Raw genomic sequence first — 144,179 nt, forward strand, 5'->3', positions numbered from 1 at the left:
CGATATGTTGATGACACCCTGTTGTTATATGATGGGACAGCCACTGAAATTGAGGCCTTAGCTGGTAAACTTAATAACGTTCACCCCAAAATACAGTTCACAGTAGAACACCAAACCCAAAAAGGTATCTATTTTCTTGACCTAAACATAACACATCACAACAACAAACATAAATTTCAGATATATAGGAAACCCACCACTTCAGATGTTATAATAAATAATACATCATGCCACCCAAATCAGCATAAACTAGCTTTTTTCAAATCAGCACTTAACCGTATCAACAAAATTCAAGCTGATCCTACTGCAAAAATTAATGAAATCAATATATTAAAAACAATAGCATCAAACAATGCTTATGACCCAAGCATAATTGAAAAATTAGATAAAAACATTATATCTAACAAAGCAAAACTAGCAAGCCAGACCTCAGTAGCAGAAGAAACCAAATTCGTTTGTATGCCGTTTCTCGGCAATATCTCATACAAACTTGCTAAGCTATTCAAACCACATAATGTCAAAATAAGTTTTCACACTAACAACAAAATACAGAACAAAATAGTCCACAACACCAAAAGAGCCAGCACACTCTACCAAAAATCTGGTATATATAAATTAAGATGTGACAGCTGCTCCTGCTACTACATAGGGCAAACAGGTAGAAATTTTGAGATCCGATACAAAGAGCACACTGATGCACTTCGCCTAAACAACTTAAATAGATCCACTTTTGCTACCCATCTAGCAGATAATAAACATTCCATAACAGACATTAAAACTAACCTTCAAATCCTACACACTGTAGACAAGGGATTCAAGATGGATCTTCTCGAACAATTAGAGATTTTTACCCACAAACATAATTCCCCACATACCATTTTAAATGAGCAGACAGAACTGGCGAATAACTCCTTCTTTCAGAATTTTAAGGATTCTTTGAACTTAAAAAACTAAACAGTCATTCAGTAACAAAATGCCCCCCCCCACACACACACATAAAAGCTTTTACCACTTCTGCCCCCCCCCCTTCAGCTCTCTTCTCTCTCCACATCACCCTCTCAACCCCCCCCTCTCCTTTTTCCTATACAACCACCTCCCCCCCCCCCACCGCCAACTCCTTTTCCACACCCTTACAAGTTCCAGCATTACTTATTATTTCAAGTTAACCATCAACCTCTCATCCCAGACATCATATACCATGATCAGCCAATGGAAGGAGCAAGAAATTAGCTGTCATAATACTCTCAATACCAATAATCTTAAATGTAACTGAAATATAATGTATAAAATCTAGTTTTATATACCTATTAAATAAAAATTTTACTAGTTTAAGCTAATTTACATTTATTTTCTATGTAATAAAGACAAATCTCTTGTCAGTGTGTGTGATGACTAATAATGCCTCTGGTCAACTTGAAATCTTTGATACTGTAGTTATATTGCAATCTTTGGCTTGTTTACAATGTGTAAATCCTGTATTCGTATCTGTGGCTAAGTGTGTTCAGCGATGTTTACGAAAAACGAGATATATGTTTCCAACAGTGCCTCATAAAAGTAATATACATCTAGTGAAAGTTTTAACTTGTGATATTGTGAAAAACAAGACACAATGGTTTCAAAAATACGTCCTAAAAGAGATATATATACCTGCAAAAAGATTTATTTGTAAGTAACACCTCAAAACGTAAATTAAACTGTAAATATTTCATGTAACTGTACCACATGTAGTGATTATTTGCTCTTATACGTTAAACATAATTATGCTGTAAATATTTCGTGTTACTGTACCACATGTAGCGATTATTTGTTCTCGTTTCTGTCTAGCCACAGATACTCAACCACCCACACAATGGGTACAAAAAAGCACTAAATGTATACACCATCTGATGATGAGTTGCTAGGCAGCTCGAAACCGGTCATGGTTAAATAAAATACATCTACATAAAAGGCGACTGGTTGCAGTAATTTCTGAAAACCTGTACGTGAGATATATCCGAGATTATCAGCGACGAGGTTGGCACCTATGCATCGCATACGCAGCTATTTCTGTTATGATGACGACGAACGAATCGTCGTCAATGTGAATGACTAGTGGCCATTGCTAAATAGAAACATAAAAATCTCTTCTTTGCATATACAGCAGGTTTGTCTGTGAATTCGAAAAGGAGCTGCCTGCATGGTCTGGGTCTACAACGACTAAAATATTTAGAAGTCGTTGTAAAAAATAATATATTGTACTTAACTGGTGGTACAGTAGTCTTCATAGTCATGAGCAATATAATTACAAACAGAGAATATATATATATATATATATATATATATATATATATATATAAACAGAGAGCATATATATATATATATATGCTCTCTGTTTGTAATTATATTGCTCATGACTATGAAGACTCCTGTACCACCAGTTAAGTACAATATATTATTTTTTACAACGACTTCTAAATATTTTAGTCGTTGTAGACCGAGACCATGCAAGTAGCTCATATATATATATATATATATATATATATATATATATATATATATATATATATATATAGTACAATCACCCACAATGCGACAATCTTCCAAAGAAGAAGGACCACTAGCCTTCACCCATAAGTGAATGCTGGAATCAGAATTTGTCTTACAACGTCTACGACAAGACAAAGACAAACTCCCGTGGGGAAAAAGGTAGGAACCCTCACTAGCAATAATAATCTCAGAAACAGGTATAGTACGGTAAGCTAAGATTTCCCTAGTTTCAAAGGATTCCAAACCTGCTCTTCCTGCATTGTTACAAGCAACGAAAGCTACAGTTAGCCATCCGTTACCCAAACTGGAAGAAGAAGAAACTTTCATTAAAGAAAAATTTAACCTCGCACCACAAAATAAAGTAGGTCCATGAATAAGAACAAATTGAGTAGTTTTACCAACTCCTCTTATTTCGTTCTTTTTACCCTTCGCAGAAGATGTCGAAGCACCAAGAGTGCCGTCCACATTGACAAGTTCTTATTCGTGGACCTACTTTATTTTGTGGTGCGAAGTTAAATTTTTATTTAATGAAAGTTTCTTCTTCTTCCAGTTTGGGTAACGGATGGGTAACTGTAGCTTTCGTTGCTTGTAACAATGCAGGAAGAGCAGGATTGGAATCCTTTGAAACTAGGGAAATCCTAGCTTACCGTACTATACCTGTTTCTGAGATTATTATTGCTAGTGAGGGTTCTTACCTTTTACGAATATATCAATATATAAACACTTTTTTTCTATTTTTGCTTTTTAATTTTTTTCTTTTTTCTTTCTTTCACACACATAGTGCGCATATATAAAGTTGAATTTTGTTCTTTCTTTCTTTTTATCCCTTCTTTTCCACATCTTCTCTCCATGTACGTATATACACATGTACATTGTACTCAGAAATATTCACACCACACACACACATACACACACACACAAAATTACTTACACTATGATAAAAGGGTCATACTACTACTCTGCAGACTCTCTCTCTCTCAATCTCTCACACACACACTCAATCAGAGCCCGCCACCCCCCCACCCCTTCTCTCGCTGCAAGTGAGTAGTGTGAGTATGGGAGAGTTTCAACCCTGTCATCACAAATTATCCTCTTATCATCATGAGGCGACAGACCGATTTTAGACTGCAGCACAGTGTACACCTCGTACCCTCTCGATCGAATACTGGCCTGCCATACCATATGTGGTTGCTGTGGTGCAGCACCGCGAACAGCACTACACAGGCACTGCAAACAGTCTTCGATAGAGAGTGCTTTCGATGCCATACAATGCACACCCTTAGCCCACCTCTGCATGGCACCTTCCAATGTGCGATACGCATACATTTTTGAGTGCAGGCTTAGAAACTCCACAGTTGGCAATCCATTCCCCTCGTCCTTCATAAGACTGACAACCTTCTTGTTCTGTGGAATAATACCATAACGATTATCGGCCGTGTAAGGGGACGTGTCGAATTCATTACCATAGCACCTAATTACTTCATATGGATTGCAGTTCTTCGCCCAATAGATGAAGCTATCAGTATCTATATAAAGTAATTTAGGGTCTGTGAAATGAGTTTTCGCAAACTCATAATGAAAGCGGTACATGTGGAGTTTTCGTAGGTCTAGTATGCACATCCCCACCTAAATAGGTTTCGTAAACTCTAGTGATGTCTTCGCCATCTCCACAGCAAAAAAGTTCTTATTGAATATGGTGACCTGCTTAAAATTTCGTCTGGCAATGCATTTTCTTACGCCATAACGCCCATCACATTCGGTTATAATCAAAATTTCCCTCAAATTCTCCATTGTTTTACCGAAAATTTAATTATTCATTGATTTACAAAAATCTTTCTCAAAGTCACATGTCGCATTCAAATCAATATACTCCTTCAACCAGGGGGACTGCTTGAAGGAGATAGCTCAGGTGATTCTAACCAGCTCCATACCCTAGCTGAGACACTGCTGGAGATTGCCATAATGAATGATGTATCTAGTCTTATCCCCCAGCATAGTTATCAGTTTTGGCACGGAGCCTTCTCGCGGAATTAGTTGCTCTGGACACAGCAGCAAATCGGCTTGTGCATCATGCAAACTAATAGGGTATGTGAGTTCTGCCTCCACCACATACCCTACATCAGAATCAGCTGCCATACCACCCATGATTTTTCCACCTAATCCCTTGCATTCGTCATCGGGCACTCATCGAAACTCACCAATCGGCAGTGATGGCTGCATGGCATGCCCGTATAAGTTATTCAGGTCCAGGTACATTATGTAACTTGACTCAAGGGATGCATTGAACCTGTCACCCATCTGTGGGTTATTTGCCTTCGTGTGCCTATGGACACATTGGCAAAGTCTCTCACGGATCCCTTGCTCAAAGAAAAGAAGCATGTCAGCATCGGTCAATAATTCAATGCTGTACTTCATTTTCTTGACAACTGCATCCCAAGACAACCCAGGTGCCATGCAATAAAAGGCAGGATCGAGAGAATATATGGCCATGCATAGACTCTGGAATTTCTTGTAGACGTCTGCAAGCAAGCACACGTCTGTGTCCATGTAAAGCCATGTGTACTCTCCTAAAGTTGAATTATTGAATTCCCGCCAGACATTCATGGCATGCTCATACTCAGCATCTGTTATGGCATCAACTGTAAGGTTGCTGGAGAATGCAGTTATGTCAGGTAGCTTGGTTTCGTTGAGTTTCATCATACTATCAACATACTCATATGGGAAAATCCCCTTCCTAATCACAAGTTGAAATTTTTCCTCGTCGGGAAATGCAGCTCGAATGATATGCATATACTCCCAAGGTCGAGTTTCGACGAGTTTCTGGAGTGGTGCCTCCATAAAACATAGTGCATCAAGGAAGCGGAGGATAATTATTGGAGTCATTCGTTTGGATAATGAAATGTATTTCTCGACTCTCTCTGACCTGACTGTTCTCCAAGCTGAAATCACCCAAGTGCTCAACTAGAAAGTGAGCATCATACCCGCTTAAATTATGGAAGAAAACGGGTGTGTGTCTAGGTAGCTGGTACTTCAAATTGCGTGCCTTGTGAGCTGCACCACAGAACTTCCCCGTAAGATGACAGTGGTCCCTACAAGTAGTTTCCACTTTTCTATCTAACGGCAGCCCACAAATATGACAATCAACTGCGTTATTATACAAATCTTCATTCTCCTTCAATTTGGTCATGGGAACGTTGTCGCTGTAAAGCTTATCAAACTCCCATGAACGTGTTATGAGCTCAATCAGCAGCCAAACCGCAGGATTATCCCCAACAAAAGATTTGTAGCAGTTAAGACTGGAATCATATGACGATACAGTTTGGTACGCTGCCACATATGGTACGTGTTTTTGTCTAAAGGTGGTATGTGAGGCTGTATGGTCATCTTCACAGTGAATCACAGGAGGGAGAAGGCATTCAAAGTCGGCGTACACTGCAAATGAGCATCACTCCTGGTGGTGAGCATTGTTAAACTTCATGAATTTGTTTTCCTCAGTAGGCATAATAACACGTACCGGATCCTTGGAAGCGCAGTCTGCTAGATGCGCCGCTAATAACTTGTCAGAGGAGAAGTAATTCAGGCATCTTAAGCAAATGTGCTTTACATGACAATCTGTTGATAGTTGGGAGGAAACATAGTGATAATTATCACCTTCAGAAAAGAGCAGCATGTTTACATGCAACTCACGCTGACTGGCACATTTTGAGAAATGGAGGGGACCGACGACAATATACTTGTCTTGCTCATCTGACTTGCTTTTCTTCTCCAGGCCATAAACATGAACTGATATGCTGGTATTCTGCACCTCAAATTTAGGTACGTCCTGGATCTTGACGAGGAAATATATGCCATCAAAGTTATAACACTTACGAATGTCAAGGTATCTGCCATACTGAGCTGTGTATTGCAGATGTTTTGTGTAATTTCTCTCACAAGCCAGGATTTCCGCGCAAAACAAGGCTGATCATTTCTATTTTCGACATTAATGTATGTGTGCTTATCGGCTATATCTTGAGGGAGCTTGATATAGCTTGACCCTCCCTTTACTGGATCATAGACACTTGTATGGATGTCCAGATGTATTCGGCTGAATGCTTTGGCTGAGCCTCTGACTTCCATCTTGGAAAAATGGCCCAGTATAGCACTCAAGGTGGATTAACGAAACCACTCGGCGATTGATGTGGTCTGCGTTATCACGCCATTTCATCTCCCCCCACCCCAAAAAGAAAAGAAGATAGTGAAGACAAGTCTCTTCGACAACAAACACAACTTTGAGGGTGCGAGAATTCGATGAAAAGCACCGCACTGCATTTAACGGCGGGATACCGCAAATCATTGACTACCTTGAGGAGCTCCATTTCCACGACAGGAAGGAACGTCCTTAGAACACCAACAGGGTCGCGGTGTCCTCCTGCCGGGTTCTCGATCCTGGTGAACGAGATTCACTCCTCAAAAGCGTCTGCAATCACCGAGTACTCTAACTGCGGTACGGTATCACTGACCTGATGCCCTTCACTATAAGGACGGGAGAGAGAACTGTCGTTAGCCGTAGGATCTTCTCTATTACTAATACTATAACTACAATTATTATATTCAGACTTTAAGGAGGATATAATAATTCCAATCCCAAAGAAAGCAGGTGTTGACAGATGTGAAAATTACCGAACTATCAGTTTAATAAGTCACAGCTGCAAAGTACTAACGCGAATTCTTTACAGACGAATGGAATAACTGGTAGAAGCCGACCTCGGTGAAGATCAGTTTGGATTTCGTAGAAATGTTGGAACACGTGAGGCAATACTGACCTTACGAATTATCTTAGAAGAAAGATTAAGGAAAGGCAAACCTACGTTTCTAGCATTTGTAGACTTAGAGAAAGCTTTTCACAACGTTGACTGGAATACTCTCTTTCAAATTCTAAAGTTGGCAGGGGTAAAATACAGGGAGCGAAAGACTATTTACAATTTGTACAGAAACCAGATGGCAGTTATAAGAGTTGAGGGGCACGAAAGGGAAGCAGTGGTTGGTAAGGGAGTGAGACAGGGTTGTAGCCTCTCCCCGATGTTATTCAATCTGTATACTGAGCAAGCAGTAAAGAAAACAAAAGAAAAATTCGGGGAAGAAATAAAAACTTTGAGGTTTGCCGATGACATTGCAATTCTGTCAGAGACAGCAAAGGACTTGGAGGAGATGTTGAATGGAATGGACAGTGTCTTGAAAGGAGGATATCAGACGAACATCAACCAAAGCAAAGCGAGGATAATGGCATGTAGTCAAATTAAGTCGGGTGATGCTGAGGGAATTAGATTGGGAAATGAGACACTTAAAGTAGTAAAGGAGTTTTGCTATTTGGGGAGCAAAATAACTGATGATGGTCGAAGAAGAGAGGATATAAAATGTAGACTGGGAATGGCAAGGAAAGCATTTCTGAAGAAGAGAAATGTGATAACATCGAGTATAGATTTAAGTGTCAGGAAGTCTTTTCTAAATGTATTTGTATGGAGTGTAGCCATGTATGGAAGTGAAACATGGATGATAAATAGTTTGGACAAGAAGAGAATAGAAGCTACAGAAGAATGCTGAAGATTAGATGGGTAGATCACATAACTAATGAGGTATTGAATAGAATTGGGGAGAAGAGGGGTTTGTGGAACAATTTGACAAGAAGAAGGGACCGGATGGTGGACATGTTCTGAGACATCAGGGGATCACCAATTTAGTATTGGAGGCAGCGCGGAGAGTAAAAGTCTTAGAGGGAGACCAAGAGATGAATACACTAAGCAGATTCAGAAGGATGTAGGTTGCAGTAAGTACTGGGAGATGAAGAAGCTTGCACAGGATAGAATAGCATGGAGAGCTGCATCAAACCAGTCTCTGGACTGCAGACCACAACAACAACAACATAACTACAACTAGTCGATGGAGTTGGCGAGATGGACGGGGGTATGTGCTGTACCTCACGTGATCGGCGAGGACGTGATGGCGGAGGAGGAGGAGGACACACTGCAGAATCGTTCCGCTGCGAGCAGCCTGGTTGCTGGAGCCCTGACGCACTAGCCTGAAGGAGGGCGGCCCACGGACGCCAGGGCGATGCTGCGGCGGGCGCGGCCGGGTCGCCGGCGGCGGCGGCGGCAGTGGCGGCGGGGGCAGAGACGGCCACTTCCCGTGCGCTGACTAACGGCGCTCTCGCCGGCGAAGCACGGCTCGCAGGACCTCGTTTAGATGTTATAGTCTTCGCCGCCGCCGGTACCCGAACCACGGCATACTACAGGAATTGTTCCCCTGACTAGACCGCTGTAGATTAATACTTACTTACTTACTCACTGGTCATATCGGACTCGAGAGTCCATTACCGCAGCAACGTATTTTCGACATCTGTCCCTGTCTTGGGCTATTTCCTTCCATTCACCTTCAATACCTAGGCTCCTCAAATCATCCCTCGGTCTCCCCACAGGACGTTTTTCCCTCTAGGTGCCCTACCAGTACTCTGCGAGCTGCCCTGCCCTCATCCATACGAGCTACGTGACCCGCCCATCGCGGCGTACGTGATTTAATAATACTGATTATGTCAGGGCTTGAATAGAGTTCGTGAACCTCTTCGTTGCAGTAGATTAATGAAAACCGAAATTAAATACTACGTTCTAGACATCACCAGCTGTCGCTACTGTTGCAGGGAAATAAAGGATACTGATTATTTGTAGGCAGAGTGAATATATATATTACCTGTTTCCCTCTGGCTCCTTGACATCACGTTCAACTCATCGCGACGACTAAAGTCTCTCTCCGTCTCCTCCACCCACTTACATGAGATCTGCGATGGTTCCTGGATACCTCCAGCACATATCCCTCCATGTCCCCTTCTTCATATGTCACCAAATCATCTACAACAAAGAATATACACCATATTACGCATATGGTACAGCTTAATTACGAATACACAGTGTTGTTGTTGTGGTCTTCAGTCCAGAGACTGGTTTGATTCAGCTCTCCATGCTACTCTATCCTGTGCAACCTTCTTCATCTCCCAGTACCCATTGCAGCCTACATCCTTCTGAATTTGTTTAGTGTATTCATCTCTTGGTCTCCCTCTAAGACTTTTACCCTCCACGCTGCCCTCCAATACTAAATTGGTGATCCCTTGATGCCTCAGAATATGTCCTACCAACCGATCCCTTCTTCTGGTCAAGTTGTGCCACAAACTCCTCTTCTCCCCAATCCTGTTCAGTACCTCCTCATTAGTTATGTGATCTACCCATCTAATCTTCAGCATTCTTCTGTAGCACCACATTTCGAAAGCTTCTATTCTCTTCTTGTCTAAACTATTTATCGTCCACATTTCACTTCCATAGATAGCTACACTCCATACAAATACATTTAGAAAAGACTTCCTGACACTTAAATCTATACTCGATGTCTACAAATTTCTCTTCTTCAGAAACGCTTTCCTTGCCATTGCCAGTCTACATTTTATGTCCTCTCTACTTCGACCATCATCAGTTATTTTGCTCTCCAAATAGCAAAACTCATTTCCTAATTTAATACCGTCAGCGTCACCCAATTTAATTCGACTACATTCCGTTATCCTCGTTTTGCTTTTGTTGATGTTCGTCTTATATCCTCCTTTCAAGACACTGTCCATTCCGTTCAGCTGCTCTTCCAGGTCATTTGCTGTCTCTGACAGAATTACAATGTCATTGGCGAACCTCAAAGTTTTTATTTCTTCTTCCTGGATTTTAATACCTATTCCAAATTTTTCTTTTGTTTCCTTTACTCTTGTTCAATATACAGATTGAATAACATCGGGGAGAGGCTACAACCCTGTCTCACTCCCTTCCCAACCACTGCTTCCCTTTCATACCCCTCGACTCTTATAATTGCCATCTGCTTTCTGTACAAATTGTAAATAGCCTTTCGCTCTCTGTATTTTGTCCCTGCCACCTTCAGAATTTGAAAGAGAGTATTCCAATCAACATTGTCAAAAGCTTTCTCTAAGTCTACAAGTACTGGAAATGTAGGTTTGACTTTCCTTAATCTATTTTCTAAGATAAGTCGTAGGTTCAGTATTGCCTCACGTGTTCCAACATTTCTACGGAATCCATACTGATCTTCCCCGAGGTCGGCTTCTATCAGTTTTTCCATTCGTTTGTAAAGAATTCGCGTTAGTATTTTGCAGCTGTGACTTATTAAACTGGTAGTTCGGTAATTTTTACATCTGTCAGCACCTGCTTTCTTTGGGATTATTATATTCTTCTTGAAGTCTGAGGGTATTTCGCCTGTCTCATACATCTTGCCCATCAGATGGTAGAGTTTTGTCAGGGCTGGCTCTCCCAAGGCTATCAGTAGTTCTAATGTAATGTTGTCTACTCCCGGGGCCTTGTTTCGACTTAGGTCTTTCAGTGCTCTGTGAAACTCTTCACGCAGTATCATATCTCCCATCTCATCTTCATCTACATCCGCTTCTATTTCCATAAACTGTCCTCAAGAACATCGCCCTTGTATAGACTCTCTATATACTCCATCCACCTTACTACTTTTCCTTCTTTGCTTAGAACTGGGTTTCCATCTGAGCTCTTGATATTCATGCAAGTGGTTCTCTTTTCTCCAAAGGTCTCTTTTATTTTCCTTTTCACAGTACTATACGAAATTCTTAGTGAAAGGAAAAGAAAAGAAGAACGTTTTATCGTTTCTGATCCTCGAAATCATCTACAACAACAACACCGGTACAACATATTACATAAACGATGATTTTTTTTACAAAGAAACTAGGTATACAGGACAATACGAAATTATTAGTGAAAAAGTAAGAGTTATCGATTTTGGTCCATCTACAACAACGTTAGTCTCGTTTGTCGCAGCACATTACGTATTCGATGAAAGATGTGTATACTGCTTATGATAATACGGCTGATGCTGCCGCGGTTCATGCCACCGCTGCTGCTGGTGCAGCTGATGGTACTGCTGTTGCTGCTGCTGCAGCTGCAGCCACTGTTGTTGTTGCAGTTGCTGTTGCTGGTGCAACTGCAACCACTTTTGTTAATGCCACTGCTGTTGCTGTTGCCTCTCAACTTCATCAACTACCCGCTGGATATATGCTGAAACAATAAGACATGTTTTCAACACGAGATTCTTAGTGAAAAAAAAGTTACCGTTATCGATTTTGATCTCTCTCGAAGTCACCCACGGACTTGCTGGTTACATCAGTACTACCAAGATGGTGTACATACTTACAATGCTGCCTATGCTGCTGCTGTTGCTGGAGCAGCTGGTACCACTGTGTCTGCTGTTGCACGATATGATTCGTATCATCCACGCTTTGGTGTTGGTGGATATGCGCTGCAACAATAAGAAGAAGAAATGGATGTAATACCATGAAATTCTTAGTGGAAGAGAAAAGTTACTGTTATCTATTTCAGTCTACACTTACCAGGTAATTCCCCATCATGCTCTGAACGTTGAAAGGTGGCTACACTGAGCCACAGCGCCAGAGATCGCTAGAGAGCATTGTTCCGCCGCCTCCACGGGCTGTCATTATTGAGATGTGCTAGAGGTCACTGCTTGGGGAGAGCTCGTAGTAGTCAGTTGGTGTTCAGATGTGCTAGTAGGGAGTGCTTGCTGAGATGTGATACTGAAAGGTTCTTGTTCAGATGTGGTAATAGCGAGGCGGTGTGGAGATATATTGTAATTATGAGAGTGATTTTGGTCAATATATGAAGGTAACGAAACTTGATTTATTTTTCATTATTTCCATGTTTTAAATAATGTGTCATTACAGGTTCAGTCAACAAAGCATCTGGCTTGGGTTCTTGGATTAGAGTGTAATTGTGGTTCTCTTGAGTAATTATGGTATTTGTATTTTCTTTAATTAATTCAGTATAATGTTATTTAAAAATTGTTGTGTTGTTGAAGAAGAACCGTGCCAGATGCGTACGTTGAGTCACACTCCCACACACAGAACAGTTACTCTTGTGCTTGTTGTTGCGTTGGTTTTATAGTTGCTGGGGGCTTAATTAATTAACTGTGTTAATGAAAATTTCCATTTCATTCTTTGTTATTGTTCTAAGCAGTCAGATTGCGTAACAATAACAGTCAGGGCCAACCGTTACGAGACTTCGTAATCGGACAGACAGCTACTAAAGCAAAAAAAAAAAATTATTAAAATTATTTGCATTAATATTTTTATTAAGCCCCCATGCACGTGGCGTCCACTGCTTCGGATCGTCCCTTGGAATTCTTCTGATTGTAGAAATAGTAGACAGTAGGATTGTTGTAGTAATTTGTAGTTAGTAATTGTAGTCTATATTGCATGTGTAGATTTGGTAATTAGCATTCTTCTAATGGTATTTTTCAAAATTTAATTTTTATTGCCTTGTATACGCGTTTGACAATTTAATGCAATTATTTCAATTGTTCGTTAATCGTGTTTGAGGGAAGCATTTCGTGTGAAGGGTATTGTTGGAGATAAAGAGTCATTGTGTGTAATTTTCATATAGTGACGAGTTTTGTATATTTTGTAAATGATTACGCGATCAATGAAAAAGGCAAAAATGATGAATAGTGAGAATGACGAAATTGTTGACATGGCGAACTCGCCAACACAGGAGAACAGTATGTTGAATAATGAAGTGGAAATCAATTTAATAAGTCGGGAAAGTAGTCCGGAACCATTTCAAAATTTTTCTCAATCAGAAAATTCACAGAATACGAGATTAACGATAGAAAATTCTGGAATAGCATCAAACACAGATAGCTTTACAGCTATGACGAATGAAACTGGTTTTGCGGGAAATGTTAGGGGCGAAAGGAATTGCGAACAAGCTAATATGGAGCAGTTGATGGGTGCAATATTAAATTTGGGATCACAAATAGGAACAATTAAAACACAGATGGGAACAATGGAAACACGGTTAGACTCACTGGGATCACAGTTGGGATCACAAATAGGCACAATTAAAACAGAGATGGAAACAATGGAAACACGGTTAGATTCACGAATAGGGACATGTTTCAAAAATATGAAAGATGAATTAAAGAAAGAAATCAGAGAAGAAGTACAACCGATTTTGAATGCTCACAATAATAGATTAATTGCAGTAGAGATTAGACAAAGGGAACAGGATAGAGAACAGGAGGAGAGAGATCGCGTGATAGTACAGAAATTTTCAGAGTTAAATTTACAACGTGCACACGATAAGGAAGAAATATTTGAGAGAATCGAGGAATCCATACCAAATGACAGAATAAATAAACTAACACAACAATATGAACAGTTAACTACCAAATGTGTTAATACTGAAACCCGAGTCGCGACACTTACGGAAGACGTAAATAGACAGAAAGAACAAATAGGTGATTTATCGGAAAGAGTTGAGGAGATTTCAGATAAATTGACAAGTCTTAGTTTAAATGGGGATAGAGATTCAGATGATACAGCTCCATTACCATTTGCAGAAACCGAAGAGTACCAGAACATAAATAAGCATGTTGAAAATCAGGGAAAATTTAATGAACGCGTTAAAAGGGAAGTTGAGGCATTACGAAAGCAAGTCAAACAAATTGAAGGCGAAATCGTAGGAAAAGACAGCAGAAGAAATTTAGAATCACAGATAGCAGAGGGGTTTGAAGAAAGTAATTTATTTCATTTACGGGACACAACAAGAGAGCGCCAGGCGCGCGAACTTGACAATAATCGACATTCAAACTGGGACAGACGCGGTAGGTCTTTGTCGCCACGAGGCGAAAACTTTGACTATAAACACTTTTTGACTGTTCGGAAATTTAAGATCTTCCGCAATTCTAAAAATGACATACATCCATGTGCATGGTTAGATCAATTTATGTATGCACTCCCACCAAATTGGCCACTAAGTCACAAACTGGAATTTATGTGTGGATATTTAGAAAACGAACCGGCGACGCGGATGCGTGCACTCATTAGAGATTGTTATAATCTGAATGATTTTTATCATGCATTTCTATCGGCATATTGGTCCGAAAACACGCAAGACAGAGTCAAACACAGTCTTATTATGCAGCGTAATTTCAAACAGTCTGAATTCCGCACGCCAGCAGAATATTTTGAAGACATGATTCGAAAGAATCAGTTCCTTTCCAACCCTTACAGTCCGACTGAATTAATTCGCATTGTTTAACTAAGCTGCCACAATCCATAAGACAAATTGCTTTAGCCGGAAGATGTAAAGACGACATTGAGACTTTTAAGACTTTGCTACAAGAACTTGAGTATGACAACGACGACGGGACTTCTTGTAATTTTTTCAGTAGCAGTAATTACAATACATTTTCAGAGAAAAGGGATAGTGATCGGAACGGACGTTATTTGGGTAACTTTGAGAATGACAGACGTAACAGACAGGACAATAGATACCAGCCTTATGACAATAACAGACGTTCTAACAGAAATTACACAAACAATTATAATAACGGTAATTCCTACCGGAATGATCAACCATACGGAAACAGTAATCGGTATCATCAAGATAGAAATTATTCATACAGTAACAGAAATTCTTACTACAGAAATAACCAGGGTAGTAGATACAACAATAATTTCAGAAGTGACAGTCGAAATTGCACAAGAAGTAGTTATGCAGACAGACAGGAAAACAGAAATTTTAATAACAGACACAACCAAGAATTTGCATCTAACAGACAGGAAGGACCTAATTGGCATCCTCCACGTGACAGAACTTCAGAGAGATAAGTGCAATTAGTAGAAATTGATCCGCGAAATGACGCGAATAATCAAAGACGTGACGCAAACAATCGACAATGACTAGCAGCTTCGGCTTCTGGCAGCAATATAGACGGTTCAGAAAGTAATGACACTTCGACTTTACACTACGTACGACTGGAAGACATGAGAGACATTTTGTTAGACGAAAAGGAAACTAATGTAGACGCATTTTTACATCCTGTTATTGAAGTATGTGTGGGTAAGAATAAGTTCACTGCAGTTTTAGATTCTGGGAGCCCATTGAACGTCATTAGTGAATCAGTTTTTCGTATATGTGAAAGAACTATTGCCTGTCCCGTGTTACCTATTTCTAAAACTACAATTCGAGGAGCGATTTCTGGAAAAGGTGTGGAAGTTAAACAACAGACCAACCTAAATTTCATTTGTCAAGGATACGAATTTTCTGCTAATTTTATTATTGTTCCATTACTCAGTACACAGATTATTTTAGGTATGGAGTTTCTTAACGCACATAAGGCAATTTTGAACTTTAAAGAAGGAAGTGTGAATTTGACTGTTGCCGGAATGCTGAAATGTTTGAAATTTTTCGAGTGTTTAGCAAGATCTGAATCAGATACAAAATGTTTAAGGTTTCTTACTTCTGATGCTTTTGTTGAGCATTATGACGACAGTGTGTTTATTCATGACAATGACAATAGATACAGGGACGCGATGGATGATGTAATTAATAGCGAAGAATTAATTAATGAAAAGGTTAAAACAGCTGAAGTGCCAGATGACGTTGCAAGAGAAGAGCTGCACCATATTTTGACTTCACATGCTACAGTGTTTAGTCATCACACAGGAACTATACAAGGCTTACAATATTTATTTAAAGTAAAAGAACACACACCATTTCGCGGAAAAACGTACGCTATTCCTTTGGCTTACAGAGACAAGGTTAAGAATGAACTTCAATACATGTTAGATCAGGGCATTGTTGAGCCAGCAGTCAGTCCTTATACCAGCCCATTACACGTTGTTCTTAAAAAGGATGGGTCAATTCGTTTGGTTCTGGATTCCAGACAGATAAATAATATTATTATTCCTGAAACTGACCGTCCACAAAATTTAGATGAACTTCTTCAACATTTCCATGGAATTAAAGTTTTATCCACGATTGATATGCGCGCAAGTTTTTGGCAAATAGAACTCCACCCTGATTGTAGAAAATATACTGCTTTTTTAGCCTTTGGTAACTGTTACCAGTTTCGGAAATTACCGTTTGGACTTACTGTATCTTCAGCAGCATTCATTCGTAGCTTAAATGAAATTTTACCTGTTTATCTTCGTGACAATATTACTTCTTATGTTGACGACATTCTTATTGCTAAACGTTCTTGGAGTGAGCACAACAAAATTTTGGATTCATTATTACGTATTTTTGCACGAGTTGGCATGACATTGAACTTGGAAAAATCTGAATTTGGTCGTTCTCAGGTGAAATTTCTCGGTCACATTATTTCTACAGAAGGTATTCTTCCTGATCCAGAGAAACTAGATGCTATTCGTAATTATGCTGTTCTTACCACAAAACGTGATGTTCGTAGTTTCCTTGGTGTCTGTAATTTTCTTAGACGCTTTGTTAGATTGGATGATTTGGCCACATCTCGTTTACACATTTCTGTTATGCGCACTTTGGTCCCAGAAAATGCTTTCATAAATTACGAGAAAAATGCTACTTTAGTAATATGGAAAAACGTATTCGATCTGTTCTTGCCAAATGCAAATTATGTCAACAGGCAACGTTAAAATTTTTGTAGAATGACATACTTTAGAGAAACTAACAGCTACGTAAACATGCGGAGAATGCAAGAGTACCGCGCTGTGTTTTGGCGGCGGCACATATTCAAAGCAACAGTCAGTCTGCGCGCCGCACAAGGCAGTCGTTGACCGCAAACAATTACCTTCCTACGTCACGCGCCTACAGCTGATCGAGCGCTCAGTGCGAATGCACTGACAGACGTAAACAAATACACAGTCTAATTTCTCCGACTAAATTCTGTATAAAGCTATAAGGACTTCATAAATTATGTTATTAACGTTCAGTATTTTTCAGGATACGGTTGTATAAAGTATTTAAGACCTTCAGGTAAATTCTGTGCGTGTCCGACGTTAAGACGACTTGCTTTGGAGAAAATTTTCAGGAAGAAGGTCATTTCGAAGATGAAACTAATAAACTAAAAAGGGTAACTATTAATTGAGTTTATTTTTCAGGTAACATAATTTCACTTAGGTACGTACTTTAGACGTAATTTGCTGCTCGCGATTACGTGACTCATACTTTGTGCTAAATTTTATGTTCTATGAAATTACTTGTGAAGCGACGTGCTTGTGTACATTTACTGATTTTGACAATTATTGATTAATGAACAGTGTTATTACTTGCGTATATTATGCATCGCTTGGCTGCTATGCTTTTTCACTGACGTCATATTTTTTTTATTATGTGCCTGCTGTGCTTAGTTATTTAAATTATAATTGTCACCTGATTAATTGTGCTGATGTGGTTAGATATGTAAGTTATACTTTGTGATTTATCTGCTTGCGCCTTCATGTTTACTTATTAAGATTACATATGAAGATTTATTTGCTTATGGCGATGTGATTCTAATGACCTGTTTATTGTGTAAGGCATGTTTGCTGCTGTGCGTATGGATTGCATATTTACACATTTCTGTTTTGTTGTCATAACTACTCTTCAATTTAGTATATAGAAATGCTGATATACTGTGTACGAACATAGAGTTTAGGTTACACTGTGGTATTAATTATAGATTGTTCGCTTGGCAGAGCCTCGTTATAGGGATTGTGCTGCATCCACTTGTTGACATTCTGTTCTCTACTGGTATATTTACTCGCTATTGCATGTTTTGCTTACGCTCAGTGCCTTAAATTTTTAAGATAGGAAAATGAACTGCTATAATTCGACGAACGACATTAGTACAAGAAACTTCATAGAAGTCACATGAGCTGAGGTTTTAGGGAAGCTGTATAAATTTATGTTACTAGGAAGGAAGCTAACGACATGACATACCAAAACTAGGTTTAGACCATTGACAGTATTACACTGCATTTTTCGTGAGCAATTGAAATAAGAAGTGACACTTGACACAAAAAATACTCCACATGTTTGCTTCTGCTTTGATTCTTGAAGTGGTGTACACACTGTGAAATATTATGATCATTCACACTCCGTAATCGTACTTAATTACTGAGAGTTATTCGAACTAAGTCTGTTAGAGGTCATGTATGCATTTCTTTTATTTAATGATGGACAAGGAACCAAAATGTATCTTATAATTTATAATGAGTAGAAAATTTGGGTCAGATGGATTACACAGAGGTTGTGTGTGGACACTGTGTCTTCGGATTGCATGGGATGCTGAATTGAAGTTGCACTAGGATTTTGTCTGTACTTGTTCGAGGAGACTGACTAGAGGAAAGAGTTGTTATGGAAGTGAAATGATATTGGTGCTGAGGTTTATATGTATAGACGTATTATTGAGGTATTGAGATTATGTGAAGTTGATGATTATTCGAGTTTTGTGGACAAGAGGTAAGGTAAATGAGGTATTATTGAAGTTAAGTGATGATTATTGGAGTTTTGGTGGATAAGAGGTAAAGTAAGTGAGGAGCATTTTTTTTTTTTTTTTTGTTGGTCCATATGGAACAAGGAGGATGAAGATGGCAGACTAGAACACTCAAGTAGAAAGAAGATTGCCTACACACACACTTTGTCAAATCGCCAAGCAGTATATACTTTTTTTTTGAGAGAGGAAGCATTTGCATATCTTGGTACACTGACAGTTGTTCAGCAACCGTACATTTTGATCTGGCTTGGCAAACATTGGTCTTGACATGATGACTATGACATTGACTAACTATTATTGACTGTTATACATTGCTGCCACTACTACTTCATACACATGACGAACATAAAATTTTGACAGAATTGCATTTACACAGTTAACACTATTCAATTACACAGTAGCACTAATGTGGATGAAAGATGAGTGAGTGTGTTTTGTGTGTTTTCCGTTTATAATCCCAGAGAAGTGATCCCAACCTATCTCCTAAATATTATTTCACTTGTTTGTTGTGGCTTGCACTGACACCCATAAATATTATAGGTTAACTGTTATTGTGTACTGTAATAGTTAATGTGACAATTACCTGATATCATTTGTGTGTTTATTATGATTTGTATGTTTAGTATAAGAGCATTGATAATAATTTGTTAAAGAAATTGTATGTGCATTCAAACTATTATTCATGACTGAACTGTCTCAGTAGTTATGGTGAATAGTATGGACTGTTACTTGCACTTTTTCTACATGATTGGTGCTACAAGGATATGTTTAATTTCTGCTGATGAACTGTGTGATCAGTGATTGTAAAAAAATTATGGACTGTTACTTGTACCTTCTCTACATGATTGGTGCCACTAGGACATGTTTAATTTCTGCTTATAAACTCTGATGAACAGTGTGATCAGTGATACTAGATTTTATGGAACTGCTTCTGCTGAGAAATGTGACTTGTTGCTGTGTGTACCTGCTCAACATTGCTGGGTACCACTGATTGGACTGCTTCTACCGAAATGATGTCAATTGTTGCTGTGTGCACCTGCTCAACATTGCTGGGTGCCACTGATGGACTGCTTCTACTGAAATGAAGTCACCTGTTGCTGTGTGCACCTGATCAACATTGCTGGTGCCACTAATGGACTGCTTCTACTGAAATGGTGTTACTTGTTGATGTCTGCACCTGCTCAACATTGTTGGGTGCCACTGATGGATTGCTTCTACTGAAATGAAGTCACCTGTTGCTGTGTGCACCTGATCAACATTGCTGGTGCCACTAATGGACTGCTTCTACTGAAATGGTGTTACTTGTTGGTGTCTGCACCTGCTCAACATTGCGGGTGCCACTGATGGACTGCTTCTATTGAAAAAATGTTACTTATTGGTATTTGCACCTGTTGACCATTGCTGAGTGCTACTGCTGGAACTGTCAACTGCTTATTCTTGAGCTATGGAAAGCGTTTATGTGAATATTTGTATAAACTGATTTATTGTGTATTACTGTTTGTGGAAAGTTATGAGACTCTTACCTGCACATATTCGTCATTGCTGACGCTATTGATTGAACTGTTTAACCACATAATACTTGTGTAAACTGTTATGTAAAGTCACATGTATGAAAGAATTTGTATTGCTTACTGTATTCTATATAATAGGTTATTGAAAGGTCAGTGCAAAGCCAAAATTTTATCTAGTTATATGATATTTACGTATTAATATTATCTTTTATTTTTGTCTGTATTTTTTTGACGAATTTGGTGGTATTTTCACCACCAATGCTGGCAAAAATACCATCAAATTCTAGCCGTGGAGGAAGGGCATATGAAAGGTGGCTACACTGAGCCACAGCGCCAGAGATCGCTAGAGAGCATTGTTCCGCCGCCTCCACGGGCTGTCATTATTGAGATGTGCTAGAGGTCACTGCTTGGGGAGAGCTCGTAGTAGTCAGTTGGTGTTCAGATGTGCTAGTAGGGAGTGCTTGCTGAGATGTGATACTGAAAGGTTCTTGTTCAGATGTGGTAATAGCGAGGCGGTGTGGAGATATATTGTAATTATGAGAGTGATTTTGGTCAATATATGAAGGTAACGAAACTTGATTTATTTTTCATTATTTCCATGTTTTAAATAATGTGTCATTACAGGTTCAGTCAACAAAGCATCTGGCTTGGGTTCTTGGATTAGAGTGTAATTGTGGTTCTCTTGAGTAATTATGGTATTTGTATTTTCTTTAATTAATTCAGTATAATGTTATTTAAAAATTGTTGTGTTGTTGAAGAAGAACCGTGCCAGATGCGTACGTTGAGTCACACTCCCACACACAGAACAGTTACTCTTGTGCTTGTTGTTGCGTTGGTTTTATAGTTGCTGGGGGCTTAATTAATTAACTGTGTTAATGAAAATTTCCATTTCATTCTTTGTTATTGTTCTAAGCAGTCAGATTGCGTAACAATAACAGTCAGGGCCAACCGTTACGAGACTTCGTAATCGGACAGACAGCTACTAAAGCAAAAAAAAAAAAAAATTATTAAAATTATTTGCATTAATATTTTTATTAAGCCCCCATGCAACGTTTCATTTTTTGTACCTAAACTGGTAACACGCAGGCAAGATAAGGAGCAAACTGACGCACACGAGCGAGGACAAGACGATCGACTTCACACTACTGTGGTTGACGAAAGAACGTGACGACTGGGGGTTGAATGGTCTTTTATACCCCCTGCCCCCTCCACCCACCACTTTCCTCAGGGAGCCAATAGGAACCCAGCATTCTACCCCACCAGCACGTGAATACTGAGCGCACTGGACAGGTCGGTGCCAGTCTGACCACGCTGGAGAAGTCTGTGCTGGTCTGCGAGCACTGGCTGTGTCCAGCTGGTAGTGGAATTTTTGCTGTTCGATAAAACGGAACTAAAGACTTCGCTATACCTTTACGCACAGCATCTTATGTATCTAGAGCTGCCACAATTTCTGGCTGACAAGTCGGAACATTTCTCTCAAACTGAAAACCGGGGGAAAGCGGGCTACTTCTGTTAAGCTTAAAAAAGATTGGAAGAAATGCTGCTTTTTGTTCGACAGTGTCGGGCGCTAAAAATTATTTCACAGTTTCTGTCGATTTTGTTACGTCTAACGTCACTCTTTGTTGCGGCTTCACTTCAAGCAGTTAGACACGTCATTCACAAATTAACTGCTACACGACTCAGAAAACAGAGAATCACGTTGCTGTAAAGCTTAAACTAAAGTGACATAAGGGACGATGATGGCGGCTCATCAGTGTGACATCACGCATTCGAGTCATAGTGCTTAAAGCGTGGCTCATACTTTGGAAGTCAGGTGGCAAAGAAAGTACACTACTGGCCATTAAAATTGCTACACCAAGAAGAAATGCAGATGATAATCGGGTATTCATTGGACAAATATATTATACTAGAACTGACATTTGAATACATTTTCACGCAATTTGGGTGCATAGATCCTGAGAAATCAGTACCCAGGACAACCACCTCTGGCCGTAATAATGGCCTTGATACGCCTGGGCATTAAGTCAATCAGAGCTTGGATGGTGTGTACAGATACAGCTGCCCATGCAGCTTCAACACGATACCACAGTTCATAACGAGTAGTGACTGGCGTATTGTGATGAGCCAGTTGCTAGGCCACCATTGACCAGACGTTTTCAATTGGTGAGAGATCTGGAGAATGTGCTGGCCAGGGCAGCAGTCGAACATTTTCGGTATCCAGAAAGGCCCGTACAGGACCTGCAACATGCGGTCGTGCATTATCCTGCTGAAATGTAGGGTTTCACAGGGATCGAATGAAGGGTAGAGTCACGGGTCGTAACACATCTGAAATGTAACGTCGACTGTTCAAAGTGCCGTCAGTGCGAACAAAAAGTGACCGAGATGTGTAACCAATGGCACCCCATACCATCACGCCGGGTGATACGCCAGTATGGCGATGACGAATACACGCTTCCGATGTGCGTTCACCGCGATGTCGCCAAACACGGATGCGACCATCATGATGCTGTAAACAGAACCTGGATTCAACCGAAACAATGACGTTTTGCCATTCGTGCACCCAGGTTCGTCGTTGAGTACACCATCGCAGGCGCTCCTGTCTGTGATGCAGCGTCAAGGGTAACCGCAGCCATGGTCTTTGAGCTGATAGTCCATGCTGCTGCAAACGTCGTCGAACTGTTCGTGCAGATGGTTGTTGTCTTGCAGACGTTCCCATCTGTTGACTCAGGGATCGAGGCGTGGCTGCACGATCCGTTACAGCCATGCGGATAAGATGCGTGTCATCTCGACTGCTAGTGATAAGAGGCCGTTGGGATCCAGCACGGCGTTCCGTATTACCCTCCTGAACCCACCGATTTCATATTCTGCTAACAGTCATTGGGTCTCGACCAACGCGACCATCAATGTCGCGATACGATAAACCACAATCGCGATAGGCTACAATCCGACGTTTATCAAAGTCGGAAACGTGATGGTACGCATTTCTCCTCCTTACACGAGGCATCACAATAACGTTTCACCAGGCAACGCCGGTCAACTGCTGTTTGTGTATGAGAAATCGGTTGGAAACTTTCCTCATGTCAGTACGTTGTAGGTGTCACCACCGGCGCCAACCTTGTGTGAATGCTCTGAAAAGCTGATCATTTGCATATCACAGCATCTTCTTCCTGTCGTTTAAATTTCATGTCTGTAGCACGTCATCTTCGTGGTGTAGCAATTTTAATGGCCAGTAGTGTATATATCACATAGTAGTGGTACAAGCTGTGTAGGGAACATTTAGTAATCAAAAGCGTCCACGTGGCGACGACTCTTTATCAGTTTCATATAAATATCCAAGAGCACATTACACACATTTCTTGATTTCGACTGCTCAAACACGCTGTAAGCAGTAAGATTCTCTTTTCCCTTGAATCCGTAGTTCTCAAGGTTAATTGCCGTAACATATTAAGGAAGTAAGAGCTATGGAATATGTTTTCTAATGTGCGGCTACAGCTCTGTTGTTGAACCGGCAGAGTCACTGCTCCCCTTTAATAGCGATAACTGAAGCATGACCGTACTTTGCACGCTATACTTACTACCGCGCCTCAGAACTACGGCATTACCTTATTCTAAGACATCCAGGACACACTTGAAGTTGAATAACTGAATGATGATGGATTCATGGTGATTATTCAGTTACATAAAGCTAGTGGGCCGCGCGGATTGACCGCGTGGTTTGAGATGTCATGCATGTTACGGACTGCGCGGACATTCCCACTGGAAGTTCGAGTCCTCCCTCGGGCATGGGTGTTTGTGTTGTTCTTAGCATAAGTTAGTTTAAGTAGTGTTTAAATCTAGAGACCGATGACCTAAGCAATTTGGTTTCTTATGAATTCACAAACATTTGAATGTTTTTGAAAGCTAGTGCGCTGAGAGAGACATGTCCGAAAGAACAGACACCATATCCATATAAGTATATACACTCCTGGAAATGGAAAAAAGAACACATTGACACCGGTGTGTCAGACCCACCACACTTGCTCCGGACACTGCGAGAGGGCTGTACAAGCAATGATCACACGCACGGCACAGCGAACACACCAGGAACCGCGGTGTTGGCCGTCGAATGGCGCTAGCTGCGCAGCATTTGTGCACCGCCGCCGTCAGTGTCAGCCAGTTTGCCGTGGCATACGGAGCTCCATCGCAGTCTTTAACACTGGTAGCATGCCGCGACAGCGTGGACGTAAACCGTATGTGCAGTTGACGGACTTTGAGCGAGGGCGTATAGTGGGCATGCGGGAGGCCGGGTGGACGTACCGCCGAATTGCTCAACACGTGGGGCGTGAGGTCTCCACAGTACATCGATGTTGTCGCCAGTGGTCGGCGGAAGGTGCACGTGCCCGTCGACCTGGGACCGGACCGCAGCGACGCACGGATGCACGCCAAGACCGTAGGATCCTACGCAGTGCCGTAGGGGACCGCACCGCCACTTCCCAGCAAATTAGGGACACTGTTGCTCCTGGGGTATCGGCGAGGACCATTCGCAACCGTCTCCATGAAGCTGGGCTACGGTCCCGCACACCGTTAGGCCGTCTTCCGCTCACGCCCCAACATCGTGCAGCCCGCCTCCAGTGGTGTCGCGACAGGCGTGAATGGAGGGACGAATGGAGACGTGTCGTCTTCAGCGATGAGAGTCGCTTCTGCCTTGGTGCCAATGATGGTCGTATGCGCGTTTGGCGCCGTGCAGGTGAGCGCCACAATCAGTACTGCATACGACCGAGGCACACAGGGCCAACACCCGGCATCATGGTGTGGGGAGCGATCTCCTACACTGGCCGTACACCACTGGTGATCGTCGAGGGTACACTGAATAGTGCACGGTACATCCAAACCGTCATCGAACCCATCGTTCTACCATTCCTAGACCGGCAAGGGAACTTGCTGTTCCAACAGGACAATGCACGTCCGCATGTATCCCGTGCCACCCAACGTGCTCTAGAAGGTGTAAGTCAACTACCCTGGCCAGCAAGATCTCCGGATCTGTCCCCCATTGAGCATGTTTGGGACTGGATGAAGCGTCGTCTCACGCGGTCTGCACGTCCAGCACGAACGCTGGTCCAACTGAGGCGCCAGGTGGAAATGGCATGGCAAGCCGTTCCACAGGACTACATCCAGCATCTCTACGATCGTCTCCATGGGAGAATAGCAGCCTGCATTGCTGCGAAAGGTGGATATACACTGTACTAGTGCCGACATTGTGCATGCTCTGTTGCCTGTGTCTATGTGCCTGTGGTTCTGTCAGTGTGATCATGTGATGTATCTGACCCCAGGAATGTGTCAATAGAGTTTCCCCTTCCTGGGACAATGAATTCACGGTGTTCTTATTTCAATTTCCGGGAGTGTAGTTCTGGCAACACCGGCCATGACCTTCTTCTTCTGTGTGGATGCACACATATTCCCCGAACTCTTACGGGACTTGGTAAGAATGTCTTTCACGAGTAATGAGTGTATTGGGGTGGGACACTACGAATGTAGTGTGTGGACACACAAGGTGAGAATGTGGGTCTCGCGGGGGGCGTGCGCGAGATAGTCCCTGCAGTCGCGCTGTCCTCTGTGCCCTTGGTGGCTCAGATGGATAGAGCGTCTGCTATCTAAGCAGGAAATCCCGGGTTCGAGTCTCGGTCAGGGCACACATTTTCACCTGTCCCCCTTGATATTTATCAACCCCCGTGAGCAGCTGAAAGTATTAATGTAATTCTATTTTCGTTCCAGATGGTTGCAGGTCATCAATGGTGTCTGTTCTTTCGGACATGTCTACCCCACCAGCACATGTCCGAAAGAACAGACACCATATCCATATAAGTATATTTCAGAGCAATGTCGTTCCGACAATGCCGATGGACACAGAGATGTTAACTCCTGAAAGAAATTTATTGTTTCGATGTCCTGCTGCACCCACCTGCTTCAGAGAGAATTCCTATGATTATCGGATCCTACTTAAGTGTCGCCATGTGTAATACTTCTTTGGAGATCTACATCCACCGGATAGGCTGAGACATACTGAACCGTAAGAGTTGGTATCGTTGAAGTCATTAGTTTATAAGGCAGAGGGTCATACTGCCTACAGAAGATAAACTATTGGTTTATATTGATTCTTACTGTTTATTACTTCATATGATTGAACAACCGAGATGCACAAGAGTACACAGAGTTGATGCATGAATGAGAGAAAGCACATTTATTAATTCAGTATCCTTATGGGATTCCCGTGTGGGATCTGTAAGGAGTAACAACTGAGGGAAAAGAGTTAAAACGCATCACCTCTAATAAGTGGAGTCACAAGACATATTCCAGCAGCACCAAAAACAATAGCATCGATCGACATAGGTCCTGTTAGTTTTGAGAAAGGAGCCAGTATCACCCAGCCGGCGTTTGGGTGAGCAGTTCTTTCAACATGAATTTATGCTCACGAACAACTAATCTATGGACCATTCGTGAACCGACGGTAATGAATTTAGTGTATTTCTAGATGTTAAACTCGATAAAAGAAAATGCGTCTCACGACTGCTGTCTCCGAATGAATTAATACCTAACGACACATTGCACTCACTTGGCGAAGCATTGTAGCCTCCCATCTAAGATGAATACAGCGTCTGCCGCTTTCTGAACCTGCTTCTGGGATGAACACATCTTTTTCCTTCCGCAACCAACATCAGAGCTTCCCTTTCAAACTCCACTTAGGATTTGCATAAGGAAATGTGTAAGCTAGTTTGCTAGTCAATCACGTACAAACATAAATTGTTCCCTCAGACAGATGAGAGTTCGAAATGGTTCAAATGGCTCTGAGCACTATGGGACTTAACTGCTGTGGTGATCAGTCCCCTAGAACTTAGAGCTACTTAAACCTAACCAACCTAAGGACGTCACACACATCCATGCCCGAGGCAGGATTCGAACCTGCCACCGCAGCGGTCGCGCGGTTCCAGACTGTAGCGCCTAGAACCGCTCGGCCCCTCCGGCCTGCTCAGATGAGAGGCTCTATATAAAATTTCGGAGTCTAGCAAACGGGACATCGAGCAAATTCAAGTGAAATATTTGCGTGTAAAACTAGAGACAGAAGGAGACAAGGATCGATGGAGATGTTGACTGTTTGCACAACAAAGGCCTTGGCGTCATTTTAATGGAGAATTTTGGAACCTTTTAAAAAATATCCTCTTATTAGACAAGTATCAAAACCTACGAAAAAGGCCTCTCTTTCCACGATGTGACCCTGACGATTTCGAGCGTCTATTCTGGTGATGTCTGCTGTAACGACTCCAGCTATTTTGTAATACTTTGAAAAGAAAAGTGCATCGCGGTTACTGACTTGATGGTCATCTTCGACGTGAATTTTTTATTCACGAATGCATCAGTGTCGGACACCGTGAACATCTTAGAGGAATGCATAGCGTGCAGTCTCTGCGAGCTATTGCGGCACTGTTTAACGATAACCTACTTCTGGTGGAAAGGAGAATTCTATGAACAGACAGACGGAATAGCTATGGGTTCCTCTCTCTCGCGTGTTACAGCAGACATCTTCATGGAAGCATCTGAAGAAACATCACCCCAGTCTGCAACACTACGCCCACTATGTTGGCACCGATATGTTGATGACGCCCTCGTTGTCTGGCCACCTGGAGAAGAGATACAGAACTACCACCAACACAGACAGCAGCACAGCAAAATCCAATTCACTACGGATACAGAAAGGAATGGGGTGCTGCCTTTCCTCGACGTGGAAATTTACCGAAAGCCTGATGGTAAACGTTGCCATAGAGTATGCAGTAAGCCCTCCATCACGCACAGGTCGCTTCTTCCCATAATAGCCCTACGGAGAAGAAATCCGCCCTCCTCAGTTTAACTATGGGGGCCCACAGAACTAGCGATGAAGAACATCTGAAGACTGAGCTAAAAACCTTAAGTCCATTTTTGGAGCCAATGGTGTAACTTGTTTCAATAAAATGAAATAATAAACTTTATGATTACGTTGAATGGATGTCTGATCTGTATAATGAGTACTGAACTCGAATTGTCGTGTTGCGTCTTGTAAGCGCAAGTGGTGTGCTTACTTTGTGTTATTGTTAGCAAAACTTTACACAAATTAAAAAAATGGCTCTGAGCACTATGGGACTCAACTGCTGTGGTCATCAGTCCCCTAGAACTTAGAACTACTTAAACCTAACTAACCTAAGGACATCACACACACCAATGCCCGAGGCAGGATTCGAACCTGCGACCGTAGCAGCAGCGCGGCTCCGGACTGGAGCGCCTAGAACCGCACGGCCACCACGGCCGGCTTTACACAATTTAATTGGGCAATGGAACTTCCAATACCAATAAAGAAATACAGTCACTGAAAAATACATGCAGCCCCTTAGGCACTGAATCATCCGACCCTGTTCAAAACTGATAACTTTGGTCCGTGTACACATACCAAATAAATTAATTGTCTTACCTCTAGAGCAGCGAAGGTGGAACGCGAAATATTCTGGTCTCTCAGTGCTCAGCAGTGTGCAATGTTGACCATAATACTTTGGAATGCACACGAAATTCTTTTGGCTGATATTTAAGAAAATCCAACGTATTTGAAAAAAATATATGACCTGGACAGGGAGGCGGTACTGATTATGGTGAATTACTAACACTGAGTTTTTTTTTTATTTTAGCAAAATTACATTGCAGTTAAGTTGGGCTTTTCAAAAACATCTGGCAATTGAAGTTACATTTCTCACAATTGATTCACAAACAGCAAGTATTATCTAACCTCATTAAACCAGTATAAATGCATATCGTCAAATTACATATAGCTCTTTAACAAATCTTAGAAACATTACAAAAGCGAAATATCTAACTAGCCTTTTTATCAAAACACTTTACGTACATTCTGTGCTTACTGAACAACTACAAATTATCAGCCAACTCATCTATACCAACGGGTTGTCAAACACAAAATTCATAATTATTTAACATCCTTGCCTTGTTTGCATGAAGACTTCTGCTTCCAAATTCAACAATATAGACATACCTAAATTAATGTAACACTTGTTGGCTTCACACAGCACATCACTAAAAGTGCCTAATCCATCGTCTTTCCCTCACAGACAGCTACCTACAACTGTGCGCCCAGCATTCTCTTACTCCAACACTACAATCTCAGACCAGAAGCAGTATCTTTGGCTCTGCAGTCCTGCACAGTCAGCGATCCGCATTATCAGCCTATCAGAGACATTCATCGTTTATAGTATATTAGTTTCATTTTAATTTATTAATATTCATATCTTATTCTGATGCCACAGACAAGTGTGCCCCAGTAGACTCCTTTCAATGATTATAAGAAGAATATGATAGATAAAACTATGGCGGCAGAGAACGAAGGCAACAGGGAAGAACAGAAGGAAGCACTAAACATCGCCCTTCTACCATATGTGTACGGGGTCACTGAACGTGGTGGAGAAAATTCTCCGTCGAGCAATTATGAAGCCGATTCTTCGAAGCAACAACAGAATAAAAGATGTCCTTGGCTCAAACGAAAGCTGCAGTTGACAAGATACATGCTACTGTACTTTACGAAATTGGGTGTGAGTGTAGACTACTCCACGTAGGCGAGACGGGGTGACCGATCAGCACACGGATATCTGAACGTGGAAAATATATCCGACTAAGATAGCCCTACCCTCCCCCCCCCCCCCCTTGAACCATGGACCTTGCCGTTGGTGGGGAGGCTTGCGTGCCTCAACGATACAGATAGCCGTACCGTAGGTGCAACCACAACGGAGGGGTATCTGTTGAGACGCCAGACAAACGTGTGGTTCCTGAAGAGGGGCAGCAGCCTTTTCAGTAGATGCAGGGGCAACAGTTTGGATGATTGACTGACCTGGCCCTGTAACACTGATCAAAACGGCCTTGCTGTTGTGGTACCGCGAACAGCTGAAAGCAAGGGGAAACTACAGCCGTAATTTTTCCCGAGGGCATGCAGCTGTACTGTATGAGTAGCATGGAGAGCTGCATCAAACCAGTCTCAGGACTGAAGACCACAACAACAACAACAACAACAACAACAAGACAGCACACCAAGTCAGCAGTGACAGAACACCAGGATGAGTATGGCAAACAGATAGATTCTCGAGAAGCCCGTCTACTGGCCTAGCAGGCTCTTACCTACAGAGGAAGATTGGAGAGACGATATAAATAAGCAAGCGACCCACCAACGTGAGTAGAGAGGACGGGTGCAAGCTTACGGCGCCTTGGCTGCCACCAATGACGCAGCGCTACGGAACGGCATGTCATGCGAAGCAACACAGAAGGCGCGTGGAAGACCATAGGGGCCATAAGTAAACGGATTACTGGCACGTCTCAGCCGGCACTAGGCAGCAAGTAAACAGAGCTACGTCACTACTGATGTCCGTTTCCCATTCGCCTATTTCCGCCAGTGGCAAACAATTAAACAAATAACGATCAAGAATGTGTTCCACTCATGGAAAGAAATAATGCAAACTCCAATAAAGAAGATCTAACAGCCCTCCTCCTCCATCAGTACCCTATCAGATAACTATAACAGCCTCTTCAACCAGTATATAAGAACCACAGTTTCTTTCTTTCAGCAACTCCGGGTGTAGCCAACGGTTCCTGAAGATCAATCCCTCCAAAAACTAGGTAATTGTTACAGGATGAACCACCCGCACCTTCCGCCTCCATGGCTTTTACCTTAGTATTTATGACCGTCCTATCCAGTTAACAAACACTTTAAAATATCTTGGACTAACCTTCAACCGGTAACTAATGTGGATACCTCGCTTACTAACTGTCCAACAGAAAGCCCACTAAAAGTATTAGCAAGTCGGACTTTGGAATTATACCCCTCCACTACTACAAAACCATAATCTGACTCATCCTCTGCTATGCAAATGTTGCATGATCTTCACCCCACCAAATTTCTGTAAGGCCCTCTAAATCCTCGAAAGCCATGCACTCTGTCTTGCTTTCAACATCCGCTTACGTCCCTCCACATGGATCCTCTACCATCTCATCAAATTCCCACCCCTCCTCGCGCACATCGAACACCTTGGCCTCTCCTGTACTATCTGCAAACTAGATTGCAATAATTCCATTGCCTCCCCTCTGATCCCTAACTTTGGTATACTGCTGCCCCTTCACACGTAGCTCCCTCCATCCATACACCTACACACACCCTCTCTCAGACAGTTAAATCTGCCCTGATACTTATCCCTCCCACCAACTTTAACTCTTCCCCACCTATCCCACTCCAGATAAGGGCTCCTCTCTCCCGATCCCTCTCCACCCATCCCTATCCCTTCCCTCTTGTTACCAGTATCCTACCCATACACCAAATCCCTCCCCAGCCACTACCTTTCCCAACTTCTGTCTTCCCACTATCCATCTCAACACCTATCCTCGTTTCACAAGTTTCCCTTTCCCCTCAACCCTATGGAACATATCTTCTTCGGATATGCTTTTCTCCCAGTGCAGGTCTTTCAGACTAAGTGAAGTGCAATGCTTCAGTATCTTATGTCATAGAATTTCACCATTCTATAATGTGTTTTTAAAATAATATCTATTTTAGTTTTTTATATGTTCATCTTTGATTTTTTAATTTAAAATAGTAAATCAATCATCATGTTCTTTATACTTCCTTTTCGTATTTTTAAAAATTCTGTTGGCTGAAGAATGGAATATTGTACCGCTAACAGACCCCTCACCCCTTACATAGGGTATGAGGGGGATGAAACTAAGTATAAAGAGAAAATAATCATTTTCAGTATTTAGCAAAAACACTGAGAAAGGCCATTTTCGACAGCGGCAGAAACGTCAGAGAATTTTCCACACTGAGTTGTGGTCACATACCCAGAAGAATTTTATCAGGAGTCTTTACCTATCTACTGAGGTTAATCCTTGGTCTTCCTCTATGGAACACTTCTCTTCATGATCAAACTGATGATTTCTTGATGCGTCAGGATGTGTCCTGTGAACCGATGCCTACTTTTAATCATGTTGTGCGATAAATACCTTTTCTCACCCATTTAATTCAGTTCTACTTCATTAACTGTCTAGTTTACCCTGCAATTATGTTCATCATTTTGTAGGCTGTCCTGGACTGTATTATATGACGGCCAGCTGCTGTGGATGGCCGGCTAACACAGTACAGAAGCGGATGCAGCCTCTCCTCTCCCCCTCCCCCTGACCCCCCGCAGAGTCGACCGAACCGCAGCTGGATTAGGCTCAGCACTTGGCCAGTCGGCGCTGCCATTACGTCTCGTCGCGAGCATGATGGATTGCGCAGGGCGAGCAAATTGCCGGCGTAAACGCCGCTTAAACGTTATTACCCTTCCGAAGAATCTGGCGTTTAATGTCACTCTATATGCAAATCCGGAGCCGGGTTTCCGCAGGCGTGGGCCTCTGCCGGCAGCAGCCTCGCATGACTAATGCTGCCGGCGCTCTGTTTCACCGCACTGTACGTTTATGCGCTGCGCACTCGCGTTTCCTCTCCCAGCTGGTCCGTCCCGTTTCCTCTTCCAGCTGGCCTCTGCCATCTGACCCGCTGGAGCTCCCGTGTACGATGTGCTCGGGATCTCAAACACAACCTTCGTGCCACTTCCTCTGCGGCTTAAATGTGGTCAAATAGAATTTACTTTATAGAATTCTTGCGGTTTTTAATACGTTTTTATCAGGTCGCTTTCTTGTCTGTTCGGTACAAATATTGCAATAGATTTTAAACTAACTTTCTCATGGGCTTAAGACTTGTAACTTTCACATACCTCTGAACTGGATGACAATGCAATTTTAATTTGCTTTATTGTCTAGTGTGTACCACTGCTGTTACCGCATTTCCCTGTTCCAGCCGCTAATGTTTAGCGGTTAGAATAATTGCTGGTAAGCCATCGAGTGAGATCGATTCGCTTTAATTTTTACGTTTACCGTTCTATCGCTAGATATACGTGTAGGCCAGTAGTATAAAGCTAAAAAAGTAGACGAATCGGAAAGAACTGCTACAAAAGTTTTCATTATTTTAATGGCTCCCTTTGTGGTCCAGTATGACTGTCCCCCTCTATACAGTTGTGCTTAAGTGGTGGGCGGTAAAAATGTATTCCTAAATGAGATATTATTGTGGTTTTACGCTTATATCTCGTAAAGGACTCGTCGTCGTCGTCGTCGTCGTCGTCGTGTGACTGGGGCCTCCCGTCGGGTAGAACGTTCGCCGGGTGCAAGTCTTTCGATTTGACGCCACTTCAGCGACTTGCGTGTCGAAGGGGATGAAATGATGATGATTAGGACAACACAACACCCAGTCCCTGAGCAGAGAAAATCTCCGAGCCAGTCGGAAATCGAACCCGGGCCCTTAGAGTTGACAGTCTGTCGCGCTGACCTCCCAGATATCGGGAGCGGACACGTAAAAGACACACAATATGAAAAACATGGTCCTATTAAGAGATGTGGGGCATTAAATTCTACACTGAATTAGATCAAATGTGTAGCTTTTTGGATCACCCGCTTCCTTACTAGTGCTCATCAAAGCTCGACAAATTTTACACATTTATGAAAAAGTTTCGTTTTAACCTCCACTTTTTGGTAATATCTAAACTAATACATCAATCAAAAAAAAAAAATGGCTCTGAGCACTATGGGACTTAACATCCATGGTCATCAGTCCCCTAGAACTTAGAACTACTTAAACCTAACTAACCTAAGGACATCACACAACACCCAGCCATCACGAGGCAGAGAAAATCCCTGACCCCACCGGGAATCGAACCCGGGAACCCGGGCGTGGGAAGCGAGAACGCTACCGCACGACCACGAGATGCGGGCAATACATCAATCAACGAAGTGGTCAGTACGAATGTTACAGAAAAATAAATTCTGCGTTCGATGGGAGCAAAAGTGAATTTTTTGGACCACCTGTTTCCGTACAGCACTACGTTAAAGTTGAACCATTTGTCATCATCAAAGAAGACTGCAGCTCTTCCGTAAGTTTTGTTTACACTATATTAAACATAGTACTGTAGCACTCCATTGTACTAGACTTGTACTTGTTGTTGTTGTTGTTGTTGTTGCCGTCTTCAGTCTAGAGACTGGCTTGATGCAGCTCTCCATGCTACCTCTATCCTGTGCAAGCTTCTTCATCTCCCAGTACCTACTGCAACCTACAGCCTTCTGAATCTGCTTAGTGTATTCATCTCTTGGTCTCCCTCTACGATTTTTACCCTCCGCGCTGCCCTCCAATACTAAATTGGTGATCCCCTGATGCCTCAGAATCTGCCCTACCAACCGATCCCTTCTTCTAGTCAAGTTGTGCAACAAATTTCTCTTCTCTCCAATTCTATTCAATACCTCCTCATTAGTTATGTGATCCACCCATCAAATCTTCAGCATTCTTCTGTAGCACCACATTTCGAAAACATCTTTTCTCTTCTTGCCTAAACTGTTTATCGTCCATGTTTCACTTCCATACATGGCTACACTCCATACAAATACTTCCAGAAACAACTTCCTGACGCTTAAATGTATACTCGATGTTAACAAATTTCTCTTCTTCAGAAACGCTTTCCTTGCCATTGCCAGTCTACATTTTATATCCTCTCTACTTCGACCATCATCAGCTATTTTGCTCCCCAAATAGCAAAACTCATTTACTACTTCAAGCGTCTCATATCCTAATGTAATACGCTCAGCATCACCCGACTTAATTCGACTACATTCCATTATCCTCGTTTTGCTTTTGTTGATGTTCATCTTATATCTACCTTTCAAGACACTGTCCATTCCGTTCAGCTGCTCTTCCATGTCCTTTGCTGTCTCTTACAGAATTATTATGTCATCGGCGAACCTCAAAGTTTTTATTTCTTCTACATGGATTTTAATTCCTACTCCACATTTTTGTTTTGTTTCCTTTACTGCTTGCCCAATATACACATTGAACAACTTCGGGGAGAGGCTACAACCCTGTCTCACTCCCTTCCCAACCACTGTTTCCCTTTCATGTCCCTCGACTCTTATAACTACCATCTGGTTTCTGTACAAATTGTAAATATTCTTTCGCTTCCTGTATTTTACCCCCGCCACCTTCAGAATTTCAAACAGAGTATCCAGTCAACATTGTCAAAAGCTTTCTCTAAGCCTACAAATGCTAGAATCGTAGGTTTGCCTTTCCTTAATGTATTTTCTAGTATAAGTCGTAGGGTCAGTATTGCCTCACGTGTTCAAACGTTTCTACGGAACCCAAACTGATCTTCCCCGAGGTCGGCTTCTACCAGTTTTTCCATTCATCTGTAAGGAATTCGTGTTAGTATTTTGCAGCAGTGGCTTATTAAACTGATAGTTCGGTAATTTTTACATCTGTCAACACCTGCTTTCTTTGGGATTGAAATTATTATATTCTTCTTGAAGTCTGAGGGTATTTCGCCTGTCTCATACATCTTGCTCACCAGATGGTAGAGTTTTGTCATGACTGGCTCTCCCAAGGCTGTCAGTAGTTCTAATGGAATGTTGTCTACGCCCGGGGCCTTGTTTCGACTTAGGTCTTTCAGTGCTGTCTTGTACTTAGTAAATATAAAATATTAGTCTTGCGGAACGTATAAAAAGATGATATTAAAATGGTTTCATGTAGAATATGATGAGATCCATTCAAATGATATGAAGATGAAGGCAGGATGAGAAACACAATTCTTGAAATCCCGGACGGTGGTGGTAGGGATGCCAGGCTTAATTTGAATTTCACGGCGGCTTTGAAAAACAAGTCGAATCGCAATTTATCTAAAATATCTCTTTCCCTATCTCCGTATATGCTTGTTAAAAATCATAGGCCAGCTTCGGAAACAGCTTCAGCTTGAGTGTCATGCTCGAAGAAAGATTTTATTTGTTCTAGAAAACATTTATTTTCGATCAACGTCCGCCCCCGGTAGCTGAGTGGACAGCGCGACAGACTGTCAATCGTAAGGGCCCGGGTTCGATTCCCGGCTGGGTTGGAGATTTTCTCCTCTCAGGGACTGGGTGTTGTGTTGCCCTAATCATCATCATTTCATCCCCATCGATGCGCAAGTCGCTGAAGTGGCGTCAAATCGAAAGACTTGCACCATGCGAGCGGTCTACCCGAGGGGAGACCCTCCTCACACGATATTTTTTTTTTTTTTTCGATCAACAACTTGACCACATTCTTCTTGCCCTGCTTCAAGAGTGCTGAAGTTGTGTCACATACATTTATGGCTTGGAGAAATATTAGTGGCCTCCTAATGTAGTCTGGCAGTTTAGAACTGTTCGGAACAAATACTTTTGATAGATTCGTTCCTCACGCAGGGTTTGAGAAATGTATGTTTGCTGATAGTGTGGTCATGGCACTGAGCACGATGGGAAGGTCCGTCTCATCTCCTAATGCCACAACCTTTTCATACTCCTGTGACGCCTCAAGGGCCGTGGCAACAGTCAGGTGGTCTGCGTCTCCACTGGCTTGCTTTACTGATTAGCCTTGATCTTCCAGTCTCTCAGGAAGCAAGCTAATGAGACACGCTTTACTTCTGTCGTTGGAAATTAACTGCTCATGAGTTATGTCACCACCATTAACTGCGTACAGATGACTTCAGGAGAAGTGTGTCTTTTGCTTCGACGGAGGCACTCAGCATAGTTTATACTCCTGGTCAGCCCTGGAACACCACACTTCTCGTACTTCGGTTATAGTGTCTTTTTAGGTAATCTCGCGTTTGTATAGGATTAGCTGGAACGTTTCACCATTCTTCCACACACCCTGACTGAGAAGAAATCCTCTATTGGTGACAAAACCTGCTCCTTCCAGATTTACCTCATTCAGTGGTGTGAACAAGTCGTATAACTTTGACTTGGGAGTCTCCTCATTCCAACAGCATCGAACAGAGGGAGGAGATAACGTGCCCACTCATAATGAAGGAATTCCTTAAGAGGCTCATCAGATTTCTCGAGGAGTGCTGCCTAGTGGGATACTGTGTCAGGGTTCACTTGTCCATCCTCGCCATTAACGGTTCCCATAGATCGAAATCCTTGTATACTCATTACTCTCTTTTATTCGGGCGTACTTGTTGTAGTCAACGGTTCGATCAACCAGAGTGAGTACTGCGGAAGTGACAATTTCAAACGCTCTATGGCAGTTGATTGAGTCTTCTCCTACGATTCCTGTACTGATGGACATAACAAAATTAGTAACTAGGAAAGATGATGGGATTGACACCATTTAATCAACTTCTGAAGTTCTGCATTGTCAAGTTGCACTTCAGCATCCCTCGCACCATGTTGCTCCGAGCTACTCAGTAATACCAACAGAGCTCTTCAACCCGCTGGGTCACTACAGTAACAGTTCCCATGGTCAGAATTCATCTACTGATAGATAGTAAGGTCTGAAGAGCCACATACATCACTGAGCCCTCCGGTACTTTTTAACGAGCGTGTTAAGGTCTGATCAACTGTCATGTCAGAGCGTAACGCACTCCAAACATTATCGAACCTTCTGGCATTAAACCACCCACTCAGCGCAAACAGTGTATCGCCTTCTTGAGATATTTTCTATCGAAGGCCATCATGTAACGTAAAGCGTTTTGCATACAGAAAATGCCCATTGGCATGAAACTAGGGTAGCATTTTCTTAACAGTCGTGAAATACAGTTCCCAGTCGCCACATCTGTCAGCCGGGATGGACTGCTTCATCAGAACGATCACGCCGAAGTAGATGATCTATAACATGACATTGATTCAGCTTTTCAAGTTTTTGTGGATACATCCGCTTCAAAGTTTCAGGATCAAATACATCCAAGGAAATTGTTGAGGCAGACGCCTCGTCAAGATGCTGATCTGTTCTGTCATTGTTGCTCATTATTGTGAGGACGACGCGTTTTACCCTTTACCTAACTTCAATACGAAACCGGCTGCAGCAAAAAAGCTCTCTACTTTTCCTCACGACCTACACAATCAATGTGAGTTGGTCCATCTTTAAGGTGGAGATGCACGGAAACAAGTGGTCCAAAAAATTCACTTTTAGTCTCATCGAATGCAGAATTCTGTATGGACCACTTCGTTGATAAATAGGTTAGTTTAGATATATTACCAAAAAGTAGAAGTTAAAACGAAAATTTTTCATAAATGAGTAAAATTTGTGCTAATTTGATGAGCACTAGTATGGGAATAGCTGGTCCAAAAAAGATATATCTGGTCTTATTCAATGCAGAATTTAATGCCCTACTACTTTTAACAGACCATGGATTCGATACTGTGAGTCCTTTACGAGACATAACCGTAAAACCTCAAAAATATAGTTCTCGGGGATACACTTTTACCTCCACCACTGAAGAACAACTGCTCTGGGAGCGGGAAGGGGAGGGGGACGGCAAGGATACATCTACATCTACATCTACATCTATACTCCGCGAGCCACCTTACGGTGTGTGGCGGAGGGTACTTATTGTACCACTATCTGATCCCCCCTTCTCTGTTCCATTCACGAATTGTGCGTGGGAAGAACGACTGCTTGTAAGTCTCCGTATTTGCTCTAATTTCTCGGATCTTTTCGTTGTGATCATTACGCGAGATATATGTGGGCGGTAGTAATATGTTGCCCATCTCTTCCCGGAATGTGCTCTCTCGTAATTTCGATAATAAACCTCTCCGTATTGCGTAACGCCTTTCTTGAAGTGTCCGCCACTGGAGCTTGTTCAGCATCTCCGTAACGCTCTCGCGCTGACTAAATGTCCCCATGACGAATCGCGCTGCTTTTCGCTGGATCATGTCTATCTCTTCTATTAATCCAACCTGGTAAGGGTCCCATACTGATGAGCAATACTCAAGAATCGGACGAACAAGCGTTTTGTAAGCTACTTCTTTCGTCGATGAGTCACATTTTCTTAGAATTCTTCCTATGAATCTCAACCTGGCGCCTGCTTTTCCCACTATTTGTTTTATGTGATCATTCCACTTCAGATCGCTCCGGATAGTAACTCCTAAGTATTTTACGGTCGTTACCGCTTCCAATGATTTACCACCTATGGCATAATCGTACTGGAATGGATTTCTGCCCCTATGTATGCGCATTATATTACATTTATCTACGTTTAGGGAAAGCTGCCAGCTGTCGCACCATTCATTAATCCTCTGCAGGTCTTCCTGGAGTACGTACGAGTCTTCTGATGTTGCTACTTTCTTGTAGACAACCGTGTCATCTGCAAATAGCCTCACGGAGCTTCCGATGTTGTCAACTAAGTCATTTATGAATATTGTAAACAATAAAGGTCCTATCACGCTTCCTTGCGGTACTCCCGAAATTACCTCTACATCTGCAGATTTTGAACCGTTAAGAATGACATGTTGTGTTCTTTCTTCTAGGAAATCCTGAATCCAATCACAAACCTGGTCCGATATTCCGTAAGCTCGTATTTTTTTCACTAAACGTAAGTGCGGAACCGTATCAAATGCCTTCCTGAAGTCCAGGAATACGGCATCAATCTGCTCGCCAGTGTCTACGGCACTGTGAATTTCTTGGACAAATAGGGCGAGCTGAGTTTCACATGATCTCTGTTTGCGGAATCCATGTTGGTTATGATGAAGGAGATTTGTATTATCTAAGAACGTCATAATACGAGAACATAAAACATGTTCCATTATTCTACAACAGATTGACGTAAGCGAAATAGGCCTATAATTATTCGCATCTGATTTATGCCCCTTCTTGAAAATGGGAACGACCTGCGCTTTCTTCCAGTCGCTAGGTACTTTACGTTCTTCCAGAGATCTACGATAAATTGCTGATAGAAAGGGGGCAAGTTCTTTAGCATAATCACTGTAGAATCTTACGGGTATCTCGTCTGGTCCGGATGCTTTTCCGCTACTAAGTGATAGCAGTTGTTTTTCAATTCCGATATCGTTTATTTCAATATTTTCCATTTTGGCGTCCGTGCGACGGCTGAAGTCAGGGACCGTGTTACGATTTTCCGCAGTGAAACAGTTTCGGAACACTGAATTCAGTATTTCTGCCTTTCTTCGGGCGTCCTCTGTTTCGGTGCCATCGTGGTCAACGAGTGACTGAATAGGGGATTTAGATCCGCTTACCGATTTTACATATGACCAAAACTTTTTAGGGTTCTTGTTTAGATTGTTTGCCAATGTTTTATGTTCGAATTCGTTGAATGCTTCTCTCATTGCTCTCTTTACGCTCTTTTTCGCTTCGTTCAGCTTTTCCTTATCAGCTATGATTCGACTACTCTTAAACCTATGATGAAGCTTTCTTTGTTTCCGTAGTACCTTTCGTACATGATTGTTATACCACGGTGGATCTTTCCCCTCGCTTAGGACCTTAGTCGGTACGAACTTATCTAAGGCGTACTGGACGATGTTTCTGAATTTTTTCCATTTTTGTTCCACATCCTCTTCCTCAGAAATGAACGTTTGATGGTGGTCACTCAGATATTCTGCGATTTGTGCCCTATCACTCTTGTTAAGCAAATATATTTTCCTTCCTTTCTTGACATTTCTTATTACACTTGTAGTCATTGATGCAACCACTGACTTATGATCACTGATACCCTCTTCTACATTCACGGAGTCGAAAAGTTCCGGTCTATTTGTTGCTATGAGGTCTAAAACGTTAGCTTCACGAGTTGGTTCTCTAACTATCTGCTCGAAGTAATTCTCGGACAAGGCAGTCAGGATAATGTCACAAGAGTCTCTGTCCCTGGCTCCAGTTCTGATTGTGTGACTATCCCATTCTATACCTGGTAGATTGAAGTCTCCCCCTATTACAATAGTATGATCACGAAACTTCTTCACGACGTTCTGCAGGTTCTCTCTGAGGCGCTCAACTACTACGGTTGCTGATGCAGGTGGTCTATAGAAGCATCCGACTATCATATCTGACCCACCTTTGATACTTAACTTAACCCAGATTATTTCACATTCGCATTCGCTAATAACTTCACTGGATATTATTGAATTCTTTACTGCTATAAATACTCCTCCACCATTGGCGTTTATCCTATCCTTGCGGTATATATTCCATTCTGTGTCTAGGATTTCGTTACTGTTCACTTCCGGTTTTAACCAACTTTCCGTTCCTAATACTATATGCGCACTATTTCCTTCAATAAGCGATACTAATTCAGGAACCTTGCCCTGGATACTCCTGCAGTTTACCAATATTACGTTAACTTTTCCTGTTTTTGGTCTCTGAGGACGGACGTTCTCTATCAACGATGCTGATGTTCTCTCTGGTAAGCCGTCAGTTATTTTATCGTTTCGCCCAAGGGGGGGTCCCTCTAACCTAAAAAACCCCCGTGTGCACGCCACACGTACTCTGCTACCCTAGTAGCTGCTTCCGGTGTGTAGTGCACGCCTGACCTGTCTAGGGGGGCCCTACAGTTCTCCACCCAATAACGGAGGTCGATGAATTTGCAACCATTATAGTCGCAGAGTCGTCTGAGCCTCTGGTTTAGACCCTCCACACGGCTCCAAACCAGAGGACCGCGATCGACTCTGGGCACTATGCTGCAGATATTAAGCTCAGCTTGCACTCCGCGTGCGATGCTGGTTGTCTTCACCAAATCGGCCAGCCGCCGGAAGGAACCAAGGATGGCCTCAGAACCCAAGCGGCAGGCGTCAATCGTTCCGACATGTGCTACTATCTGCAGCCGGTCACACCCAGTGCGTTCAATAGCTGCCGGAAGGGCCTCCTCCACATTACGGACGAGACCCCCCGGCAAGCACACCGAGTGCACACTGGCATTCTTCCCCGACCTACCCGCTATTTTCCTGAGGGGCTCCATAACCCGCCTAACGTTGGAGCTCCCTATAACTAATAGGCCCGCCCTCTGTGACTGTCGGGACCTTGCCGGAGAATCGGCCACTGGCCCAACAGGCGAGGCATCCTGTGGTGGCTCGGAAACGATGTCATCACCACTAGGAAGCACCCCGTACCTGTTGGAAAGGGGTAAGGCAGCTGCCACGCGGCCAGATCCCACCTTCGCCTTTCGGCCAGGCACGCGCGAGCCCACCACTGTCCGCCATTCACCCTGGAGTGATGGCTGACCGGTAAGATGCTCACTGCCGGAAGACGCAGCGACATCAGGGGTTCCATGTGATTCCAAGGCCACCGAAGTAGGCATAGGTCTCACCACAGTTGCCCCAACGCCACTACGAGCCGACGCCTGCGCCTCGAGCTCGATGAGCCTAACGGACAAAGCCTCTACCTGCCCCCGAAGAGTGGCCAATTCTCCTTGCGTCCGCTCACAACAACCACAGTCCCTACACATGACTATGTTTACCCTACTCTATACGGTGACAAATTCCCAAGATAATCTTCTGATGAGCTACTCTGATAATCAAGAAACACTCACTGAAATACGAGACGCGAAAACTACGCTAGGTTTTCCCAGAAAAACTATTCAAAAGCTAAGCGCAGCAAATAAGTACAAAATAAATTTCTCTCCTAACGATCAAGAACTGTTAGTTTCTATGCAGAGCAGATAAACACAAATAGAATCCCTTCCTTAGTGGAAGGTCGTAAACAAAATGCAAAATAAACGCTTTATACAAACAGTACTCGCTGCTGCTGGTGCTCTCGCTCTGGCTGTCACAAGACAACTGGGTCACAACTGAAGCCATTAAAACAATAAAATCTTTTGTAATAATTATTTACGATTTGGATTTTGAGCCTACTGGCCTTGTAGGAGGATATGGTATATTGGGTAACTCAGGTGAAAAGAAGCTGAAATAACCTGGAATTTATCACATATCAGCTGTATTCATATTAAAGAGTTTGAAATCGACTGAAACACTTCGCACAAACAAGGAACACTAAAAAGCATTTTAATGTAACATGTCTTCAAAACAAACTAACAAGTATGAAATAATATCTCATAACCTCATACAGATTCCTCAGACCATACAAACATATACTTCTAAAGTCTTAATAGCGAAGACAATACTTGTAAAATTTAAAGCGAAAAATGTGGAACACATGCAGTAGATAATAGTGAGGAGTGTAGAAAGTAGCTCTTATTAAGAATATCACACAACAGTACTCATCATGCACAGTGCAACAAAATTGTCAGTGTCTTACATGAACTGTTTGTGCTTCAAATATATATTGCATTCATCCCCACACCCTACAAGACTTATTTAATTAGTTTTATTATTAGAATTAGAATTTCTGCATGTATTAATTACCTCTCTGCTTTTGTGATGCTGTCGGCTGGTGTGGCCGAGCGGTTCTAGGCGCTTCAGTCTGGAACTGCGCGACCGCTACGGTCGCAGGTTCGAATCCTGCCTCAGGCATGAATGTGTGTGATGTCCTTAGGTTAGTTAGGTTTAAGTAGTTCTAAGTTCTAGGGGACTGATGACCTCAGATGTTAAGTCCCATAGTGCCCAGAGCCATTTTGTGATGCTACAATTATTTTTAACTTCAAATAGGGTTATTAATCTGTATGGGACTAAGAGAAATTATTTTATACTTTTCAGTCAGCATTAAAAAAGTGTTGTATTGTAATATTTTATTTAAATAATTAGTTTCTGTTATTCTTTTACACCAACGTAGACATTTACAGTTCACCAGATGATCGTAGTGTATGGAATCTACTATGTTTACTATTTCATATGACCTCTACTCGTGGATGATATGATGAAACAACCACAGACCATACGTTTCTCATCAAAATTTTCCTTATTTGATCCCTCTGTTAATTTTAGCAATGTACTCCTCAGGCACTATAGCAATCCTTCCATACATATTTATGGACTGATGGTTTTCAGCAGCTGTTGTTGCGAGACTGTTCAGTCTTGCTTCTGTTTTCTATTTCTTTTCCTGTTGCTACATATGCAGCTAGTTTTTTCATTCAAGACGCCACTTAATTCAGATTTATTTAATTAGTTTTATTATTAGAATTAGAATTTCTGCATGTATTAATTATCTCACTGCTTTTGTGATGCTACAATTATTTTTAACTTCAAAATTAATAGCAGACTAAGACTTATGTTAAGATTGGAAGTATGTAGATAACTCTTCATGTGACAAACTAAACCAGATACCATCTCCTGACAGTACTGACATGGCACATGGTAAATACGTTCTTTCCTATATTACTATCAGCAGATGTTCGTGCGTTCTTACACAGTATCTTGTTTTAGTCATCGTTTAAGAAATGAATAATGTCAGAGATGGTTCGAGAAGTACTACATGGACTAGTATGGCAGTGATTATAATCATTTCATTAGAGGTAATAGCTTCACAACCAATTCTGGGCTATTGTCACTTTTTGCTGTAGTAATATACATTGTCCTTTAGAAAGCTGTAAGATTTGTTTGTATGGCTTTTGAACCCTTAGCGACTCACCCTAGGGACAATTCTATCTGGCGTTCTCTCCTTGCTGATTGTTATGGGAATAGGTTCAAACATAGACTTTGCAGATCGCCTACACTACACACCAATCTGGAAATTAATACAGACCTCTGTCATAGAGCATCTGCGCTGAAATTTAATAAAGGTTTACAAAATAACAGTAGTTAACAGTTTTGTGCATCTCGGAGGCATATTTGAAGAAAGTTTGGAAATACTGAAAAGTGCCTAAAAACCAAAATTATAGCTCCCTATTACATTCAACATTCAAACACTTTAATGTACTTTAGGAAATATATCAAATAAGTACTTAAACTCAATAATTAGTTACTGAAATAGTTAATTAGCCTATATTTTGTTGTTTAACACTGTAAATGACATAACGTTCTCACAGTACAAATTATAATTATTTTTAGTGTGTTTAATATTATTATGTTGATCTGTAACACTGTCTCAGTGAATGAGGGTATAAATATAGTATGTATGTGAACTAAGAATCATTGAAATTGTGAATAAATAAATGTAAATGAGCATGGATTTTGATTGTGCAGCCGTAAAATATATAGTTAGTAAACAAAATTGGTAATAAAAGATATATTATTTAGCAGTATTAATTATGTAATGTTCTCACCCAATCAAAACAATTCCTTTTAGTGTATTTAATACTAGTATTTCTGTCTATTATGTTATCTCAGTGAATGAGGGAACGAATGTGACATGTATGACAAGTAGGAATCATTGACCTTATGAGTAATTAAGTGTGAAGAAGCATAGGAATCTGACTGTTCAGCCTTGATGTCACCAAAATAGTTAATTAAACAATATTTTGTTTAACAACACTAATTATTTTTGGTATGTTTAATATTATTATTTTGTTCTGTTACATGTCTCAATGAATAAGGGAGTGAATGTCAAATGTATGTGAAGGAGGAATTAATTAACTTGTGAATAACTAAGTCTGAAAGACTGTGGGAATCTGTGCAGACATGATGTCATCATAAAAGTTTATTAAACAAATTTTGTGTAGCTGCATAAATTGTGTAATGTTCTCACTGTACAAAACAATTATTTTTTAGTATATTTAATATTATTATGTTAGTATCTTATACTTTCTCAGTGAATGAGGGAATGAATGTAGCATGAATGTGATGTAGGGATCATTGCAACTGTGAATAACCTAAATAGAGCTTTGGACTCTGGGGGTGCAGCCCTGTTGTCACCAAAATAGTTAATTAAACAAAATTTTGTTTAACAGGATAAATTAGGTAATGTTTTCGCTATACAAAAGACAGTTACTTTATATGATGATCTGCTGTGCTGGCTCAGTGAATAAGAGATTGAATTTTCCATGTATGTTAAGCAAGAATTATTGAACTTGTGAATAACTAAGTGTGAACGAGCATGAGAATTAACTGTATCGTGTTGATATCACTAAAACATTTAATTAAACAACAGTTGGTTCAACAGCTTAAATTATGTAATGTTCTCACTATACAAGAAGCAATTATTTTTTGTTTGTTTAATTTAGTGTTTTGGTCTGTTGTGTTGTCTCACAGAATGAGGGAATGAATGTGTCTTGCATATAAAATGGTAATCATTGAATTTGTTAATAGCTAAGTGTGAAGGAGCATGGGAATCTGATTGTGCAACCTTGATGTGAGTCACATACATGAGGGGAAATGCTACTTGTAATGAAGCCAGTCTTCAGTATATAGGCAATGTTTTATTATGCGATTTCATCTAAATTGATATCAGTTTCTTCCTCTAGTCTCTTTCTTACAATGTTATCGTTGACCTGGATGAGTTACAATGTATCATTGGAATGTCAGATTATTTTTGTATGCACTTCATATATAGATCATGGGCAATGATGATGTGTGACACACAACGTTTGCTGGCGGCTGATGGATTGCTTTGTTCCAGACTTTGTAATACTTCATTGTACTGTCAGTACATCTGCTGCCTACTACCCACTGCTATAGTAGCGACTGCTTCTATTCTGTCTGTTTGGAAGTTGCCTTCCAGACAATGCTGAATGTCATTCTCATCTGTAATCTCAAAGTTAATGCACAATGTAAATAAAAAGAATGGAAGTTTTCACATACAAAACAGGGAATCATTCCCCTCTTCCCCTGATTAGCTACCAGTGGATTGTTTGATACGTGAATATTTTGCTATTTTTAGCGATTGTTTAGAAAATGCAAGTCACCAACTATTCTTGCAAAATCAAAAACAGGAGGTAGCATTCATCTAGGTTGTATAGCTTGCAGGACAATTACTGTAGGATGATGTGGCACCAGTTAATTACCAATCTGTTGAGCAGAAGAATCAGGTCAAGTTATGAAGATGGTGATTAGAATTGTGAAACAGGCAAGTGTGGTAATCCGTTCCCGCATTTTCTCGTTCACACTTTCATTTGTTGCGTGAATCCATAAATAAGACATTTCCCTTCAACTCATAGTCCAGAGATCTATCGTTGGCAAGAGAACCAATCGTCACACGATGTAACTATTGGAAAATGCCACACTTTTGTGCTACATATTTAGCTTAATACGCATGTAAGCTGTTGTCTTTCGTAAATAATTTTAGTTGGCTTGTTAATTTCGGTGTGCCATCTATTAACAAACGGAATACTCTTCAATATTTTAAAGTGAAACATTTTTGCTTCGTTCACTGTGCTGATAGTATGTAGAAAGCCATATCGTGTTGATTGAAGTAACATTTTGACTTCTAGTCATGCGAACTTCACACATATTTAGTTTCTCATCCCTTGGGCGAGCAGGGATGAAACAGAGCCTATGTAACGTCCTATGATGTACACCAGCAATGAGAGATTAGAGTACAGTTACCCTTAGTTTTAATTGAGTGTGGAGCGTATGTAGTGCTCATTATAATACCTGAAGTGGGGTCAGTTCGTCTACATGAAGTGTTAAAAGCTATGTCAGAATTATTAATAACCTTTTTTTTAAAAAAAAAATAGAGTACATTCATGTTGTTCTACAGACGAAGGATGAAACTACAAGCAGATACTCTACACTCGGTTATTCTCTTATAACAACCCCACTGAGCCTTTAATGTTAAGCAACACGATGGCCAATCTCACTCCTCCACCCTCTATCAAAGCTGAATCCCTATTATAATTATGCTGTGGTGATAGTTTTTCCACTCAGTTGAACATTTGTTACCATTATCACGTCCATGTTTCAGTTTTTTTTTTTAATTTAGCTGCGTATTTCACTACTGTGTCGTGAACTCCTTATAAACATTGACAAAAATGTGGATCAAAGATTTCATAATGTGGATCAAAAAATTTCGCAATTCATAATAGCTTTTAAGTTTTTATGTGTGCAACATCTTTAAACTTCCTGTGTCTAAGTTCTTTGACCATAACCTACATGTTTGAATGTAAACAGAGTGTATATCACACCCTGTAAGCCGATGGAGCTTTTTACTACGAAATGTGCGTATTTGAAACGTGTGAAGTTGAATAGTACTGGACACATTGCTCAGTTTTCTAAAGAACGTCCTATAGGTTGTCGCTAACTATCGAAAAGACTAAGGAAAGTCCTATTGTCGGAGAAACACTTGTCAAACCCTGTTAGCTGAAAGCAGCTGATATTGTTCTTGGAACAGAAAGTAAACAAAACTTTTCAAAAATACCTCTTTCCGACAACACTGTGAAACGTTGTGTTTATGAGATGGCAGAAGACACAACAAATCAGGTAGTGCAGACCATGAAAGAACCATAAATTTGCGCAGTTCAGTTATACATGTTGCAAATTGTTGTCAACTGTCAGTTGTCGTTCTATGCATACAAAATTAAACAATTAAAAACGAGCTGCTATTTTCTAGAGATCTAACGACTACTTCAAAAGCAATTCATGTAATGACAGCGATATCTAAATTCTTTTTCAACTATGAACTGTAGTGACAAAAGCTGATCGGTGTACGCACAAACGGCGCCGCGTCGATGCTTGGATCTCGCTCAGGATTCGTGCATATGGTCAGAGAAACCAATCCCAGAGTTATTTCAGTTCACTCTGTTATACATCGTCAAGCGTTGGTGGCTAAGACGCTTCCAAACGAACTTAACGAAGTCTTAAAATTATGCATCCAAATTGTGAATCATGTTAAAATGAGTGCGTAAAATACTCGTCACTATATGGCCCTTTGTTAAGATCTGGTAACAGAACGTAAAAAACTTGCTGTTTCATGTGGAAGTGCATTGGCTCCCAAAAGGCAAATGTTAGCTAGATTATTTGAAATTAGAGATGAAGTGATTCAGTTTTTGTCAATTCAGTGGCAAAATGAACTGTGTATGGAACCCCGAAAGCCAAATGTTCAAGTTGTGTTGGCTTGTCTGTCATATATTGTCGATTCATGAACTCACTGAACTTGAAATTGCAAAGTGGAGATTAGAACATAATTTGTCATCGGTATACTATTACAGAATATAATGGTAAAGTGCAACTTCGAAAATGTAAAATTGTAGCCTGCGTTCCCAAATTATTTGAAATCGTGGAAGAAGCACTCTTTCTGGAGGTCTTTAAACAGATACTACGAATAAAACATTAAATCATTTGCAACATCTAACTGACGAATTCAAACGTTGCTTCACTAACTCCTGTGATAACATTTACAGATTGGCAACAGATCCTTTTCACGTTCACATAGATGAGCTGTCGAAAGCACTGCAAGAACAAGTTTTGGAAATAAAAAACAATCTTGCTGCCAAATACGAGGTGTGATTAGAAAGTTTTACGAATGGGCTTGTAATTGTACAATGGTGGTACTTACATGCTACTGTGAGGTATCTCTTTCAAAATAGTCCCCTTCTGACTGAACACACCGACTCCAACGTTGTTTCCACTTTTGGAACCATTTCTGGAATTTTTTTTTCCTGAAATGTGTTAAGGACACTCTCCGTATTTGGACACTCTCCATATTTGCCTGGATGTCTTTAATCGAGTAAAATCGCTTCCCTTTCAGTGAAAATTTCAGTTTAGGAAACAGGTAGAAGTCCGCAGGGGTCAAATCAGGGGAATATGGCGGTTGCGGAAGCACAGGAATTTTGAATTTGGTCAAAAATTCGACGATAGAGAAGGCACAATGAGCCGGAGCATTGTCATGGTGTAGCACCCAACTCCAAAATGCAGGCCTTTTCTTCCGCACCTTTTCGCGCAAACGCTCAAGGACACATTTGTAGTATTCCTGGTTAATTTTCTGTCCTCCAGGGGTAAATTCATGATGCACAATACCGGTAGAATCGAAAAAAATCACCAACATTGTCTTCACCTTCGACCGACTTTGCCGTGCATTTTTCGATCATGGTGAATCTGGAATCTTCCTCTGCAAAGACTACACTTTGGTTTCAGGATCATATCCATATACCCACGATTCGTCACCTGTAATTAACCTATTTAACAAATCTGGGTCATTTTTAGTCCGATTAATCAGTTCTTAGCACACTTCAAGTCGGTATTGTCTTATGGTCACTTGACAACACTTTTGGATGCATGTTCAGATCTTCAGTTAAAATTGACTGAACTGCATAGAAACTTAAATTAAGTTCATCAGCCATCACGCCATCTCCATAATTGTAAGTCTATGATCAGTGCGCACTACGTCGCGAACTTTCACAACATTTTCATTCGCTTTTGAGGTGGAAGGAAGGCCGGACTGTGGTTCATCTTCAAATGATTCGTGGCCATTTTTAAATCTGTTGAACCAGACAAAAACATTTGACTGGCTCATTCAATTATCTCCAAAAGCTATTTTTAATAGTTTGTAGGTTTCAGAAACTGATTTCCCGGTTTTATAAATAAAAGGTCACACAATCTAGTTGCTCCGTTTTATGTCCATTTTCACGCAGACAGAATCCGGCAACAAGTCCTAACACACCTGCACTCAACCAGCTGCCAGAACGAACAGAATAAAGGAAACGCAGTTTTCTGTCAGAGGGCATTCAAGGACAAGGCAATGACTCACTCTCCACCCTTCGTGTACCTGGACGCAAAACCAGTAAGCAGTAGTGGATCCATTCTTAAAACTTTCCAGTCACACCTCCTATGACAGAGGATGGATAAATCATTATTTTGGGTAAAATATCTGAAAGTTTATTCTAGCATATCAAAGCAAGCACTGCACAGTACTTAACATTTTCAAGCATTTATTTGTAAGAAATGGAGTTTTCAGCAGTTGTGGCAAAGACACCTAATGCAGAAGAAAAACTCAATATTGCTAGTGATTGGTGTTGTGATCTGTCTTTTATTCAATCAAGAATGGAAAACCAGTGCAAAATTATGTAAGCTCATCCATCACTCTTATTTGTTTATTACCAAGTGTGTGTGCAAATCGTATATATCTACAGTGAAATATTCATATTATAAATTTTATGATTTTTTTATTTTTATTTTTTGCTCTTATTACCCTAAGTTGCGTGAATAGTTGCGACAAGCTGTAGTTCGGTCGCTCAGTATCGTCCCTATTCGAAGCACTTTGTGTGAGCTGTCTTGTCTTTCAGAGTGCTTACAGCTTCATTGATCAATCAACAATCGCCATTTTTCTTGTGTTCATCGCGATTTAGGAAGCGTCGCATTGTAATGAGTCATCTCTGTAATGAGTAGAGCCTGAATTTCCATCCAAGTACATGTACTGACCATTTTAGGGAATAAATGGATATGTCGAGGAACTTTTTATTTCATATTTTGTATTTATTAATTTATAAGGGATAAGAATAATTTTCCTGGCTTCAATGGAGATGTTGCAATAACTTCCAAGGGCATAGTAGGTACTCCTGTTTCTCATGTGAATTAGTGCCAAACTGAAGATTATATTCAGTTTATGGTAATTTGGTTTAAGTAATTATTTTATAAGTGAAATGTTTCGGCAATTTTTTGAGCCCTTTGTTTCATAGAATTTTGCATAAACAAATGGGTCTAAACCATTTTCTTTTCGTGTGTATGTTAAGCACTTAGTTGACAAATCAAAAGTGTTTCCTTGCCGAGGGAAGTACAGTACACATTTTTAGTTCTTCTTCCCGTGTGATGTCAGAACAAATCGGTACATGTAGTATCGAGTAACCACTTTTTCACATTGGCGACATCGTCAACATCTTACTGTTCTGGCACTAAAGATACGAGGAAAGTGGTGCTACGTCGTGATATATTGTCTGGCGTAGACAGTTTAAATAATAAGGAAATGAGCAATTAATTACTAGTGGTAATAATTCTGTTGATATACAATTATATGGTGTGACCTAAAATCCTCAATACGTTTTTGAACTATCGTTTTTCTCTACTAATTGCTTAGAGCTACAACGCCTTTAAAACAGTTTCATTTTCGTTAATACAAATGAGCAACGCATTTGAAGGTGAGCTATCTGTACAATGTGCAATCCCGAATCTATGTTTCTTCCCTGTCATTTAGACCGTTGCACCTTTTTGGTACTACGCTAGCGACCTCGTCGGTTGGCAGCTCCGAACCTGAGACGGATAAAAACTTCCCCCTCTCACGTCACTCCTCACCGCCGCGACAATGGTACTCTCGCGCTCTCTTGCTGGCCATGGGACAAAACACGTACTTCAAATGTTCGTACTCTAACAATTACTCTACCGCTCATAATCCAGTGAACACGTGAACATCAGTATGAATTTGTGTGGAATTGTGAATTGTATTCATAGGACTTATCCTAAAATGAACTGATTAAACAATTTTTAACAACGGACATGGTTGTCGTGGTTATGTACGCGCAGTTTTAGCTAGCGGCTTACCTCAAAGGCGTGCGTTATGCATAGGGAGTGTTGTTTAGCCGCCGTGTTCGTTAAGAGCGGGAATGCTGAATTGAATCCACGTCGGTGCTGACAACCCACAGGTGTGTATACATCCAATAGAACGGAACTGGTGCCCGTCGGTCAACGTTTTGGATAAGAGCATGCGGAAAAACGAAGCAAATATAAACACAGAACTGAGACTCAGTTAAGATACTGCATATTTTTATTGTTTTTGCTTGATTGTGCAATTTTGGTCTTGCGGAAGTTCATGAATGCATGCACGTTTAAGATACGGTAGTGCATGGAAATTGGGGCTCTAATAATGAGTTTTCACGAATCCATGTTACTACCGTGCGGTATTTACACCATAGTGACTGATCGGTACAAGATGCACTCACCACCTTTACGTTGGCAGTACCGTGAGAGAAATTAATACATACGCATTTTCCCTTTTACGACCCCATCTCCTCACCAAGTCCTTAGCAGTTTCTCTTTTCACCCCACCCCCTCCTCCCAAGTCAATGCGATAATGGGTCGCAGTTTCAGGTGCTTGCTGTAGGTAGCACAGTATTGTTATTATGAAGGGGGGCGCAAAGATTTCATTTTTGGCAATACAGGGGCACGACGAACAGAAGTTGGAAAACCAATATTCTAGAGTGAGCAGCAACACAACATTGCTACTCAGAGCTTCCTGTTACCTTACTGGCTCCATAGAGGGACTAGTGGCCATCATGGTCATATCTTTCAAGTGAGTCAACCATTTTTTTCTTTTTCTTGATACCATTTACTTTTCAGATTCTCCACTTCATCTGTTCCATGCATCAGATTTTAACTGTTGAAACCGTCGTCGTTGCTGTAATGCCTAGGATCTCTGTGGCAATGGAGATGTTCTTTTTCTCTGTCTCTTCAGTGTTATGATTATGTTACCATCTCTGTTCCTACTTTTCGTTTGTGTAATGCCAAAGGGGTTGAGTTACATTTTCAGATATTACATAAAAACGACAGAGATGGATTTTAGAGGAATAAAGAGTTAAATTTGGAAATATTAATACGCATAGAAGGCAAGAAGATATTAACATTTTAATTTTGTGGACAACAACAGAAATCCTTGGAGGTAATATGTTTTACGACATACTTAGCTGGAACAGGCAGCATAAAAGGAAGTGGTAATAAATACTGCAGCAATATACAATAGGTTTTGCGTATAGTTTTGGCACTACGCAGCAGAGACCTCTCAAGATGTTAATCATCTTGTGAAGTGGAACTGCTATTAACTGAAGTAAGGCCTTGGAGTGCTTCGAGTACAGGAATCTTCTCCACATAAGCTTCGTAGCGTTAGCCTTTATGGGAAGATTAACTGACAGTGGAGAGTCATTGGCATCTGATCATATCATTGATACCATACTGCGTTTCCTGTCAAACTCCTCTTGTTGTGAACACAGTTTAGGACACATGAGTAATCTTATCTTATCATAACAGGTTTCACTCACAGAAGTGGGCCTATTCAGAGCCTTTGATATTGACAGAGCTATATAAGCAAACCTTGATGGATGGAAATAAAGGTAGGAATAACTTTAATTTAGTAATGTCGTGAAATTTTCAAATGAGTGGAGTAATGAATTAACAGCGAAAGCAAACTCCTTGTTATGGGATTCAAGTAAATATGTGTAACGTCAGTTCTCTGCAATTATTAAGTACTTACATTTTCATAGATGACGTAAAAGAATGTGGGAAACATTGAATATCCTTCATCCTAGCTAACATGGTTCTTGGAGCCATAGTCTAACAAAGTCTATACCAGTATCCATTACTAAAGCTCACAGTTAAACTGAAGAAGGAATTACTCTCGTTTTATGTTCGAACATGTTCAGAAATAGTGGCTAGCTACTGTAGCGGCTTGGTAACTTTGTGGGAAGATCTTCTGACGTTTTAACTTCAGTTGCAGCAATGCTTCTCAACAATGTATCACAGTTCGTACCAAGCATCACAAAAGAAGTGCGGCAACATGACCTAAAAATGAACATTATGAGCGTTGTTTCTTATTTTTTCAATTATTTGTGCCGACCTCAGCCAGCCTCTGATACACATTGAAACACTTACACATACATATACCCCTGATTTGCGCCATAATATTCACATTGGTTGTAAACATATTACTTACATTACAATGTGCTCCCATCATTTCCATGAGATGTGACTCCAGACGTCATTTCAGAGTGGAACACACAGCGTTCATGCCTACAGACAACTGTCCTGCTGTGTACTGCTTACAACTCGCAAGTTAATTGAAAGTGATAATATTCAGTTCCTTAACATTATTCTTGGAAATTCACTCACAGCTCTACGCAGTGGCCCACAAACAAAATGCGCTATGCCAGACAAGGCATCTGGTTGTAAATACTTAATGCTATTCTTAATGTAATTCTGTGTGCTAGAATGTTCTGTTCCTGCGAATTTTCTGATCATAAATGAGCTAGAATTTGTTTCAGTTAATATTTTTTCAAGTCAGTGTAGTCTATTGCCATTGTGGAGCGTTTTACTGAATTTCCTTTCTTACAGAATCTGATTGTTCCTTTAAACAATATTCTTTCATTTAATTAGAATATTTACCAGTCTTGAGTAGATTTGTATGCTATTACAGTACTACATATGCTGAGACAATTATAAATCGGATGTACTTAATGTAGCAAATACATTATACTGGTGTAGCTCAGTGAGCCAAATTTGGGTTGGGTTGGGTTGGGTTGTTTGGGGGGAGGAGACCAGACAGCGAGGCCATCGGTCTCATTAGTGAAGGACGGGGAAGGAAGTCGGCCGTGTCCTTTCAAAGGAACCATCCCGGCATTTGCCTAGAGCGATTTAGGGAAATCACGGAAAACCTATATCAGGATGGCCGGACGCGGAATTGAACCGTCGTCCTCCCGAATAAGAGTTCAATGTGGTAACCACTGCGCCACCTCGCTCGGTGAGCCAAATTTGATTTTAGTGTCTGGTCTGAACAGAGAAAGGCCATTTCTGGTCTTCTTTTGATATGGTGTCACAAATTTAAGAAATACAGTTTGGCAACATACTGTGAGAACAGTTTTATCGTGTAAATGAAAGTACAGAGTGACACATTTATATGAGAGAAAGGGGGGGGGGGGGGGGAAATCACGGACAGACCATCTAGGAGCCCCTCACAAATGCCGCCAGAGCAGCCACAAACCAAATTACAAAATGGCTCTGAGCACTATGCGACTTAACTTCTGAGGTCATCAGTCGCCTAGAACTTAGAACTAATTAAACCTAACTAATCTTAGGACATCACACACGTCCATGCCTGATGCAGGATTCGAACCTGCGACCGTAGCGGTCGCTCGGCTCCAGACTGTAGCGCCTAGAAACCGCACGGCCACTCCGGCCGGCACCAAATTACAGTCGAACCCCATAATGTATATACATCATCAGTTAGTTTCTATGCCGATGATAAGGGTGATTTACTGCACAGATGAACGTATAACCAAGTGACACACCATAACCCGCTTATGCTTAAGGGATTGCCTAGAAGAAATAACTAGCAATAAAGCAGCTTCTAAATATATTCATATGTGTATGTATACAGGGTGTTACAAAAAGGTACGGCCAAACTTTCAGGAAACATTTCTCACACACAAATAAAGAAAAGATGTTATGTGGACATGTGTCCGGAAACGCTTAATTTCCATGTTAGAGCTCATTTTAGTTTCGTCAGTATGTTGTATCACGTTGGAATAAAGCCTCATCCGTAAAGAGAACATTTGCACTGAAATGAGGATTGACACATTGTTGGATGAACCATTCGCAGAAGTGTACCCGTGGAGGCCAGTCAGCTGCTGATAGTGCCTGCACACGCTATACATGGTACGGAAATGACTGGTTCTCCCGTAGCACTCTCCATACAGAGACGTGGTCAACGTTACCTTGTACAGCAGCAACTTCTCTGACGCAGACATTAGGGTTATCGTTAACAGCACGAAGAATTGCCTCGTCCATTGCAGGTGTCCTCGTCTTTCTAGGTCTTCCCCAGTCGCGAGTCATAGGCTGGAATGTTCCGTGCTCCCTAAGACGCCGATCAATTGCTTCGAACGTCTTCCTGTCGGAACACCTTCGTTCTGGAAATCTGTCTCGATGCAAACGTACCACGCACCGGCTATTGCCCCGTGCTAATCCATACATCAAATGAGCATCTGCCAACTCCATATTTGTAAACATTGCACTGACTGCAAAACCACGTTCGTGATGAACACTAACCTGTTGATGCTACGTACTGATGTGCTTGATGCTAGTACTGTAGAGCAATGAGTCGCATGTCAACACAAGCACCGAAGTCAACATTACCTTCCTTCAATTGGGCCAACTGTCGATGAATCGAGGAAGTACAGTACATACTAACGAAACTAAAATGAGCTCTAACATGGAAATTAAGCGTTTCCGGACACATGTCCACATAACATCTTTTCTTTATTTGTGTGTGAGGAATGTTTGCTGAAAGTTTGGCCGTACCTTTTTGTAACACCCTGTAGATCTCCGTAAATAAGGAGAAGACTGTTTTGAGCTGTTGTGTTCCTAAGTAAATGATAGATTGCTTACACTTATTTTAAAACTATCAGTGAGAATCATAATAAATATGCACTGATATCTTTACGACACCACAGACAATTTAAAGCTTACTGGAACAAGCTCAATTAAAAATATGTTAGCCTGTAACATAAAATATTCCCCCTAAGTAAGACAGGGTTCCGCCGAGTCGTGCAAAATTGCCGGTCCTCCAGCATAAGCCGCCCTAGTAACGCTACACATCCGCAACTCGGTCCGCACAGTCAGCACGTTACCACGTGCGGCGCTCAACGGCCGCCAAATCGGTACAGTCTCTACACGCCCACCGCCCAAGGGCTCGCTGCTCACTCCGTTCCTCGCCGATTTCAAAATCAAAAACCGGCCAAGGAGGCAAGCCCGCGAAGCTAGAACAACACCAAAGATATCAAAATAAGAATCGTCCGCAACATGAGAGACGCACCGGATCAGTAATTTTCTTTGAGAATTGAATTCTGCAACTTTTTACCATTCAGATCTGACCGAGGAGGCATTTTTGGGCGAGTAAGTCACATAAAAACGTTGAGGACAATGCAGCTTATATCAGTTATTTGTACCATATTCTTGGAAAATTTGTCCAGGACTTGGCAGTTTTGCAAATGAATCACGTTATGAAGTGATGTTGGGCGCACTGGAGGAGCATTAAGACTATTTGGATTTATGTGTACAACTGGTAAGTGTTTCTAATGAAAACTGTAAAGTGGAATTATAAAAGTTTCGTTTCCGCAGTAGCAATTTACTCAGTTTCAAATATTTTCCATATTATGATTTTTTCTGTTGTATCTCCAATGTTGAGGTTGATCTGTGGCTCTGAGAGGAAATTTTGAACTGTAGCCTTCATTGCTTTGATAATTAGGTGCTTTGTAGTGAATTAATAGAGGTTTTGGGGATGCTTCTTCGTTTTGAAAAGAGGAATTCCATTTATGAAACTTTTTGGTTAACTTGTTGGCTTGAAGGGTCACTTTGAAACTGTTGCTTCGTTCTTGGTGGTTTTATTATTCAGTAAATGGTAGACAAGCCTATAGAGGGATACCAGTGTAGGAAAAAGGAAGGAGAGAATGGAAGAATCTAAAGTAACGGAACAATTTGATTCAGATTTTTGATTAACTGCTGCTATTGAAGGAAGTCATAGTGGATTTAATAGTGATTCAGTTACGTTTAGTACTTGAACAGATACTATTCAAGCCAGAGATATTACTGCTGAAAGTCAGGGACCTAACAGTGTTGTCACGAACGAAGATGCAGTTATTTCTGGTGTTGATCAGGCACAGGAGGTTGCTAGTACCAACGGTGCATCAGCAGATGTTTCTGCAGCTTGCTCAGTTCAATCTAAGCAACATAGTAATAATTCATCTACAGCGTTCACTGTTGGTGAAGATTTCTTTAATAAGCTGATAGTATCTATAAAGGCTATTAACAGGTTTCGATATTAGCAAAACAAAGCCAGTGTGAAGAGGGCTGATGTGAAGCACGAAGACTAGTGTAAGGAAGAGTAAGTGTTGCAATAAAGAATTGAGTAAAGATTTTTCAGAGAAAATAAAGGTTAGTGGAAACGAACGAAAACAGAGTACATGTAAGTTGAGGGAACAGGTTGAAAGTATTTCCAAGAACCGGAAGCCAATGTAAATGCCACACAGGTGCTAACACTGAGTTTAGAACAAAAATATTAATCCACAAGTCAAGAATTTACAGGGAGATTTAATGTATTCAGTGCTCAGATAAGAGAAGAATTTCTTGCAAAATCTGATGAGAGAATCTCTACAGTTGAAGGTAAAGTTGCCACTGTCTTGGAAGTTTAGAATGAACTTCAAGAAGTGGTGAATGAACAGACTAAATAATTTCCAAGTAATTTTCTAAATTTAAGGGAGGAATGTGTAAAGAATAAAACCGACTTCTCAGAGAGGTTAGAGGTGATGCCTAGTAAGGAAGTTGTTATTTAAGTTAAAGAACAAGTTCCAAGTCACGCTATATTTCTGCAAGGATACAGAAAACAATTCTGAGTAGTAAAGTTTGGCTCAGAAAGGGAAATATCAGAAAGAAGAGGAGGGATTATTCAGACAGTTAAGAAGGTTGATGATTTGAGGACTTACAGTAGTCAAAGAGTTTGGTAAATCACAAGAGATCATAATGAGCAGAGAATCCAAGAGTTAGGAGAAGAAACTGAAAATGAATTTATTTATGAGGTATCAGAATTAGAAAATTTTACTAAGGTGAAACATAATCAGGAGAGTATTGATATGATACAGGATGTCCCTTTTACTGATTTAGATGAGATGACAGAAGGGAAGTAGAGTGCATGGTGACTACACATAAACTGAAACCATGTTTGGATTGGGACAGTAGCGTTGTGGAAACTAAATTAGTCGTAACTGAAGAGATGGATGGAGTCTCAGAGGAAGCAGATGAACCTGAAGGTATAGTTAGCTCTTCTGAACATAATTAATGTGTTTTTGATTGTACTTTTGCACAGAATTAGCTATGTGTATATTTTGTTCCAGAGAGATCATGCAAGTGTTTAACACCACTAGAATTTTCAGATGGATGTGTCCAGCAATGAGTGTCCAGTATCTTTTATTTGTTTATTAATTAATATTTTCTCTTTTGTGAGGGTGACCAGGTAAATTTTCATGTGGTTTTCTTTCAATGCATTAATTAATAGTGTTTGTTAATTGTTGAGCAGTTTTGACATGTGCTCCTTTGAAGGATATGTTTTTCTGGGATGGTCATGTGTTCCTGTTGAGTTTGTCTATGGAGATGGCAGTATGAAACGTAGGTGGAAATTAATTCAAGATGATGACTTAGATTTTCTTTTTATGAAGAATGTCCTTCACATGTATTTTTGTATGTTTCTTCCTGTTAATGTTTTATTCCTTAATATGGTGACTATTGTATATGTTTCATCATTTTCCTCCTGTCAGTTTCTCTGAAATCTGGTGTGATGAATCGTTTCTTCACGATGGTTTTGATGCAGTGATTGATTATTTAAGTATACAGTGTATTAGTACATGATGAGTTATTTTGCTTTGTGTTAAGGAAATTTTGAAAAGTAGTCACAGAGGAGACACTTTTGTATGCACTAAGATGGAGTTCTGTTGAATATTGAAAGTTGAATATTGAGTGATGGATGAGGAATGTTCATACCAATGTCTTTAGTGTGTGTGAATTTTGAACATAGTTTTATAGTGAAGTGTGCAATTAAAGTCAGTACTCAAGAGGCAAGGGTTCTGTATATGCTATATGTTTGGCCACCGTGATGTAACATTAGCTATGCAGTATGTACTTCATTTTTATTTATTGCACAGTTTTCTACTCTTGATCTATTCTGTCTGTCCATGAATGTGTATCTTCTTCTATCTGTGTGAATTATGTGAAAACTTTGTAAAGTGAGTCATCTGTGAATAAGTGTGGGTCCATGTGAGCCTTCAGAATGTGTAAATGATTTTGGTTTACTGATGAATGAGATTTATAATTGTAAGTTTTGAACTAATTAAGTGGTTTCAAGGTTCATAGTTTTATGATGTCAGGAAGGAATGGTTATAAATATAATTAGCTAGGTACCTTTTCCAGTAAGGTTGTTCTTTTGTGTAATGAGTGATTCTGTGCATTTTGTGATAGTATTATGAATGAATATTTACAAAGTGGTTTTAAAAGTGAATTCTGTGTGTGGTATATTGATTCCCTGTAGGTGAGGATGATAGTATAATTAGTATAATTTTTGTGCCTGTATTGTATTATTTAATAGATTATTTAGATTTGTTGTGGGTTAATAGATTTCCTGCAGAAGTAGAACATAAATGAGTTGTTTTGTTGGTTTCCTTTAGGCAGAGGTGGTGTAGAGTGATTTTCTGAATTATAATTAGCGAGTGTGCTTGGGCAGTAGGGAAGTGGTATACAATGATGCTTGTTTCAAAGGTTAATGTGGGTAAAGAGAGAACAGTTTCTTACGTGAGTTATGCATATAGTTGCCAGTGTGAAAGAACAGGACTGTTCCCAGTACTGGTGAGTACTTTGGTAATACAATATGAATCGTAGCAGCTTATGGTAGACAAGATAAGAAGTTCGTAGCCCCTTTGACGAACAAATCTTTTTATATGTAGTAAAAGTACACCTTTGCCTAACACATCGTTTCATCCCACCTCTTGTGTTTAGCAACTCAGTGGAATCCTTTCAGCCATTCTGTGGGAACCCGATTAGCATCTCCAGATGATGAATATCTGACATATTACTGTTTTTGACTCCATTGGTTTCCTGAATATGGGGACCTTGGGAACGATGTGCTGCTTATATCCTGGAACGTGACTGTATAGGCAAAGGCTTTTGTGTTTCCTAGTTGGGCCACAGTGGCCCTGGTGTTTTGAGTTACCAAACATCTTAACCACAGTCAAGTCCAAATTCGAAAGCATGCACGTTAATGAAGTACAACACTTAGCACTGGAAAGCACATTCATTTTGAAGACCAAAGTACAGATAGAAGAGAACTGAATTTCTTGACTGAGTGCTCTGCTATTTATACAAAATCGAATGATTCGGAATATGCAGACACTACAAACAAGAAATTTCAAGAACCTTCTAAAAATGATAAACACTAAATAAAAAATAATTGTTGTTGGTTGGATATGAACTGACGACCAACACTAAGTCAGCATGGGACACTAGCTGCCCTCCCATGTTTTACGCAGTGGAATTCGTGGCAATACTAAATTTGTAATGCAAGATGCATAAATACACTGAAATAAACAGTAAAAAAATTTAAGGTGAAAATTACCAATTCGTCTATCACAACTCATTTCAAAATGGATTGTGACTGTGAAGCTTGAGATCATTTATGTTTGCCATGTAGTTCTTTCCCGTGTTTTTATATTCTGCTTTATATGTAACCTGTTTCATTTTGTAGTCCTAGTTTGTGATACCTTCTGTAACGCTCACATATTAAGAATTCTTTATATATTATTGGTGAGTTTTTGTTGAGCATGTCTCATTCTTTTTGACTTTCACTTGCTTCACTCTTCATTCAGCATAAATTGCAAAAAAGAGAATAGCAACAAATAAAGAAATTTTATACATCAATCATGAACAAGGAAATTTTTCATTGTTTAAGGGTGCTGTACCTGTCCGTCAGCTAACTGATCCATCTTCATGTTTTATGTACATTAAATGTGCTGGAATTCTATGAACAAGAATTAACTAGCATGACAGGTTAGACGATGGTCGTAGAACGATTACTGGGTTGGAATTTTTGTAAATCCCACACCTTCTTGGTTTAGGAGCATTTGTTCAAACGACTGTGTAGAAACGACAGAAGTGTAAGAACGAAATGAAGGCTGACAGGCAACCACTACGAAGACACATACAGGCTGAACACACAAACCCTCAACAGGTGACAGAAGCACCTGAAAGAATTCTGAGGAAGTGCCCTATAGAGGAGCTGTATGTTGGGCGATGTCCACTAAAGTGACGAAGGATAATCACTGCTGGGCTCATTGGTATGAACTTTCCCTTTTATGGAGATTAGTTGTTTCATTCGTTTTGTAATTAAATAATGGCCAGGAAAACCAACTTGTTATTAGTTGTTTTCTTTTGGTTTTTTGTTAAGGCCTTCAAACTTTCACAGAGTTGAATTGATACGACGATAGTAGGATCAGTAGTTGGTCTGGTTTGTTGGTGTTCAGGGACAGAACATTGTAGCCAAATTTATTTTGGAACGTTTCCAGAGCGCCAGTTGTTCGGTGTCCGAGAAGCTGTAGACCTCCCACCTGCACTCTTCCTGCCGGGTTCCCCCATCCTTAAGCTCCTAAGCCACGACCATTACATGAAGCTCGACTACTGGCGACGTTCACTGCGCGCGTTAACTGCAGTTCAGGGACCATCTGGACAGGAGGCGTCGCACAGGTGCTGCCAGCCGCTCAGGAGAAAATTGCTAGCTTCGCCTTTGGGGAGCGGTGTGTGTTTTTGTGTGTGTGTGTGTGTGTGTGTGTGTGTGTGTGTGTGTATACGGACAGCGGAACTACAGGGTGAGGAGAAAGGGGTTCCAGGAAGGGGGAGCGAATCCGCCGCGATGCGGCTGCGGCCCTCGTAACAGTTGGCAAGAACGGACGCCGTCTCCCAACGCGAGGGGTGGGAGACTAAAAAGTTGTTCCTCCCGCGTAGATCGATCGTCGGGCAGCTGTCCACGCTCTTGCGGAACAAAGGGCGGCCGCTGCAGATAAGGGGACGTCCAGGCCTGCGGCGGCTGTCCTCCAAACACTTGGCTCCCGCCTCTGCGGAAACCACGTTACGCCTGCCGCAGCACTTCCATCCCACAGAATTTGTCGCGCTGCAGGCACAAGGGCCCCGACCAACCCCGACTGAGTTACTCAACAGCGCTTAAAGTCACTCCATCCAAATAACTCACAACCTCAACTAAGAGGTAGCTACTATTCTGGAACTTCCATTAATGAGTTCAGACAAGATCACAAATATGTTTGTTATTTATTCCCCAAGGGCTGAAACTAGCTAAGTTTGAACTATAAAAAATTTAAGAAACTGCTATAAAGACTAAGTTCGTAAAAAAATTAACTTATCCAGGGAGCACCAAGAACAGGGTGACAATTATTGAAAAGAAACGTAAATCGGTTACAAACTACGGCGTGCACATACTTTATTCGAAATGTAAACGACACTACAAATATTGAGACTCAGGTCATGACATGTTCGATATGCCTGCCATCATTGGCGACGATGTGGTACAGACTAATATCGAAATTCTGCATGACCCGCTGAAGTATCGGAACGTCGATGCTGTCGATGACCCATTGAATGGCTATTTTCAGCTCAGTCAATGGTTTTCGTATTATTGCTGTACACCTTGTCTTTAAAACAGCACCACAAAAAGGAGTCGTATGTGTTCAGATCCGGAGAATATGGCGGCCTATCGAGGCCCATGCCAGTGGCCTCTCGGTACCCCAGAGCCAGAACGCTGTTCCCAAAATGCACCTCCAGGACATCACTCTCCTGCTTCGATGGGGTCGAGCTCCGCCTTGTGGAAATGAGGAGCACTTTAGATAGTGGGGATAAAATCATCTTCCGAAACCTTCACGTACCGTTCGACAGCCACTGTGCCATCAAGGAATATCGCACCGATTATTCCATGACTGGACACTGCGAACCACTGAGGGTGAAGAGACTTCTCGATTGCGAAATGTGGATTCTCAGTCGCCCAAATGCGCTAGTTTTGCTTATTTCGCACATTTTACGTGCGGACGTCCGAACAATGGCTCTGCGCACTATGGGACTTAACATCTGAGGTCATCAGTCCCACCGGCCGGGTTGGCCGCGTGGTTCTGGGCGCTACAGTCTGGAACCGCGCGACCGCTACGGTCTCAGGTTCGAATTCTGCCTCGGGCATGGATGTGTGTGATGTCCTTAGGTTAGTTAGGTTTAAGTAGTTCTAAGTTCTAGGGGACTGATGACCTCAGAAGTGAAGTCCCATAATGCTCAGAGCCATTTGAACCATCATCAGTCCCCTAGACTTAGAACTACTTAAACCTACCTAAGGACATCACACACATCCATGCCCGAGGCAAGATTCTAACCTGCCACCGTAGCAGCAGCGCGGTTCCTGACTGAACCGCTCAGGCACAACGGCCGGCGCGGACGTCCGAGAACAAGGCGCGTGCGCCTGCGAATACTAGTTCCTATCATGCCCCGCGGCTAACCGTGCAGTTTGAACGTCCTAATACAAACGGTTCAAAAGTTATGACGATTTTATTTCATATAGTTCAATAATTGTCACCCTGTATATGCAGTTATTCTGATCAGTAGTTCCTACAGTCCGCATCTCGTGGTCGTGCGGTAGCGTTCTCGTTCCCACGACCGGGTTCCCGGGTTCGATTCCCGGCTGGGTCAGGGATTTTCTCTACCTCGTGATGACTGGGTGTTGTGTGATGTCCTTAGGTTAGTTAGGTTTAAGTAGTTCTAAGTTCTAGGGGACTGATGACCATAGATGTTAAGTCCCATAGTGCTCAGAGCCATTTGAACCAGTTCCTACACATTGCAGCAGCCTCAGGGAAATAACTGTCTCACAAATGCGTCTGGTGTACACAAATTTGTAATTTTATGTTAATGCTTTGCTGCCATCTTAACATTTTATATATGAGATGAATCACAGTAATCTGCCCCTGTTTAACCCATTTTAGAGAGCAACCACCATCTCCAAATATTTTAGTATGAATTATCAGTCCACTCAGTACGACACAAGTTCCGCAGTTGCAATAATCGCTCCTTTCCTAGCTGGAGGACCACATATACTAAAATTAGAACTGCATTTCACAAATGGTGGTCTTTTCTCTTGTACCCGAAAATGCTAGTTGTTCTCGCAACTAACGTACATTTAGCGTGTTTATCAGTTCGTACTTCACATCAAGAGCTCAAAATATTGACGCCGAGCAATGATACAAGATATAAGGCAATTAGGGGCAGAAGTCCTGGACGCTGAGTTTCATTTGGAGTTACTGCATCACAGACGCTTACTGCACATCATTTCATGGCATGGGGAGATCGTCTGCGTTTCGTTGTACACATATTATTCTCACTTCACCCTCATATAAAAGTAAAGAAATTTTAAGTTTGATGAGAGTGCAGGTCGTTTTGATTTTCGTTTCCAGTAGAACTAATCCAGTGGTTTCAGACATTTTGTTAATGTGTTCTGTAATTGTGCGAAATAGGCGGTCATCAATCAAGTTGATACCATATGGGTGGCCTTATCTCGAGTGGTATATCGTTCGATAATGTGGCAGCACATATGTTAGGAAATGTAGATGCTTGTTGCTATTTGGAATACCATCAGTGAAACAGAGACCAATGAGGCGGTTCTAGGAAAGCCGCACTACAAGTCGAGGGACCGAAAGCGTGCGGACTACGAAAATTGATTAGTCCGTGATATGAAAATAATGCTTCGTCCATAAATAAAATTTTGTATCGAAACGTCATCTCATTTTGCAGTTTTCGGAGACAGTATTCAGGGAACTGTAACCAAGAGCTAAAAGCCACTGCCATGAAGCTGTTGATGCAGCAAAATGAAGAAAGGATTAAATGAGCTGGAATGTAGTATTCTCAAAACACTGCTTTAGCTGATCGCATTGAACATTCAAATTGCCTCGTAGCGACAAGTGGATTGTTTATTACGATCTGTAAAATGTTAGTTGCCTTTCTCTCATCAGTTGAAGTCATTTTTCGATGGCTAACTTTATTATTCACACTCCCTGTTTCTTGAATTTTTGTTTACGTTTTCAAAGACATCGTCAGAGCCTGACACGATCAGGATACCTTTTAGCATACAGCGCTGTCCTAACAGTTTGGCGACATTTGCCATAAACGAAAACCACTTTTATCGACTGTCGTATATATACATATACATACATACGCGGAAAGTCTAAACAGTTTCACGAACAAGTTATTAGAAGGTCGCTTCAGCAGCAGAGTATGGAGTGACGTACTCCAGGCGTACACGTGAACAACACAGCGCAGTTCGGCGGATACTTGGAACTCCTCTTGTATTTACGGCCAGAGAGTAGTTGGCAGCGCTGTTATCTCCTCTCTGCATCGTTGTGCTCTGTAACATAGCCAAAACGAATGTGTCTGCTCGCTCAGGATATATATTTCTGCTGGCCTATCTTTGCTGCTGTATAACAAAATTTAGCTACACTGACGGACATGGCGTGTACAATGTGATTATTATTAAGGGTACTGCCTTCTTAATAAACATTTGTTAGTTAATATAAACTTTTTGTCGAAGATAAATGTTCCAACGAACGTGTACATAGCGTGAATCACCTAAAACCTGTACCTCAAATATTACACAAATGGAAAGTGGTATTGACGTGCATTTCTCACAGAATGGATTGGTGGTCAGAGGCTCGTATTACTAGCAAGTTGTAACAATACTTAGAAAGTGTTTTCTTCTGCAAACATACACTTTTTTAAATGGAATAACGCATAGTGACATTAACAAACTAAAAGTATGGTAAATTAAAATGTCAGTGCTGTTTCTTGCAGGATTCTAGTGCTAGCCGTTTATGAGATATCATGTTTTGAAAAAGTTCCCACGCCGACATTTGTACAATAGCTGTGGTAGCACGTACTAAAGAACAACAGAAGTGCGTACACTAGCTATGTAGATTCTGACCAGTAACGATATAATTGTCCATCACAGGTTGTGTTCAAAATTACCACCGGAAGCAGAAATACACGCATCCAGTCTGGTATGGAACGACTGCTGCACACTTGCTACCATTTCAGCGAAGATGTCTGGGCATACTGCATTAATACGTCGATGCATAATACCATCTGGTGTAGCTGGTATGTCCCTGTAGACAGCGTCTTTCAGCCCAACGATTTGGAAGCAGTTGATGAAGACTTGCTGTACTACAGTACTTCGTGCATTACGGGATGGACATACATCATGTTGGTGCCACAGGTTCCTACTAGTCTGCAGAGGAACCTCTTCTAGATTCCCTGAAAATTGGCCTATTAGGAGGCTACGATACTTGTGTGCGTTCAGGGTTCCGTCTATGAAACGTGGGCTTATAAGTTGGTTCTTCACTATTCCACACCACACGCTTACATTCCATGGACGCTGATGTTCCAGAAACCAACAGGGATTATCAACAGATCAATAGTTCTTGTTTCGGCGGTTTACCTGGCCATGGTAAATGTGGCCTCATCAATAAACAAGATACACGATACACCTGGAGTGTCCTATCTTAATGCCCATGTACAGAGATTAACACGATTCTCATAATCGTTTCCTTGCAGCTCTTGATGCAGATAGATGTGACATGGATGGAATCATTATGATGAAGAATGCATAGGACACTTGCTGACTCATGTCACTTCCTAATGGGGTTGCGCGGGAGCTAAGGTGCGGATCGAGTGCAACAGCAGCAAAAGCATTAATTTCCCACTCTTCTGTCGTCACTTGTTTCCTGCTCTTACATTGTCTAGGTATTACACTACTACTTCCATGTAACTCGTTGAAGAGGTTGATAAATAATTGCCAAGGTGGTTGACTTCTATTGGGATATAAGGTGCGTACTGTAATGGTTCTTCATTTACGTGACCATTACGGCACTCCAACCCCAGTTCTCGATATCAGTAATATCGTAGTACTTTTCTGCGAAGTAACAGACATATTTTTGTGACAATATTCACATTAGGTTTTATTAATGTATAGGTACTCCGATGTATCGATATATTACAGTGATATGGTTCTTGTGTGTATTCATTTCTGTGAGACTGCCATAATCTTTGACTTACTTGTAACCGTTTTGGCGCGAATGCGCACAGAGTAGTCTTTGTTTCACTTTGCAGAAGTTAAGTTGTTATTTCGCTTTGTAAAAGAACAGTCAAGTCTTGTGTTTGGTTAAAGTGGAAATTAAATATATGAAGATTGATACAAAACTGGTTTCTTGATGACGTGACAATTAAGAAGAAGTATATGTGAATTTACAAGAAGTTTAATAAAAATGTGGATCGTAAACACCAAGTCAAAAAGTTATTTCTACCATGTCATTGTTCTGATCTGGGATTGTTTGATCATTAAGAATTTCCTGAAAAACGCATTTGTTAGGTCTTCAAATATTGCTAAAATACAGATCTTGACCTTCTAGCAGTCAAAGTGCAATAATCCTAGAATCAACAAGATGAGCCATAACAACTTCGACAAAATCTACGTGGGAATCCATTTTGCTAAAGGAAGACAAACTGCAGGAAACGATCTCAGAACGAGCAGCAAGCGTCGTATTGATGTACGGCTGAAAATGGCGTTCCAAGCAAGCTACGCCCTCTTGAAGGTGGACGTAAACTATATTTGACGATGACCCAGCTATCAGCAAACGCCAGGTGACCCACTAGCATGAGCATTCTACACCGGCAACTGCCACTGCCCGTGTCACTTCCGACGTGTGTAGACCTTATTGCCTACGGACTAGCTTTCGCGGCAACTGTTTTGTCGCTAGTTTGTCGCACGGGCCTCCACGTGCTTGAATTCCTGTCATCCACTGTATTCACAAATCAAGTTACAACGACCTGTGCGGTACGGAGATTCTCCATGGCATGGTGGCAGCGAAACATGTGCATCAGTTCAGTCTCAGTGAGTGGGACAGGATTATTGGCGACCGCCTCGTGGGACGAGTCATCCTTCCACAACGCCTCACAGGCGAGGCATGGTTGCACTCCTTGTGGGTGACCGTGCCTCCCGCACTGTAACATGTGCCTTTGGTGGTACGAAGGATAACGTGGTTACTACATGATGATGGCGCAACTCACTGCTCTCTTGAGCGTGGAGCTAAAACACCAGTACAGACAGCATTGCCTCTTACCTGCTGCGTTCTCATGTGCACTTTCATCTCTGAAACCTACACAGTCAAGGATCTTTCAGCTCCACCTTCAAGTGGGTGTACATCCTTGGAACATTTCCGGCTAAATGGTCGTAAGAGCCTTTAGCTGCTTATCCTAACAGGGATCTTTTCCTGCAGTTTGTCCCCATTTAGCAAAACTGAAAGCCGTTCAGCAGAAAATGTCGTCCATTTAATTTATCTTTATGTGAATTAAAAGTCACTGGCGATGTGCACGGGTTTCGGCTGTTGGAAATGCCATAATCTTTGATTACATAGCATAAATACATTTGTACGCTATAATCTGGTATAGGTAACTGAGCGACCATTTCCCCGTCAGGGCAGTTGAGGTTTGAGATAGAGTGCCCATGTGAACTGAGAGACGAAGGCACTTGGGTTTCCGGCATCTCTGGTGCTAGAACATCGCATGGATGCTGCCTGCACTTTCGTAGTTCTATTAGTTCAAATTCGACGAGAGTGTCGAATGTTTCATTTCGATGGTGATTTCTACGTTGCGACCTACAAGAATTTGCGGTGAGAGCGTTGCTGGTCGCGCATCTTGGCCTAACATTCCACTTATTTTTTCAAAATTATATATATCCTTTCTTGGGTCCAAAGCAGAATCCGTTATTCAGAGCAAGAGACATTGCTTCATGCTCAAGGATCAGTATTAGTCTTTCACTAACTCATCCGTGAATATGTATCATGGCGCACATTACTATCCCACTAATTCAGGATTTCTATTGAGATTAGAAATTAAATGAGGCTCTTTTGTTGCAGTTTCTATGAGTTTGGCCGTTTTATTTCATTGGGCTAATGGCGGCGTCTGAAATTTCATTTCTTAGCTATTGTGTTGCTTTGCTTTAATAATAATCGACCATTATTTCAATTTCCCTTTAATTATTTCTCATCCCGAAACCATTCATAATTTATAACTGTTTCTTGCTCAGATCCCATGTGTTCATTTACTCTTTGTCTACGGTTATAGCCGACGTGAGCACACTTAACTGAATACGTTCGACGTGCAGTGGAATCATTGTTTAGACTAGTTGTCATCGGTAGGTTAAATAGTCATTTCTTTGCGTACACATTGCAGCAAGGATAAGGTAGATCTGAGGTTCACAGAACATCTAGACATGTGCTGATCCTGAATATGGTGAGAATGTGATTAATACCTCTCGTGAACAGCTGTTAGTTTGCAGGACGTGGAGCGTATATCTCCATTACACACTTGCTATCTGTAAGGGAGGAAGGTATAAACTTTCGTATCGTGTAAGTAAGCATTGAAGGCATTGCGTAAATGTAAGTTCAGGATCTCCAATAATTTTTACATGGTATGCGAAAATTCAGTATGCGTATGTTTGCGCACTCAAATCTCCAAAAATATACGGTCGATTGACTTGAACTTTTGGCACAACGTTGCATTCGAATACGCGATTGTTTTATGTACCTATTAGAGCCCTATGTGGTATATATGGTATCAATATATATATAGCAACACTCTCACCGCAACTTCTTGTAGGTCGCAACGTAGAAATCACATCGAAATGAAACAATGGACAAAGTCGTCGAATTTGAACTAACAGAACTAAGGAAGTGCAGGCAGCGTCCAAGCGATATAGTAAAAGTCTCATGTTTGTTTGTTCAAAATCTTAAATGTTCGAAAGTTCTTCACTGATCGCTTTGAAATTTTGACACAACGTTCGATGTGAATATGTGTGCGTTTTTATGTACCATTTTAAAATCTATAATATATAAATAAATATACTTCGCCGATTTACTAGAAACTTTTACACGATACTCTAATGAACATTCGGACGGAAATCGGCTATGTATTTTTGATGCATACAATATTTAAATATACTTGTAATTTATAAAGGGGAAACATTGTTGTCAAAAATCTTGAAACATTCCTGAGAGATTTACTTAAAATGTTACATGATACACCAACGAAAATTCGTACAGACAACAGGCTATATGTTTTTAATATATATTATATTTAGATATACATGCGCTGTGTAAAGGGGAAACATTGTTACCGAAAATCTCAAAAAGTGTTTGACCGATTTACTTCAAATTTTTATAGTTTACCCTAAGAAACGTTTGGACGACTAGAGCCTGCGGTTTTGCCCGCGTAGATTGTATGGTCTGCAAAGATTTTTTTTGTTTTCTTTAATCTAATTTTTGTGTTGTTTACAAATTTCAACACTTTCTAAACTTTTTACGCTAATTAAGGTCATAGAAGCATGGGGTTTTTCGAATGTACTTCTAAGCAAAGAGCTATTCAGGTAGCTGGATGCCAAGGTTTTACCTTTTTTTGTGGTGATATTTCTATAGAAACTTTCATTCCCTGACACCTAATTCTTTATATCCAAGCGAGAAGTGAAATTCCAGTTTACATACATTTAGCTTTACATTTTTTAGTACAATGAAATATTTCTTTAAAGTTTTTTTACCCCTTATTTCAACCACTTAGAGATTGAATTTCTGGAAACACTGAAACACAATTATTTATTTTATTTCTAACAGAGAAGCCAAATACAAATCTTCATGCATTTGGCTCTGAAAATGCTTTCATATTGAAATAATGTCATAAAACTATTCATGCACTCCCTTAGGTTGAATTTTCAAAAACAATAAAACACGATTTTTTTTATTTATAGCCGGCCGCGGTGGTCTCGCGGTTCTAGGCGCGCAGTCCGGAACCGTGCGACTGCTACGGTCGCAGGTTCGAATCCTGCCTCGGGCATGGATGTGTGTGATGTCCTTAGGTTAGTTAGGTTTAAGTAGTTCTAAGTTCTAGGGGACTGATAACCACAGCAGTTGAGTCCCATAGTGCTCAGAGCCATTTGAACCATTTTATTTATAATCAAGAAGTCAAATACCAATTTTCATAGAGGTAGCTTTAAAATGCTTTAGTAATTCTTTAACAATGATTTATTTTCAAAAAAACTTTCACCGCCTATTTTACCCCCTTGATGACTGAATTTTCAAAAGTGCTGAAACGTGTATTTTTTTAATGTCTGACTGAGAAGCCAAATATCAATTTTTGTATTTCCAGCTTCAAAATTAGCTTAATAGTGACATATTTTCAAAAAGACTTTCATCCCCTATATCACCCCCTTAAGAGTGGAATTTTGAACAACCCCTTCTCAAACGATACCTACAAGTAAGATCTCACCCTCTAACCTTAGCGATTTGGCTTAGGCGATCGTGATTCAGTCTAGCTCCATTACACCCCCTTAGGGGTCGGATTTCCAAAACCATTGAAACACGTATTTTTTTCATTTCTGACCGAGAAGCCAAATACCAATTTTCATAGATTTAGCTTTTAAAGTGAAATATTTTCATAAAACATTTCACCCCCTATTTCGCCCCTTTGGGGCCGAATTTCCAAAAACAGTGAAATGCAATTTTTTTTATTTCTAACAGAGAAGCCAAACACAGGTTTATCGCAGATTTAACATAAAACATGCTTGCTTAATGAAATAACTCTATAATAACTTTAATAACGAGTTTCAACGTCATAGGGGTAGAATTTCCAGAAACAGTGAAACATTTTGTTTTATTTCTAACTGAAAAACCAAATTCAAATTTTTATAGCTTACCTCGAAAAATGTTTTGGTAATGAAATATTACATAAAACATTTCATCCCTTTTTTCACCCCCCTAAGGGCTGAATTTCCAAAAATACTGAAACATTTATTTTTTTTATTTCTAACCAAGGAGCCAAATACCAATTCTCATTGGTGGGGCTTTAAAAATACTTTAGTAGTTATTTAATAAACATTTACTTTCAAATAAACTTTCACCTACTGAAAAATGAAATGATCGTATGGCATTGTTGACCAGGATGCCCCATTCGGGGGAGTTCGGCCGCCGTATTGCAAATCCTTTTTAGTCGACGCCACATCGGCAACTTTCGAGTCAGTGATCATGAAAATGATGATGAAGGACACACAACACCCAGTCCCCTGCCGGGACTCGAACCGGGCCACCTGTGTGGTAGCCAGTAACGCTACCACTACGCTACGGAGGCGGACTTTGACCCACTATTTCACCCCCATAGGGGTTAAATTTCGAAAAATGTTAAAGCAGATGTTTCTTTATATCTGACCCAGAGACCAAATACCAGTTTTCGTAAGTCTAGCTTGAAAGGCGTATGTACTCGTTGGCAGCGATGATGAGGCATTGTAGAATCTCTGACCAGAGCAGTTGCGCTCGAGGCGCAGTGCAGTACAGTAGTCTGTTGGGAGTAGTAGCCGAGTTATGTAGCGGAGAGGTGTCTGTCTGTAGTGGTAGCGCAGAGCAGTCGGCGGGCGTCGGCACCGCAATGGTCGAGATTCAGGACAAGGTATATTATTAAGCAGCATTGCGATCAGCTAATGATGTTAATTAGGTGTAATTTCTGTAAGAATCGCCCCCAATAATAATTTTGATTTAAAAGCAATTTTTTAACAAAGAATCATTCGATTTCCTTCCATTTCCTTTAAACAAAAAAATTTTCAATTAACTTAAAAAAAAATTAGTTATTGCGATGCATCTGCTGCAAGCTGTGGCGCAGAATACGAGCAGAATTTTGACATGCAGTTTTACTAAGGTAAGAAATTAATTCTGATTTTGCACAGGGCCAAAGACCGACATTTCGGTTAAACTGAGTTTTGATTGTCACTGTAGTTCCATTGTCATGGGACCATGTTTCTTTTGTGTGGAGAACTTATACTTGGGTCAGATTGCTAATTTTGTTTAATTGTCTTTGTCATTAACATTTTTGCGGGAAGCTTACACATAGCTCTGGCTCCATTTACTAATAAATATAGTCTTTTTAAACTTTTTTGTGGGAAGCTTATACATAGCTCAATGCCCATTTGCATTTAAAATATTTTCGTTACATTTTTTTGTGGGGAGGTTACACTTGGTTCTATTCCGATTAACATTTGAGTATTGACTTTTATTTTTTTGTGGGGAGGTTACAAGCTTCATAATTGCCTTAATAGCGTCATATTTTCAAAGAACTTGTAATCCCCTATTTCACCCCCTTAGGGTTGGGTTTCGAAAAATCCCTTCTTAAACAAAGCTTACGGTATAAGATCAACACCCGTCGAAAATTTCAGAATTCTATCCTCAATAGTTGGAACTGGCAATGATGAGTCAGTGAAACAGTCAGTCGGGACATTGCTGTATACATAAGATATAACAGCGAAACGTTCTTACCAAGAGTTCTGAAAATTCTTGACCAATGTAATCCAATTTGAAATAGTTTATTATGCAACATTCAGACAGGATGTATACATGGAAGAACCCTGGAGATACTAAAAGGTTTCAGATAGGTTATATAATGGTAAGACAGAGGTCTAGGAACCAGATTTTAAATTGTAAGACCTTTCCAGGGCCTCATGTGGACTCTGACCACAATCTATTGGTTATGAACTGTAGATTAAAACTGAAGAAACTGCAAAGAGATGGAAATTTAAGGAGATGGGACCTGGGTAAACTGACTAAACCAGAGGTTATACAGAGTTTCAGGGAGAACATAACGGAACAATTGACTGGAATGGGGAAAAGAAATACAGTAGAAGAAGAATGGGTAGCTTCGAGGAATGAAATAGTGAATTCAGCAGAGGATCAAGTAGGTAAAAAGACGAGGACTAGTAGAAATCCTTGGGTAACAGAAGAGATACTGAATTTAATTGATGAAAGGAGAAAATACAAAAATGCAGTAAGTGAAGCAGGCAAAAAGGAATACAAACGTCTCAAAAATGAGGTCCATAGGAAGTGCAAAATGGCTAAGCAGGAATGGCTAGAGGACAAATGTAAGGATGTAGAGGCTTATCTCACGAGGGGTAGGATAGATACTGCATGGGGGCTTAATTAAAATAAAATTCAAATAATATTTTAAATTTTTTTGCTTTAGTAGCTATCTGTCCGATTACGAAGTCTCGTAAACTGTTGGCCCTGACTAGTATTATTACGCAATCTGACTGCATAGAACAACAACAAAGAATGAAATGGAAATTTTCATTAACACAATTAATTAATTAAGTCCCCAGCAACTATAAAACCTACGAAACCAAGGCACAAGTGTAACTGTTCTGTGTGTGGAAGTATGACTCAACGTACGCATCTCGCACGGTTCTTCTTCAATAACACAAGAAATTTTAAATGTCATTTAAACTGAATTAATTAAAGAAAATATAAATACCATAATTACTCAAGAGAACCAGAATTACACTCTAATCCAAGAACACAAGCCAGATGCTTTGTTGACTGAACCTGTAATGACGCATTATTTAAGACACTGAAATAATGAAAAATAAATCAAGTTTTGTTACCTTCATATATTGATGAAAACCTCTCAAATCATTACAATATCTCCATTAGAACAACATCTGCTATCTATTCCATCAAACAACTGCATAAGACATGGAACAAACACTTTTCACTACGACATCTCAGCGAGCACACTCCTCCGCTACCTCTCAATAACCACTGCCTACTACGAGTTCTCGACACGCACTGCCTACCATGACATCTCAAGAATCACTGCCAGTGGAGGCGGCGGAACAATACTCTCTAGCGCGATCTCTGGCGCTGTGGCTCAGTGTAGCCACCTTTCATATGCCCTTCCTCCACGGGCTAGAATTTGATGGTATTTTTGCCAGCATTGGTGGTGAAAATACCACCAAATTCGTCAAAAAAATACAGACAAAAATAAAAGATAATATTAATGCGTGAATATCATATAACTAGATAAAATTTTGGCTTTGCACTGACCTTTCAATAACCTAATACAGTAAGCAATACAAATTCTTTCATACATGTGACTTTACATAACAGTTTACACAAGTATTATGTGGTTAAACAGTTCAATCAATAGCGTCAGCAATGACGAATATGTGCAGGTAAGAGTCTCATAACTTTTCACAAACAGTAATACACAAAAAATCAGTTTATACAAATATTCACATAAACGCTTTCCATAGCTCAAGAATAAGCAGTTGACAGTTCCAGCAGTAGCACCCAGCAATGGTCAACAGGTGCAAATACCAACAAGTAACATTATTTCAATAGAAGCAGTCCATCAGTGGCACCCAGCAATGTTGAACAGGTGCAGACACCAACAAGTAACATCTTTTCAGTAGAAACAGTCCATCAGTGGCACCCAGTAATGTTGAGCAGGTGCAGACACCAACAACTGACATCATTTCAGTAGAAGCAGTCCATCAGTGGCACCCAGTAATGTTGAATAGGTGCAGACATCAACAAGTAACACCATTTCAGTATAAGCAGTTCCATTAGTGGCACCAGCAATGTTGAACAGGTGCAGACACCCACAAGTAACACCTTTTCAGTAGAAGCAGTCCACCAGTGGCACCCAGCAATGTTGAGCAGGTGCAGACATCAACAAGTAACATCATTTCAGTAGAAGCAGTCCATCAGTGGCACCCAGTAATGTTGAATAGGTGCAGACACCAACAAGTAACATCTTTTCAGTAGAAGCAGTTCCATTAGTGGCACCAGCAATGTTGAACAGGTGCAGATATCAACAGGTGACATCTTTTCAGTAGAAGCAATCCATCATTGGCACCCAGTAATGTTGAATAGGTGCAGACACCAACAAGTAACACCATTTCAGTAGAAACAGTCCATCAGTGGCACCCAGTAATGTTGAACAGTTGCAGACACCAACAAGTAACACCATTTCAGTATAAGCAAATCCATTAGTGGCACCAGCAATGTTGAACAGGTGCAGACACCCACAAGTAACATCTTTTCAGTAGAAGCAGTCCATCAGTGGCACCCAGCAATGTTGAATAGGTGCAAACCGCAGTCCATAATATTCACTTTCACTAATCACACTGTTCATCAGCAGAAATTAAACATGTTCTAGTCGCACCAATCATGTAGAAAAAGTGCAAGTAACAGTCCATAATATTCCCTATCACTAATCACACAGTTCATCAGCAGAAATTAAACATGTCCAGGTGGCATCCACCATGTTGAATAAGTGCAGGTAACAGTCCATAATATTCACTATCTCTAATTAGACAGTTCATCATACAAATAATAATAAACACACAAATGATATCAGATAATTGTCATATTAAATATTACAATACACAAATAGCAGTAAACCTATAATATTTATGGGTGTCAGTGCAAGCCACAACAAACAAGTAAAATAATATTTAGGAGATAGGTTGGGATCACTTCTCTGGGATTATAAAAGGAAAACACGCAAAACACACTCACTCATCTTTCATCCACATTAGTGCTACTGTGTAATTGAATAGTGTTAACTGTGTAAATGCAATTCTGTCAAAATTTTATGTTCATCATGTGTATCAAGTATTAGTGGCAGCAATGTATAACAGTCAATAATAGTTAGTCAACGTCATAGTCATCATGTCAAGACCAATGTTTGCCAAGCCAGATCAAATTGTACGGTTGCTGAACAACTGTCAGTGAGCCAAGATATGCAAATGCTTCCTCTCTCCAAAAAAAAAGTATATACTGCTTAGTGATTTAACAAAGTGTGTGTGTAGACAATCTTCTTTCTACTTGAGTGTTCTAGTCTGCCATCTTCATCCTCCTTGTTCCATATAGACCAACAAAAAAAATATGCTCCTCACTTACTTCACCTCTTATCCACCAGAACTCCAATAATCATCAGCATCACATAATCTCAATACTCAATAATACCTCTTTCGTCGATACATATAAACCTTATCATCAATAATACCTCTTCAATACGTCGATACATATAAACCTTATCATCAATATCATTTACCTTACCTCTTGTCCACGAAAACTCCAATAATCATCAACTTCACATAATCTCAATACCTCAATAATACCTCTTCAATACGTCGATACAGAAAAACCTTACCACCAATATCATGTCACTTCCATAACAACTCTTTCCTCTAGTCACGCTCCTCGAACAAGTACAGACAAAATCCTAGTGCAAACTTCAATTCGGCATCCCATACAATCTGAAGACACAGTGTCCACACACAACCTCTGTATAATCCATCTGACCCAAGTCTTCTACTCATTATAAATTATAAGATACATTTTGCTTCCTTGTCCATCATTAAATAAAAGAAATGCATACATGACCTCTAACAAACTTAGTTCGAATAACTCTCAGTAATTAAGTACGATTACGAAGTGTTAATGATCATAATATTTCACAGTGTGTACACCACTTCAAAAATTATGGCAAACAGAAGCAAACATGTGGAGTATTTCTTGTGTCAAGTGTCATTTCCTATTTCAATTGTTCACGAAGAATGCAGTGTAATAACTGTCAATGGTCTAAACCTAGTGTTGGTATTTCATGTCGTTAGCTTCCTTTCTAATAACATAAATTTATACAGCTTCCATAAAACCTCCAGCTCATGTGACTTCTATGAAGTTTCTTGTACTAATGTCGTTCGTCGAATTATAGCAGTTCATTTTCTTATCTTAAAATATAAGGCACTGAGCATAAGCAAAACATGCAATAGCGAGTAAATATACCAGTAGAGAACAGAATGTCAACAAGTGGATGCAGCACAATCCCTACAACGAGGCTCTGCCAAGCAAACAATCTATAATTAATACCACAGTGTAACCTAAACTCTATGTACGTACACAGTATATCAGCATTTCTATATACCAAATTAAAGAGCAGTTATGACAACAAAAACAGAAATGTGTTAATATGCAATCCATACGCACAGCAGCAAACATATATCTTACGTAATAAACAAGTCATTAGCATCATATCAGCATAAGCAAATAAATGTTCATATGAAATCTTAATAAGTAAACATGAAGGCGCAAGCAGATAAATCACAAAGTGTAACCTACATACATAACTATATCAGCACAACTAATCAGGTGACAATTATAACTTAAATAAATAAGCACAACAGGCACATAATAAAAAAAATATGACATCAGTGAAAAAGCATAGCAGCCAAGCGATGCATAATATACATAAGTAATAACACTGTTCATTAATAAAACATTGTCAAAATCAGTAAATGTACACAAGCACGTCACTTCACAAGTAAATTCATAGAACATGAAATTTAGCACAAAGTATGAGTCACTTAATCGCAAGCAGCAAATTACGTCTAAAGTACGTACCTAAGTGGAAATATGTTACCTGAAAAATAAACTCAATTAATAGTTATCCTTTTTAGTTTATTACTTTTTTCTTCGAAATTACATTCTTCCTGAAATTTTCTCCATAGCAAGTCGTCTTAACGTCGGACACGCATAGAATTTACCTGAAGGTCTTAAATATTTTACACAACCGTATCCTGAAAAATACTGAACGTTAATAACATAATTTATAAAGTCACCATAGCTTTATACTGAATTTAATCCGAGAAATTAGACTGTGTATTTGTTTACGTCTGTCAGTGCATTCGCACTGAGCGCTCGATCAGCTGTAGGCGCGTGACTAGGAAAGTGATTGTTTGCGGTCAACGACTGCCTTGTGCGGCGCGCAAACTTCACTGTTGCTTTGAGTATCTGCCGCCGCCGGAACACGGCGCGGTATCCTTGCATTCTCTGCATGTTTACGTATAACTGTTGGTTTCTCAAAAGTATGTCATTCCACAAAAATTTTTACGTTCGATATATGATGTATTCCCTTAGAGCGCCGAGATTTAAGAGTTTCTACTTCAACAGTGTTATCATGAATAATTTTGCGAATCCTATATGGACCGTTATAAAGCAGAAAAAATTTGCGACATAAGCCTTTTCCTTTATGAGACAAACGGTGAGACTTAATTAACACCTTTTGACCAACTGACAAAATTTTTAAACGACCAGGACGTTTAGCTGATTTCTCTCTTCTTGCAGCCGCAGACGCAATATTTCGTAGAGCCAGGTTGACAACTTCAGAATGCCGCAGTTTCCGTGAAGGCGGAAAAGGAACGATTTCAGAAATGCGATTTGTTGGTACTTTATTTTTTAATATCAGTATAGGCGGTAAAGAGGTTGAATCATTAGAAAGTTCATTCAGAATGTTTTGAAAAATATGAAGATACTGATCCCAAGTTCTGTGATTCTGATGACAATAAAGACGACACAATTTATTGATTTCCTTCATCCATCTCTCTGAAGCGTTAGATTGAGGGTGAAAAAGTGAAATGAATATTGGTTTAATCTTCCGACGCCGTAGAGTACGAAGCCAAATTTTAGAGCGAAACTGTGATCCATTATCTGATATAACCTTATCAACATGACCAACTTCTTTAAAAAAATGTTTGATGAAAGCGTTAGACACTGAACGAGCTGTTGCTTTGCGTAAAGGTGTAAAACATACATATTTTGATGTCAATTCCACTGCTACGAAAATGTACGCAAAACCATTAGTAGAACGAACCACTGGACCGAACAAATCGACTGCAGCCATGTCCTTTAATTTCGCTGGAATGATAGGAAACAACGGTGCTCTGTGAGAAATTGTTGGCGGCTTAGCCTTTTGACATAATTTGCATTTGGCAAGAACAGATCGAATACGTTTTTCCATATTACTGAAGTAGCAATTTTCTCGTAATTTATGAAAGCATTTTCTGGGACCAAAATGTGCATAACTGAAATATGTAAACGAGGTGTGGCCAAATCATCCAATCTAACAAAGCGTCTAAGAAAATTACAGACACCAAGGAAACTACGATCATCACGTTTTGTGGAAGGAACAGCATAATTACGAATAGCGTCTAATTTTTCTGGATCAGGGAGAATACCTTCTGTAGAAATAATGTGTCCGAGAAATTTCACCTGAGAACGACCAAATTCAGATTTTTCCAAATTCACAGTAATGCCAACTCTTGCAAAAATACGTAATAATGAATCCAAAATTTTGTTATGCTCACTCCAAGAACGTTTAGCAATAAGAATATCGTCAACATATGAAGTAATATTGTCACGAAGATAAACAGGTAAAATTTCATTTAAGCTACGAATGAATACTGCAGAAAATATAGTAAGTCCAAACGATAATTTCCAAAGTCACTTTTGGGTAAAACAGTCAAATCCGGTTATTCTTTCCCTATTGTCTAGATAGATGGATAGTAGAAGAATTGTTTTTATAGATGCAAAGAATAGTGAAAGAGTAGGCAGCGGTGCAGAAAACTAAAAGGGAAATAGCACCACTACAGCTCGGGGCCCTGTGAACGCTACGGCACATATTCACTTAGTATAGTGAATCCCCTGAGGACTTTAATAGCTGCACATAAATTTCAGTTTGTGACTTAGTGGCAAATTTGGCGGAAGTGCGTACGTAAATTGATCTAGCCATGAACATGGATGTATGTCATTCTTAGAATTGCGGAAGATCTTAAATTTCCGAACAGTCAAAAAGTGTTTATAGTCAAAGTTTTCGCCTCGTGGCGACAAAGACCTACCGCGTCTGTCCCAGTCCCAATGTTGATTATTGTCAAGTTCGCGCGTCTGGCGCTCTCTTGTTGCGTCCCGTAAATGAAACAAATTACTTTCTTCAAACCCCTCTGCTATCTGTGATTCTAAATTTCTTTTACTGTCTTTTCCTACGATTTCGCTTTCAATATGTTTGTCTTGCTTTTGTAATGCCTCAAATTCCCTTTTAACGCGTTCATTAAATTTTGCCGGATTTTCAACATGTTTATTTATGTTCTGGTACTCTTCAGTTTCCGCAAATGGCAATGGAGCTGTATCATCCGAATCTCTGTCCCCATTTAAACTAAGACTTGTCAGTTTATCTGAAATCTCCTCAACTCTTTCCGATGAGTCGCCTAATTGTTCTTTCTGTTTATTTACGTCTTCCGTAAGTGTCGCGACTCGGGTTTCGGTATTGTCACATTTAGTAGTTACCTGTTCACACTGTTGCGTTAAGTTATTTATACTGTCATTTGGTACGGATTCCTCGATTTTCTCAAATATTTCCTCCTTATCGTGTGCACGTTGTAAATTTAACTCTGAAAATTTTTGTACTATCACGCGATCTTTTTCTTCGTGTTCTCTGTCCTGTTCCTCTTTTCTGATTTCTGTTGAAATTAAGCTATTATTGTGAGCCTTCAAAATCGGTTGTACTTCTTCTCTAATTTCTTTATTTGATTCGTCTTTCATGTATTTGAAACATGTCCCTGTTCGTGAGCCTAACTGTGTTTCCATTGTTCCCATATCAGTTTCTAATCCAGATCGTAACTGTGATCCCACTGCTTTCATCTCGGTTTTAATTGTTCCTATTTGTGAGCATAACCGTGTTGTCATTGCTTTTAATTTAGATTCTCGTGCGTCTAACAGTGTTTCCATTCGTGCTCCCAAATTTAATATAGCACTCATCAACTGCTGCATATCTTCTGTCGTTAATCTCGTATTGTGAAAATTTTTTGATTGTGAAAAATTTTGAACTGTTTCCGGACCATTTTCCCGACTTATTGAATTGTTTTCAACTCCATTATTCATCATACTGTTGTCCTGTGTTGGCGAGTTCGCCATGTCAACAATTTCGTTATTCTGACTATTCATCATTTTCGCCTGTTTCATCGATCACGTAATCATTTACAAAACATACAAAGCTCGTCACTGTACGAAAATTACACACAATGACGCTTTATCTCCAACAATACCATTCACACGAAATGTTTCCCTCAAACACGATTAATCGAACAATTGAAATAATTGCACTAAATTATCAAACCCGTAGACAAGACAACAAAAAAAATAAATTTTGCAAAATACCATTAGAAGAATGCCAATTACCAAATCTACACATGCAATATAGACTACAATTACTAAACTACAAAGTACTACAACAATACTACTGTCTACTATTTCTACAATCAGAAGAATTCCAAGGGACGATCCGAAGCAGCGGTCGCCACGTGCATGGGGGCTTAATTAAAATAAAATGCAAATAATATTTTAAATTTTTTTGCTTTAGTAGCTATCTGTCCGATTACGAAGTCTCGTAAACGGTTGGCCCTGACTAGTATTATTACGCAATCTGACTGCATAGAACAACAACAAAGAATGAAATGGAAATTTTCATTAACACAATTAATTAATTAAGTCCCCAGCAACTATAAAACCTACGAAACCAAGGCACAAGTGTAACTGTTCTGTGTGTGGAAGTATGACTCAACGTACGCATCTCGCACGGTTCTTCTTCAATAACACAAGAAATTTTAAATGTCATTTAAACTGAATTAATTAAGGAAAATAAAAATACCATAATTACTCAAGAGAACCAGAATTACACTCTAATCCAAGAACACAAGCCAGATGCTTTGTTGACTGAACCTGTAATGACGCATTATTTAAGACACTGAAATAATGAAAAATAAATCAAGTTTTGTTACCTTCATATATTGATGAAAACCTCTCAAATCATTACAATATCTCCATTAGAACAACATCTGCTATCTATTCCATCAAACAACTGCATAAGACATGGAACAAACACTTTTCACTACGACATCTCAGCGAGCACACTCCTCCGCTACCTCTCAATAACCACTGCCTACTACGAGTTCTCGACACGCACTGCCTACCATGACATCTCAAGAATCACTGCCAGTGGAGGCGGCGGAACAATACTCTCTAGCGCGATCTCTGGCGCTGTGGCTCAGTGTAGCCACCTTTCAATACTGCCTACAGGAAAATTAAAGAGACCTTTGGAGAAAAGAGAACCATTTGCATGAATATCAAGAGCTCAGATGGAAACCCAGTTCTAAGCAAAGAAGGGAAAGCAGAAAGGTGGAAGGAGTTTATAGAGGATCTATACAGGGGCGATGTTCTTGAGGACAATATTATGGAAATGGACGAGGAGGTAGATGAAGATGAAATGGGAGATATGACAGTGCGTGAAGAGTTTGACAGAGCACTGAAAGACCTAAGTCGAAACAAGGCCCCGGGAGTAGACAACATTCCATTAGAACTACTGACAGCCTTGGGAGTGCCAGTCCTGACAAAACTCTACCATCTGTTGAGCAAGATGTATGAGACAGGCGAAATTCCCTCAGACTTCAAGAAGAATATAATAATTCCAATCCCAAAGAAAGCAGGTGTCGACAGATGTGAAAATTCCCGAACTATCAGTTTAATAAGTCACAGCTGCAAAATACTAACACGAATTCTTTAAAGACGAATGGAAAAACTGGTAGAAGCGGACTTCGGGGAAGATCAGTTTGGATTCCGTAGAAATGTTGGAACAACCTACGACTTATCTTAGAAGAAAGATTAAGGAAAGGCAAACCTACGTTTCTAGCATTTGCAGACTTAGAAAAAGCTTTTGACAATGTTGACTGGAATACTCTCTTTCAAATTCTAAAGGAGGCAGGGGTAAAATACAGGGAGCGAAAGGCTATTTACAATTTGTACAGAAACCAGATGGCAGTTATAAGAGTCGAGGGACATGAAAGGGAGGCAGTAGTTGGGAAGGGAGTTAGACAGGTTTGTAGCCTCTCCCCGATGCTATTCAATCTGTATATTGAGCAAGGAGTAAAGGAAACAAAAGAAAAATTCGGCATAGGAATTAAACTCCATGGAGAATAACTAAAAACTTCGAGTTTTGCCGATGACATTGTAATTCTGTCAGAGACAGCAAAGGACTTGGAAAAGCACTTGAACGGAATGGACAGTGTCTTGAAAGGAGGGTATAAGATGAACATCAACAAAAGCAAAACAAGGATAATGGAATGTAGTCGAATTAAGTGGGGTGATGCTGAGGGAATTAGATTAGGAAATGAGACACTTAAAGTAGTAAAGGAGTTTTGCTATTTGGGGAGCAAAATAACTGATGATGTTCGAAGTAGAGAGGATATAAAATGTAGACTGGCAATGGCAAGGAAAGCGTTTCTGAAGAAGAAAAATTTGTTAAAATCGAGTATAGATTTAAGTGTCAGGAAGTCGTTTCTGAAAGTATTTGTATGGAGTGTAGCCATGTATGGAAGTGAAACATGGACGATAAATAGTTTGGACAAGAAGAGAATAGAAGCTTTCGAAATGTGGTGCTACAAAAGAATGCTGAAGATTAGATGGGTAGATCACATAACTAATGGGGAAGTATTGAATAGAATCGGGGAGAAGAGGAGTTTGTGGCACAACTTGACTAGAAGAAGGGATCGGTTGGTAGGACATGTTCTGAGGCATCAAGGGATCACCAATTTGGTACTGGAGGGCAGCGTGGAGGGTAAAAATCATAGAGGGAGACCAAGAGATTAATACACTAAGCAGATTCAGAAGGATGTAGGCTGCAATAGGTACTGGGAGATAAAGAAGCTTGCACAGGATAGAGAAGCATGGAGAGCTGCATCAAACCAGTCTCAGGACTGAAGACCACTGCAACAACAAGCAAATTACTTTTAAACGATAATGTACAGGTTTTCTGTTAAAACCATCTGCGAGAAAGACAATGCTCTACAGTAAAAATTTGCGGTTTTGTTTCCTTTGTCACAGGCTGCTTTAACTACGATAGCGAGGCATTTAAATTTTTTCTCCCGTACATATTCTTCCTCAGATATACTTACCAGGGATCCCAAACAGTGTATCAGTATTATATAATGAAATCCACCAAAGTATTTTGTGTTATCCTTAATACAGCACTTTTTTCGAGATCTGTCGGCAATATGGTTAGAAACGTAAGTTGGAGGAAGTTCCCTGTTTACCTGCATCAGCTATTTACAACACATAATATACGAATGAGGCAAGCTTTTTTTCACAGGAATAGTATTTCCTGAGTTCCTCGTAATCAATCAAAATAAACTTATTTCTCTCAAGGTATGTCATAATATTCGAGCTCAGAATGAAGTGTAGGACAAAAACAGAAGTTTAAGTATGTCGCTACATAAATCTGTGTGCCCGTTGTTTCTTCATCCTTGTGGAACAAATGAACTCCGCTCTCTTCCAATCACTGCGCTATAAATTATCGATAAACAGATTGCCTGAAAAAAAAATGAAGCGCCCAGAAGGGAAATGAAATGAAACTTCACTGTTTAAGAGAATATGTGACGTTATTTAAATGATTACAAAACCGAGTTAAATTTACGAATAAGCCTACCTATCAGAACGACGTTGCACTCCTTCTGGCCTGGATGCGTGCACTGACTCTGCTGGGTAGTGTACCAAAGCCACTGAATCATGAGGCAAGCCCTACAATTAATGTTGTAATTCGTTCGCGATATCCTGGATACTGTCACTGGGATGGAGATGACGTGCGAGTTGGTGCGACATGTGTTCTGTCGGAGACAGGCATGGGGATCTTACTCGGCAAAGAAGTACCTCGACATCACGCAGACTGTTTACAGAGACATGTTCCATCTATGGTCAAGCATTGTCCTGTCGAAAAACGGCACCACAGTACTGTCACATGAAAGTTAACACATGAGGACGGAGGATGCCCGTGACCTACCGTTGAGCAGTCAGTCCCTCGGTCAATACCAGCCGTGAACTGAAGTCGTATCCGGCGGCTCTCAGTACCATGACGGGAGGAATACCATTGGCGTGCCTCTCGAAATATTCGACGAATGGAATGTCCTCCAACATACTCGCCGACAATGGTCATCCGGAGTAGTGCAGAAGTGTGATTCACCACTCAACACAATGCGATGCCATCAGCAGCCAATGCCACCTGGTGGCGGCACCTTTCCAAATACAGCCGTTTGCATTGTGATATTAACGAAAGCCTACTCACTGGACAGTAATTCGCTGGTCCGGCTGCTGCTAGCCCCTGACCAGTGGCGCGGGATGTCATAGAATGTTGCAGGGAGGCCGTTGCTTGTTGTCGGCCGGCAGGCGCAATTGTGAATGAGTTACGATGTGCTGATCTTACAGTACGGTGATCCGTCCTCGTCATGGTCAGACGTGTTCGACCAGGATGTTGTCGACGAGTATTCCCGCTCTCACGTTCCATGCAGTATACTGTCGGACCATTCTCATATACGAGTACCCCCTCCCCCCATCCAAGTCTGCATACTTCACGATTGTACCAAGAGTCCAAGTGAAAATCCTCAATTAGTCCCCATTCAAACTCTATCAGATGCTGATAACCGTGTCTCACACGAGTACTCTGTGTCTCCGTGTCCTTCACAGTGATCACTTAGCATTTGGCACCATTCACGCTATTTACATACTCTACGAGGTCCATTAACAGCACTAAACACGAGCAACACCAAGGCACTCTTGTGGACGTTCTACCTGTCACAGAGAGCTGCAACTCTGATCATTTACATACCGATGGTGCGTACGTGTAAAAAGTCACACTGATATCCGACCGTACTTTGTGGATGCATCGATTTCTTTTGTCAGGCAATGTAACGCAGGAATTTGGCGTCTCCCAGAGCGTATTTGATATGCAACATGATAGATATGCGTCGGAGCTGGGCGTATAGTTCACTCTTAGTACACCACTGGCCATTACAATTGCTAAACCAAGAAGAAATGCAGATGATAGACGGGTATTCAGTGGACAAATATATTATACTAGAACTGACATGTGATTACATTTTCACGTAATTTGGGTGCTTAGATCCTGAGAAATCAGTACCCAGAACAACCACCTCTGGCCGTAATAACGGCCTTGATACGCTTTGGCATTGAGTCAAACAGAGCTTGGATGGCGTGTACAGGTACAGTTGCCCATGCAGCTTCAACACGATACCACAGTTCATAACGAGTAGTGACTGGCGTATTGTGATGAGCCAGTTGCTCGGCCACCATTGACCAGACGTTTTCAATTGGTGAGAGATCTGGAGAATGTGCTGGCCAGGGCAGCAGTCGAACATTTTCGGTATCCAGAAAGTCCCGTACAGGACCCGCAACATGCGGTCGAGCATTATCCTGCTGAAATGTAGGGTTTCACAGGGATCGAATGAAGGGTAGAGCCATGGGTCGTAACACATCTGAAATGTAACGTCGACAGTTCAAAGTCCCGTCAGTGCGAACAAAAGGTGACCGAGATGTGTAACCAATGGCACCCCATACCATCACGCCGGGTGATACGCCAGTATGGCGATGACGAATACACGCTTCCGATGTGCGTTCACCGCGATGTCGCCAAATACGGATGCGACCATCATGATGCTGTAAACAGAACCTGGATTCATCCGAAAAAATGACGTTTTGCCATTCGTGCACCCAGGTTCGTCGTTGAGTACACCATCGCAGGCGCTCCTGTCTGTGATGCAGCGTCAAGGCTAACCGCAGCCATGGTCTCCGAGCTGATAGTCCATGCTGCTGCAAACGTCGTCGAACTGTTCGTGCAGATGGTTGTTGTATTGCAAACGTCCCCATCTGTTGACTCAGGGATCTAGACGTGGCTGCACGATCCGTTACAACCATGCGGATAAGATGCCTGTCATCTTTACTGCTAGTGATACGAGGCCGTTGGGATCCAGCACGGCGTTCCGTATTACCCTTCAAATGGTTCAAATGGCTCTGAGCACTATGGGACTCAACTGCTGAGGTCATTAGTCCCCTAGAACTTAGAACTAGTTAAACCTAACTAACCTAAGGACATCACAAACATCCATGCCCGAGGCAGGATTCGAACCTGCGACCGTAGCGGTCTCGCGGTTCCAGACTGCAGCGCCTTTAACCGCACGGCCACTTCGGCCGGCGCGTATTACCCTCCTGAACCCACCGATTCCATATTCTGCTAACAGTCTGGCGTGAGGTCAGTCGCTTGACGGCGCGTTTCGGCGCGGGCCCGCCCGTTGCCGGCGCGTCGTAAGGCACGGAAGCTCGCACTGGGGCGTATCGCTTTCCAGTCGGGTGTGCCGCGGCAGTCCTCACAGGGGAAGTGATGTGTCTCTCATAGCCTCTCCTTCCCAAGTGGCTCTTTCCGCCTTCCCGTGGTGCCAGACGTCAAGCTTGGCATTCTGCCTTGCGTCAAAAGGGAGAGCTGCGACCCAACCCGATGCGAAAGCGAAGGGTGCGTGGCACAGGGGAGCTGCGTCGAGGGACCGAACATCAGTCCCTTGCTGTTCGCAGGGTACAGACCAGCACGTGCTCTGCATGCCGGCGATCTCGTTTGTCGGCGTGGGATCGCGGCGCGAGTCGGCAAGGGTGCTTCGCCGCGCCCCTGGGTAACCGGGGTGTGTTCTGCCAAACCCAGGAGGTGGTGACATCACCTGGGCCAGGTTAGATGGGTCCAGACCGCCGAACGTCTGGGGGACGGGCCCGCCACCTGAGTAGGAGTGGGTCCTTGGCCAGATGGTGGAAACTCGGGCAAGTAGGCGGCGAAGGGCGAGAGGTGCATCCGCCTCTCCGGAGTGCGGGGTGCAGCTGCCGAGGAGCGTCGCGTGAAATCGTCGATGACGGGGACACCGACGAGGACCAGTGCACTGGTGACGGTGCGCTGAACCTGGCAGCTCGGAAGTGCCCTTGACCTAGGGGCGAGGTCGGTGGGCGAGCTGCAGGAGTCCCCCCCCCATGCCAGAGGAGCCGGTCCGGGGTAAGAGACGGGCTCCCACCTCTTTTTTTGATCACTCGTTTATTTTTTTTTATTTATTTATTTATTTATTGTTCCGTGGGACCAAATTAAGGAGAAATCTCCATGGTCATGGAACGAGTCAATACATGAAATTATAACACGATATTAGAAACAGATAAAATGAAATATAGAAAAAAAAAACATATTCAGGTGACAAGTCATAAGTTTAAATGAAGACAATCAACAATGTAACACTGGAATTTGCTTAATTTTTTAGCTCTTCCAGGAGCTCCTCGACAGAATAGAAGGAGTGAGCCATGAGGAAACTCTTCAGTTTAGACTTAAAAGAGTTTGGGCTACTGCTAAGATTTTTGAGTTCTTGTGGTAGCTTATTGAAAATGGATGCAGCAGAATACTGCACTCCTTTCTGCACAAGAGTCAAGGAACTGCATTCTACATGCAGATTTGATTTCTGCCTAGTATTAACTGAGTGAAAGCTGCTAACTCTTGGGAATAGGCTAATATTGCTAACAACAAACGACATTAAAGAAAATATATACTGTGAGGGCAATGTCAGAATTCCCAGATTTTTGAATAGGGGTCGACAAGAGGTTCTCGAACTTACACCACATATAGCTCGAACAGCCCGTTTTTGAGCCAAAAATACCCTTTTTGAATCAGAAGAATTACCCCAAAAAATAATACCATACGACATAAGCGTATGAAAATATGCGAAGTAGACTACTTTTCGTGTTGAAGTGTCACTTATTTCAGATACTGTTCTAATGGTAAATAAAGCAGCATTTAGTTTCTGAACAAGATCCTGAACATGGGCTTTCCACAACAGCTTACTATCTATCCGTACGCCTAGGAACTTGAACTGTTCCGTCTCGCTTATAACATGCCCATTCTGTCTGATTAAAATGTCAGTTCTTGTTGAATTGTGAGTTAGAAACTGTAAAAACTGAGTCTTACTGTGATTTAGCATCAAATTATTTTCCACAAGCCACGAACTTATTTCATGAACTAAATTATTTGTTACTGTTTCAATATTACACACAAGATCCTTCACTATCAAGCTGGTGTCATCAGCAAACAGAAATATTTTTGAATCACCTGTAATACTAGAAGGCATATCATTTATATAAATAAGAAACAGCAGTGGCCCCAGCACCGACCCTTGGGGAACGCCCCACTTAACAGTGCCCCATTGGGACTTAACATCACTACCACTCTCAATATTGCGGAGAATTACCCTCTGCTTTCTGTTCTTAAAGTAAGAGGCGAACCAATTGTAAGCTACTCCCCTTACTCCATAATGGTCCAACTTCTGCAGTAATATTTTGTGGTCAACACAGTCAAAAGCCTTCGTTAAATCAAAGAAAACACCTAGCGTTCGCAACCTTTTATTTAATCCGTCGAAAACCTCACAGAGAAAAGAGAATATAGCATTTTCAGTTGTTAAACCATTTCTAAAACCAAACTGAACATTTGACAGCAAATTATGTGAACTTAAATGCTCCAGTAACCTTGTATATACAACCTTCTCGATAACTTTAGCAAACACCGATGGCATAGAAATAGGTCTAAAATTGTCAACATTATCAATGTCTCCCTTTTTATAAAGTGGCTTCACTACCGAGTATTTTAATCGATCAGGAAACCGACCGCTCCTAAAGGAAAAGTTACAGATATGGCTAAGTACTGGGCTAACATACATAGAACAATACTTCAGTATTCTGCTAGATACCCCGTCATATCCATGAGAGTTCTTGGTCTTTAGTGATTTAATTATTAACTCAATCTCCCTCTTGTCAGTATCATGGAGGAGCATTTCAGGTAACAGTCTCGGAACACTTTTTTCTAAGAGCGCTATATGATTCCCTGTTGGAATTAGGTTTCTATTTAGTTCACCTGCTATATTCAGAAAGTGATTATTAAATACTGTACATATATGCGACTTATCAGTAACACGGACATTCCCACTACGCACTGATTCTATATCCTCGACCTGTCTCTGCAGACCAGCAACTTCCTTTACGACTGACCATATGGTTTTAATTTTATCCTGAGACTTAGCTATTCTATCTGCATACCACATACTTTTTGCCTTCCTAATAACATTTTTAAGCACCTTACAATACTGTTTGTAATGGGCTGCTGCATTTAGATTTTGACTGTTTCTAACGTTTTGATATAATTGCCACTTTGTTCTACAAGATATTCTTATCCCTCTAGTCAGCCACCCAGGCTGCCTGTTTGTGCTAGTACCCTGTTTTAAACGTTGTAACGGAAAGCAACTTTCAAAGAGCATGAGAAAGGTCTTTAGAAAAGCATTATATTTATCGTTTACTGTCTCAGCGCTATAAACATCTTGCCACTCTTGTTCCTTTATAAGGTTTACAAAGGTCTCTACAGCAACCGGATCAGCTTTCCTGAACAGCTGATGACTATATTTAACACGAGTTGCAGCATAAAAATCTTTTAAAGTTAAAATTTGCGCATCATGATCTGAAAGGCCATTCACCTTTTTTCTAACAGAATGCCCTTCTAGTAATGAGGAATGAACAAAAATGTTGTCGATGGTTGTTCTACTGTTCCCTTGCACTCTCGTTGGAAAGAATACGGTTTGCATAAGATTATATGAATTAAAGAGGTCTACCAGCATCCTCTTCCTTGCACAATCACTTATACAATTAATATTGAAGTCACCACATATAACTAACTTTTTGTATTTCCTATAAAGTGAACCAAGAACCTCCTCTAGCTTTAGCAAAAATGCTGTGAAATCGGAGTCTGGGGATCTATAAATAACAACAGTTACAAGTTTAACTCCGTTAAATTTAACCACACCTGCACAACATTCAAACACCTTTTCAGTGCAATACTTTGAAACATCAATTGACTCAAATGCGATGCCGTTTTTCACATACATGGCTACTCCCCCACACCGCAAAGAGCTCCTCGAAAAGCAGCCAGCCAACCTGTATCCTGGTAAAGGAAGCCTCTGAATTATCTCCTTATTTAAGAAGTGTTCAGATATACCAATAATTTCAGAGTCAACATCTATAAGCAGTTCACTAACTTTATCCCTAATACCTTGTATATTTTGATGAAATATACTAATTCCCTCATTACTCGGATACCTAAGCTTTGTCAAAAGTGATTCCCTTGTTAGAGAGACTTCCCTTAAGCAGGAATACCTATCAGCTGACTTCAATCTAAAAAAGGTGCAGCTCTAACACACACTACTGCAGGAATTTTCCCATGAGTGATCCCACCAACCCCACCTATGCTGTCACCTATAAGCTTTGCCAACCTCCCCTTCCCATACCTGTTGAGGTGCAGGCCGTGTCTAGTGAAACCCGTCCTGCTGATAGACTCCACCGACACCACTGAAATGTGACCCATGCTTTCTGTCATCAGCGCACCCCCAAGTCTCATGTTATTACGCCTGACGGCTGTATTAAGATGAGGCCGATCGTGACGCTGAAACAGTTCCACGAAATGCACATTCGTGTTGCCAGTCTGAGTGGCTATCTTTTCCAGGTCACCATCTATGTTATACTCCCCATCCCTACCAATACTATTACCAGCCCCACCCACAATCACTACCTGATCCTCTTTAGTAAAATCCCTACATAACCCCCCTATGTTAACAGTCACCTGAGCCAACCCTGCATTAGGCTTCACAATGCTGGTGACCTGGTACTCACTTCCCAGCACTTCCTGCAACTGCTGGCCTACACCTCTGCCATGTGAACTACCTAACAGCAGAACCTTCTTCTTCCTCTTCGACTTTGCAACTGTTCTAGGCACAGTAACTACTGAGGTCTGCTGCATACTTCCTACATCTACAGCTACTAGAGATTCCTCTCCACTAGACTCTGACAGTTGGTCATATCTATTGTAAACACCAATAGTAAAACTATCTGAAAATCTTCTCCTAGCAGATCTCTTGCCTACAGCCAGCTCCCATTCCCCAACCCCCTTCTCCCTCCTCATCCTATCTAGCTCCTCCTGTGCGTTTTTCAACTGCACCTGAAGGGCACAGATCTTACGCTCCTGCTCCTCTATCAGTTTACTCTTACTACATAACCTGCAGTTCCAGGAGAGGATCTCACCAGAATGCCCACTGGCTTCCCCACTGCATTCCCCCCAGTGAAAATACTTCGAACAAGTGTCACACCGCAATCCACTACTCACGAACCTACGGCAAAGCCCACACTTCTCACTCATGGTAAAATTTTACTTTTTCTAAGTTCCGCTACTACAATAAGAAGATGCTAAAAACCTGACTACAATAATCACAAACTTACTCTACAAGGGAAGTAACTACTATTATTAACAGTATTAATAAACAACAAATGAGAATATAACAAAAGACTAATACAGAAAGAGAATCAAACGTCTAATCACACAGTAACGAGCTGTAAACAGTTCCCAAAAGGTTCTTCTGAAATTATTTCACCAGAAAACACCACGAACACCGGTTGAAGACTACTAAAGTTCCTAAATAAATCACTATGCACAAACAATTAATTAGTACTTAGCTTTCGATGCGCCGCTACAGCTGCAACTGGTCAGCGCGGAATGTAAACACAGGCAAGAGGTTAAGTTGCTCGATACGAAACACTCACAAATATCACGTCACAACAGAAGAAAGGCAGAGCTGAATGAAGAAACCACTAATACGTCACTTATATAGTAAATATTATCACAAAAACCGTTAAAATATGTATCTGGAACCTAAAAATATATGAAAACTTAGAGAGCGATCTCACACGCAGTCACTCGCTTATGACGTCACCATCTGGCTACCATCTCGTCAATCATGGCTACAAACGATACGAGTGATTCATGTGCGCCTCAACGAGCTTCCATTGCGCCTGATCCCTCTCCCCAGGACGAGCAGGGACAGGCGGAAAATGAGACTGTTATGCAAAGATATACTCGAATCACGTCGCTCATGGAGCAACAAATTAAAAACGGCAAAATAAGCCAAGCTGGACTTGCCATTATTAAGAATGAGCTGGCAGCATGGGCTATTGCCCACGCCAAACTAGAAGGAAGGGCAGAGGAACTTGAAAAGGAAAACGACAGATTAAGGAGACAACCAGCAAAGACATGGGCAGCTGTGGCCGCGCAAGCGCCCACTAAGCGCCCACAAAACTCGACCAAAGACACCATAGACAAAATTACAAAAAGAACTGACACGGCAGTTTTCCTCAGGACACTACCTGGGCAGGACACAAGTGTCAAAAAGATCCAAGAACTCTTCACAAAAAGCATAGACCCTGTTAAAGACAAAATAAGAATGAAAAGAGTAAAACCAAGTAGAAATTCTGTCATAGTTGAAGTTGCTTCCGAGGATGATAAAGAAAAACTGCTGAACAACCAAAAACTGAACTCGGTGGTCAAATGCGAACCACCGAGGAAACGTAATCCTTTAGTCATTTTATATGACGTTCCCTCAATAATGACTAATGAAGAATTACTAGAAACAATTAGGCAGCAAAACTTTGAGGAAATTAATGAAGAAGAATTCAAGAACTGTTTTAAATTAAAATTTAAGACTGGGCCACGGGGTCGTGATGTTGTTCATCACGTCGCCGAGGTGTCAGCGCAGATGTGGCGGAACATTATAACAATGGGCAGAATATATATCGGCTTTCACGCCATTAACACAAGAGACTATGTCGTGGTAGCTCGTTGCCACAACTGTGGTGACTTGGATCACGTCTTAAGGTTGTGCACCAGGGAGCCGGCATGCACTAAATGTGGGGAACATGGTCATAGCCGCAAAGATTGCAAGGCGGCGGCAGTCTGCATACCATGTAAGAATCGAGGAAAGAAGTCTTGCGGAGCCACAGGCAGGAATTGCCCGACATATAGAATGCTGGAGCAAAGATTAATCTCCAGAACAGACTATGGCTGAGCCAGGCGTACCGAAGAGGATGCCAAAACGAAAGTCCCCGAGCAAAAGGAGGAGGGATGCCGTGAGGGCAAACAGATTCAAGGAGTTTCTGAGGTCGCTCTCTGGCGCCACTAGAACTGAAATACAAGACAAAGCAACACAGACTGATTTTCCAACAATGGACATTGGTATACAAACCAATCTCCCCCTCACGGCTGAAACTCTCTCCTCTGGAAGCCGGGGAACAAAGCCGGAAATACATCAACAACGGCAAGGGCATCCTGCGACTGTGGCAACGCCAAAAGACAATCATATCAATCATATAAATCAACTACCCATTCAAGAAAATACAGTGACAAGCTCATGCACGAGCCCCACTGTACAAAGCTCTCCAATTGTCAGAGTCCCACCGGTCGATCCGGTTAGGGTATACCCCAACTTGGAGTATACTATGCAACTGTCCAGATTGGAGCAGCCGGCTACCCTGACCACTGCCTTACGACATGTGGTCCGAGTAGGACACGAAGAAGGCAGAAAGATAACCTTCTCGGTTATGGAGGCTGTTGACAGAATCCAGCTAAAATCAGTGAATCTCCCCACCGACTTCGGAGCCTTGCGCGATCTGCTCAAGAAAGTTTTCGACAGACGAGGCGAGAAATTTGACCTTAATGACATTTACGAACAATCAGTAGTAGCACATGGACGAATTGCTTTCGACTGGAGTAAGACTTGGCCACATGACCGAATACATACGTACTTCCCTTAATGACGAAAATAACTATTGGACAGCTTAACAGTCATAACAGCAGACTCGTTATGCAGGAGCTCCGAAGGGAGATGGAAGAGAGGAGACTAGATGTACTCTGTCTACAGGAGCCATACTCCCTGGCTGGAAAAATAGCTTTAGCTGCTGCGGGCTGGCAAATAGTCAGCAGAGGAGATGACCCGAAGGCGGCGATCATAATCACTAATAAACTCCTCAGAGTCACCACACTAACACAGTTCACAACTAGCCACTGCAACGTCGTGGAGCTTCAAACCCCCATGGGAACAATAATTCTCATAAACATGTATTTCCAGTACGGGGACAACATAGAACTCCACATAGACCACCTGGCTAGAGTCACCACGGCGTTGCAGGGAAGAAAAGTTGTAGTAACAGCTGACATTAACGCAAAATCCCCCCTGTGGTAGAGTGGCACAAGGGATGCCAACGGCGAAAAAATTGAGGAACTCATAATGTCATCACAACTTGTGGTGGCAAACAGGCCTAGCAATCCTCCCACCTACGCTGCAGGGGGAGGACAGGGCACAAATATTGATGTAACCCTTGTAACACCAAATATGGCTAACATTATTCAAAATTGGAGAGTCATAGAGAATGCCACCACAAGCGACCACAACTTGATATCTTTTACCTTGGGGGAAAGAGAGTGCCGCTGGGCCACGGGGTGGGAGGTGCAACTAAATTATAGAAGAGCTGACTGGGAGCGCCTAGCGAGGGAGTGTGACATTCCTCCATTACCGGAAGGTGACATGTATCTAGACATAGACGTAGACCAGAGAACAGAGGAACTGGTGAATGCAGTGACAAGAGCGGTGAAGGCAGCCGTACCTACAAGGAGGAGGGCCATGGCGGCCTCTCCGTCACCATGGACTGCTGAACTAGGTGAACTGCGTCGATCTGTCAGAAGGCTGAGGAGGCACTACCAGCGCAGTGTCGTCTGGCAGGAACGCCAAAGGTGGCAGATCTTATACAGGGAGGAAAAGCAGAAGTTCCGAAAGGAACTACGCGAAGTCAGGATGAGAAGCTGGGAAAATTTCGTGCTTAACAGTTAGTCACGGACCCATGGGGGCTTCCACACAAGCTGGTAAGGGAAAAATTCCGCTCTCCTCTGGAGTTATCAACAGTCAGGTACGGGGACAGGATGACGGAGTCCTGGCAGGAAACTGCGGGGGTCCTCCTCCGGTCCCTGTTGCCTGACGACAATGCGGAAGGGGAAACAGAGGGGCTGAAACAACTTAGAAATGAAGATCAAGAGGAATACGATAATGAGACAGCTGTCTACCCTTTTTCAGAGGAGGAGGTGGCAACCCATATAAGATCGTTAAAAAGAGGAAAAGCACCTGGGCCGGACGGCATTGTGGCGGAGGTAGTGCAGTTTCTGGCGCCTCAGCTAACTGCGCCACTAACACATCTTTACAACGAATGTCTCCGACAGAAAAAATTTCCAAAGAGATGGAAAACGGCAAACGTAATTATCATAAAGAAAGGAATGGACAAGGACCCTGCAGAAGTGAAATCTTACAGGCCGATTTGCTTGTTGGACATATTTGGCAAAATTTTGGAGAAACTGCTGGCTGACAGATTGACGGCACACCGAGTGTTGTGTGGGGTGAGCGACAGGCAGTTCGGGTTCAGGCCGGGGCGGTCAGCATCTGATGCAATCGCCCTGGCGGCCGAGGTCTGTGGCTCGACCCCGCACAAATACGTGGTTGGCATCATGGTTGATATCAGTGGCGCCTTCGACAACCTTTGGTGGCCTTCGCTCTTCTCCTGCTTGCGGGAGAAAGAGTGTCCAGGGCCGCTATATGGTTGCCTGAGGAGCTATTGCAACGATCGGGAGGTCTGGTTATCATCATCTAGCGAAAGAATCGGGAAGATAATTACCAAAGGATGTCCCCAAGGTTCCGTCTTAGGACCCCTTTTCTGGGACATACATATGGAGCCTCTATTAGATAAATTACAACAAAGCGATGAGGTGCTAGAGGTGATAGCCTACGCGGATGACCTCCTCCTGTTGGTTGGCGGCCGCAGCCGCGAAGACATTGAACCAAAAATAGAGACAGCATTGGACAAACTCCGGCAGTGGTGCCACGCGACAAAAATGACGATATCACCCAGTAAATCCACCTACTTGCTACTAAAAGGAAATCTTATTAGGAACCCGACTGTCAGAATAGACGGATCACCAGTTCTCCGACGACGAGAGACCCGTTACCTGGGAGTTATCATTGATGAGAGGTGGAGCTTCGGAAAGCACATTGAAACTGTCACCCAGAGAGCCCTTCAGATATTAAATAACCTAATTTCCATAGGCCACAAAAGATTTCACCTTCCTCCACACCTAATTAGACTTTATCACAACAGTATCTTAACTTCAGTTGTGGGCTACGGCTCGGGAGTCTGGGCGCACAGGCTCACGAGGGTTGTTCCCGCCATGGGAGTGAGAAGGGTCCAGAGAAGCATGATATTAAGATCCGTAGGTGCCTACAGAACATCTCCAGGGGGGGGCCTATTAGTCATAATGGGGCTCTGCCCTCTGGACATAAAAATAAGAGAACAGGCGGCTTGGTATTGGGCCAAGAAGGGAAATTATGAGAAGATTGCCGATATCATGGGTATTAGATTGAGGGATAAAAGAGAGATAAGGAAAAGAGGGGAGGAGCTCTGGCAGGAGATTTGGGAGGTAGAAGAGACTGGACGAAGAACCTTCCAGTTCCTACCCGATGTAAGGGAACGACTTGGACTAAAGTATTTTGAGCCTACGCGAGGGTTGATCCACTTTCTCACTGGCCATGGACCCTACCCGACATACCTATGTCGATTTGGGAAAAGGGCAACACCAGCGTGCGACTGTGGCGATCCGGAGGGCACGCCTGAGCACGTAGTTTACGAGTGTCCCCTCTTCAATGATATCGCCAACGGACTACGAGACAGACTACCCAACTGGGACACACACCAACTACTTAGACGAGAGGATACTTTTGAGACCTTGAACACCCTGGCAAACGAGGTATCTCGAAAGGTTCTAATCAACTATTTAGGAGAGATACAGTAAAAAATGAGCGACAATAACCACCAATTGAGTCCAAGAGCCCTATTCCCATACCGCCTGTGCGAGGACTGGCCGACTACCTCTAAGTCGGGAACCGCCACGTGCAGGACTAGGGGGAGTGGAGAACAACTACCGATTGCGACACACACACTGGACATGACTTAGGATAGGTTAGTTTGTAGAACTTAGTTATAGGAAATTAAGATAGGGACTGCAGCGAATCTTAACATCGAGGCCCGCCCAGTGCCAGGGGCATGCTCTTCGGGGTTAGCTCGAAGAGCAGGGCAAGTAAAAGTAGGTTTATATCTTCACTGGCACATATGTGACGCTGCAGAATACATATATAAATTAAATTAAATTAGTAATAGTGATGTGTTGGTGAATGTGCCAACACCTTGTAGATAGAGGAGGCCGAAATGCACGCTATCTAACGCAGACGGGCGTGAATTCTGGAACAGGATAAGTAGTGAATTCTAATAAGAAAAGTATGCAGCTCCTCGAATACTTAACTTTTATTTATCCTTATTGTGAATACAGCATTCCTGAATGAGACATCTGGAGACTGCGGCGACACAAGTGCGACCCTCCAGATACAAGCCATCTAAGGCCAACGGCGCCTTGCTAGGTCGTAGACTTGAACTTAGCTGAAGGCTATTCTGTCTCTCGGCAAATGAGAGCAAAGGCTTCGTCCGTATAGGCGCTAGCAACGTCGTCGTACCACTGGGGGCGAGGTCTCGTACGTCTCTCGAGACCTGCCGTGTGGTGGCGCTCGGTCTGCGATCACACAGTGGCGACACGCGGGTCCGACATGTACTAATGGACCGCGGCCGATTTAAGCTACCACCTAGCAAGTGTGGTGTCTGGCAGTGACACCACAAATAGGAATTAGGCATAAATAATATAAGTAGATATTAGATGCCCATTGTTACTAATGTTAACTGTAGCTCACCCACTAATAACTACACTAAGCTGCAAAAATTTATAAATGTATCACTGTTAGGACCCACTAATGTACTAAGGTAGTGGGTTAAATTTGTATAATTATAATGGTGTTTTTAACAGTCATTGGATATCGACCAACGCGAGCAGCAATGTCGCGACACGATAAACCGTAATCGCGGTAGGGTACAATCCGCCCTTTATCAAAGTTGGAAAAGTGATGGTACGCATTTCTCCTCCTTACACGAGGCATCACAACAACGTTTCACCAGGCAACGCCGGTCAACTCCTGTTTATGTATGAGAAATCGGTTGGAAACTTTCCTTATGTCAGCTCGTTGTAGGTGTCGCCACCGGCGCCAACCTTGTGTGAATGCTCTGAAAAGCTAATCATTTGCATATCACAGCATCTTCTTCCTGTCGGTTACATTTCGCGTGTGTAGCACGTCATCTTCGTGGTGTAGCAATTTTAATGGCCAGTAGTGTAGTTTTAATATTTTTCTAGATCGGTAATGAATTTTCAGTATATTCATTTGAGACCTTATGAGGCGACGAATCGTGGCACGGTATTAAGACCCTCATGCTTGGCATCGTTATTAAACGTAGAATTGAAAGTTCAGGCTTTTTGTCCATTGTTTCCTTTTCGACACCAGATTGATTCACGAGAGGCAGGACGGAAGTTTCAATGCTTCATTGACATTATGCAGGAATGTAACTTTCTAGAACTTTCTGAAAGATCTTTTGATAAATCTGACTAGAGCTTTTATATTGAAGTGATAGGCATTTTTTGATCATAGGAAAATGAACTTTCATTTTTATTTGGAGACAAGAAAGTCTTCCAAGAGAATTTTTTCAGGGAATATTTATGAGCCAGGAAACGTTAAGTTACCAGTTAAGACAGCCGTTATTCATAAATAAACCAATGTTAATACTTACTGATGAGGTTGCAGCCATCTGGAATGTAGATCGCAGAAGTACTTTAGAGCCGCGATACGTTCTCGAGCCTGTTTCCTGTGTCACATGTCGGCGGCAAGCTACGGACCGCTGTGCGCCGCTGAGTCGCGACGCAGCTCGCGTCAGATAAATAAGAGCGTTTAGTGGCGGCGACGGCCGCACGTTAGCGGCGCGGTCCCCAGCGGTGACGGCCGCGCTAATGAATGAACTAGTATCGCCCACGCGCCGCGCTTGTGTGTCGGCCACCGAGATTTACTTGGCAGGCTTCTGCATCTAAAACTGTACGCCGAGCAGGCCGAAGCCTCGGCAGGCGGCTTGTACGGGACTGTTCAGCCACTTGACGGCCCCGTCGCGCTATCAAACTGTCACGCGTATCCAGGAAAATAACTGCGGCCGAGGGGAGGAATCATCTAGCTGTTTACACTGCACGACCGCGGGACACCTAATTAGAACAAATATGCGGCGAAATTGTAGTTATCTTGAGTAAACCGCCCGTCATATAACGTAGGCATTTTAATGAGAATATAAAATGCCGTAGTAATGTAGTAACATTTAATTATACCTCAGTCGAAAAATATACGACGAAAATTTGTATCTCTGACCCTGTGACAAAATATGGTGTAGTAAAACCGCAATCAACATGGCCCTCGTCATCTTATATATTGAAGAGGCAAAGAATCTGGTACACCTGCCTAATGTCGTGTATGGCCCCCGCAAGCACGCAGAAGTGCCGCAACACGACGTGCCATGTGCATGAGGGCTTAATTAAAATAAATAATGCAAATAATTTTAATTTTTGATTTAGTAGCTGAATGTTCGATTACGAAGTCTCGTAAACGGTTGGCCCTGACTAGTATTATTACGCAATCTGACTGCATAGAACAACAACAAAGAATGAAATGGAAATTTTCAATAACACAATTAATTAATTAAGTCCCCAGCAACTATAAAACCTACGAAACCAAAGCACAAGTATAACTGTTCTGTGAGTGGAAGTATGACTCAACGTACGCATCTGGCACGGTTCTTCTTCAACAACACAAGAAATTTTAAATATCATTTATACTGAATTAATTAAAGGAAATAGAAATACCATAATTACTCAAGAAAACCAGAATCACACTCTAATCCCAGAACACAAGCCAGATGCTTTGTTGACTGAACCTGTAATGAAGCATTATTTACGACATTAAATAATGAAAAATAAATCAAGTTTCGTTACCTTCATATATTGACCAAAATCACTCTAATCATTACAATATATCTCCACACCGACTCGCTATTACCACATCTCAACAAGAACTTTTCAGTATCACATCTCAGCAAGCACTCCCTACTAGCACATCTCAAAAAACACTCTCTGCTACGAGTTCTTAACAAGCACTGACTACCACGAGCTCTCCCCAAGCACTGCCCACTACGACATCTCAATAATCACTGCCAGTGGAGGCGGCGGAACAATGCTCTCTAGCGTGATCTCTGGCGCTGTGGCTCAGTGTAGCCACCTTTCATATGCCCTTCCTCCACAGGCTAGAATTTGATGGTATTTTTGCCAGCATTGGTGGTGAAAATACAACCAAATTCGTCAAAAGAATACAGACAACAATAAAAGATAATATTAATACGTAAATATCACATACTAGATAAAATTTTGGCTTTGCACTGACCTTTCAATAACCTAATATATAAAATACAGTAAGCAATACAAATTCTTTCATACATGTGACTTTACATAATAGTTTACACAAGTATTATGTGGTTAAACAGTTCAATCAATAGCGTCATCAATGACGAATATGTGCAGGTAAGAGTCTCATAACTTTTCACAACAGTAATACACAAAAAATCAGTTTATACAAATATTCACATAAACGCTTTCCATAGCCCAAGAAACAAGTAGTTGACAGTTCCAGCAGTAGCACCCAGCAATGGTCAACAGGTGCAAAAACCAACAAGTGACATTTTTTCAGTAGAAACAGTCCATCAGTGGCACCCAGTAATGTTGAATAGGTGCAGACACCAACCAGTAACACCATTTCAGTATAAGCAGTTCCATTAGTGGCACCAGCAATGTTGAACAGGTGCAGACACCCACAAGTAACATCTTTTCAGTAGAAGCAGTCCATCAGTGGCACCCAGTAATGTTGAATAGGTGCAGACACCAACAAGTAACACCATTTCAGTATAAGCAGTTCTATTAGTGGCACCAGCAATGTTGAGCAGGTGCAGACACCCACAAGTAACACCTTTTCAGTAGAAGCAGTCCATCAGTGGCACCCAGCAATGTTGAGCAGGTGCAGACATCTACAGGTGACATCTTTTCAGTAGAAGCAGTCCATCAGTGGCACCCAGCAAAGTTGAGCAGGTGCAGACACCAACAAGTAACACCATTTCAGTATAAGCAGTTCCATTAGTGGTACCAGCAATGTTGAGCAGGTGCAGACATCAACAGGTGACATCTTTTCAGTAGAAGCAGTCCATCAGTGGCACCCAGCAATGTTGAGCAGGTGCAGACATCAACAAGTAACATCTTTTCAGTAGAAGCAGTCCATCGGTGGCACCAGCAATGTTGAACAGGTGCAGATATCAACAAGTGACAATATTTCAGTAGAAGCAGTCCATCAGTGGCACCCAGTAATGTTGAATAGGTGCAGACACCAACAAGTAACACCATTTCAGTATAAGCAGCTCCATTAGTGGCACCAGCAATGTTGAGCAGGTGCACACAGCAACAGGTGACATCTTTTCAGTAGAAGCAGTCCATCAGTGGCACCCAGCAATGTTGAATAGGTGCAGACCGCAGTCCATAATATTCACTTTCACTAATCACACTGTTCATCAGCAGAAATTAAACATGTTCTAGTGGCACCAATCATGTAGAAAAAGTGCAAGTAACAGTCCATAATATTCCCTATCACTAATCACACAGTTCATCAGCAGAAATTAAACATGACTAAATGTCACACATCATGTTGAAAAGTGCAGCACCATCACTAATCAGACAGTTCAGGCATGAACAATAGTTTGAATACACATACAATGCTTTTACACTAAACATACAAATCATAATAAACACACAAATGATATCAGATAATTGTCATATTAAATATTACAGTACACAATAACAGTAAACCTTTAATATTTATGGGTGTCAGTGCAAGCCACAACAATCAAGTAAGATAATATTTAGGAGATAGGTTGGGATCACTTCTCTGGGATTATAAAAGGAAAACACACAAAACACACTCACTCATCTTTCATCCACATTTAGTGCTACTGTGTAGTTGAATAGTGTTAACTGTGTAAATGCAATTCTGTCAAAATTTTATGTTCATCATGTGTATCAAGTAGTAGTGGCAGCAATGTATAACAGTCAATAATAGTTAGTCAACGTCATAGTCATCATGTCAAGACCAATGTTTGCCAAGCCAGATCAAAATGTACGGTTGATGAACAACTGTCAGTGTACCAAGATATGCAAATGCTTCCTCTCTCAAAAAAAAGTATATACTGCTTAGTGATTTGACAAAGTGTGTGTGTAGACAATCTTCCTTCTACTTGAGTGTTCTAGTCTGCCATCTTTATCCTCCTTGTTCCATATAGACCAACAAATAAAAATATGCTCCTCACTTACTTCACCTCTTATCCACCAAAACTCCAATAATCATCAGCATCACATAATCTCAATACTTCAATAATACCTCTTCAATACGTCGATCATCAATATCATTTACCTTACCTCTTGTCCACGAAAACTCCAATAATCATCAACTTCACATAATCTCAATACCTCAATCATACCTCTTCAATACGTCGATATATATAAACCTCAGTACCAATATCATTTCACTTCCATAACAACTCTTTCCTCTAGTCAGTCTCCTCGAACAAGTACAGACAAAATCCTAGTGCAACTTCAATTCAGCATCCCATACAATCCGAAGACACAGTGTCCACACACAACCTCTGTGTAATCCATCTGACCCAAATTTTATACTCATTATAAATTATAAGATACATTTTGGTTCCTTGTCCATCATTAAATAAAAGAAATGCATACATGACCTCTAACAGACTTAGTTCGAATAACTCTCAGTAATTAAGTACGATTACGAAGTGTTAATGATCGTGATATTTCAGTGTGTACACCACTTCAAAAATTATGGCAAACAGAAGCAAACATGTGGAGTATTTCTTGTGTCACGTGTCACTTCCTATTTCAATTGCTCACGAAGAATGCAGTGTAATAACTGTCAATGGTCTAAACCTAGTGTTGGTATGTCATGTCGTTAGCTTCCTTCCTATTAGCATAAATTTATACAGCTTCCATAAAACCTCCAGCTCATGTGACCTCTATGAAGTTTCTCGTACTAATGTCGTTCGTCGAATTATAGCAGTTCATTTTCTTATCTTAAAAATATCAGGCACTGAGCGTAAGCAAAACATGCAATAGCGAGTAAATATACCAGTAGAGAACAGAATGTCAACAAGTGGATGCAGCACAATCCCTACAACGAGGCTCTGCCAAGCAAACAATCTATAATTAATACCACAGTGTAACCTAAACTCTATGTTCGTACACAGTATATCAGCATTTCTATATTCTAAATTGAAGAGTAGTTATGACAACAAAACAGAAGTGTGTAAATATGCAATCCATACGCACAGCAGCAAACATATATCTTACGTAATAAACAAGTCATTAGCATCATTCAGCATAAGCAAATAAATGTTCATATGTAATCTTAATAAGTAAACATGAAGGCGCAAGCAGATAAATCACAAAGTGTAACCTACATACCTAACTACAGTCAGCACAATTAATCAGGTGACAATTATAATTTAAATAAATAAGCACAGCAGGCACATAATTAAAAAAATATGACATCAGTGAAAAAGCATAGCAGCCAAGCGATGCATAATATACATAAGTAATAACACTGTTCATTAATCAATAATTGTCAAAATCAGCAAATGTACACAAGCACGTCGCTTCACAAGTAAATTCATAGAACATGAAATTAGCACAAAGTATGAATCACGTAATCGCGAGCAGCAAATTACGTCTAAGTACGTACCTAAGTGGAAATATGTTACCTGAAAAATAAATTCAATTAATAGTTGCCCTTTTTTAGTTTATTACTTTTTTCTTCGAAATTACATTCTTCCTGAAATTTTCTCCAAAGCAAGTCGTCTTAACGTCGGACACGCACAGAATTTACCTGAAGGTCTTAAATATTTTACACAACCGTATCCTGAAAAATACTGAACGTTAATAACATAATTTATAAAGTCACCATAGCTTTATACAGAATTTATTCGGAGAATTTAGACTGTGTATTTGATTACGGCTGTCAGTGCATTCGCACTGAGCGCTCGATCAGCTGTAGACGCGTGACGTAGGAAGTAATTGTTTGCGGTCAACGACTGCCTTGTGCGGCGCGCAGACTTCACTGTTGCTTTGAGTATCTGCCGCCGCCGGAACACGGCGCGGTATTCTTGCATTCTCCGCATGTTTACGTATAACTGTTGGTTTCTCTAAAGTATGTCATTCCACAAAAATTTTAACGTTAGATATGTGATGTATTCCCTTAGAGCGCCGAGATTTAAGAGTTTCTACTTCAACAGTGTTATCATGAATAATTTTGCGAATTCTATATGGACCGTTATAAAGCAGAAAAAATTTGCGACACAAGCCTTTTCCTTTATGAGACAAACGATGAGATTTAATTAATACCTTCTGACCAACTGACAAAATTTTTAAACGACCAGGACGTTTAGCTGATTTCTCTCTTCTAGCAGCCGCAGATGCAATATTTTGCAGAGCCAGGTTCACAACTTCAGAATGCCGCAGTTTCCGTGAAGGCGGAAAAGGAACGATTTCAGAAATGCGATTTGTTGGCACTTTATTTTTTAATATCAATAGGGGCGGTAAAGAAGTTGAGTCATTAGGAAGTTCATTCAGAATGTTTTGAAAAATATGAAGATACTGATCCCAAGTTCTGTGATTCTGATGACAATAAAGACGGCACAATTTATTGATTTCCTTCATCCATCTCTCTGAAGCATTAGATTGAGGGTGAAAAAGTGAAATAAAAATTGGTTTAATCTTACGACGCCGTAGAGTACGAAGCCAAATTTTAGAGCGAAACTGTGATCCATTATCTGATATAACCTTATCAACATGACCAACTTCTTTAAGAAAATGTTTGATGAAAGCATTAGATACTGAACGAGCTGTTGCTTTGCGTAAAGGTGTAAAACACACATATTTTGATGTCAATTCCACTGCTACGAAAACGTACGCAAAACCATTAGTAGAACGAACCACTGGACCGAACAAATCGACTGCAGCCATGTCCTTTAATTTCGCTGGAATGATAGGAAACAACGGTGCTCTGTGAGAAATTGTTGGCGGCTTAGCCTTTTGACATAATTTGCATTTGGCAAGAACAGATCGAATACGTTTTTCCATATTACTGAAGTAGCAATTTTCTCGTAATTTATGAAAGCATTTTCTGGGACCAAAGTGCGCATAACTAAAATGTGTGTACCAAATCAATTTATTGACCCACTCATCAGGAATACAAACTAACCAAACAGAGTTGTCGACCGATTTTCGTTTGAAAAGAATATCATTGCGAACTAAATAATACTGTCTGATCGCTACGCTTTCCTTTCTCCTCCACTTCTCCTTAATGTCCTTCCAGATTGGATCCTTGTTTTGCTCCTTAGCGATGTCCTGGAGCGAAGACGAAATAAAATTCTCAAACGCAACACCTTGAATGTACATCAAACAATAATGGTTTTCTTTGCAGTCCTCTTCAGCACTTTGTTTCAAACCCATAGGTGCACGTGATAAAGCATCAGCAACAATATTTGAAGATCCCTGTATGTAAACAATACTAAAGTCAAATTCCTGTAGGTACAACGCCCATCGTGACAATCTGCCATGAGTTAATTTTGTCGACATAAGAAATTCCAAAGCTCGATGATCGGTGTAAACCTTAGTATGTCTACCGAACAAAAATGTGCGAAATTTTGTGAAAGCCCAAACAACAGCCAAAGCTTCAAGTTCCGTAATCGAATAATTCTTTTCGGATTTAGAGAGAACACGACTTCCAAATGCAATAGTCTTCTGTACTACAACGCCGTTTTCTTCTATCCCTTGAAATAAATGTGCACCTAGGACTTTGTATGATGAGTCCGTCGCCAAACAAAAATCTTTAGATAAATCCGGATGTGAAAGAAGTGGAGCAGCAACTAAAGCATCACGAAGCTGTTCAAATTCTGACTGAGCTTCCTCATCCCAACACCAATTAGAATTTTTTCCAGATAGTTCACATAAACGAGGTGTGGCCAAATTGTCCAATCTAACAAAGCGTCTAAGAAAATTACAAACACCATGGAAACTACGAACATCACGTTTTGTGGAAGGAACAGCATAATTACGAATAGCGTCTAGCTTCTCTGGATCAGGAAGAATACCTTCTGTAGAAATAATGTGACCGAGAAATTTCACCTGAGAACGACCAAATTCAGATTTTTCCAAGTTCACTGTAATGCCAACTCTTGCAAAAATACGTAATAATAAATCCAAAATTTTGTTGTGCTCACTCCAAGAACGTTTAGCAATAAGAATGTCGTCAACATAAGAAGTAATATTGTCACGAAGATAAACAGGTAAAATTTCATTTAAGCTACGAATGAATGCTGCTGAAGATACAGTAAGTCCAAACGGTAATTTCCGAAACTGGTAACAGTTACCAAAGGCTAAAAAGGCAGTATATTTTCTACAATCAGGGTGGAGTTCTATTTGCCAAAAACTTGCGCGCATATCAGTCGTGGATAAAACTTTAATTCCATGAAAATGTTGAAGAAGTTCATCTAAATTTTGTGGACGGTCAGTTTCAGGAATAATAATATTATTTATCTGTCTGGAATCCAGAACCAAACGAATTGATCCATCCTTTTTAAGAACGACGTGTAATGGGCTGGTATAAGGACTGACTGCTGGCTCAATAATGCCCTGATCTAACATGTATTGAAGTTCATTCTTAACCTTGTCTCTGTAAGCCAAAGGAATAGCGTACGTTTTCCCGCGAAATGGTGTGTGTTCTTTTACTTTAAATAAATATTGTAAGCCTTGTATAGTTCCTGTGTGATGACTAAACACTGTAGCATGTGAAGTCAAAATATGGTGCAGCTCTTCTCTTGCAACGTCATCTGGCACTTCAGCTGTTTTAACCTTTTCATTAATTAATTCTTCGCTATGAATTATATCCTCCATCGCGTCCCTGTATCTATTGTCATTGTCATGAATAAACACTCTGTCGTCATAATGCTCAACGAAAACATCAGAAGTAAGAAACCTTAAACATTTTGTATCTGATTCAGATCTTGCTAAACACTCGAAAAATTTCAAACATTTCGGCATTCCGGCAACAGTCAAATTCACACTTCCTTCTTTAAAGTTCAAAATTGCCTTATGTGTGTTAAGAAACTCCATACCTAATATAATCTGTGTACTGAGTAATGGAACAATAATAAAATTAGCCGACAATTCGTATCCTTGACATATGAAATTTAGGTTGGTCTGTTGTTTAACTTCCACACCTTTTCCAGAAATCGCTCCTCGAATTGTAGTTTTAGAAATAGGTAACACAGGACAGGCAATAGTTCTTTCACATATACGAAAAACTGATTCACTAATGACGTTCAATGGGCTCCCAGAATCTAAAACTGCAGTGAACTTTTTCTTACCCACACATACTTCAATAACAGGATGTAAAAATGCGTCTACATTATTTTCCTTTTCGCCTAGCAAAATGTCTCTCATACCTTCCAGGCGTACGTAGTGTAAAGTTGTAGTGTCATTACTTTCTGAACCGTCTATATTGCTGCCAGAAGCCGAAGCTACAAGTCATTGTCGAATGCCTGCGTCACGTCTTTGATTATTCGCGTCATTTCGCGGATCAATTTCTACGATTTGCTATTGTCTCTCTGAAGTTCTGTCACGCGGAGGATGCCAATTAGGTCCTTCCTGTCTGTTAGATGCAAATTCTTGGTTGTGTCTGTTATTAAAATTTCTGTTTTCCTGTCTGTCTGCATAACTACTTCTTGTATAATTTCGACTGTCACTTCTGAAATTACTGTTAGACCTACTACCCTGGTTATTTCCGTAGTAAGAATTTCTATTACTGTATGGATAATTTCTGTCTTGATGATACCGATTACTGTTTCCGTATGATTGATCATTCCGGTACGAATTACCGTTATTATAATTGTCTGTGTAATTTCTGTTAGAACGTCTGTTATTGTCATAAGGCTGGTATCTATTGTCCTGTTTGTTACGTCTGTCATTCTCGAAGTTACCCATATAACGCCCGTTCCGATCACTATCCCTTTTCTCTGACAATCTATTGTAATTACTGTTACTGAAAAAATTACAAGAAGTCCCGTCGTCGTTGTCATACTCCAGTTCTTGTAACAAAGTCTTAAAAGTCTCAATGTCGTCTTTACATCTTCCTGCTAAAGCAATTTGTCTTATGGATTGTGGCAGCTTAGTTAAACAAATGCGAATTAATTCAGTCGGGCTATAAGGGTTGGACAGGAACTGATTCTTTCGAATCATGTCTTCAAAGTATTCTGCCGGCGTGCGGAACTCAGACTGTTTAAAATTACGCTGCATAATAAGACTGTGTTTGACTCTGTCTTGCGTGTTTTCGGACCAATATGCCGATAGAAATGCATGATAAAAATCATTCAGATTATTACAATCTTTAATGAGTGCGCGCATCCGCGTCGCCGGTTCATTTTCTAAATATCCACACATAAATTCCAGTTTGTGACTTAGTGGCCAATTTGGTGGGAGTGCATACATAAATTGATCTAACCATGCACATGGATGTATGTCATTCTTAGAATTGCGGAAGATCTTAAAATTCCGAACAGTCAAAAAGTGTTTATAGTCAAAGTTTTCGCCTCGTGGCGACAAAGACCTACCGCGTCTGTCCCAGTTTGAATGTCGATTATTGTCAAGTTCGCGCGCCTGGCGCTCTCTTGTTGCATCCCGTAAATGAAACAAATTATTTTCTTCAAACCCCTCTGCTATCTGTGATTCCAAATTTCCTTTGCTGTCTTTTCCTACAATTTCCCCTTCAATTTGTTTGACTTGCTTTCGTAATGCCTCAACTTCCCTTTTAACACGTTCATTAAATTTTCCCTGATTTTCAACATGCTTATTTATGTTCTGGTACTCGTCGGTTTCTGCAAATGGTAATGGAGCTGTATCATCCGAATCTCTGCCCCCATGTAAACTAAGACTTGTCAATTTATCTGAAATCTCCTCAACTCTTTCCGATAAGTCACCTATTTTTTCTTTCTGTTTACCGACGTCTTCCATAAGTGTCGCGACTCGGGTTTCAGTGTTGACACATTTGGTAGTTAACTGTTCATATTGTTGTGTTAGGTTATTTAATCTGTCATTTGGTACGGATTCCTCGATTCTCTCAAATATTTCTTCCTTATCGTGTGCACGTTGTAAATTTAACTCTGAAAATTTTTGTACTATCACGCGATCTCTTTCTTCCTGTTCTCTATCTTGTTCCCTTTGTCTAATCTCTACTGCAATTAATCTATTATTGTGAGAATTCAAAATCGGTTGTACTTCTTCTCTGATTTCTTTCTTTAATTCATCTTTCATATTTTTGAAACATGTCCCTATTCGTGAATCTAACCGTGTTTACAAAGTTCCCATCTCTGTTTTTAATTCAGATCCAAACCGTGTTTCCATTGTTCCCATATCAGTTGTAATTGTTCCTATCTCTGTTTTTAATTCAGATCCTAACTGCTCCATTGTTCCCCTTTGTAAGTCTAACCGTGTTGCCAAAGTTCCCATCTCTGTTTTAATTGTTCCTATTTGTGAGTCTAACCGAGATCCCAAATTTAATATTGCACCCATCAACTGCTCCATATCAGCCGGTTCGAAATTCTTTTCGCCCCTAACATTTCCCACAAAACTAACTTCCTTCTGCATAGCCATAAAGCTATCTGTGTTCGATACTATTTCAGAATCTTCTATCGTTAATCTCGTATTCTGTGAATTTTCTGCTTGAGAAAAATTTTGAAATGGTTCCGGACTATTTTCCCGACTTATTACATTGTTTTCCACTTCATTATTCATCACACTGTTTTCCTCTGTTGGCGAGTTCGCCATGTTAACAATCTCGTCATTCTCACTATCCATCATTTTTGCCTTTTTCATTGATCGCGTGACCATTTACAAAATATACAAAACTCGTCACTATAAAAAATTACACACAATGACACTATATCTCCAACAATATCATTCACACGAAATGCTTCCCTCTAACACGATTAATCGAACAATTGAAATAATTGCACTAATTGTCAAACCCGTAGACAAGACAACAGAAATGAAATTTTGAAAAAATAAATACCATTAGAAGAATGACAATTACCAAATCTACACATGCAAATAGACTACAATTACTAAACTACAAATTACTACAACAATGCTACTGTCTACTATTTCTACAATCGGAAGAATTCCAAGGGACGATCCTGGCAGGGTCGCCACGTGCATGGGGGCTTAATTAAAATAAATAATGCAAATAATTTTAATTTTTGATTTAGTAGCTGAATGTTCGATTACGAAGTCTCGTAAACGGTTGGCCCTGACTAGTATTATTACGCAATCTGACTGCATAGAACAACAACAAAAAATGAAATGGAAATTTTCATTAACACAATTAATTAAGTCCCCAGCAACTATAAAACCTACGAAACCAAAGCACAAGTATAACTGTTCTGTGTGTGGAAGTATGACTCAACGTACGCATCTGGCACGGTTCTTCTTCAACAACACAAGAAATTTTAAATATCATTTATACTGAATTAAAAAAGGAAATAGAAATACCATAATTACTCAAGAAAACCAGAATTACACTCTAATCCCAGAACACAAGCCAGATGCTTTGTTGACTGAACCTGTAATGAAGCATTATTTACGACATTAAATAATGAAAAATAAATCAAGTTTCGTTACCTTCATATATTGACCAAAATCACTCTAATCATTACAATATATCTCCACACCGACTCGCTATTACCACATCTCAACAAGAACTTTTCAGTATCACATCTCAGCAAGCACTCCCTACTAGCACATCTCAAAAAACACTCTCTGCTACGAGTTCTTAACAAGCACTGACTACCACGAGCTCTCCCCAAGCACTGCCCACTACGACATCTCAATAATCACTGCCAGTGGAGGCGGCGGAACAATGCTCTCTAGCGCGATCTCTGGCGCTGTGGCTCAGTGTAGCCACCTTTCACATGGACACGACTAATGTCTGAACTAGTACTAGAAGAAACTGACACCACGAATTCTGCAGGGTTGTCCATAAATCCCTAAGAGTACGAGGCCGTGAAGATCTCTTCTGACCAGCACACTGCAAGGCATCCCAGATATGCTCAATAATGTTCATGTCTGGGGAGTTTAATGGCCCGCGTAAGTGTTTAAACTCAGAAGAGTGTTCCTGGAGGCACTCTGTAGCAATTCTGGACGTGTGGGGTGTCGCATTCAAAAATGGCTCCGAGCACTATGGGACTTAACTTCTGAGGTCATCGGTCCCCTAGAACTTAGAACTACTTAAACCTAACTTATCTAAGGACATCACTCACATCCATGCCCGAGGCAGGATTCGAACCTGCGACCGTAGCGGTCGCGTGGTTCCAGACTTTAGCGCCTAGAACCGCTCGGCCACACAGGCCGGCGGTGTCGCATTGTCCTGTTCGAATTGCCCAAGGATGTCGGAATGCACAATGGACAAGAATGGATGCAGGTTAGCAGAAAGGATGCATACGTACGTGTCACCTGTCCGAGTCGTATCTAGATGTATCAGGGGTCCCACATCACTCCAACATCACACGCTCCACACGATTACAGAGCCTCCAACAGCTTGAACAATCCCCTGCTGACGTACAGGTTCCATGGATTCATGAGGTTGTCTCCATACTTGTACACGTCCATCCGCTCCATACAATTTGAAACGAGATTCGTCCGACCAGGCACATGTTTCCAGCCATCAACAATCCAATGTCGGAGTTGACGGGCACAGGCGAGGCTTAAAGCTTTCTGCCGTGCAGTCATCAAGGGCACACGAGTGGGCCTTCTTCTCCGAAAGTCCATATCGATGAGGTTATATTGAATGGTTCGCAAGCTGACACTTGTTGATAGCCCTGCATTGAAATCTGCTGCAATTTGCGGAAAGGTTGCACTTCTGTTACGTTGAACGATTCTCTTCAGTCACCATTGGTCCCGTTCTTGCAGGATCTTTTTCCGGCTGTAGCGATGTCGGAGACTTGATGTTTTATCGGATTCCTGATATTCACGGTACACTCGTGAAATGGAACAATCTCCACTTCATCGCTACCTCGGAGATGCTGTGTCCCATCGCTCGTGCGCCGACTATAACACCACGCTCAAACTCACTTAAATCTTCATAACCTTACATAGTAGCAGCAGTTACCGATCTAACAACTGCGCGGAACACTTGTTGTTTTATATAGGCGTTGCCGACTGCAGCGCTATATTCTGCTGGTTACATATCTCTGTATTTGAATACGCATGCCTATACCAGTTTTTTTGGCGCTTTAGTGTATCATCCATGTTCTTGTGTTTGTTGTTCTTGTGGTTCAAATACACAGCTTCACTCTTTTTTACTTACCAACCTCACTTTCTTTGAATCAGTCGGATTTAGGATTCCGTACCTCAGTCTGCAAAAATGGAGCCCCTATGGAATTGCTTTGTAGTCTGTCTGTCTGTATGTTTGAATGTCCGTCCGTCTATTGAGAACCATTTTTGTCAGGAAAGGGAACACGTATCAAGTTCAAATTTGAGTCGCTTATTAAAGTCTATGGTCCCTTGGCGGTGCAAATATTTTAAGTTTCTAAGTCACTTCCATCAAAAGATACGGCCATTTATGATACATATTTTGATACTCGAAGACTCTCATCAATATCCATATCGTTCTTCCCTTTGTCCTAGAATCATGAAATCTGAAACTTGTTAAATCGTAATTATATCACATAAAAATATCTTTTGCCATTGGAACACACAGTGCATTCATCATCCGTCAAAACCATAACAGAAGAATATTACCGCATGCAAACATAAAATGTAAGTTGTAGTCTTGTTTTAATAAATAAATAAACATGTTTCATTAAACTTTTTCTCTCTACATGTATAAACTGAAATCCCCTGCTCGCTTCTTTTTGTATGAACTTTCTACTATGAGGAACGGCTGTAGTGGTTTTGATACCGTCTTGGAATTCTCTGGATCAATATCTTGGCAGTATCGATACCGATAATATCGAAAATCGTTGAGATTTTCGATCCCCAGGATTGATCAACCGTATATATGATAGTTAAGTTTATACGGAACCTTCAGTGCGAAGTTCTACATGCATTTTGCCAATTTTTATGTCTTAGTACCACAGATGGAACACAAAAATTTTCATCTGTAACGAATACTTGCTCGTCTTTTTGACTATTGCAGGTGTTAAGACGTATCTGTATCTAAATGAGGTCAACCATGGCCCTTTCACTGTAAACTTCAGATCTGAATTAGAAGAAACAGGGGAAATTTTTAACACGCTTTGCATATTTTGAGCTAGGCTTAGCTGCACGGTACTCGTTTGAATACATTGTTAAGGAACTCTCCTTGAATATACATCTCCTACTTTTTCCTTTCACTGTTTCGTCTGTGCTTAATTGTATTCTATTGAACTGTTTTACGTGAATGACATCCCATGGATCCTACCGAAAGGAGTCTTTGCGATATCAGACCAAGCAGAAATGCAGCAAAACTATATAATCAACAAGGTCCAGACTTAACCAAAGAAACGATCTCATTTGAATTGTATCCAAAACAGACAGTCTCAGTCAACAGAGTGAATCACAAATTTCCAGACTACATTTACAAAATCTTTAAAACAGAGATCACAAAAAATGACTAACAGCGGTGTAACCAGCTAAGAAGGACGAAGCTAAGACCGAAACAATAAATTATAAGCGTTTAAATATCGCTTAACCATGAAAGAATAATTCAAAAGATATAAAGTCCCTAAAGAACGAAACCAATAAGAAATACAGATTGGAAACGACTGAAAATATAGCCGAAATGAGCAAATCTCAAGTCTAAAGTAGAATGTATGTATGTGTTTGTCATCTAATTTTGACGAAGGCCTCACTGGCTGAAAACTATGTTTATGACAGTCCTTTTGTTGTGCCTATCTGCGACTCAGCATCTCCGCTATATGAGAGTAGCAACGTTCCTTTTCACAATATTGTCGTACATTGTACGACGATTCTACCAGCCAGCCAATTACAGATCCACGATGAGGCTAATTTCAAATCCTGCCAGCTGCTGAAAACGATATCTAACAAGAGTACGCGACATCTCCGTGTCCTCCACAGTGAACACTTAGAATCTGACGCTGCCCACGCCTCTCTATACACATCCAGGCTGGTGATAACACTAAACACAGAATGCGGTAATGAACTCTGGTGCCGGCCGCAGTGGCCGAGCGGTTCTAGGCGCTACAGTCTGGAACCGCGCGACCGCTACGGTTGCAGGTTCGAATCCTGCCTCGGGCATGGATGTGTGTCATGTCCTTAGATAAGTTAGGTTTAAGTAGTTCTAAGTTCTAGGGGACTGATGATCTGAGCAGTTAAGTCCCATAGTGCTCAGAGACATTTGAACCATTTTTTTGAACTCTGGTGGCCCGCCCTACATGTCACAGACACTACACTAATCATTTACACACCTGCCGATGGTGTGCTATTGTACGAAATTACATTGACAATTGACCATGTCTTCTGCGCGATTCACGTTTTTTGTCTGGAAGCTTAATTTTAACTTTAAGAGTCGCGGAAAGGAAATCTCAGTAGCGTAATAATAAAACATAAAAGGTTGAGATTCACTAATAAAAATCACCTTCTGGTTCGTTGTAAGGAAGACCTCGAAAATATATTTAATGAGGCTGCTAGATACACAGTTTGATTGAAGCATAGGTAAAGTAAAAACAAAAATAATTATGACTCCAAGAGACGAGGATAACAAACAACTTTGCGAAGCTGAGAAAGGATATAAAAGTAGGGAACAGAAACAGTTACGCAACATAGGAAGCACACAAGATGACTGAAGCATGAAAGACGTAAGAGTCTACACGGCACATGACAAAAAGTAATTTTCAATCATCACATTTTGGCCCAGAAGTTGACCCGAGCATTCCAGGAAAGTGAAGCATGGACAAAGAGGAAAACAGAAAAAATAACATTTTAAACGCAGCGCCAACGGGGAATGTAAAAAATTTTGTGAGAAGGTGAAGTTTGAAATGAACCACTGTTAAAGGATGTTGGACGCCGTAGCTTAATTATCGGATAATTTGAAGGGCTTTTTCAAGGATTCACATTTAGTGTTTCTTCTGATTCGAACGACTGAGCTCTTCTGCAGCTTTGATGGCAACTACCGTTGACAAAAACTGTTGAGAAATGCTGTAGTAGGCTTCTCTACTTTTATGGTGTTAGCGACTAAAACTCATTGCAAATAAAACTGACAATTATGTTTTTAATCCATTTCTTAGTACAGTAAACGATTTGGAGGGAACTACGTCAATTCCAAATCCCGTCACAGTGAATCATTGTGTGGAGATTTGTGACAGTGCCGGTAGCCTTCTGTCCACCAGAGGTCCGTTCGTTGTATTCGAAAAGCTTAGGCGACAAACCTGCGTCATGTATCACCTTATCTATTCTTTCCAGTCAGTGTTCATTTAGAACAATAAAAAAAACATCCCTACATTACACAAAGAATCAGTTCTTCTATATGGTTCGAGAAGAGCAATAAAAGCTAATCACAAAATGTCTCTGAGCACTACGGTACTTTACATCTGAGGTCTTCAGTCGCCTAGAACTTAGAACTACTTAAACCTAACCAACCTAAGGACATCACACACATCCATGCCCGAGGCAGGATTCGAACCTGCGACCGTAGCAGCAGCGCGGTTCCGGACTGAAGCGCGTAGATCCGCTCGGCCACTGCGGCCGGCAGTTGGTCATAGTTTTTAGTGTCAAGCCAATGATTAGGGAAAGCACAAATGTGATACTTGTAAACAGGAGCATACAGGCTAGCAAGTCTTTAAATGATGACAGGTCGGGCATGTGATTTTGTTTATATTAAGTACTAATTCCATTGAAAGGATCTGTAGCTTGGTATTCTATAACTTCTTTGTTCTCACTTCATTTTCCAAACGGGATACGTATGCGCACGGCGAAGGCGACGCTCACTCAACGATTTCCTGAAACACAGCCGTTGGTTACTGTTCGTGTGGTGACTCGAAGCGATCGCGGACTTTGGAAAACGTCACAGCAAGTCCAAGGACGTTTCTCGGGCTACCCTATACTTCATGTCAGCGCATTCGTGAAGACGTTTCTCTACATTCATGTCGCTCTTAAGTTACGTAGGGAAAAAAAGTTCTGTGTCTAGAAGCTGTCAAGTCAATGAAAACAGATTCACAAATATTGTTGCAGTAGACAAAAGCAATGTGGAATTTTTACACTAAGTTTGTTTATTTTCAGTTTTATTACGGTTCTATTAGCAGGGAAAGCATTTAGCATATTGAGGAACGATGGAGCTGTTACTTTTTTCGTTTTACTGAATAAATTTGGCTTTCGTAAATCTGCTTTTTGAATGCCTGGGCACACATAAACCACAAATCAATTAATAGAAGTCGGTTTAATCCACTGAGGCTCGACATGTGTTTGAAACAAAATGTTTTATTTCACACGGTCGACGTATTTCGATTGTTCAGTTACAATTGCGATCCGTGACACTGGTAGATTATACATATATCACAAAAAATTAAAGCTGTCGTCAACCCGAAAAAAGTTTGACATCACAATGCTTCACTAATAAAGAACTAAACATTGGCATCCCATAAACTACGGTAAGAAGCGTAATACAGGGTGACAGCGCGTACATATTTGCGCAGACTTGTGAAAAAGTATTTTGTGTCCCTTGCTGGATTGCTGTTTACCATCGTGCACGGCGTTTATCAATTCACAACGAAACACCCATAGAATATAGTTAAAGCCCACAAAACCTGAAGGAGCTGGGCAAACTTAGTGGTCGAAGAATAATACCCAGAAAGTCCATAAGTCCTAGCAAAGTCGTTCTCAGCGCTGCAATTAATACTCCGTAAAGCAATATCCGTAATCCAATCCAGCAGAGGGCCGTCAGATTCCAGTAATACATCATGAGGACGATGTCAACAGTTTTCACTCGTTGACCGATATAGAGCTGTAAAAGCAGTGTAGGCTGCTGTAGACTGTCATAGGTGAGCGTAGACTACGATAGTTTTCCTAGTAGATTTGGTAACGTAGATTTGGTAATGTAGATTTTGTAATGTAACCTGTACGTTAGGTGTGTTCCATACCTACCGGGCATCGCCAGATAACGGTCGTTTTCCTTACGTATGCGATCAGCGTCTTGACAAGAGTCCCCTAAAAATCAGAAGCAGTGAACAGTCTAGAAACTGAGTGAGGATATATAAATGACAATGTAATCCAAGGTATATTTTTGATCTACATTGTTATTCTCCTGTCTGTTACTTAAAATTAAATAATATTTATATCAAAATTGTAATTTTCAACGTTTAATTCAGGTTTTTTTAAAAATTGTTGATTTGTAACGCGGAACAGAAGTATGTTGTATTGAATATAAAGAAAAAATACAGATTTAGCATGTGGCGATAGAAAACGCTATTTCCCCAACAAAAATGTAAAATAAAAAGAAACTGAAAAATAAAAATATATCAAATATCGCTTCAGTACTTCGTCGAACTTAAATAAAACGTGTGTTGGCATTCACAAACAACTTACGCATTTATCAATACTAACAGGAAACTCATGGTTTTGATTAAGACGAAGCATAATTATATATATTATTATTATTATTATTGGCGAATGTCCCCATGGGAGAACGATAAGCAGGTGATTAACATTTCTTAATGTTCTTCTTATTTTCCCAGTATTTCTTCATTGCCTCCCCAAAGGCCTTCTTCCTTTCTTCGGTCCACTTTGGTCGGAAAGGTTTAGATTCCGTCTCTGGAGTAAACTTCCACTTGTCGATTTTTCTTCTGAATGTATCCCGGTCTGATGTGTTTGTTATGTCAATTTTTGCCTTTTTCAAATCCTTCTTAACTTCAGTTACCCAGGGTATTGTTGCCTTAAGTGATGTCATATAGTCCAATAGACGTTTAGTTAACCTGTTTCCAGGTAATCTGTCTATATGTCCATAAAACTTCATCCGCCTCTTCCTGATATCTGCCTCGATGTTTGATATTTTTTCGGTTGTCTCGGTAGTCTGCAGCCTGTATCCATCTTGTGTGTATCGTGGTCCTAGGATTTTTCTAATAATTTTTCTCTCTACTTTCTTAATTTCGTGTAAATCTAATTTTCTATTCAGGGAGAGTGTTTCACTTGCATATGTGACTGTTGGTTTGATGACTGTGTTGTAGTGTCTGATTTTAGTGCCTTTTGATAGACATTTCTTGTTATATATATTTTGAATAAGTCCGAATGCTTTCTTGATTTTCTGTAATCGGTTTTTTTGTGCTATTTTCTCAAGTCCTGTTGGTTCAATAACTTCACCGAGATACTTAAAGTGCTTGACTCTAGTTATTTCACCATACTTTGTTTTTAGTTTCGAAATATCTAATTTTGAGCAGATGAATTCTGTCTTCTCAAAGGAGATTTGCAGGCCAACCTTCTCAGCACATTCTTTAAGTGTCTCAATTTGTTTTACTGCTGTTTCTTCACTGTCAGTTATAATTGCCAAGTCATCTGCAAACGCTAAATAAGGGATGTTCAATTTTCCTTTACCTCTTCCTAGTTCAATTGGCTTCCACAAGCTTTGTTTCCTTAGTGTTACTTCCCACTCTTTCATAACTTTGTCCAAAACTATATTGAATAATAGTGGTGAGATCCCATCTCCTTGTCTTACTCCTGTTTTAATTGAGAATGGTTCCGAAATTTCCCCTCTGAATTTAATTTTTGATTTGGTTTCTGTTAGTGTTTGTTCAATTAGTTTTCGGGTTTTAGTGTCTAGGCCTCGTTCTTCGAGAATGTGACATAGAGACTGTCTGTCTATGGAATCGTATGCCTTTTTGAAATCAACGAATGTGCAGATTATTGGTTTTGACCTGATTGCTTTAATCTTTAAAATAGTTTTAAGGTTGAATATCTGTTCCGGGCATGATCTATTAGGACGAAAGCCTGCTTGGTAATCTGAAATTGTATGTTCTAGTTGTTCTTGTGCCCTCTTTAGGAGACATGCAGATAGAATTTTGTAGGTAACTGGTAAAAGTGAAATGCCTCTGTAGTTGTTTACGTCTGATCTCTCTCCCTTTTTGTGCAATGGGTGAATTAGTGCACACTTCCACTCCTCTGGGATATTTTCTGTCTGCCAAATTTCTTGGATGATGCTAGTGATCTCTTTTAACGAATTTGGACCAAGGTTTTTCAGTAGTTCAGCTACAATTCCATCTTCTCCCGATGATTTATTATTTTTGAGTTTTCTAATGTGACTATAAATTTCTTCTTGAGATGGTGGTAGTGAAGTCTCATTCGTGTGTTCTGGTTGTAATCTGGGGAATCTTGTACTTGGTTGTGGGCAATTTAGGAGTTGTGAGAAATATTTAGCTAGTTCTTGGCAATTTTCTTTGTTAGTTAGTGCCAATTTTCCATTCTGTTTCCGGAAGCAGAGATTTTGTGGAGTGTATCCTTTGATTTGATTTGCGAATATTTTATAAAAATCTTGAGTGTTGTGGTTCTTAAAGTTTTCTTCAATTGTGTTTAGCTGTTCATTAAGGTATTTTCTTTTAGTTTGTCTAAGTATTTTAGCTGTTTGTTTTCTCACTTTGAAAAATGTTTGTTGTGTGGTTTCTGATTTGTCACAATTGTAATTTAAAAAGGCTTGTTGTCTCTCTTCTAATGCGTTATCACAATTCGAATTCCACCATGGATGCTTGGATATTTTCTTTAACGGAATCAAATCTCTTGCTTTCTGTATAATTTTCGTTCGGAAATCTTTCCAGTTGTTTGTTGGTTGTTTATCCCATGCTTCTGTAATTTCTGATTCCTTGATATTTTTCAAGTCAAATTTGGGAATTAGTGGTGATTTCCTTTGGCGTTTCCTTTTTGGAGTGAATTTAATGTTAACTCTGGTAAGGTAGTGGTCAGAATCTATATTTGCCCCTCTGCGGACTTGAACGTCGTGTATTTCTTTCTGGAAGTCATAGGAGATCGCAACATGGTCTATTTGAAATTCACCAAGCTGAAGGTTTGGTGATCTCCATGTTTTTTGTTTCTTGGGGTCTTTTCGAAGTGATGTTGTCACGATTTTTAGGTTGTTTTGCTGACATAACTCGATGAGTCTCATGCCGTTCTTGTTTGTGAATTTGTGTGCAGGGTAATTACCGACTGTTTTTTTATATTTCCTCTCTTTGCCAATTTGCGCGTTGAAATCCCCTAGAAGAATTTTTACATCCTCCTCTGGAATTTTGGACATTTCAGTTTCGAGTTTTTCCCAAAATTTTTCTGTCTTCTCCGGTTCTTTTTTGTTGGCAATGTTGGTAGGTGCATGAACATTAATAAATGTATATATTTTGTTGGTGTGCTTGATTCGCATGGTCATTAGTCTGTTACTGATTTGATTTATGTCTATAACAGAGTCAAGGGTGTCCTTATTTACAATAAAAGCCATGCCAAATATTGCAGCTCCTTTGCCAATTTTCTTGTCTGTTTTACTTTTAAAGATACGGTAATTGTTGTAGTCTATTGTTTCTGAATCAGTGAATCTGGTCTCTTGGAGAGCAAGGATTTGAATTTTCTGTTTGTTGAGTTCTGTTGTAAGATTATGAAGTTTGCCTGTCTGAATTAGTGTCTGAATGTTAAAAGTGCCAATAAATGTATGGGACTTTCGTGGACGTTTACTAGAGAACTCCGACTTTCTCTGTCGTACGAGCCCAAGCTCCCCAGAATCCGATAGCTTGGTTGTCGCCACAGGGCGAGTGGATTGGCCACCTGGGGTAATATTAATTTTACTTGTACGAATCATACTGCTTGTAATTAAGTTCCAGCTAATGCTGGGTAGTTAGAACCAGGGATTGTTAGTTCCTGGAGCTTGGTGTTCAGCCGCACCTCACATGGTGAACAGACGCTGGCCAGAGTACCGGTGGTTGCCACACAGACGTGTCTGGGCTTTTCAATATGCTTTATCTTGTTGATAATGCTTGCCTCTTCCGCCAGTTCCGCCGTACCGATGATCTTCATCTCCGTCTTCACTACCGTTGAGGTCTTCGCCGTATCCCTGGCAAGGGATATATATATTTCTTAAGTTTGTGCAAGTAAAGTTTATGTGCATAAAAAGTAGTTGCTTTTTACATTAAAGTGTAGAAGTTAGGTTAGAGGGTCTCAGGGAACCACAGAAGTCCTTCTAAAACTGGGCAGGTAAAACACAGTAAGGTAGTTGTAGAAACGATTAGTATTGTAGTTGTAAATTGTCGTAGCTGTGTTGGGAAAGTATCAGAGCTCCAAGCCCTAACAGAAAGCACTGAAGCTCAAATAGTTGTAGGTACAGCCGGAAATAAGTTCAGCCGAAATTTTCAAACGATCTAACAGTGTTCAGAAAGGATAGATTACATACAGTTGATGGTGGAGTATTTATTGCTGACAGAGTTAGTTTGCCTTGTAGCGAAATTGAAGTAGATAGTTCATGTGAAATAGTATGTGTAGAGGTTATACCTGACAATCGTACTAAACTATTAATTAGATCGTTTTACCGACCCCCCGACTCAGAAGATATATTTGCTGAAGAGTTCAAAGAAAACTTGAGTCTCATTTCAAATAAGTACCCCGCTCATACAATTATAGTCGGTGGTGACTTTAACATCGATATGCTGGAAAAAATTATACGTTTAAAGCCGGAGGCAGGCATAAAACGTCATCCGAAATAGTACTGAATGCTTTCTCAGAAAATTATTCTGAACAATTAGTTCATGAGCCCACTCGAAGCGTAAATGTTTGCGAAAGCATACTTGACCTTTTAGCAACAAATAATCCTGGACAAATAGTGAGAATTGTGACGAATACAGGGATTAGCGACCACAAGGCAGTTGCTGCTAGGCTGGATACTGTAACATCCATAACAATGTAAAAGAAACGCAAAGTATATCTATTTTAAAAAAGCTGATAAAAATGCTCTTAACGCCTTTTTAAGAGACAGTCTTCAGTCCTTCCAATCTGATCATGTAACTGTAGAAAAGTTGTGGAATGTTTTCAAAGAGACAGTATCAACAGCAATTGAGAGATATATAGCACATCAATTAATAAGTGATGGTATTGATCCCCCATGGTACACAAAACGGGTCAGATCTTTGTTGCAGAAGCAACGAAAAAAGCGTGCCAAATTTAAAAGAACGCAAAATCCCCAAGATTGGCAAAGTTTTACAGAAGTTCGAAATATAGGACGTACTTCAATGCGAGATGCTTCTAATAATTTTCACAACGTAATTCTGTCTCGAAATCTGGCAGAAAACCCAAAGAGATTCTGGTCATACATAAAGCACACCAGTGGCAAGACGCAATCAATACCTTCTCTGCACGATAACAACGGTGAATTCACTGATGACAGTGCCACTAAAGCAGAGTTATTAAACACGGTTTTCCGAAACTCCTTCTCCAAAGAAGACGAAATAAATATTCCTGAAATCCAATCAAGAACAACTGCCACGATGAGAAACATAAAGTAGATATTCTCGGTGTAACAAAGCAGATTAAATCACTTAATAAAGGCAAGGCATCCGGTCCAGATTGAATAGCAGTCAGTTTCCTCTCAGAGTATGCTGATAAATTAGCTCCATATTTAGCAATTATATACAACCACTCGCTCACAGAAACACACGTACCTAAAGACTGGAAAATTGCTCAAGTAACACCAATACCCAAAAAGGGAAGTAGGAGTAATCCGCTGAATTACAGGCCTATATCACTAACGTCGATTTGCAGTTGGGTTTTGGAACATATACTGTATTCCAAGATTATGAAGTGCCTCGAAGAAAACGTATGATTGACACATAGTCAGCACGGATTCAGAAAATATGGTTCTTGTGAAAGACAACTAGCTATTTATACTCATGAAGGTATAAGTGCTATCGACAGGGGATGTCAGATTGATTCCATAGTTTTAGATTTCCAGAAGGCTTTCGAGACCGTTCCTCACAAGCGTCTTCTAACCAAACTGCGTGCCTACGGAGTATCGCCTCAGTTGTGCGACTGGATTCATGATTTCCTGTCAGAAAGGTCACAGTTCGTAGTAATAGACGGAAAGTCATCGAGTAAAACAGAAGTAATATCCGGCGTTCCCCAAGGAAGTATCGTAGGTTGGTTCAAATGGCTCTGAGCACTATGGGACTCAACTGCTGAGGTCATTAGTCCCCTAGAACTTAGAACTAGTTAAACCTAACTAAGGACATCACAAACATCCATGCCCGAGGCAGGATTCGAACCTGCGACCGTAGCGGTCTTGCGGTTCCAGACTGCAGCGCCTTTAACCGCACGGCCACTTCGGCCGAAGTATCGTAGGCCCTCTATTGTTCCTGATCTATATTAACGACATAGGAGACAATCTGAGTAGCCGTCTTACATTGTTTGCAGATGATGCTGTCATTTACCGTCTTGTAAAGTCATCAGATGATCAAAACGATTTGCAAAATGATTTAGATCAGATATCTGTATGTGCGAAAAGTGGCAATTGACCCTGAATAAAGAAAAGTGCGAAGTTATTCACATGAGTACTAAAAGAAATCAGCTAAATTTCGATTACGCTAAAAGTCACACAAGTCTGAATGTTGTAAATTCAGTTAAATACTTAGGGATTACAATTACAAATAACCTAAATTGGAACGATCACATACATAATATTGTGGGTAGAGCAAACCAAAGTCAGCGATTCATTGGCAGAACACTTAGAAGGTGCAACAGGCCTACTAAAAAGACTGCTTACACCACGCTTGTCCGCCGTATTCTGGAGTATTGCTGTGCGGTGTGGGATCCGCATTAGGTGGGACTGACGGATGACATCGAAAAAGTACAAAGAAGGACAGCTCGTTTTGTATCATCGCGAAATAGGGGAGATAGTGTCACAGACATGATACGTGAATTGGAGTGGCAATCATTAAAACAAAGGCGTTTTTCGTTGCGACGGGATCTCCTCATGAAATTTCAATCACCAGTTTTCTCCTCCGATTGCGAAAAATTCTGTTGGCACCCACCTACATAGGGAGAAATGATCATCACGGTAAAATAAGAGAAATCGGGGTTCGCACAGAAAAATTTAAGTTCTCGTTTCTCCCGCGTGCCGTTCGAGAGTGGCACGGTAGAGGGACAGCCTGAAGGTGGTTCACTGAACACTCTGCCAAGCACTTTATTGTGAATAGCAGAGTAATCACGTAGATGTAGATGTAGATCAATTTATTCTTATTACTTATAAAATGCAGCTTACATAATGAAAGGATATAATACACACTCCATCAACACTGAATGATGTGCGGTCCCAATTATGTGCAGCACGAACAGGCAAACAAATAAGAAAAACTAATAGAAGTCGTCGGCTCCCAATTTCTGTCTTACACATTCATTTACATTTCTTTCCCTATCAATGCTACCAATACCACCAGTAATCCTACAATTAACCCTACAATCTACTACATCATGTAGTGCACCAAAACTATCAAAGCGGAGTTTTGGCAGGGAGCAGCTCTATTGGTTTGGCATTCCCGCTTTTAGGTGGCAAGATCAGGTGAGCCGACAGGGGCGCCGCCATCCTGAGTTGCCGCGCACTGCAGCATCGTTGACTCGGTAACTTCTGTGGCGAGTCAATGTCGTTACCAGGGTGATATACAAGAGAGTACTTGATATTTATTTATTTAATCAGTTAGGAGGGCATCTAAGGGCCAGGACAAATTTACTATCATTGTCCGCCTCGGTAGCTGCACGGTTAGCGCGGCATATCGTTTCCCGAAGAGGCCTCGGTTAGATTCCCCGCCGCAATGGAGATTTTTCCGATCGGGGCTGGGTGTTGTGTTGTCCCTACGTTTGTATCGTCATAATTGACGTTCCAGTGTTGAGATAACTACATGGTATCTCCAGACAGGCAATATTTTTTTTAAAAAAATACTTACAATCATCACGGTAGTTGTTAGCAGTTGTTATTTCGTCGCTTAAGCCACATGTTTTTCATCAATGCTCTGAGTCCAGCAATGTTAATGTGACCATTCGACACCAGTTGTTTGTTTACTCGGAAAGTTCCAAACGTCATTAAAAGTATTCTGAAGATTTTTTGTTTTGTCGGGTTTTCTGATTGTACGCCTTCTAGACCTTTTTTTGAAGATCTGGTACCACTGCACTTTTGTTTTCGGTTTTGAGCCAAATATATTTCATATGCATTTCGTCCACTTGGAATCATTGATTGTTATTTCGTGGCCATTAAGTCGAACTCTAAGTTTACGCAATGTGTTCGGAATTTTTTTCTATTTTATAACTGTTTCTTGTTTCGATTTTATTATGGAGATCCATTCTTCGTAATTTGGATGCAGTGTGTTATATAATATCTTTCTGTCTTTTCTTTTTAATTCCACTAGTAAACATCTCTCAGAGATGGCGAGACAGAGTTGTAATGATAAATTTTAGTATTTATGGAAAATCACTTCTCGTTATAAATGCTTCGTGTGGTTTGGAAAACTGTTTTCATTTTCCTGGCTCTTACTTTCAAGACCTCCTTATATAGCACTTTGGCTATTATTCATGCACCACGTTTTTGTAAGCTATCATGCAAACCCTAAACAGTTTATTTCTGTACCGTATCTGTACCATTCTTCAAAGGTTTGTACAGGTTTCGGCATCAGTTCCTTCCACCGTCCGAGTATTTTTTTCTGGTAACTGAACAGCAGTGGTGAGAGTCGATCATCATTTTAAACTCTTGTGATTTCAAGTGTTTTGACAAATATCCTTGAAATTTAGTATGGACTGTGTTAATAAGGATTAATCTTACAAACCCTCGTAGTTTTTTCAATAACTTCCATTTCTGCCAGTATGTTAGGTAGCATATCACGATCGATGGAGTAATTTGAATTTTTAGAAGCTACGAAGGTAAATATACATTGTCTTCCTTTCAGCATATAATATTTTATTAATGCTTTTAAATTCGGTATTTGTTCCACTGTCAACTGACCTTAAGGTGGATAGTAACAGGCTAACTTCAAGTCATCTCGAAACTTTCTTCTTCCATATATTTTCTATAGTTTTGTTTAAAACTTCTATTCGTTCTTCAAGCTCAATCTCCGGTAATTCTGCTATTGCGGAGTCTTCCGCAGCAGCCTTGTTGATTTTCAGTTTTTGAGTTTTATATTTGATCTCATCGCAAACCAGGATCAGAGATTAGTGCTTATGGGATTTATTGGTTCATATTTTATAAATTCCTTAAAGCATTCAGCAAGTGTTTCACAGCGTTCTTCTTTCGAGTTGCTAAAGTTTCCTCACGTCTTTGAAAACAGAGAGAGGAGGACTTGTACCCTTCTATCTTATATTTAAACTTTCTGCAATCCTCCCCATTCTAGCACCCACCGAACTATTACAAGGTTTTTTAAGGAGTAATGATTTTTGCGAAGTATTCTCACAGATTCGGTTATTTATTACGTTAACATGTAACATCTCTTAATGGTATACTTACGAGCTTTGCACTTGTGCACTTCAGAATGACTGGACGGGTCGAAATGTGTTAATGTCGTTATAGCACCTGCCATAGATTTCAAAGTTGTAGTATCTCCCACGGGGTACAGCGGTGCAGTTCATTGATATGGAGTGGGACCAACGGTGCAGCCAGATCAAATACATCGTCATTTTTAGGGGCATCAGCTGTGTACCCATTGACAACGTGCTTACAGGTGATACGTTGAAGTTAACAACTCAACGTCAAACACATTTTATGTATTAAAATACTCCAAGTCACATGACTGCATGGTTTGTATACTGCAATCCTAATTGCCGTGGAAAGAATAGATCTATGGTGAACACAGAAGCTGAATTTAAAGAATATAAAAAACAGTTATTTGTAAAACATTGGACTTATGAATGAGACTGATGTAGAAAAAAAGAATACTTTTTAGCGACTTTTTTTTGTGTGTGTGTAAGGTCTTTTAACCCTTTGGCAAGATCTATGTCTTTTTATCGTTTGTACAGTGTACCCAAAATTTCTAAGTTACGAAAAGACTAAAAACGCGCTTTAAATGTTCAGAAATGTGCTATGGTGCTCTTTACGAAATGAAAACAATCTGGTATCCTATGAGTACAATATGAACAAGTGACAGCTGGAGTCGATCAACTCATACGAATACCGGTGTGTAACCATTTCGCAGGGATATGAAATGGAAGGAAACAGGATCAAATTGCTTCAGTCGTAGGTAAAGCAGGGGCAGACTTCGTTTCACTGTTAGGACATTACGAAAAATCAATCAGTACACGAAGGAACCTGGGTAGAGAACTCTCGTGCGTTCCATCCTAGAATATTGCTCCAAGTGCGTCGGCCCCTTAGCAAATAGGACTAACAGGGGATATTCAGCGAGAAAAGAGAGACAAAGCAAATGGACACAGGTTTTTTGACCAGTGGGAGATTGTGAAGGATATGCTAACAAAATTGAACAGCCAGACGCTTGAAGATGGACAAAGAGCAAAGGAAATACGCCGTGAGACGCTGCAGTATGAAAAGAAACTCTTGAAGAAGACTGAAAAGCTATCTACGAAATGACAACGGGAATATTACAAACAGTATAAATTGGCTGATACTGTAGAATAAATTTTCTTTCAAATAAACTGAGAGCATCGGTAGGTAAAACATTGTGTTATAAACCTGTCCGATTTTCTTTCATCAGACATTTCTCGAGATCTACAGAGCACCTTTTTTGGGGTCACACTATTTCCTAACATTATTGTTCATGTTTCAAATTTCCAGTACTGTAGCTTTTGAGAAGCCGCTGGTGGTCATGGAAGACGCCGTAACAGCTGTACGATACGTGAATGCCATCCTCCGACCGATAGTGCAACCATATCGGCAGCACATTGGCGAGGCATACGTCTTCATGGACGACAATTCGCGCCCCCGTCGTGCACATCTTGTAAGTGACTTCCTTCAGGATAACGACATAACTCGACTAGAGTGGCCAGCATGTTCTCCAGAAATGAACCCTATCGAACATGCCTGGGATATATTTGTTCATGGGTCACCCAGCAACCACTCAGAGGGATCTACACCAAATCTGGGGACAATCTGGACCACCAGTGCCTTGATGAACTTGTGGATAACATGCCACGACGAATACAGGCATTCATCAATGCAGGAGGACGGGCTACTGGGTATTTGAGGCACCGGTGTGTACAGCAATCAGGACCACCACATCTGAAGGTCTCGCTGTAGTACAACATGCACTGTGTGGTTTTCATGAGCAACGTAAAGGGCGGAAATGATGTTTATGTTGATCTCTACTCCAATTTTCTGTACAGGTTCCCGAACTCTCGGAACCGAGGTGATGAAAAACTTTTTTTGATGTTAGTATTTTGTGAAAATCTATATTTACACCTTTACCTACTTCACTGTTACGCTGGTTTCACTAGCACACAGTAAAGAACGTAAAAAGCTTTACAGTATCCATTCCAAGAGAGTTATTTTGCTGCCGCTGCTGCTCAGTAAAGTCGATAGACGCCTTGAAATTTGACGAGGGAAGTGAATTTCATTTTAATGGTGTTTAGGGCCTCCCTCTTGAACTTTCGCTTATTGTCAAAAGTATGACACAAGTGAAACTTGTGCCTGGATTGAGGACTTTTTGCTACGGAGGACACAGCATGTTATCTTGGATGGAAAATGGTTCAAATGGCTCTGAGCTCTATGGGACTTAACATCTGAGGTCAGCAGTCACCTAGAACTTAGAACTGCTTAAACCTAACTAACCTCAGGACATCACACACATCCATGCCCCAGACAGGATTCGAACCTGTGACCGTAGCGGTCGCGCGGTTCCAGACACAAGCGCCTAGAACCACTCGGCCACTTCGGTCGGCTCTTGGATGGAGAGTTATCGTCAGATGTAGAAGCAGCTTCGGGTGTGTCCCAGTAGTGTGTGTTCATGTTGTATATTAATGATCTTGCAGACAATATTAGTAGTAAAATCGGGCTTTTTACCGATGATGCAGTTTATCCATAATGAAATACCTTATGAGAGAAGCTGCATAAATATTCAGTCAGATCTTGATAAGATTTCAACATGGTGCAGAGATTGGCAACTTGCTCTAAATGTTCAAAAATGTAAGATTTTACATTTCACAAAACGAAAAAACTTAGTATTCTGTGTCTACAATATCACTGAGTCTCTGTTGGAATCGGACAATTCGCACAAATACCTGGGCATAAAACTTTGTAAGGATATGAAACGGAATGAACACATATGTCGTCGTGGATAAAGCAGGTTTGGTTTATTGGTAGAATTCTGAGGAAATGCAATCAGTCTACAAATGAGATTGCTTACAAAACACTCGTGCGACCAGTTCTAGACTATTGCTCAAGTGTATGGGTTCCATACCAGATAGGACTAACAGGGATATTGGAAGTATACAGAGAAGGGCAGCACAAATGGTCACAGGTTTGTTTAATCCGTTGTAGAGTGTCACAGAGATACTGAAAGAACTGAACTGGGAGAGTCTTGAAATAGAAGTAAACTATTCCGAGAAAATAATTAAGAAAATTTCGAGAATCAGATTTAAACGATTATTCTAGAAATATATTCCAATCCATTACGTATGGCTCACATAGAAATCTTTGAGGATAAGATAAGAATAATTACTGCACGCACAGAGGCATTCAAACAGTCGCTTTTTCCACGCTCCATACGTGAATGGAACAGGAAGAAACCCTAATAAGTGATACAATGGGACTTACCATCTGCCATGCACCTCACGATGGATTGTGGAGTAAAGATGTAGACGTAAAACAAGAGCTGAGTCTGATGTGAGATAAACTAGCCCACAAGTACTCCCTGTCCCTGTGCTAGAACCTACATTTTAAACTTGTGGAGCCAGAATGTGCTAAAATAGCAAATATATCAGCAAAACAATATTAGACTGAATTAACTGTGCATTACTGCTGTGCCCATATTGGACAGTGTCTGTAGAGTTCGATGAAACGTGCGTGCGTGTCCGAAGGAACACTGCATTGGGCTATATGGGCTATACAGAGACAGTGCAATACCGATACTGCACTAATGTATTTCATGGCAAAGCCAAAGTAACCTGAGGAGAAAAAACAAATACATCTCTCCTAGTCGCGGTTCACAATATCGTGGGAGCACTATGGGAAGCAGACGCTGGGACTTATGGAGACTTGGTTCGGTCCAGGAAGCGTGCTCGGACATCCGACGTGTTCAAGGAGACCGATCATGACAAGCGCGAAATCAGTGTCCGAGTCCTGGTCAATTGTTACCAGTCAATTGTATAGCTGTTGTTCAACCGTATTCGCAATTTGCGAATACATTTCATGAATTAATTTTGCTACATTCACTGAATTCACACACGCGGTAGAAGCTCACAGACTGTTCATACAGTACACTTCGTCTGGTTTCACACTATAATGTAGAATAGTATTCGGGGAAGACGCTCTTCGTAGCTCGGATGATCCCCTCATTCAGAATAAAGCCATCCGTTGCAAAGCCGACAGATTCGTGGGTACAGCTACACTTCTCTTGCAAATTTCAAACAATCATTCTTCCCACGCGCCGTTTGCGACTAGAACATGGTTGGCGGGATCAATTAGTGGTACCAGAAGTACACTCCTCGACGCACCAATAGGCGGCTTGTGGAGCATGATGTAGATGTATATTTCTTGTTGTGAAGACGGACAGAACCAAGTGTGTTGAGTAGAGGAAGTCAGCGCACAGGAGACGAGCGAGATAGCCGCCAACACGGAGGCACAGAAACTACACACCAAAAAAAGTTTTGCATCACCCCAGTTTCCAGAACTTCTGTAGATAGACGTTGACTGTGGATATTGCACCACAGACACAGTCCCTTTGACTGTTCAGAAATGTCACAACCATGCGTGAGCAGCGCCTATTAGACGTAGGAGGTCCGACAGCCGATCACTTCCAGTCATCCACCAGGAAGGAGGTACACGGCTCGTGTTGTCTGAAGTTCAACCACGCCTAGTGGGCCAATACTGCTGTTCGATCGTGTCCGCAATGTTACTTTGTGACAGGAAGGGCTCTCAATAAGCGAAGTGTCCAGGCGTCTCGGAGTGAACCAAAGCGAAGTTGTTCGGACATGGAGGAGATACAGAGAGACAGGAACTGTCGTTGACATGCATCGCTTAGGTCGCCCAAGGGCTACTACTGCAGTGGATGACCGCTACCTACGGATTATGGCTCGGAGGAACCCTGACAGCAACGTCACCATGTTGAATAATGCTTTTCTTGCAGCCACAGGACGTCGTGTTACGACTCTAACTATGCACAATAGGCTGCATGATGTGCAGCTTCACTCCTGATGTCCATGGCGAGGTACGTCTTTGCAACCACGACACCGCGTAGTGCGGTACGGATGGGCCCAACAACATGCCAAATGTACTGCTGAGGATTGGCATCACGTTCTCTTCACTGATGAGTGTCGCATATACCTTCAACCAGACAATAGTCTGAGACGTGTTTGGAGGAACCCAGTCAGGCTGAACGCCTTAGACACACCATCCAGCGATTGCAGCAAGGTGGAGGTTCCCTGCTATTTTGGGCTGGTATTATGTGTAGACGACGTACGCTGCTGGTGGTCATAGAAGGCGCCGTAACGGCTGTACGATACGTGAATGCCATCCGACCGGTAGTGCAATCATATCGGCGGCATATTGGCGAGGCATTTGTCTTCATTGACGACAATTCGCGCTCTCATCGTGCACATCTTGTGAATGGCTTCCTTGAGGACAACGACATCGCTCGACTAGAGTGGCCAGCATGTTCTCCAGATATGAACCCTATCGAATATGCCTGGAATAGACTGAAAAGGGCTGTTTATGGACGACTACTCTGAGGGGTCTACGCCGAATCGCCCTTGAGGAGTGGGACAATCTGGACCACCAGTGCCTTGATGAACTTGTGGATAGTATGCCACGACGAATACAGACGTTCATTAATGCAAGAGGACGTGTATTGGGTATTGGAGAGACCGGTGTGTACAGCTTTCTGAACCACCACCTCTGAAGGTCTCGCTGTATGTTGGAACAACATGCAATGTGTGATTTTCATGAGCAATAAAAAGAGCGGAAATGATTTTTATGTTGATCTCTATTCCAATTTTCTGTACAGGTTCCGGAACTCTCGGAACCGAGGTGATGCAAAACTTTTTTTTGGTGTGTGTAGTTGCTCTTGTATTAGAACATGCAGTACAAAACCGTTTGAGTATACCAAAGTACTAACCCTCCGAAAAAGACCGAACGAAAAACAGAAGAAAACAAAAAGCTTGGTCTATTATTTTCGAAAAGTGGCCTGAAAGCAAGTGACACGAAACAGAGAGCATTTTAAGTGCAGTTTTGTAAACGAGCTGTTAGTTGCCGGAGAGTAATTTGTAAGTAATGCAGTGGGCTTTCAAGTGTGACATGTACGTTTTGCAAATACAATAGCATTTGCCTGTCAAAATGTGTACTTTTGATTACCCGTGATGTTCCTTCATCCGTGTTGTCCTGAGACTACACAGATAAAGAAACATCAAGGCTAATCAAAAGTTAACATGGATCATGAGGAACTCGTTGTATTTTTTCGCTCTTTGTGTTTATCCACAGTAATTCTCCCTTAATGGTATTCAGGTAGTAACGAATATTGCTACTAAGTTGATAGCCGTCATACGAGGGTTATTCGGAAAGTAAGGAACGATAGGTCGCGAAATGGAAACCACAGAGAAAATCCCATGAAGTTTTGCACAGGTGTGTTGGGCAGTGTCTCTAGTATGCCCGTCGATCGCTTTACGTCATTTTTTTTAGTTCTGAGTACACAGGGGGCACATAAAGATACCTAGAACAATAGTGCCTCCTGCCAAGTCCAAGGGCCTGGTGAGAAATTTCACCTGAAGCTATGCAGCTAGCGTTTTCTTCTCCAAGACAATTCTCAGCCGCATTCTGCAGGGGCAAAGAAGATGCTTCGGCATCGTTTTCAATTGGAAATGCATGATTACCCACAATACAGCCCCTAACTGTCTCCTTCTGGGTATCATCTCTGCTCACATGAACCGCTGGCTATGAAGACAACATTTTGGCACAGACAACGTAGAGAGACAACGTAGAGACAACGTAGACACAGACAGCGTAGAGAATTGGCGGAAAGCACTGGCAGCTGCCTTCTATAACGAAGGTGTTGGAAAGTTGGTACAACGCTACGATAAGCGTCTAAGTCGGATCGGCAACTATGGAGATAAGTAGCTAACTGTTGCAAATAAAACACTTTTGATTTTCACTGTGGTTTCCTTTTCGCGACCTATCGTTCCTTACTTTCCGAATAGTCCTCGTATAAGACAATGTGTTATAAACGGAAATGTCATACGCCATTCTTGACTGGAAAGGCCTCTAGTAGATCAATGAAATAAATCAGAAACAATTTCTTTATTCACTGGTATGTGTCATTTTTTTGTGAATTTTGAGTGCTTTGTCTTAAGCGTAATTGTTGCTACACTGATTAATACTTCAGGGAAAAGAACTTCAGATTGTCTCACTTGGTGTTGTGCTTCTGTAGAAAGATATGGACTTTCAGTGCAGCTGCGTGCAACCTAATGTGGTACAACCATGATGCAATCCTTCCCTTTCCTATCCTAGTTCCTGTAAAAAAAAAAAAACTACAGTGCGTGTGCACTTTATGTCATTTGTTAATATGATTTGTACTCATTGCGTATACATTTTGTGATTTCCTGATATGTTCTGTACTACAGTGCGTGTGCACTTTATGTCATTTGTTAATATGATTTGTACCCATTGCGTATACATTTTGTGATTTCCTAATATGTTCTGTACTACAGTGCGTGTGCACTTTTGTCATTTGTTAATATGTTTTGTACTCATTGCGTATACATTTTGTGATTTCCTAATATGTTCTGTACTACAGTGCGTGTGCACTTTTGTCATTTGTTAATATGTTTTGTACTCATTGCGTATACATTTTGTGATTTCCTAATATGTTCTGTACTAGAGTGCGTGTGCACTTTTGTCATTTGTTAATATGTTTTGTACTCATTGCGTATACATTTTGTCATTGCTTGATATGTTTGTGTGGCGAGCGTGCGCACTGTAGTAGCGACATGAGAACAGAAGAGACGAAGTGAAAACCGGTACAGACGCATAGCCTACAGACCTCGGACAACACAAAAGGGACTGCTGAGGCTAAAGAGCCCTTAAGAGAGGAATGTCCGTGGTAAGGTAGTGTGGTAGGAAACCAGCTTCCCAAAGTTCAATACGGCAGCCATACGAATGAGGCCCGAGACACACTGGTCCTTACCGACTTGACCGCAGTGGTTGTAGGGGCCTTTATCTAAATAACGCAAAGAGAAGCAATTAAGAATAGAAGTGTCGTAATTACGCTGAGAGTACTCAGTCAGAGGGTGTCATATAGAAAGTAAAGTGCAGTGCATTTTCAGAGTAAAACAATAACGGTAGCAGGAGCAATTCTGGAGTCGGTATGAGCAGTTAAAATGAACCGAGGCTTGGCTAATTTTCTCGCAGACAACAGGAAGCGGTGAGCAAAAGAGTCTTGTGGTGGGGAAAGGGCGGCAGTGAGGGGTAGGAGGTGTGTGTGAGTCACCTGTTGATGAGTGGCCAGGTGCAGGCGGCGCCGGCGCCGGCGCCAGCCGTGACTCAGCGCCAGGCGGCGTGGCGCCGCGGCGCGACGCTGGGTCACGGCGACGCCGAGCGCCCGCAGACCGGACGCCGCGCCGCTGACCGGCTGGCTGCTCCCCGCATTCTGCTCTCTTCTCAACTTCCACACTTCGTATGACAGCTTCTGCCTCAGCCGTTAGCATTTCCACACCGATTAGTGTCCTCATTACGTCACTGGTTTCCTTGGAAACTGAACGCACTCATATGGAGAACACTTTACTCATTTGCGTGGAATTCCCCTCTAGCATTAAAGAACTTACCACCACCAAAAACCGCAGCAGTTGGCAATTTCTCCTAGGGATACAAGAGGGCTCAATAAGTAATGCAACACTTTTTTTCAGCTGGTTTCAGTTTTAAAAAATGCGATGTTTGTTGTGGGACTTCGTTGAATATTTCTGATTGAGCCTCTATAGTTTCATCTACATCTACATCTACATTTATACTCCGCAAGCCACCCAACGGTGTGTGGCGGAGGGCACTTTACGTGCCACTGTCATTACCTCCCTTTCCTGTTCCAGTCGCGTATGGCTCGCGGGAAGAACGACTGCCTGAAAGTCTCTGTGCGCGCTCGAATCTCGATAATTTTACATTCGTGATCTCCTCGGGAGGTGTAAGTAGGGGGAAGCAATATATTCGATAACTCATCTAGAAACGCACCCTCTCAAAACCTGGACAGCAAGCTACACCGCTATGCAGAGCGCCTCTCTTGTAGAGTCTGCCACTTGAGTTTGCTAAACATCTCCGTAACGCTATCACGTTTACCAAATAACCCTGTGACGAAACGCGCCGCTCTTCTTTGGATCTTCTCTATCTCCTCCGTCAACCCGATCTGGTACGGATCCTACACTGATGGGCAATACTCAAGTAAAGGTCGAACGAGTGTTTTGTAGGCCACCTCCTTTGTTGATCGACTACATTTTCTAAGGACTCTCCCAATGAATCTCAATCTGGTACCCGCCTTACCAACAATTAATTTTATATGATCATTCCACTTCAAATCGTTCTGCACGCATACTCCCAGATATTTTACAGAAGTAACTGCTACCAGTGTTTGTTCCGCTATCGTATAATCATACAATAAAGGATCCTTCTTTCTATGTATTCGCAATACATTACATTTGTCTATGTTAAGGGTCAGTTGCCACTCCCTGCATCAAGTGCCTATCCGCTGCAGATCTTCCTGAATTTCGCTACAATTTTCTAATGCTGCAACTTCTCTGTATACTACAGTATAATCCGCAAAAAGCCGCATGGAACTTCCGACACTATCTACTAGGTCATTTATATATATTGTGAAAAGCAATGGTCCCATAACACTCCCATGTGGCACGCCAGACGTCTTTAGACGTCTCTCCATTGAGAACAACATGCTGTGTTCTGTTTGCTAAAAACTCTTCAATCCAGCCACACAGCTGGTTTGATATTCCGTAGGCAGCACTGTATGTAACCTACGAAATGGCGTCTATAATGCATTCTAAGCAGAGAGTTGTCACTGAGTTTCTTTTGGCGGAAAGCCAGAGCATCTCAGATATTCATACGCGCTTGCAGGATGTCTACGGAGACCTGGAAATGATCAAAAGCATGGCGAGTCGCTGGGCGAGACGGCTGTCATCACCGCAACAACGACGCGCAAGCCTGTCCGATCACCCGCGTGCCGACCGGCCGTACACAGCCGTGACTCCTGCAGTGCTGGAGCGCGAGGATAGCCTCATTCTAAGTGATCGAGGGATCACAGTCAGCTTCCTCGATGCACAACTGCACGTCTCTGTTCGTAGTCCTGAAAGAACTCATCCACCATTTGGGGAACTCAGAGATGTATGCCCGCTGGGTTCCTCGTGCCTCACGGAAGACCGTAAAGAGCAGAGAAAGCCTGTGCGCAGTTTCTGGCGCGTTACAAGGCTGATCGTGACAATTTTTTGTCGAACGTCGTCACAGGTGATGAAACTTGGGTTCATCACTTCGAATCGGAAACAAAATGGCAATCCATGCAGTGACATCACACTACCTTACTTCCGAAGAAAAAGTTCAAAGCTGCCTTCTCAACCGGTAAGTCATGGCGACGGTGTTCTAGGACTCTGAAGGGGTTATTCTGTTTGATGTCTTTCCTGATGGCACAACGATCAACTCTAAAGTCCATTGCGCTACCCTCAGGAGGCTCAAGAAATTACTTCAGCGTGTTCGTCGCCACAAAATTGCAAACGATCTTCTTTTTCTTTTCCATGACAATGCAGAGTCCCAAACAACTTTGTGCGCCTGTGAGGAGCTCACAAAACTTCATTGGACTGTTCTTCCTCATCCACTCTACAGCCCGGATTTCGCACCTTCCGACTTTCATCTGTCTGACCCAACGAAGGATGCACCCCGCGGGAAGCAGTACGTGGATAATTGGGAGGTTATTCACGCAGCAAGGTGTTGGTTCCGACGTCGACCAGTAGAGTGTTACCATGCAGGCGTACACGATCTCCCAGTAAGGTGGCGTAAGGCCGTCGCATTAAACGCAAATTATACAGAAAAATAGGATTTTGTAGGCAAAACAGTGGGTGTATTGGAATCCCGAATAAAACCAAACTGTTTTCAGAAAAAAAGTGAGTTGTGTAACTTATTGAAGGCCCCTTGTATATGCTTTCAGATGATCTTGACATGCGTCTGTATTACCAGTATATTGCCCAGTCACGAAACCCGAAAAAGGTGGAATAGAGAAAACAAGACTCGTAGTCGCAAATTTTTGGACAGTGGTAGGAATGAATGTCATGAACAACGTACTGCCCGGGTTCCCGGGTTCGATTCCCGGCGGGGTCAGGGATTTTCTCTGCCTCGTGATGACTGGGTGTTGTGTGATGTCCTTAGGATAGTTAGGTTTAAGTAGTTCTAAGTTCTAGGCTACTGATGACCATAGATGTTAAGTCCCATAGTGCTCAGAGCCATTTTGAACCATTTGAACAACGTACTAAAACTTGTAACCTCCCCACATAAATAATAAAAATACGATAATCATCAGTAAGTGTTCATGTAAATATAATTGCATAAGTGGTTATATAAAAAAATCAGGAAATGGCATTACGGTTCTCAGAGTTTCGACGTGTACTACATTGGGGTGAGGAATGCTGCGAATTAGATATGGATATAGAAGCTCAAATTTACTACATCTACTCTTTCCTCTATTAGATAAATAATGTGTGCGTACTAATATCTTCTGTGCAATGTGAAAGTCACGGCGTGTACAAACCTGTTTTTGCTGTCTTCTCCGGCGCTCTGCGGCACGTTTGATGTTGTTCAGCGCAATGTCAATTATTTCATGGTGTCGTAGTCGACGAGATGTAGGAAAGGTTACTAATTCTTTAATTTTGTTAGGTGGTTCAACATTTTTCAGTATAACAGTCGGAGATAGCATAGTAGATTCATTTGGTATGGAATTAATTACATCTTGGAATGAGAGTATGTGTGTGTCCCAATCAATATGTTTTTTATGGCAGTATATTCTACATAGTTTACCAATTTCTTTCATTAATCGTTCACAAGGGTTCGAAGAAGCATGGTACCTGGATATATAGATCGGAAAAATGTTTCTAGCTCGTAACATACGTGTCCATATAGCAGATCGAAACTGTGATCCATTGTCGGAAATTACTTTCAACACATGCCCTACATGAAATAGAAAATGTTTTACAAATGCTTTCGAAACAGTTTTAGCAGTAGCTTTGCGTAACGGAGTGAAGGTAAGAAATTTTGAAGTGAGTTCAACAGTGACAAAGATGTAGCAAAAACCTCTATTAGTTCTGGGAATCGGACCAAAAATGTCTACAGCGGCCATGTGCCTCAATTTAACAGGTACAATGGGATGTAATGGAGGAATATGTGAAGTCGTATCTGACTTAGCTTTCTGGCAGATTTTACATGACGCTAAAACTCGTCGAATACGTTTCTCCATGTTGGTAAAATAACAGTTCTGTCTCAGAATAAGAAAACATTTTCTGGCTCCGTAATGTGCGTAACTTAAATGAGTATACCAGATTAATTTGTTAACAAGCTCGTCAGGAATGCATAATAACCAATTGTTGCTGTCAGGGTTGAGAGCGGCGAAACAGAATATTTGCGTACAGTGTAATGATTTCTAATAGTAACATTATTCCTATCTTGCCAAAGGTGTTTAATTTCTTTCCATACGTTGTCTTTACTCTGCTCTTGTGCTATGTCTTGTAATGACGACAAAATGAAATTTTCAAATGCAACTTGTTGAATGTACATGACGCTGAAATTTGCTTTGCAGAAGTTGGTTGCGATGTCTTGCTGATTGTTGCTGAGAGAACGGGATAGTGCGTGTGCTACAATATTTTGTGTGCCGGGAATGTGAACAATTGTGAAATTAAATTCCCGCAAATAAAGTTTCCATCTGCTTAATCTGTCGTGTGTAAATTTAGCGGAAAGTAAAAACTGTATAGCTCTATGATCTGTGTAAACGGTCGTATGTATTCCATAAAGAAAATGCCGAAATCTCGTAAATGCCCATACAACACATAATGTTTCAAGTTCTGTAACAGAATAATTGCGTTCAGCAGGTGACAGAATGCGACTCGCAAAGGCGATGTTTTTAATTACTGTAGTGCCATCTTCTTCAATTTCCTGAAAAATGTGTACGCCTAAAGCGGTGTTAGAACTGTCGGTGGCAATGGAAAAATTTCTAGTAAGATCTGGATGTGATAAAAGTGGTGCATTCAACAAAGCTTCTTTCAGGTTCACAAATTCAGAATGTGCTTGGCTATCCCAGGACCAAATAGTGTTTTTACCTGTCAATTGACATAATCTAGGGGTGTCTAAAGCAGAGTAATGAATAAATTTACGAAAATTAATTAAGCCCAAAAAGCTGCGTAATTGTTTCTTCGTCGTAGGGACAGTAATGTCACGTAAAGCTTGAAGTTTTTCCGGGTCAGGCGCAATGCCTTCTGCTGAAATTACATGTCCAAGAAATTTTATACAAGTTTTGCCAAAGTGCGATTTACTGAGATTAACCGTGAGTCCTTGTGCACGAAAAGTTCGTAACAGTTGTTCAAGAATCAGATTGTGTTCAGACCAGTTAGCTTCTGCAATAAGAATGTCGTCTACATACGTTGTGATTCTGTCTTTAATTTCTGTCGGAAGTATTGTATTCAAACCGCGAATAAATGCTGCTGAAGAAATAGTTAAACCGAACGATAATTTACAAAATTGATAACAGTCCCCAAAACAGAGAAAAGCCGTGTACTTTCTGCAGTCCGGATGGAGTTGAGTTTGCCAAAATCCCGATTTCAAATCTAATGTGGAATAAATAGCAGTACCATGAAATTTCTGTAGAAGTTCTTCTAATATCTGTGGGCGATCCGTTTCATTAATAATAATGTCATTGATGCGACGCGAATCAAGTACTAGGCGAAGTGAACCATCCTTTTTCTTAACAATATGGAGCGGGTTTATGTACGGACTAACTGCCGGTTCAATAATTCCTTGGACAAGCATAGCTTGCAATTCTTTCTTAACTTGCTCTCTGTGAATATACGGAATGGGATAATGTTTGGCTTTAAATGTATCGTGCTGTTTAACCTGAAATTCATACATAAAACCGGACATAGTACCAGGAACGTTGTCAAAAACTGGAGCTTGCTGTAAAAGAATTTTGTGTAGTTGCGTGCGTTCGTCGTCTGTATTTGCACTGCTCTGTTCAACTTTATCAGAAATCATCTGTATAACGTCATAGTTATATACTTCGTCTGGAGTATTATAGTTTTGTACGTACGTATCTGTGAACAATGTGGAATGACAGTCTATGTTACGTGATGCGGAAATGACCTCTGTACGATTAACATCTTCAATTTTTGTAGTCCTGTCTTCCTCAGTTGCGTGTAATATTACGGTATATTGATAATTTTTTATTTATGGACCGTCTGACAGTAACTGAATAAAACACAATTTTAGTGCCATACGCGTTTCGCCTTTATTTTCTGCAAGGCATCATCAGTGGCCTGGAATATGTACATATGTTAGCTATTTTATTTACATTTTTGTCACTGTGCCTATATGTTATAAACAGTTCTGGTGGTTGGTATTTCCTATTAAGTAGTAATGTTTTGAACTGTACTTACAGTTTGCGTGGACAGTTTCTTACATATTACGCTCCTGTTGCATTTTTGGTGTTGTTCTTCTTCTTGTGAACGCCAATTTGCGGTTTTTTCCACATTCCACAGCACTATGCACTGAACGCTTGTTTTAATGCAATGTTTTGGTTTCTGTTGCCGACTGTCAAATGTTTTTGCCAAAGATCGAATATTATTGCCAACTTATGAGTGTAAATATTGAAGTATCTGTGGTCTGTTCGTGTATGCATTTGTGTGTGCGTTTGTGTATGTGTGTGTGTGAGTGTGAGTGTTTTTTGGTGTGATATTAATTTAATTTAATTTTATTTTATTTATTTATTTACTTCATTTTATTTTTTTTATTTTAGAAACAAACACACACACACACACACAGGACAAAAACAAAAACAAAGCATT

Source organism: Schistocerca nitens, chromosome 1 (assembly GCF_023898315.1).
Source record: "Schistocerca nitens isolate TAMUIC-IGC-003100 chromosome 1, iqSchNite1.1, whole genome shotgun sequence".
NCBI classification, from domain to species: Eukaryota; Metazoa; Arthropoda; class Insecta; order Orthoptera; family Acrididae; genus Schistocerca; species Schistocerca nitens.